Genomic DNA, 138,428 nt, shown 5'->3' with positions numbered 1-138,428 from the left:
ATCTGTGCAGAGCATATTGTTCCAGCAGTGATGGTCTTTGCCTAGGTGTTCATTGGCAAACTTTAGTCTTGCCCTGATGTTCTTTCTGGACAGCAAAGGTTTCCTCCTGGCACACCTCCCATACAGATCAAATTTGTGCAGCCTCTTTCTAATGGTAGACTCGTGCACTTTGACATCAACAGTGGCAAGAGCTACCTGTAGGTCCCATGATGACATTCTGGGGTTCTTTGAGACTTCTTTCAGCATGTTGCGGTCTGCTCTCGGGCTGAACTTGCTGGGGCGGCCTGGCCTGAACAAGTTGGCAGTTGTTTGGAATTTTCTCCACTTGTAGATGATCTTTCGGACAGTCGAATGATTGATTTCAAATTGTTGGGAGATCTTTTTAAATCCCTTCCCAGACTCGTAGGCATCTATAACCTTCTTTCTGAAGGCCTCGGAGAGATCTTTTGATCTCGGCATGGTGACGCCGCACATTTCAACAACAAAGAGCAAACCAAACTAAATGTCTGAGGTTTAAATAAGACAGGTTCCTCCAAGATCCTCTCTGACGATGTTCTAATCATTTGCACCTGAGCTGGTGCACCTGATTCTAATTTTAGGTATTTGAAGTAGTGATAAATGTAGGGGTGTACTTACTTTTTCCACACGCGAAATTTGCATTTATGTTTATTTAAATTATACAATGGACTACAAAATGTAAATGTTTCATGATATTTGTTATATTATATCACCTTTATCTATCAATATTGTTGAAAAGAAGATCAAATAGCTGTATGTTGAAATATGTTGAAAAAGTCAAAACTTTTCATGGGGTGTACTTACTTTTTCATGTGACTGTAGGCATCGTTCCCCACGGTTTGATTTGGGGATTCATGGGACACTTGAAATGGTCATGGGTCATGTTCCATGTTCTCTGTCTGTAAAGCGTCCTGGTAATGATCTTGGACTGTCGCCATTTAACGTTCACCAATGAGTGCTGGCAGATGGGACGGCCAGCTTTTAACGTCCATCCAGTGGAGGACACACACATTGTGTCGGGATTCGAACCCCAGATTCCTGCCACCCGAAAGACATAACAAACGGCCTGGAAATGGTACTGTCTGTCTCATTAAACATGAATCAATAAAATCATTTCCCACCGTAAGTTAAATTCCCAGCAGTGATCGACAGGTCATCAGGATTTTCCCATCACGGTACAAGGAGCGTCACAAACACGCGATGTCGCGTGAGCACGTTGACCGCACACGTGACGTAACAAACGATCCACTCGACGTGCTTCGGAGTGACTGGTCGTATATTTCATCGGGATTCCCATGACATTAATCAGTGATCCGTGAGTTCCACACAAGCACGACTGTGAGCGATCGTGAGAGGCGCCAAGGTGATCCAACATCCAAGCACCGTAACGTCTTCAAGGTCAAAGGAATTGTCGGTCCGTCGTGATCAAAGGTAAACAGCGCACTCACCCTGGACACTCATTAACCACAAGCCGACCGCAATTGGTGGGGAAACGGACGTGGTCACGTGGACTGCATCTGTGTAAATCACGATCGGTGCTCCTTTCTGTCTGATGTAAATTCATGTGTTTCCAAATTATCGTACAGTCGTACTAATTGTCGGAAACCTCATCCAGGTTCGGGTCTATGTCTATCTCGATAGCATGCGCTACCCGTTGACACTTGGCATTAGCGTTCAAGTTGAAGTTCAACCTGTCACTGAAAGACATGCGAGTGTAATGCGCGGCTGTAGAGCCCCTACGTTACAAGCCCCTACGCCCTACGGTATATGGAAGGTCCAATGGAGGAAAGGTGCTAATGGAGCGTCGAAAGACCAAAACTTCGTGTTTAAGACATAAAGACACAAAACAGCAGGAAAGGAAAGAGGTACTGGCCCTCCGGTTGGGTGAATCATTTTTTATATTCATAGCCGACCCACCCACACCATGAAGTTTACTTCGATATATGTACAGTACTTATTTTTGTATCCCGGGTCGGGCAATCTCAGACTTCCATATCATCTATCATGAGTACAGCTGTGCAGGTCGGCCTTTTTAATGATTTTATTTTTTATTTTTTTTGTACACTAAGTCGAGGCTCGTGTAAGAGCTAACACATATAACCCATAATAAAGGGAGGGGGAGAGAGAGAAGCAGCAAGAACAGTGGAGACCAGGGATATCAGATCTGTGGAACGGAGAGGGCTGGGTCGGAGTACATGGGATAAACAAGATGGACACTACAAGGACTTTCAGGAAAGAAAGGGGAATTTGAAGGAGGGGGATTTATGGTGAATTAACGGGGGTAGAAAAGATCAAATTTGGATGGGGGAAGATAAGAGATGGTGGTGAACAGCTGTTTTAAAGACCTGGAGGGAAGAGTGGGATTGAAGAGAGTGAGGGAGTTTGTTCCAGAGGTGGGAGAAAAGAGGAATGAAAAAATGAAGGTGAGCAGAGAGTCTTGATTTTGGCAGTTTAACCATAAGAGGTTTGCAGGCAGATGTTGTGCATCCTGAAGGAATATTTGGGGGACAGAGCACAGAGAGAGCTGGAGGAGCAAGGCCGGAGAGGAGTCTGTAGAAGACAGAAAGACCACCAACCTGCCTGTGGTGAGTGAGTGAAAGGCCCTCACAATCAGCTTCATCGCAGGAGATTCCAATGATTCTGAAAGCTTTGGTTTCAACCGCGTAAAGCCGGGCTTGGTGTGAGGCAGGAGCACCAGCCCAGAGGAGAAAGCAGTATTCCATTGAGCTGCGGATGAAATCCTTGTATGTGGTGAGGAGCTCAGAAGTGCCAATGAAGGACTTCGCATGACAGAGGATGCCTAGTTTGGATGGCTTTTTTTTGGATAGTTTGGAATGGCTTTGGCGGCCAGCTTGGAAATGTAGTTTTCCCAGGAAAGATCATGGCAGATCGTGAGACCCAAAAGCTTGAGTGACAGAACTTCTTCAAGAGGATTGTTGAGAAAGTAGATGGGAGGGTTGTCCAGACGGTCTTTCCGGAGAGACATCGTGAGAGTGTGAGATTTGTCACGATTGAAAGACATGTTGCACTTGTTTGCCCAGTCTGTGATTTTGTCCAGGTCTGCAGAGAGTGAGGAGGCTGCGGACTGCCGATCTGAGGGATGAGGTATGGAGCGGCAGATGGCGGAGTCATCAGCAAAGAGATGGAGAGGATTTTCCAGAGTCAGAGTGATCATTAAAGGACCAAATGGCTTTGTGGCGGTTAGTGCCCAGTACGAGCCATCGGTGGCTGATGGCTGATGTGCCCGGACGAACATTGCTCGTGTCGCTAATCTGATAACCGTGCACATGGTATTCCGAGCACATCAGCCAATTGACTCAGGTGTTCCACCTGATCACAGTAACTTGGCAAATAGGGCCGAGACCCTGCTTGGAGCTCGCAGATCAGTTGGCCGGTGCGGCTGCTTTGACACTGTTCATCGGGATTCGGACTGGGCAACTGGGCCGAATCCGACAACTAACAATATACAGTGCCTTCAGAAAGTATTCACACCCCTTGACTTTTTTCACATTTTGTTCTGTTACAGCCTGAATTTAAAATGGGTTAAACTGATTTTTGTCACTGATCTACACATAGTACCCCATGATATCAAAATGATTTTGATATCAAAGTGACATCAAAGTAATGTAGTTATTTTGTAGTACTAATAATGTGACCTTGCAGGTTTTTTATTGGCTTTCTTATCTTGTTTTGCTCTTTCTGCCATCACACCTTCCTTCTTACCCACTCACTGCAGGTTGCATGCATTCCCTAAGCTTGGTGATGGTTTACCAGTTAAGGTGGCTGGCTTGAGATCTTAGGGTCTTGAGTTTGAACCTCTGGTGGTCCATTGGATTAACACCAGGTGGGTTGACTCAGCCTGTCATCATTTGGAGGTAGGAAAAGCAGCCACGCTTCCAAAAAAAAATGATGCAACCAGTAACAACAAGCTGCATACTAAACAACATCAACAGCAACCCAGAATGCCTTTCCTTGTTAGGTGTTACTCTCCCCACGACTGAGCTTAACGTTCACCTGCATTCATTCACGTTCGTCCCCCGCCATCTCGCGTCTGTGGAATATTGTGTTTTGTCTTCTCGAGTCCGTTTTCTCATTCCATTACCTCCAACACTTTGTCTGCTGCCCACCACCACGTCATGGTGTCCATCCCATTTTATGTCTACCGTTTAACACCACCTCTGAAACCAAGTCCACCCTTTCACCTGCAACTCCTCTCGTTACCTGTGGCACATCCGCCCATTATTGTCCTCGTGCTCCACCCTCCGTCCAACTTTCTGTCTGTCGCCCTTTGTTGTTCTGCCCTTCCATGAGCCTCGATGTCTGTATATTAGGGAGTCTAGCCTACTTATTTTGTCGGTGAAGCTGCCATGATGGCTACATTTTTGACTTTTCAAACACGCTTTACGACAGTGGACCCAAGCCCCGAAACCCTCTTGTAGAATCATCTCCCTAAAGGGCAAGACCCAAGCGTTCAAAAACGAGGCGCATTTACTGATGTGCAAAGTGGAACTATAAAACGGGTTTTTTTCCTGTACATTCACGGATTTAAAGCGAGATTGATTGGCTGCACCGTAAATCTGAAACGGCGTTAATTCGTGAATGGTGGGATCATGGTGACGGGAGGGCTTGTAAAAGTCGTGTGTGTTCTCTATTCGGGGTTTATTCCCTATAAAACGGTGCTACGTTTGTCCAGTGTGCCGAGCCTAGACTTGATGGATGTCTTGTTTTGGAACAATGGCCAACTTTCTTTGTCTGGCCCTCTTGTGAACTTCCAAAGAGTTCAGGTATTTTAAAAAAGAAAACTTTAACTTTCCTTTACTCAAGACGCACGAACTTGAATGCTAGACAATGAAGCAGTTTAACAAGTGTTTCCAATGGTGTTTAAGGAGCATCTGCCTAGAAAATCCCTCATCCTGCTCATAGAATTGTTTTGTGTGGTCAGATAATCTGAATGATTTATCAGGGCTGTCCCTCTAAACAGCTTAGACACTGCATCCCAGACCAAGGTCAACGAGAAAGCATCTGAAAATGCAAAGACCGTCCGTGTCCATTTGGAATCTGACGTTTTCTTCTTCTGTATGCTCAAAATAAAGAAAACAGTTAAAAACTAAAACGGCACTCAGTAGAGAGCATACCTCCGCCAGGTGAATAGTTTACGTTTTGTATCCTAAAGTAGACCAGAAAATCACAATACAGAATCACATTTAATCAAAATCATCCGTCCACAACCCTTTTGAAATATCCTGCTATGTATCGTTTTTGGCCCGATGTCCCAATGGTGAAGAATCACTTTAAAAATTAAATAATTCTCATATCCGAATCCATATTCAGATGTTCACCAAAATTGAATCGATTAGTCCATGTCACACACGCAACAGGTCCACCAAGTTTCGTCCAAATCTGTCCACAACTTTTTGAGATATCCTGCTATGTATCGTTTTTGGCCCGATGTCCCAATGGTGAAGAATCACTTTAAAAATTAAATAATTCTCATATCCGAATCCATATTCAGATCTTCACCAAAATTGAATCGATTAGTCCTTGTCGCACACGCAACAGGTCCACCAAGTTTCGTCCAAATCTGTCCACAACTTTTTGAGATATCCTGCTATGTATCGTTTTTGGCCCGATGTCCCAATGGTGAAGAATCACTTTAAAAATTAAATAATTCTCATATCCGAATCCATATTCAGACCTTCACCAAAATTGAATCGATTAGTCCTTGTCGCACACGCAACAGGTCCACCAAGTTTCGTCCAAATCCGTCCACAACTTTTTGAGATATCCTGCTATGTATCGTTTTTGGCCCTATCTCCCCAATGGTGAAGAATCACTTAAAAAATTCGAGTAGTCCGATCCGAATCCGGATCTTCACCAAAATCTAATCATTTCATCCTTGTCACATACGCTACATCTCTGCAAATTTCGTCCGAATCCGTCCAAATTTTTTTTTTTTTAGATATCTTGTTCACAAACAGGCAGACAGGGGTGAAAACATAACTTCCATCTACTTTTGGTGGCGGAGGTAAAAATACAAAATGAAAATTGATGGTTTATGCAGTCTTATGAAAGGTTTATGCAGAAAGTAGATGGGAGGGTTGTCCAGACGGTCTTTTCGGAGAGACAAAGTGAGAGTGTGACATTTGTCAGGATTGAAAGACATGTTGCACTTGTTTGACCAGTCTGTGATTTTGTCCAGGTCTGCAGAGAGTGAGGAGTCTGCAGCCTGCCGATCTGAGGGATGTGGAATGGAGCGGCAGAGAGTGGAGTCATCAGCAAAGAGATAGAGAGGATTTTCAAGAGAGTCGGAGAGGTCATTGATGAAGACCAGAAAAAGCACAGGGCCCAGAACACTACCTTGGGGAACTCCAGCCTGAACAGGAAGAGGAGATGAGAGAAACCCATTCAGGGCCACACGTTGACTGCGACCAGAGAGGAAGTCCGCCAGTCATGCGTGGAGATTTCCATGGATACCATAGGAGGAGAGTTTGGTGAGCAGGGTGGGGTGCCAGACCGTATCGAAGGCACGTGATATGTCAAGGGAGACAGCTCTGATTTCCTGTTTGGCATTGAGGACCTCCATCCATTGTTGCGACAGCCGAAGCAACATGTCCAGAAGTAGAATGACCTGGTCTGAATCCAAATTGATGATCCGAGAGCAAGCCATTGGAGAAGAAGGAATTTGATGTTAGAAACGATGATCGATTCCATGACCTTGCTAATAATTGGGAGCAGACTGATTGGTCTGTCGTTGCAAGGATCTGTTTTTGCACCTTTTTTGTGTAAAGTGGTCATGTTGGCTGATTTCGAAAAACTACAAACCTTCCCTTCCCTTCCCTTCTTTTTTCCCTTCTCTCCCCAGTCCTCCACACTTCCCATGTCTTCTTTTCACTCTACTATCATCCGCCCTTCTTTTCCTTGTCTCTTTTTTATTTCCTCAATTTGGTGCCCACCTCCACCCCTGTGTGTACATAATAGGTATATGTCCTCTCTCGATGTTTTGGATGGTCTGCCAGATCAGTCATGGTCAGGGTTGATGTCGTTTGCAGTTTTTCACTTCATGATGTTCTTCCCCACAGGTTGATGAGTTCAGATGGTTGATGGAGGTGCCCAACTGCCGAACAGGTGATTATTCCCCACTGGATCTCCGTTGGCCCCTTCCTCTGGTTACCCGATGCTTTGAAAATGAGCAATGAGTGTCTTCTGACGATTTGTCTCTGAACTGATGATATTGTTGTGTAACGAAGTAAGACGTGAAGACAATTCTCACAACTGTAAGATTGTGTCCCATGACCTTTGTAGTGTTGTGGACAACAACGGCACAAACAATAGCACAGCTTCATACAAACAATAATGGATGAAAACACCACGAACACGACTTGAATGTATAACAATATAAGCAATGGCATCATAGTGGCATTGTGATTAAACAAATAGACAAATAGTTGTGGTCTCTCTGTCTTCAACCACCTCCTTTCTGCTCTTGCACCCTCTGCCAAGTCCGTGCTTTGTATCAACCCCCCTTCCGGTGAAACTACCAAAATCTAGAATCATTTTTAAACCTCCACTCATCACCCTGCGCTCGGGAAGCGAAAATCAGGGTTAAGCAATCGGTGGCGTGCGAACGTGTGGTGTGCGTTTCTGCATTTTAAAGATTAATTTTCTCAGCAACCGTCGGTCTGATGGACACAAAATTTTCAGCATATGAGCGCCTCCGCCTGTATAATTTTTTCATTCATAATTATGGTGTCGTAGGTCACGTGGTATGGAAGCCATGTTGGAAAAACATTTGCACCTCTATATCTCCGAAACCACTCCATGGAAAAAATGGAAACATGGTGCGTTGTCAAGTACTCCCCCAGGGGGAATAACAGGTTAATGATGATGTCATCAGTATCTTCATTATGATGTCATAATTCGACAAGTACAACGCTTGATCTGATCAGTGTGAATTTTTTTCTCTGCAACTGCTGGTCCGATTGACACGAAATTTTCACCATATGAGCACCTCCTCCTATATAATTTTTGTGATAGTTATGTCATCATACGTCACGGGGTACAGGCAACATCTTGGAAAAACCGAAAAACACTGCACCTCTATATCTCTGAAACCGCTCCGTTGAAAAAGTCGAAATGTGGCTCATTGTAAATAACTTCGCATGCGGAATAAGTGTTGTTAACGATGACGTCATTGGTGCCTTAATTATGACGTCATAATTCTACAGGGACAACCCTTGGTTTGATCAGTTTGAAATTGATTGAGCATGATCTACGCAGCAATTTTATTAGAGAATGTAAATTCATGATGTCATCGGTATTCCATGAATACCATCTAGTTCATTCTTTTTTCCCCCACCAATGCAATCAAATTCCACATTCTCTTCAATCTCACTCTTCCCTCCAGGTCTTTAACACCATCTCAGATCATCCACCATCAAAAACCATGATCTTTTTAATGCCCATCAACCCTTCCCAAGTTCACCTCTTTTCAGGTTTACAGTTTTGCCTTCCTCAGACTTTGCTTCTGTATCCATCTTGTCCACCCCGTGTGTCGTCCCATAGCCCTCTTTCTTCCCAACATCCCTTATTTTTCCAAGTCTCCCTCTATTTCATCCCTCAGCCCTGCTTCTTTCTACTTTTTCTTTTCTTCTGTTACGTCCTGATCCATTCTGTGTTCTCGCTCCTCCATGAGCCTCGACTTTGTATACAATAATAAATAATAGTCTAATTTAAGGTGGTCTGTGGTGTGGTGGATAAATATGATCTGTGGGTGATCAGAGAGTTCATGTTAGAGTTCACGACCAGCACATGAAAGTTGTTGATGTTCAAGTGTATTTGCACCTGCAGATCGTGAAGACACAAACACCCATCCTTCATTCCACTGTGACATCACGAGCGAATAATGGAGGAGTCTTGAGGGGCCTTATTGCAGAGCCACCCTGTGGGGCCTAATCTTCTGGAATGCCGCCTAAGCCCCTTTATTGCTTCAGTTTAAGCAATACGTTTGCTCTGCCAAGTCGATTCTCCGTCCTCCACTTATATGAAAGCACCACGGAGTGCGTCGCTGTGCACGGTGCCTCCCACTCACCACAAAATGGCGTCCGATCGCCACAGGCCCGGACTTGCCTTTTGGTGCAATGCCACTTATTGCGGCGATCACCCGAGTGTAACAAGCGGGCTGGCATCGTGTCCGTGCCTAATGTTTAACAATGCGCCAATTCGGCAAGCTTGTGGCCTGTGCGTCGTGCTTTTGGCTGCGCTGCATCGCTTCAACAGGATAGGCCTACCCGCGGTGGTCAATGCTTACAAAACTGCTAGATTCCTGAATTTCATGGACGTTCTCGAATCTTTAAACTACAAAATAAGATACCTAATTAATTAAATATAAATAAATTGAAATAAGCCAAGCTAGATTCCAAATAAAATCATATTTTTTATCACATAGAGTAAGGTGGTATATCTGCTTGATTGTTTGATAAATGTGGATACTAACTACTAAAGTTGGCCAATCAATGTATCGTTTGGTGACAAAGATCAATATAATCTCAACTAGAAAGCATCTGAAAATGCAAGGCCCGTCTGCGTCCATTTGTATTCAGACGTCTTCGTCTTCTGTTTGCTCAAAATAATGAAAACAGTTTTTAAAAGAAATACAAAATGAAAATTGATGATTTTAAGCAGGCTTGACCTTTGAGCTTTAGATATAAAAAAAATCATCTTCTAGCTTTTGATTGGTGAACCAATTCTGTGACCCAATATGCAAATTCTTGAAATTTCAGGTCCATTGGATGAAAATTGATGATTTTATGGAACCTTGACCTTTGACCTTTTGATCTAAAAAAAACAATCGGCTTCCAGCTTTTGATTGGTGAACCAATTATGTGACCCTGTAGGCAAATGATTAAAATTTCAGGTCAATCTGATGAAAATTGATGATTTTATGTCATGCTGACCTTTGACCTTTTGACCAAATTATTAATTTGTCTTCTCCATATTCTCATAATAAAGCTTTGCTGAAAATTTGATGACAAAACTGAAATGGTAAATTGAAATTTCAGGTCAATCGGATGAAAATTGATGATTTTATGCAACCTTGACCTTTGACCTTTTGGTCTAAAAAAAACAATCAGCTTCTAGCTTTTGATTGGTGAACCAATTATGTGCCCCTGTAGGCAAATTATTAAAATTTCAGGTCAATCGGATGAAAATTGGCGATTTTATGTGATGCTGACCTTTGACCTTTTGACCAAATTATTAATTTGTCTTCTCCATATTCTCATAATAAAGCTTTGCTGAAAATTTGATTAAAAAACTCAAATGATAAATTTAAATTTCAGGTCAATTGGATGAAAATTGATGATTTTAGGTGATAATGACCTTTGACCGATTCCATGACTTATTTTGTGACTATTATTTTCCATGACTTATTTTGTGACTATTATTTTGTGACTATTATTTCCATGACTATTATTTTGTGACTATTATTTTCCGTGACTATTATTGTGTGACTATTATTTCCATGACTATTATTTTGTGACTATTATTTTCCGTGACTTATTTTCCATGACTATTATTTTGTGACTATTATTTTCCATGACTATTATTTTGCAAATAACCGACAGTTATTTGCCTTCTCCGTATTATCATAATAAAGCTTTGGTGAAAATTTGATAAATTTGATGAGAAAATTCAAATGGTAAAAAAGTTACGGCCGAGACACACACACACACACACACACACACACACACACACACACACACACACACACACACACACACACACACGCACACACACACACAAACTGACACACAGAAGTGATTGCAAAACCCATGTCCTGCTATGCAGGAGCCGAGCTAATAATGATGGAATCCACACACGTTAAGGTGTTACTGACCACGTGATTGTGCACGTCACTAGAGTGTCCAGCTAGGTATGTCCATATAAACAGGAGCTGTTTAATTAATTCACTTCACAAAACATGGGTAACGAGGGATTGAGGTCTGTCGTGTTTTCTTCACAAGGGGTGTGATGGTGGGAGCCCGTGCAACTCAGTTACCCCTCGATTAGAGGACTAGATGGTGGTATTTCTAAAATTTTGATTAGGGAGACCATAAGGTAATGGAATACCAACGATACAGGTATGTAGGACTACCGATAGGTTGAACAGAACGTTTAAGGCCCGGTCATAGAAAATGATCAATAGTGGGTAATATCACCAGGTACACCAAAAATGAGGGTTTTTTTTTTAAGAGGTCAGACCTGCAGGAGTGGACCAAACGTCACCATTATGTGCATTCTGTAATTTATTGTCCGGTTGCTGCTGCAGATATATATAATGTTCTTCTTAAAGAGAGTCGATGTATAATATTTGTTCTCGTGACTATTGGTCGACAGGAAGTTACTCTTTGTGATTTGATCTAGAAAAGGATGCCCCGCTCATGTTGTCTGGTTGCTTAGACACGAATACTAAAACCTATGCTCTGATGCTGTATATTCGTCTTGAAGAGAGAGGATCCAAAGTGTCCTTTATGCTTGAGGGCTAAAAATGGAACGTCATTTGCATCTGGAGACCATCGTGCCTTGCCAAGATGACTCCGCGCTCACAGTGACCGGGAAGGAATGAACTCATTCGGCTGCCTTTCCCGTAAGTTTTAATACATGCCGGCTTGGGAATCATTTGTTAACTTTGCAGTCCGAGTGCCTTACCGACCCCCAAAGACCTTTTCATGAGTCGGGTACACTCACGTCGAGGCATCTTGACTGTTTGGTTTGGATCTGGACCAAATCCGAACTTACGAAACTTGGAAAATCTCGAGGGATTGTTGCTGAGACACCACGAACGTACACACCAGAAGACCACACGAGGTCACTCTCTGCTATAGGACTGGCAATGAAGGATAACCAAGAGGTATACACACAGGGTAACTCTATACTATAGCACTGGCAATGAAGGATAACCAAGAGGTATGCACACAGGGTAACTCTATACTATAGTACTGGCAATGAAGGATAACCAAGAGGTATGCACACAGGGTAACTCTATGCTATAGTACTGGCAATGAAGGATAACCAAGAGGTATGCACACAGGGTAACTCTATGCTATAGTACTGGCAATGAAGGATAACCAAGAGGTATGCACACAGGGTAACTCTATGCTATAGTACTGGCAATGAAGGATAACCAAGAGGTATGCACACAGGGTAACTCTATGCTATAGTACTGGCAATGAAGGATAACCAAGAGGTATGCACACAGGGTAACTCTATGCTATAGTACTGGCAATGAAGGATAACCAAGAGGTATGCACACAGGGTAACTCTATGCTATAGTACTGGCAATGAAGGATAACCAAGAGGTATGCACACAGGGTAACTCTATGCTATAGTACTGGCAATGAAGGATAACCAAGAGGTGTGCACACAGGGTAACTCTATACTATTGTACTGGCAATTAAGGATAACCAAGAGGTATACACACAGGGTAACTCTATGCTATAGTGCTGGCAATGAAGGATAACCAAGAGGTATACACACAGGGTAAGTCTATACTTTCGTACTGGCAATGAAGGATAACCAAGAGGTATGCACACAGGGTAACTCTATACTATAGTACTGGCAATTAAGGATAACCAAGAGGTATACACACAGGGTAACTCTATGCTATAGTGCTGGCAATGAAGGATAACCAAGAGGTATACACACAGGGTACCTCTATGCTATAGTACTGGCAATGAAGGATAACCAAGAGGTATGCACACAGGGTAACTCTATGCTATAGTACTGGCAATGAAGGATAACCAAGAGGTATACACACAGGGTAACTCTATGCTATAGTGCTGGCAATGAAGGATAACCAAGAGGTATACACACAGGGTAACTCTATACTGTCGTACTGGCAATGAAAGATAACCAAGAGGTATACACACAGGGTAACTCTAAACTGTCGTACTGGCAATGGCGGATAACAAAGAGGTATACACACAGGGTAACTATGCTGTCGTACTGGCAATGACGGATAACCAAGAGGTATACACACTCGCCTCTGAGCTGTCTCGTCTGGGTTTGAATCCCGACCCATCTATAAACTGTAATCCTTGTACATTTATCACGTTTGTTTTGCAGGTGTTTCGCAGGTCGGACAGTTTGTTCGTGTGTGCCGTCCCTCAAATGGATGTTTACCTGGGCGTCACTTCTGCTGGCGAAACACCAGGATGACCCCACGGTGTCCTTTGTGAAGAGAAACGAGCTATCGCCGGCACTCTGAATAAATTATAAATTCCTGCACAAATATACAGGGCCCACTGCGTCAGGGACGTAGCCACACACCCCAGGAAATGATGCTACCCACGTGTGCTGCACACGAGAGCAGATTATACAGTGGCCTCCACTAGTATTGGTCAAATTTATTATTATTGCTATACACTCAATAAATTTGGATTTGAGATCAAAAGGTGAATATGAGGCAAGAGTACAGAATGTCAGCTTTTATTTCTTGGTATTTCTATGCATATAAGTTTTACCATTGTAGAACAACAGCAGTTTTTGTGTTCAGTCCCCCAATTTCAGGTAAGCATAAGTATTGGTACAGATGACAGACAGGTGTTTCTTGTTGCTCAGGTGTTTCTTGTTTTGTTTTTTTTGGATACTGAATCGAGGCTCGTGAAAGAGCTAACATTTACTTCACAAACAAATCAACCAGACAAACAAAATATATAAAAAGAGGGAGCGGAAAAACAAGATGGGGAGAGAAGGGGAAGCACACAAACACAACATTTGAGAGCAGGGAGATGTGTGGAAGGGAGAGGGCTTGGGGGGCGGAGGCGTGGGAAGGGGGGGGGGAGGGAGAAGTATAAAACACAAGGACACCAAGGACTTCCAGGACAGAAGTTGGTATTTCAAAAAAGTGGAATTGGGGTGAAATTAGCGGGGGTAGAAAAGATCAAGGTTTTGGATGGGGGAAGATAAGAGATGGTGGTGAACAGCTGTTTTAAAGACCTGGAGGGTGGAGTGGGATTGAAGAGAGTGAGGGAGTTTGTTCCAGAGGCGGGAGAAAAGAGGAATGAAGGAGTGAAGGTGAGCAGAGAGTCTTGATTTTGGCAGTTTGACCATAAGAGGGTTGCAGGCAGATCTTATGCGACCTGTAGGAATATTTGCGGGACAGAGCCCAGAGAGCTGGGGGGGCAAGGCCAGAGAGGAGTCGGTAGAAGACGGTTGTTGCATTGAACATTCACACATAAAAGAGCTGTGAATATCTACTCGTCATTTTTTTAGCCTTTGCTGTTATCTTGGCAGTCTGCCTTTGGAGTCAGTAGGCATAAACCAACATGAAGACCAGAGACTGTATATGAAAGACAAGCAAGCAATTTGGAAGCTGAAAGAACAGAAGGACAGAAGAATTCAACTAGAACCAGAGCACAAAAATTGGGCAGATCAAATACAACAATTTGGAATATCTTGAAAAAGAAAGAAACTATTAGTGTGCTTAGTAATGGACAATGGCCAGGTCGGCCAAGGAAAACAACTGCAGTTGATGATAGAAAAATCAGCAGAGCTGTGAAGAGGAACTTAACTGTCAGTGACATCACCAACAACCTCCAGAATGCAGGGGTATAATAATCTACCGTTTGAGTTGACAGCAGAATTACAAAGGCTACACCGCAAGATGCAAACCTCTCATTAACACCAAAGATAGAAAGTCCAGATTAGAATTTGCCAAGAAGTACAGAGGTGAGTCAGTAGAGTTCTGGAACAAAGTTTTATGGACAAATGAGACCAAGATCAACCTTTACTAAAGCGATGGAAAGGCAAAAGTGTGGAGAAAGGAAGGAACTGCACATGATCCAAAGTATACTACCTCATCTGTGAAGCATGGTGGAGGTAGTATCATGGCTTGGGCTTGCAAGACTGCCTATGGAACTGGCTCATTCATCTTTATTGATGATGGCAGCAGCAGAATGCAGCAGCACACTGCCAATGCAACCAAGGAGTTTATCAGGGGGAAAAAGTGGAAGGTTTTAGATTGGTCAAGTCATCTGATTTAAATACAATGGAGCATGCATTTCACTTGCTGAAGAAGAGACTAAAGTCAGAAGCCCCCTAAAACAAACAACAACTGAAAATGGTGTTATTGTTCTACAATCGTAAAACATATATGCATAGAAATCTTATTATAATAGAGCAAACGTACATGGTTTTGTTTGTTTGTTTGTTTATATGGACCAAAACGTCTTCTTCTCCTTCAAATAAAATTAACACCCAAAACACAGTCGGTGAACTCTTAATTACGTTTAGACTGCTGAGACCCCTCAGACTTTTGACGACCCTTTAAATCCCCCGAGACCCTTAACACTACCAAGACCCCCAAAGACCCAAAATACCCTTAAGGACCCTGAGGATCCAAAAGACCTTGAAGACCCAAATGGCCCCAAAGACCCAAATGGCCCCACAGACCCAAAACACCCTAAAGACCCAAAACACCCAAAATACCCCAAAGACCCAAAACACCCCGAAGACCCAAAATACCCTTAAAGGCCCAGAGGATCCAAATGGCCTTGAAGACCCTGAAGACCCAAAACACCCTGAAGACCCAAAACACCCTGAAGACCCAAAAGACCCTGAAGACCCAAAACACCTCAAAGACTCAAAAGATTCTTAAAAACCCAGAGGAACCAAATGGCCTCATAGACCCAAAAGACCCCGAAGACCCAAAACACCCTGAAGACCCAAAACACCCTGAAGACCCAAAATACCCCAAAGACCCAAAACACCCCGAAGACCCAAAACACTCAGAAGACCCCAAACACCCCAAAGACCCAGAAGACCCTGAAGACCACAAATATCCTTGAAAACCCCAAATATCCAAAAGACCCAAAAGACCCTGAAGACCCAAAATATTATTAAAGACCAGAGGAACCAAAAGACCCTTAACACCTAAAATACCCAAAAGACCCCAAAGGCCCAGAGGCTCCAAAAGACCCTGAAGACCCAAATGGCTCCAAAGACCCAAAAGACCCCGAAGACCCAAAACACCCCGAAGACCCAAAAGACCCTGAAGATGCAAAACACCCTGAAGACCCCAAAGACCCTTAAATACCCTTTAGACCCAAAAGACATAAATACCCCAAATAACCAAAAGACCCAGAGGAACCAAAAGACCCTTAAGACCCAAAAGCCCCTGAAGACACTGAAGACCAAAAGACCCCGAAGACCCCGAAGACCCAAAAACACCCCCAAAGACCCCAAATACCCTTAAAGGCCCATAGGATCCAAAAAACCCTTAAGACCAAAATGGCCCTGAAGACTCAAGTGGCCCTGAAGACCCAAAACACAATGAAGACCCAAAACACCATGTAGACCCAAAAGACCCTGAAGACCCAAAAGACACCGAAATGGTCAAAGATGCCTATCCCTCTGAAACGACATGTGATGAGGCATGCGGAGCGCGTCGAGTTAAGCTAGTACTAAGAAATAAAATCTGGCCTTCTGTACTCTTGCTTTCGTTTGATATTTTGATCTCAAATCCAAATTTCTTGATTATATACAGTGCTTTCAGAAAATATTCACACCCCTTGACTGTTTTCACATTCTGTTGCATTACAGCCTGAATTTAAAATTGATTAAACTGGGATTTGTTGTCACTGACCTGCACATAACACCCCATAATGTCAAAGTGGCATTTTTGTTTTTATAAATTTTTACAAAATAAAAAAAAATGAAAAGCTGAATGTCTTGAGTGAATAGTTATTCAACCTCTTTGCTATGACAATCCAAATTGAGCTCAGATGCATCCAATTTTCTTCGATCATCCTTGAGATGTGTCTACCACTTGATTGGTGTCCACCTGTGGCCAATTCAATTGATTGTACATGATTTAGAAAGAAACACCTTTCTATATAAGGTCCCATAGTTGACAGTGCATTTCTGAGCAGAAACTCTACCATGAAGTCCAATGAACTGTCCGTAGAACTCCGAGATAGAATTGTGAGGAGGCATAGATCTGGGGAAAGGTAAAATAACAATTACTAGAGTGAACGTTCCCAAGAGCACAGTGAGTTCTATCATTTGGAAATGGAATGAAAATGGACCGACGGAGATTCTTCCTAGAGCTGGCCGTCCGACCAAACTGAGCAACTGTATTAGAAGGACCTTGGTCAGAGAGTTGACGAAAAACCCAATGACCACTCTGACAGAACTACCGAGTTCCTTGGCTGAGATGGGAGAACCTGCAGAAAGGACAACAGTCTCTGCAGCACTTCACAAATCTAGGTTTTATGGGAGAGTGGCCAACCGGAATCCACTCCTGAGAAAAAGGCACATGCCAGCACACCTGGAGTTTGCAAAAAGGCACGTGAAAGACTGAGAGCATGAGGCAAAATATTATTTGGTCTGATGAGAGGAAAATTGAACTCTTTGGCCTGAATGGAAAGCGCTACGTCTGGTGGAAACCAAGAAAAGCTCATCACCCATCTAACACCATCCCTATCGTGAAGCATGGTGGCGGCAGCATCAAGCTATGGGAACGATTTTCAGCAGTAGGGGCTGGGAGACTTGTAAGGATAGAGGGAGCAATGAATGGAGCCAAATACAGGCAAATGATTGAGGAGCACCTGCTTCAGACTGCAAAATACTGTTATGAATTTTGGAGTAGTGATATATAGATTCAGATAGATCTGCATCGGTAGGTGCTCCGATGATCGTGGGTAGAAAGAACCATTTCGATGTACATACAGTCACATGAAAAAGTAAGTACAGTGTACACCCCATGTAAAGTTTTGACTTTTTCAACATATTTCAACATACAGCTATTTGATCTCATTTCAACAATATTGATAGATAAAGGTGATATAATAAATCAAATATCATGAAACATTTACATTTTGTTGTCCATTGTATAATTTAAATAAACATAAATGCAAATTTCGCATGTGGAAAAAGTAAGTACACCCTTGGCTCTAACAGGTGGTATTGCCCCCTTTGGCAGACACAACCTCAAGTAGGCATTTCTTATAACTGTCTACCAGTCTCTGACATCGACTGGGAGAATTTTTGCCCACTCCTCCATGCAGAATTCTTTCAGCTGTGTGATGTTTGAGGGGTTTCTTGCATGCACAGCTCCTTTCAAATCCCCCCACAACATCTCGATGGGATTTAGATTCGGGCTTTGACTTGGCCATTCCAGAACCCTCCATTTCATTCTTTTCAGCCATTCCTTGGTGGATTTACTGGTATGTTTAGGGTCATTGTCATGTTGCAAGGTCCACCTTCGGTTGAGCTTCAACTTGTCGACAGATGGCCTCACATTATCCTCAAGCACCCTCTGGTACAATGAAGAAGTCATAGTGGATTCTATGATGGTGAGCTACCCAGGCCCTGATGCAGCAAAGCTGCCCCAAACCATAATATTTCCACCACCATGCTTTACAGTTGGTATCAGGTTCTTGTGGTCAAATGCTGTCTTTGGTTTTCGCCAAACATGTCTTCTGGTACTGTGGCCAAATAGCTCTACCTTTGACTCATCTGTCCAGACCACATTGTTCGAGAAGTGCTGGTCTTTGCCTCGGTGTTCATTGGCAAACTTTAGTCTTGCCCTGATGTTCTTTCTGGACAGCAAAGGTTTCCTCCTGGCACACCTCCCATGTAGATCAAATGTGTGCAGCCTCTTTCTTATGGTAGACTCGTGCACTTTGACATCAACACTGGCAAGAGCTACCTGTATGTCCCGTGATGACATTCTGGGGTTCTTCGAGACTTCTTTCAGCATCTTGCGGTCTGCTCTCGGGCTGAACTTGCTGGAGCGGCCTGGTCTGAACAAGTTGGCAGTTGTTTGGAATCTTCTCCACTTGTAGATGATCTTCTGGACAATCGAATGAATGATTTCAAATTGTTTGGAGATCTTTTTAAATCCCTTCCCAGACTCGTAGGCATCTATAACCTCCTTTCTGAAGGCCTCAGAGAGCTCTTTTGATCTAGGCATGGTGACGCCGCACACTTCAACAACAAAGAGCAAACCAAACTAAATGTCTGAGGTTTAAATAAGACAGGTTCCTCCAAGATCCTCTCTAACGATGATCAAATCATTTGCACCTGAGCTGGTGCACCAGATTCTAATTTTAGGTATTTGAAGTAGTGATAAATGTCGGGGTGTCCTTACTTTTTCCACATGCGAAATTTGCATTTATGTTTATTTAAATTATACAATGGACTACAAAATGTAAATGTTTCATGATACTTGTTATATGATATCACCTTTATCTATCAACATTGTTGAAATGAAGATCAAATAGCTGTATGTTGAAATATGTTGAAAAAGTCAAAACTTTACATGGGGTGCACTTACTTTTTCACGTGACTGTAAGTAGAGGACCTGTTTAGCCCGGATGTCGGATTAAGCTTGTATATTTGTGGTCATACAAGGATGGCCTTTTGTTAGCTAGTGTAGGAATTATGTTAATTCCCCCTGTGTGTGTGCCTGGTGTTGGCTTAGCGGTTCGGGTGCCGGCTTGGGATCCTAGGATCCTGGGTTCGTAATCGCTAAATTAACACCAGGGGGGTTGACTCAGCCTGTCATCCTTCCGAGGTCTGCAAATTTGAGTACCAGCTTGCTGGGATGAATGATCCCGGTGTGTACCCCGGTTTAGAATAGGTACACCATATCCCTGCGCATCATCAGAGGCAACTAAGGGTTGGCGTCAGGAAGGGCATCCGGCCATAAAACATTGCCTCAAACAGGGAACCATGATTGTCATGGGGCCCGCAAGGCTCACCCCCGCTCTAGCAGGGAAAATGGCCTTAAAACGATCATTCATTCATATTTTTCCCTGTGTGTGTGACCTTGTGATCTATACTTTGTCCCTTATGGCACTGCACATAGACACTAGGCAGGCCCACACATAGTAATGAAATCTCCCCCCACAATAAAACCAACTTGTTTAGTAACACATATAGCACAGGCAGGCCGGGAGCCACACCCAGAAGGACTCGCTATTAGGCGGGAGTTGACCTGTGGGAAGAACGGAGTAGGGAAGGACTTGTGATTGGCCAAGGGCGGGGCAAGAAGCTTCCCGCGGATTGGTGAAGGGAGGGGCGCAAAGGGGCATTATGCTGATTGGCAGGGCATGCCGATGACGTCAAAGGGTGAACTGCGTGTGATTGATGGAGAGCGAAAGACAGTAGTTGTGGCCTGTGGGGATTGGTGGAGAACTGGGCCAAGTGCGGTTGGCCTGTGGGGATTGGTGGAGAGAGGCTAAATGACGTAGGAAGCCGACGATAAAAGTACGAGGAGACAGACATTTTCTCTCTCCTTTTTCTGTCCTTCCTCTTGCCCTCCGCCATTGCTCTCTGACCCTGGACTCTTGCATTTTGCCCTTCCTCGCCTCTTGCATATTCCTCTTGTCCATCGACGTTCCTGCCCCTCTCGCTCACCTCTGCCCTCGACTCTTGCTGAAGGTGTTCCTTCGATGAGCGAAGAGCGGGGTCTCATCGAAGCGACTGGGAGACAAGCTGCATGCCTGCCGCTCGCGACGGACAGTGGGGCCTGGATAGCGTGCGTGCATGCCAAGGACGTTCGGTCGTTCCCGCCAACGGCCTGGGATGGCGCCATTCCTGAGAAGAACGCCATCCACCTCCGATGATTGAGCTAAGAACCTACACATAAAATCACACCTCTTTATTTTCATTCCCGTTCTGCCATCCCTTTGTCTGTGTCTGGTTCTGTGCGTCGGAGCGCTCATTAGGGGGTTTTAGTAACTGGCGCGTTTTCTTGTTATCGGCATCCGTGGCAATAAAGCCTTGTATTATTTTCACTGTACATTTTAACCCCGTTCCCGTTTGAATTACTTTTATCAGGTTGAAGACTGCCCGGCGAGATCGCGACAGGTAAGCTCCAGATTCTTCTTCTTCGTTCTTCCCCCGCGTATATAGTCAAGTCCGCCATTGAATTGAACGCTATCACGCCTCCGGTTAACGCTCACTTGGTCATTTGTGGTGTGCTCCGTTTTCATAGAGCCGTCCACGCGACAATAACTTGGAGTGCAGCGAATATTTACATTCCTACAGGACAATGACCCAACCATACAGCCAAAGTAACACTAGAATGGCTTTAGAACAAGAACATGAGAGTCCTTGAGTGGCCCAGCCAAAGGCCAAACTTGAATCCCATCAAGTATCTGTGGAAAGACTTGAAGATTGCTGTTCACCGAAGCTCCGCATCCAACTTGACAGAGCTTGAGCAAATGTGCAAGGAGGAATGGAAGTAACTCCACAAATCCAGATGTGCAAAGCTGATACAGACATACACAAGAAGACTTGAACATGTAATTGCTGCCAAAATCACTTCTATCTACAAAGTATTGACTCAGGGGCTTGAATACTTAATTAGACATTTCTGTATTTCATTTTTAATTATTTTGCCAAAATTTCTAAAATATACAATTCCACTTTGACATTCTTGGGTATTATATGCAGTTCAGTGACGAAAAATCTCTATTTAATCCATTTTTAATTCAGGCTATGACAACAAAATGTGTAAAACATCAAGTGGTGTGAATACTTTCTGAAGGTACTGTAGCAATAAGAACAAATTTAACTTCACCGATCCAATACTTATGAAGGGCACTATCTACTCATCAATGCTGCCAATGCACATTGGACTTGGAGTAAATTACCAATTTCAACCTGCTGGTTGCATCATCATTGGCTCTGCCCTCAGGGGCAGGAATTTGGAATTCACCAACGGCCAACTCTTTTTGAAAGGCTTAACGGTTAAGGTGGCTGGCTTGAGATCTTAGAGTCCTGAATTTGAGGTCATGTCATGCTGTTGAATTAACACCACGTGGTTTGACTCAGCCTGCCATCCTTCTGAGGTTGGTAAATTTGAGTACCAGATGACCCATTATAGAGAGGCATTGCATCAGCAGAAGCTGTGTCCCCAGAAAATTGTACAACCAGCAGCCACAAGCTGCACACGAATCACCACCATCCACCAGCAAATGCTAGAAGATGGCCGGGTAGACTAGACACCCCCCCACCCCCCAATGCACATCATTGATGCAACGCCACACCTGCTGTGAAGCACCCATAGGGTTAGCGTCGTCTCTACAGTCAGGACAAGAATCAAACCCAGACCTGGAAGCCTCAAATAATATTTTCATACTCCAAAGCCTTCATCTCATTTTGCTCTTCATCTGTTTGATTATCCAATTATTTATTTATATATTGTTACATATCTTGTCTCGGGGTAAAACGGGGCATTCATTTGAATAGTTATTTCATAATGCATGTTAGAACTAGAACTCCACTCGGTAGAGCGGATACCTCTGCCAGGCTGAACAGTTTACATTTTGTATCCCACTGATAGGCCGGATCTGCATCCACAATTGGTTTTTGGGATTTTGGTTTGGAATTATTTCAGGTTTTTTGGGGTATTTTTGTGGTATTTTTTTTTTCTTTTTTCGGGAGGGGTGGAGCCCCTCCCGAAAAGGAGGGCCTCCCGAAAGCGCGCTCTGTGTCGTGCTTTTGACCTTCGCGAGACGAGGCTGAGGGCGCCTGGTGTGGCTTGAGGAGAACTCTAGAATAAACAAGAGATATCCATTTAAAAATATATATATTTTCGTTTAATTAACGATATCTGCCAAACCACGTGCCCTATCGCAAATTCCAAAAGGACATTTTAGTAGATTGACATACTGAACAGATCTGTGAAGTTTCCCCTCGATTGGATCAAAAATGAGGGAGCGGCTCGGTTTTAAAGGTTCATGCTTAAAAACGTCATAACTCTGAAACAATGGGACACATGACGTCATGCTCACTGACTTTTTTGTTCGTCATGGGTATGCGATTCTGGCTGCAAAGTTTGGCCTCGATCTGTTCAGCCGTTGCAGAGAAAAAGGGGTTTTCGTGTTTTCACGAAAAACAATATGGCGGCCGAACCACGTGACCTGTGACGTCATAATTACGATTAAAATATTCTACAGACCGAGTCCCCCCGACGGTGAAAATTTGATCTCAATCGGTCCTATTATTGCGGAGAAAATCTTTTTTAAAGGAAATTAAAACTTAAAATGGCACTGAGTTAAGGATCATCAGAATTATCAGAATTCCCAAAGTTCAAAGTGCAATAACTTTGTCAAAAATGATCGAAACGTCGTGAAGTTCGAACGTGATCTGTAACTTATCATGAGGAAACGATGTGCCAAGTTTGAAATCATTAGCATTAAGCGTTTAGAAAAAAAGTCCGGAAAACTGTTCTTTGCGTGACGGACTGACTGACAGACTGACGGACGGAGGGACGGAGGGACGGCGTGCAAACCTATAGTTCCCTCTGCTGTACACCGGTAGGGGACTAATAAACGTTTCCGTTCTAACTACTGTGTGAATAAACCATCGATTAGCGCTTCTTACTCTTCTTCAAACTCTCAAAGAGGCTTTTAGAACTGGCAAATTCGTGATTAAACAAACGATTTTTTTTTTACGGCGTAGATGTTTGGTTCATGTGCTTACAGCGTTTGTCTCTCCATATGTATGCATATATGTATGCCCCTCACAGATTTATCCTACATATTGGGTGAGTTTTATTGTCGACCATTACGCTTCTCAAAGTAAGAATGTAATGCCATTTGTCTTTGCCAGTTATGTTTCTTTCAAACGTTCATTTATTTCGTCATGTACCTGGTTGGGGCAAATTATCACACTTGATGATTGGGGGGAACGGAAATTATGACAACAGGGAGCCCCCCCCCCCCCCCCACAGATAATATAAAATTAAACATTGAAGCATTTCTTATGATTGCCTCCAACCACCCTAAGCCTGGTGTTGGTTTAACGGTTAGGGTGGAGGGCTTGGGTTGACTCAGCCTGTCATCCTTCCGAGGTCTGCAAATTTGAGTACCAACTCACTGGGTCCTCTCTCAAGGAGGTTCGTGGGAGGATTTGCACTCGAGCTGGGGTAAAATACCTCATTCTGTAAAACACACAGGTGTGTGTCGGGATTGTGCTGAGGTCGCTTTGATAGTGTTGACTAATTGACCAACATGTAGAATTATCCATATGGTGTCTCAATGCAATCTCTTCACTTACATGGTGACAGACAGCTTAGACACTTCGAGTACTTAATAAAAAATTAATCCTTACATTCTTTGCTAACTGGTATCCCCACCCAGGTCATCCTATCCTCTTCAACTAAAGTATCAAACAAGCCCGGCTACGCCGCTGTTAGACTTTCGGTCTTGTTTTTTGGTAGTTTGTTTTGAAATTTGTTTTGGTAGGTGACTTGTTGGTATTTTTTTTGGTATGCGACTTTTTGGTATTTTTGTGGAAATTTGGTATTTTCAGACGACTTTGGCCCTCGACGAACATAATTATTATATATTTCGATATTTTTGTTGCTATTTTAGACCAAATGAATGTTTCTGGCAGCTGAAGAACGACCAGCGTCGGTCCCTGTTACAGGTGTTAACACCTGTAACAGTCCCCTTCCTCCATGAGGTGACCAATTATTGGTGTGAAACGGATGAAACAAAACCATCGGCATCATAACTGTGAATCAATCCGTACGTTCTGTGGGGAAACGTCCATGTCCAGACAAGAACTGTACAACGATAAGCGATTCTGAGAAAGGTTCAAACATTCCCGGTCAGGCGAGCATTCCACGTAGCATTTTAATCAAGCATTTGATGTCACCAAGTGTAAAAATTATCACTTTCTTCATTGTGAAACGTCACAATGGTAACAATGGCGGAACGGTGTTTGGCGAGGGGGGTTGTATCCACAATTCCATCATTCCGAATTCCCCCTTCACCTCCTCCCGGGGCTCTCACCACCCTCGTCACACACCCGGCTCACCATTCACACTTCGACCGATGTGAGCATGAGCGCCCCGAAGCACCGGGAAGCGGGAAATCCCCGGATCTCACTCTCGCCCTGCTGCACTGTTTGCCACCAATAATGGACACACTGTCTAAAGACCTGTTTGCAGACACAAACATCCCCAAAGCAACAGGGAAAGTTAGCCTGGAATCTGCCGTCGCTGGCACTCGAGGCGAAGCCATTGTCCCCTCGGAATGAGATGCCAGGACTCGGTGCAAAGGGCTTTACCGAAGCAACAAGTCGGGACGCCAAAGCAAACGTTTGTGCTGAAGATCCCCTGGTGTACTCATGGTGAACCGGCAGGGTGGACTCTGTCGCCGCAGCATTATTCCATTTCTCAACAAGTTGTCTTTCAGCTTTGATTAGTAAGCGCGGTAAGAGTGAGCGTTTGCCAAGCTCGTTGAAAAGGTGGAATGTGCTGAACACGCCAAGCTTGTTTACCCTTTGTTTTTGTTCGTTTTTCGGGGACAATTTATGTTCCGTTAGAAGGTTCTCTCTGTTTGTGGCGCGAGACGGGATTAAAGACAAATGCTGTACAAGCTCGTACTGCGGACGCCAGCAATGTCCGCCTGTTTGGCGTACACGCGCTCAGGCAGCCGTCAGTAAGTTACAGTGACGGCAACTGTTAGGACAGGTGCTTACAGTGACTGAAACTGAGGCAGGTGCTTACAGTGATGGAAACTGTTAGCACAGGTGCTTACATTGACGGAAACCGTTAGGATAGGTGCTTACAGTAACGAAAACTGACGGCAGGTGCTTACAGTGATGGAAGCTGTCAGGACAGGTGCTTACAGTTACGGAGACTGACGGCAGGTGCTTACAGTAACGAAAACCGTTAGGACAGGTGCTTACAGTGGCGGTAACGGATTGCAGGTGCTTACAGTGATGGAAACCGTTAGGACAGGTACTTACAGTGATGGAAACCGTTAGACAGGTGCTTACAGTGACAGAAACTGACAGCAGGTGCTTACAGTGGCGGAAACGGTGAATACAGGTGCTTACGGTGATGGAAACTGTAAGGACAGGTATTTACAGTGATTGAATCACGATCAAAGCGTCACAAATGCACAGAATCACAAAACAGTTGAACGGAATTGTTTTTAACTTCAAGGGCCAAGTTTGAACATCAATTCATTTTCATAAAACCAATTATTCTGAATATGGGCTCATCATGTCAGATATATACTACATGGCCTCATCACCTTCAGATATGCTATATAGGATCATCACCTTCAGATATGCTATATGGGTTCATCACCTTCAGATATGCTATATGGGATCATCACCTTTAGATATGCTAAATGGGATCATCACCTTCAGATATGCTATATGGGATCATCACCTTCAGATATGCTATATTGGCCCATCATCTTCAGATATGATAAATGGGATCATCATCTTCAGATATGCTATATGGGTTCATCATCTTCAGATATGATAAATGGGAACATCATCTTCAGATATGCTATATTGGCTCATCACCTTTATATATGCTAAATGGGCTCATTACATTCAGACATTCTATATGGGCTCATAACCTTCAGACATGACATATGGGTTCCTCACTTTCAGACTTGCTTTTGGCTTAATTATCCCCTCCATCATCTTCAAGTTCAAACCCTCCCGGAGGGTGCACGCCATGTACTCTTTCATGCATTCAACTGGCTATGACTGCGGTGCATCGCCATTGCTTCCGAGAAATGTGAAAATGTACCAAGGTATGTACTCGAGAAATGTGAAAATGTACCAAGGTATGTACTCGCGTAGTGTGAAAATGTACCAAGGTATGTACTCGCGTAGTGTGAAAATGTACCAAGGTATGTACTCGCGTAGTGTGAAAATGTACCAAGGTATGTACTCGCGTAGTGTGAAAATGTACCAAGGTATGTACTCGAGAAATGTGAAAATGTACCAAGGTATGTACTCGCGTAGTGTGAAAATGTACCAAGGTATGTACTCGCGTAGTGTGAAAATGTACCAAGGTATGTACTCGAGAAATGTGAAAATGTACCAAGGTATGTACTCGAGAAATGTGAAAATGTACCAAGGTATGTACTCGAGAAATGTGAAAATGTACCAAGGTATGTACTCGAGAAATGTGAAAATGTACCAAGGTATGTACTCGCGTAGTGTGAAAATGTACCAAGGTATGTACTCGAGAAATGTGAAAATGTACCAAGGTATGTACTCGAGAAATGTGAAAATGTACCAAGGTATGTACTCGCGAAATGTGAAAATGTACCAAGGTATGTACTCGAGAAATGTGAAAATGTACCAAGGTATGTACTCGAGAAATGTGAAAATGTACCAAGGTATGTACTCGAGAAATGTGAAAATGTACCAAGGTATGTACTCGCGTAGTGTGAAAATGTACCAAGGTATGTACTCGAGAAATGTGAAAATGTACCAAGGTATGTACTCGAGAAATGTGAAAATGTACCAAGGTATGTACTCGAGAAATGTGAAAATGTACCAAGGTATGTACTCGAGAAATGTGAAAATGTACCAAGGTATGTACTCGAGAAATGTGAAAATGTACCAAGGTATGTACTCGCGTAGTGTGAAAATGTACCAAGGTATGTACTCGAGAAATGTGAAAATGTACCAAGGTATGTACTCGAGAAATGTGAAAATGTACCAAGGTATGTACTCGCGTAGTGTGAAAACGTATGGGGTAATTAATGGGAGACCATGAGAACACTTGGTGGACTTGTTAAAACTATTTTACGAGTTATGAGTGAGGAGGCCAGTTACAACTACTTAGATAATCGTGTTTTCTTTCACCCACCGACTCTCACTTCCCAAAATTCCTTATTTAATGTTACACTTTCCTCCCACACTGCCTCGTTCCTCCCACCTTACTTTGTTCCTTCCCGCCCTCGTTCTTCCTTCCAAACTCCTCGCTCCTCCTCTAGCCCCTCCCCCTTTTCCAGTTAAGGTGGTTGTGCTTTTGTTCCCTTAATCTTAATGTCATTGTTCTTTTTATTGGTTTTTCTTGGCCTTTCTTCTTTTACATCAGATGCTTTTTTCAGCGGCTTTTTCTCGTAATGACGAAAATCAAGTGTGGAAGGAAACTCTCGAACTTGTGTTCTTGTAAATATTTATAAATCCAAGTGGCATTTTCTCGCCAACTCTTTGGAACGGCTTGTGATGTCATAAGCACTTCCTCGAAACTCGTCATTCAATATCTGACGTCATAAAAGCGAGTATTTCTCAATGTGTCACTACGATTGTTATAAACCGCATCGTATTGTTTATTATGCATCATCATCATGTGTGTTGTAAACAATAAACCCACGTGATAACTGCTCACAATCTCCGTATGAGTGTTTTTAATCCACGTGATAATTGTTTGCTCTATAAACGGGAGTAATGCATTCGATCGTGTCCGTGTGTGTGTGTGTGTGTGTGTGTGTGTGTGTGTGTGTGTGTGTGTGTGTGTGTGTGTGTGTGTGTGTGCGCGCGCATGTGTGTGTTCGTGTGTTTATGAACAAGATATCTGGAAAAGTTCTGAACGGATTTGGATGAAAGTTGGTGGGATGATTGCCCTTGGGATAAGGAAGAATTGATTAGTTTTTGGTGAAGCTCAGGATATTATTCCGGATCCAGGAATTTTTTGAAGGATTGTTTACCATTGGAAGACAGGGCTCATTTTTTTTAACATTATCTTCTATATATTCTATATTTAACATTGTGATATGAAAATAGTTTTCATATTTGTTGTAAATGTAGTTTAAACTCGTGGTTATGCGTTAGAGCGGTGTATTTTGTAGCAGCGTCGTCTTCAAGGTTCTTTTTTTTTTCTAATAAAGACATATTCTGTCATTTTAAAACCACCGCAGTGTGTATTCGGTTTCCCCGTTTCATAAAATGTATCGTTTGATACGTATAATGCTTTAAAACTGTTTTTTTTTTTTTTAACCTCAGAAGAGATATCAACATTTACCTCAGCAAATGTGAATCGCGGTGTCAGTATTTGATGAACTTATAAAGACTTAGGTGAGTTATAAGTGTGAAAATCATGTGCACGGGATTCTTCCCAGAAGAATGAGTGGTCGCATTAGCTTGTACGACTTAAAATGAGCGAGTTTTGTTTTGACGTTTGGGCCAGTTTTACATGTTGTATCCCTAAGGAATGATACAAACGTTTTTCCTGGCTTTCATTTTTATTTGAAGTCACACATGCCTCAAAATACACTCACTTATATAGAATTGAACGCTGAATCCGAAAATGTAAGTGAAATTGCCATGTTTTTTTTTAACATTATCTTCTATATATATTCTAAATATATCTGTGCAGTGTCTGTCTTGTGTTGTCTTGTCTTGTGTTGTCAATGAACTACTCCCTCAAACTTTTGTGAAATCGTACTATTCCAACTTGACCCACGGCGGGAGTATGCGCTCTACTGAGTGGCGTTCTAGTTGGATGAGGGTTATCAATATGCTGGTACTAAACACACGTTTTTAGCTCATCTGGACTTGCTTAACGAAGGTGTATTTATCGCAACAAAATCTGTGCTCATTGAGAGGTCTACAGGAGGGGGAGGGCAGGGGGTGGGGGGGCTGTAGGACGGGGTTGACCGACTCAAAATAGGTATTTGTTTTCTTCTCCGAAACTAGCCATGCAATTTCGATGAAACTTGACCACAACCTTCGTCACCCGTGATGTATCAAAGTTTGTTCATGATGTGAAAAAAAATCAGGGTTTGAGAAGTTCTGCTGGGGATTTGATTTGAGTGAGTGTGGCTCCTGATCCAGGTGAGCTTCATGACCCGTGGTCCTATTTTTCAGTATTGTGTTTGAGGCAGAGAAATCTAACCTCTTTACTACAGCTACAGCCATAAACACAACCGCTATAAAACAGCCATAACACAGCCTACCACAGCCACCGGGACAGAATGGCAAGGACTGGCACTGACTGGCACAGAACATCATGGTACGGAATGGAATGATGGCACGGACTGGCACTGACTGGCACAGAACATCATGGTACGGAATGGAATGATGGCACAGACTGGCACTGACTGGCACAGAACATCATGGAATGGAATGATACAAACTGGCACGGACTGGCACTGACTGGCACAGAATGATATGCCACAAACTGGCACAGACTGGCACTGGCCAGCACATACTGGCAGACAACGTCATGGCATGGAATGGAATGGCACAAACTGGCATTGACCAGCACAGAAAGTCATGGCATGGAATGGAATGGCACAAACTGGCACGGTCTGATACAGAACTGCTGTTTTTTTTTTCCAGACTTGGTGCCGTCGGCCTAATGGTGAGATTGTCCACTCTGAGTGAGAAAGGTCGGTGGTTCCAACCCTGGCCGAGTTATACCAAAGATTTAAAAAATGGTACATGCTGCTTCCTTGCTTGACGCTCAGCATTCGAAAAGTTAGAGCGTGGACAAACAACCATAATTTGGGAATAATAGCGCAGGCTTTTATGCGCCTAATTCCCTCCTCCTGTGCTGAATTCCTTGTAAGGGAATTCGTATTATATTATTATTACAAGAAGAACAAGAAGGAAAAGACATAAAATGTCATAGCCTCCGCCGTGGTTTTCGTAATTTTGCTGTACGGAGTTAAAAGGCTGTCAGTTGGCCATCTTTGGTCGGATGACAAAACAAAATCTCCTGTACATGTATACTCTTGTATTCTCTTTTTGCCAAGGTTGAAGAAAATCGGTCCATGCATGTCCGAGAAATGGTTGAGGACATGTTTAAGTAACAAAATGGCTGCTAGTCGGCCATCTTGGGTCTGATCTCGAAACAAAATGACGTGCATATGTATCCCATCATTCATTATCTGTTTGCCAAGTTTGAACAACATTGACAAATGCGTGTCCGCGAAATAGCTGAGGATGTGTTCAACATCAGGTTTTTTACAACTAAAATGGCCGCCAGTCTACCAGTCGGCCATCTTTGATTGTATCGCGAAATAAAATGAGGTGCATATGTGTACCATCATAGATTATCTTTGTGTTAAGTATGAACAAAATTGGTCCATACATCTCCGAGATATGGTTGTGGACGGATGGATGGGTGGACGGATGGATGGATGGACGGACGAGACTAAGTCCAAAGGGGGCTAATAACGTCACGGCATGGAACAGCAAGTTATGGAATGGCACGGAATGGAACAGAATGTCATGACATAGAATAGCACAATATGGAATGGCATGGAACGACATGACATGAAATGGCACAGAATGTTACGGCATGGAACAGTACGATATGGAATGACACGGAAAGGCACATAATGTCACAGCTTGGAACAGCAAGATATGTAATGACACGGAAAATCACGGCATGGAACAGTATGATATGGAATAGCACAGAACGTCATGGCATGGAACAACATGATATGAAATGGCACAGAATGTCACGGCATGGAACAGTATGATATGGAATAGCACAGAACGTCATGGCATGGAACAACATGATATGAAATGGTACAGAATGTCACGGCATGGAACAGTATGATATGGAATGACACGGAACAGCACAGAACGTCACGGCATGGAACAGCATGATATGGAATGGCATGCAACGGCATAGAACATCACAACATGGAACAGCACGATATGGAATGGCATGGAATGTCACGGCATGGAACAGCACGATATGGAATGGCACAGAACGTCACGGCATGGAACAGCATGATATGGAATGGCATGCAACGGCATAGAACATCACAACATGGAACAGCAAGATATGGAATGGCATGGAATGTCACGGCATGGAGCAGCATGATATGGAATGGCACAGAATGTCACGGCATGGAACAGTATGATATGGAATAGCACAGAACGTCATGGCATGGAACAGCATGATATGGAATGGCATGGAACGTCATGGCATGGAACAACATGATATGAAATGGCACAGAATATCACGGCATGGAACAGTATGATATGGAATAGCACAGAACGTCATGGCATGGAACAGTATGATATGGAATAGCACAGAACGTCATGGCATGGAACAACATGATATGAAATGGTACAGAATGTCACGGCATGGAACAGTATGATATGGAATGACACGGAACAGCACAGAACGTCACGGCATGGAACAGCATGATATGGAATGGCATGCGACGGCATAGAACATCACAACATGGAACAGCACGATATGGAATGGCATGGAATGTCACGGCATGGAACAGCACGATATGGAATGGCACAGAACGTCACGGCATGGAACAGCATGATATGGAATGGCATGGAATGTCACGGCATGGAACAGCACGATATGGAATTGGCACAGAACGTCACGGCATGGAACAGCATGATATGGAATGGCATGCAACGGCATAGAACATCACAACATGGAACAGCAAGATATGGAATGGCATGGAATGTCACGGCATGGAGCAGCATGATATGGAATGGCATGGAATGTCACGGCATGGAACAGCACGATATGGAATGGCATGGAATGTCACGGCATGGAACAGCACGATATGGAATGGCATGGAATGTCACGGCATGGAACAGCACGATATGGAATGGCACAGAACGTCACGGCATGGAACAGCATGATATGGAATGGCATGCAACGGCATAGAACATCACAACATGGAACAGCAAGATATGGAATGGCATGGAATGTCACGGCATGGAGCAGCATGATATGGAATGGCATGGAATGTCACGGCATGGAACAGCACGATATGGAATGGCACAGAACGTCACGGCATGGAACAGCATGATATGGAATGGCATTCAACGGCATAGAACATCACAACATGGAACAGCAAGATATGGAATGGCATGCAACGGCATAGAACATCACAACATGGAACAGCAAGATATGGAATGGCATGCAACGGCATAGAACATCACAACATGGAACAGCATGATATGGAATGGCATGCAACGGCATAGAACATCACAACATGGAACAGCATGATATGGAATGGCATGCAACGGCATAGAACATCACAACATGGAACAGCATGATATGGAATGGCATGCAACGGCATAGAACATCACAACATGGAACAGCATGATATGAAATGGCATGCAACGGCATAGAACATCACAACATGGAACAGCATGATATGGAATGGCATGCAACGGCATAGAACATCACAACATGGAACAGCATGATATGGAATGGCATGCAACGGCATAGAACATCACAACATGGAACAGCATGATATGAAATGGCATGCAACGGCATAGAACATCACAACATGGAACAGCATGATATGGAATGGCATGCAACGGCATAGAACATCACAACATGGAACAGCAAGATATGGAATGGTGTGGAATGACACAGAACATCCTGGAATGGAACAGCACAATATAGAATGGCATGGAATGGCACAGGACATCACGACATGGAACATAAATATATGGAATGGCACGGAACTTGCAGAACATTGCAGCATATATCAGTATGATATGGAATGGCATGAAATGGCACAGAATGTCACGACATGGAACAGTACGATATGGAATGGCACGGAACGTCACAGAACATCACTGCACGGGAGACACCACTGCACATACATGTGGCACTATAAACTTCCCTGAGTGGTGTTTTTTCCATGTGAACACCTTGGCAAATGTCCTACTGGCCCACCTTTGGACGAAGAGGTTAAGGAAACGTGCTCAACCTGAGCCATAGCAGTGCAGGCTCTGCCAACTCTTCTACAGTCTTGAATGCATCAACAACTAAACAGCCGTCTGGAGGCAAATGGGTTTCAGTTTACACCCAACAACAATGTTCTCTCCATAATGATCTTGAACTTTACGAACAGGTTGTTCATCTCATCCACACAACTCACATCCTCCCTCAGATTGGTTTTAGGTTTGACAGTAAGAGCATCCATTTCTTCTGCTTGGCAACTCCAATTCCCTGCCCAGTCCCTGGATTTGAGATCTCCAGGTGGTGCGGAAAAATTGTCTTGTGTTTTATTGTGAAATTTAAGTAATCGTTCGCGTGACGTCATTGGAAAGCTGTTGTGTCCTGAACGTCTGAGATTGATGGCTCCATGCTGGGTTCAAAGCATCCATGTTTAGACCGATAAACACATGGATAACACTGGAATATGGCATTCGGTAGAGAGCATATACCTCCACCAGGCTGAAGAGGTTAGGTTTTGCATCCCACTGATGGGCATGATCTGGATTCAGACCTCCAAAATCTAATCGGCTTGTTCTTGTGACCTAACCAACTACGTTTGCCAGCAAGACCCACGATGCCGTTCAAAAAGTGCATGCCATTGTGTGCAGGTGCAGTGGCCAAATTCTTGCTCTGATCTGCCGTTCTAAAAGAGTAGGCTATCGTGTGGCCGCAAAAATGATGCAACCAACAACTAGATGGGCCAAGCTGGCTGAACGTGTTATCTTGGAGATATTGTTATTGCTTGCATCGTCTTTCAAATAAGAAGGAAGTTTCAAACAATAGATGATACTAACGAGATTCCCACGATATTATAAAAAAACAACTGGTTTTATATTTGCCATTATATAATTAAATATCATATTGTTACGCATATTAAATATCATATTGGGGGCTCGGTTTGGGGTCTTCCTCCCAAGTGGTTTAATTTAGAGCCGAATTGCACGATGGACGGGATGGAAGGGAAGGAGTACCACTACCATGCGATTATAAATAAATAAATAATGTATTCAGCACTGTAAAAACAGAAATGAAAGTATATAAGAAATAACCAACGACAATCTTTAATTACAATGCCTGGGGCTAGCAGGGGAAGCAACAAAAGAAAAAACAAAAGAAATGAGTGAGATCAAATGGTATTGAAGGATTAAAGGGAAATAAATAAATAATCAGGCCGTATCGGAGGAGCTGAGATTGGGAGGACACAAGGTGCGAGGATCAGGAAGAGGGAATCATTGGAGGGATTCCCATTATCAGAATGACAAGCTCTCCTCAATACCTGAATTCGACATTGTACCTGTACAAGTAGCTTTGGACATAATGGTGGTGCCACATGTTCTTCGTACTTCTTTATTATTATTTTTAAATATCGATGCCAAGGCTCATGGGAGAACTGAAAGACAAGGCAAATGGTTTAATGACTGCTTGCTCTGGAGGGGTGGAAGGGAGCAGCTGGTTAAGAACCACCAAATACACCACAGTGTGTCGAGGGTAGTTGTCGATATGAAAGGGGATATAGCCGAGGGGATCAGCAAGTGGGGAAAAGCTCACATATCTTGAAGGTCGATCAGACTACAGATTTGGGGTCAGTACTACAGATTGTGGAAAACGCAGATGAAGGAGTGGAGGTGAGCATTAAGCTTAAACTTGAGGAAGGTAACAAAGTATGGGTTGATGGGGTTAGAAAGGGACTTGCAATAGTTATATGGAAGAAAGGGCATTGTAGGAGTAAAACTGGAAGACTGATGGCCGGTCAATAAATTAAATGTGTCCAATCTGTCAGCAGTGAGCGAGAACTTGACGTTAAGAACCGGTGTCCTACCTCGAGATAGCAACGACTCAAAGGGCCTTACAATTCACATCCTCTTGGTGGGCAAGATTGGAAGAAGCAGAAGACGTTTCAAAGACGGGAGCCACACTTATTGGTACACTACAGGGCCAAAAGTATGTGGACATCCCTTCTAATGAGTGGATTCGGCTGTTTCAGCCACACCCATTGCTGACAGGTATATATAATCAAGCACACAGCCATGCAATCTCCATAGACAAACATTGGCAGTAGAATGGGCCGTACTGAAGAGCTCAGTGACTTTCAACATGGCACCGTTATAGGATGCCATCTTTCCAACAAGTCAGTTTGTCAAATTTCTGCCCTGCTAGAGCTGCCCCGGTCAACTGTAAGTGTTGTTATTGTGAAGTGTAAACGTCGAGGAGCAACAACAGCTCAGCCGTGAAGTGGTAGGCCACACAAGCTCACAGAACGGGTCTGCCTAGTGCTGAAGTGCATAAAAATCGTCTATTCTCGGTTGCAACACTCACTACCGAGTTCCAAACTGCCTCTGGAAGCAACATCAGCACAACAACTGTTTGTCGGGAGCTTCATGAAATGGGTTTCCATGGCCGAGCAGCCGCACACAAGCCTAAGATCACCATGCGCAATGCCAAGCGTTGGCTGGAGTGGTGTAAGGCTCGCTGCCATTGGACTCTGGAGCAGTAGAAACGCGTTATCTTGAGTGATGAATCGCGCTTCACCATCTGACAGTCCGACGGATTAATCTGGGTTTGGCGGATGCCAGGAGAACGCTACCTGCCCGAATGCATAGTGCCAAATGTAAAGTTTGGTGGAGGAGGAATAACGGTCTGGGCTGTTTTTCATGGTTCGGGCTCGGCCCCTTAGTTCCAGTGAAGGGAAATCTTAATGCTACGGTATACAATGACATTTAGACGATTGTGTGCTTCCAACTTTGTGGCAACAGTTTGGGGAAGGTCCTTTCCTGTTTCAGCATGACAATGCCCCCGTGCACAAAGCGAAGTCCATACAGAAATGGTTTGTCGAGATCGGAGTGGAAGAACTTGACTGGCCTGCACAGAGCCCTGACCTCAACCCCATCAAACACCTTTGGGATGAATTGGAACGCCGACTGCGAGCTCGGCCTAATCGCCTAACATCAGTGCCAGACCTCACCAATGCTCTTGTGGCTGAATGGAAGCAAATCCCTGCAGCAATGTTCCAACATGTAGTGGAAAGCCTTCCCAGAAGAGTGGAGGCTGTTATAGCAGCAAAGAGGGGACCAACTCCATATTAATGCCCATGATTTTGGAATGAGATGTTCGGGTGTTCACATACCTTTGGCCATGTAGTGTATGTCGGATTCTACAAGACATCGGTAACAATCTTCGAGGCCAAAGGCGCTGCTATTCAAAATCCATGGACAGAATGACACCGCTTAAGAAATGTATATTTTATCTAAATAATGCATATTTCAATGAGTAACAAAACAATTATTGCATGTAATGTTCCATTTGTTCCATTACGAATACATCAAATTCCAGATATTTCATCAACTCGAACAACTCGGTTATAAAGTTCACCCTCACGCGTTATCCGTGAGCCATCCTTTTATCATTGCAACAATAACAACAACAAAAAACATCAACAATTAAATTCCATTATGAAGCAAAGGTTTCCTTCCATGTGTCCATCGTTGACCTTTACTTATAAGGTCACGAAGGGAAGCCAAACAGGTTGCAGCATCACATTCGTTCCATAAAACACTGACGGTTACTCGGGGAATGTGCAAAGGTGCTATCATCACATGGACAGTCAAGTGTGAGCCAGACCACCATGGAGGGAAGGGGAGGGGTGGTTGGTTAAACCTATATTACCATATATGGGTTTAATGTTAGGATTTCATCTTCTTCTTCTTTTTTTTAAAGTAGCCACAAGTTCACATCTTGGCATTTTCTCTAATTAAACAAAATTAATACAATACAAGTAACATTGCTCTATTTGAAGTTAAAAGGACGGATGTGACTAGCCCATAAGACAGTATTAAAATTTTTTTTTTTTTTAAAGCAAAAGACAGATTACAAAAATCAACAACCACAGCAAATTCCACACGTGGTAAAGTTTTCAAATGTAAAAATAAAAATGGTCGTATTAAACATCGGAGATTCCCCAGGAGTGGACGTCCGGATATCCGCAATCAAAGGTGTCGTCGGTGCCGAGTGTGGCAGCGAAGAGAGCCGCACGTGTGTCCTCTTCCCAAGGATGCCTTAGTGAACCTACAGTCATGGAAGTATCATCGTCAAACAATGCCGCCGCCATTTCGGTTGCCAGGCCGTCAAACGAGGGAGGGTTCCATTGGTGTGGTGGCGGAAGTGGTGGTGGTACCGTGTGATTAGCATACGTCATAAAGTCCGGTTCGACGGCCGTGGCACAGCCGTCGAAGGTTCCACCACCTGAACCGCCCGTCCCAGGTAGAAACACGTCGCACAAGACCGACTGCCAGTCGAAGACCCCCTTCAACACATCCTGCTCGTTACCGTCGTCATGGCTGAAGGAAGCACCCGCGAATGCTCCCGCCGACGCATGACCTCCGCAGGTCGACGACGGTCCGGCCATTATCAAGGGCAGAGCGGGATTACGTTGGGCTTCCCTGGGACACGGTCTGTCCGAGTTGTACTCGAGGACGGAACGCTGTGCGACATTCATGGAGCCCAGGGGAGACGGGTGCCTCATGTTGATGCGGCGACGACGAAGGACCCCGTTGTTCAATACGTCGGTGTATTGAGGATGAATCATCCAAAATCCTCCCTTCCCTGGTTCATCCTTATTCCGTGGAACCTTCATGAAGCATTTATTGAGAGACAGGTTGTGGCGAATCGAGTTCTGCAGAAAAAAAAACAAGTCAAATGACACAGAGAAAACATTCATTACAGAAAACGACATCATGCTTGTGATGAAAGTACATTTGTTCATGCTTCCATCATTTCAATACCGCAGGTTGATTGATTACTTATATAGTTATCAACACACACGTAAGTTACCTTTATCAAGTTAACCATTTAAACTCTGAAAAGGGCAAAACATAACAAACAAATAAGGAACGAGAACTGCACTCAGCAGAGAGCATACCTCAGTATCCATATTGGCCATATCACTCAATGGTGAAGAATCACTTAAACATTCTACTAGCCGGATCCGGATCTTCACCAAAATTGATTCGATTCTTCCTTGTCACACACCCAACCTGTCCACCAAGTTTCGTCCAAATCCATCAATAACTTTTTGTGATATCCTGCTATGTATCGTTTTTGGCCCTTTCTCCCAATGGTGAATAACACTGGTCAACAAAATTTTAAAAGTTTGATGGTTCTAGTATATTTTGAGGTGATTCTAACCAACATGAACCTGTAGATTTCGATGATGATATCCAATTTTCACTGGCACATCCAGTTTTTGAGAACCAGTATACCGTAGGAATACCACTTCATTTGAAATTGACAAACCTCTTGTTGAGCCTGAGAAGGTATTCTTACCACCACTTCATTTGAAACTTGGTTTGATGAAGAACTTTGTGAAGGCCATGGATCAAGATGGTGCTGGCTTCCACGACTTGCGAATGAAGTTCCAAGGCATTGTATCTGAGGCCAAAGTAAAGGTGGGTGTTTTCAATGGTCCTCAAATTCGTCTTGGACTCACTAATCAGGACTTTGTAACGAGACTATCTGAGCTGGAAAGCGTTGCTTGGGATAGCTTTGTGGCTCTTGCTAACAATTACGTTGGGAATTTTCGAGCACCAAATTATGAAGAGCTTGTGGACAAGATGTTGAAGAGTTACCAGGGGCTCGGTGTTCGAATGTCACTCAAGATACATTTCTTCCATTCTCATCTGGACTTCTTTCCACAAAATCTTGGCGATGTCAGTGATGAACATGGAGGAAGGTTTCACCAGGAAATTGCCATCATGGAGACTCGATATCAAGGCCGATTCAATCCAAACATGATGGGCGACTACTGTTGGACTTTACAGCGTGAAAGTGATTGCTCCGACAAACGCAAAAGTAAAGTTCAGAAACACTTTTAATGTGATGTAAATAAAAACTTAAAGTTCATATTATTTTTGGAGATTTACATTTTTTAATGTGATGTAAATAAAAACTTAAAGTTCATATTATTTTTTGTGATATTTTATAAAGTTCATATTACTTTTGGAGATTTACATTTTTTATGTGATGTAAATAAAAACTTAGTTCATATTATTTTTTGTGATATTTTATAAAGTTCATATTATTTTTGGAGACTTACACCTTTGTAAATAAAAGTCACCTTTTGGAGACTTTGAGTCTTTTGAGTCACCTTTTGGAGACTTTTGTTTTTATGTGATGTAAATAAAAACTTTAAGTTCATATTTTTTGTGATATTTTATAAAATTCATATTATTTTTGGAGATTTACATTTTTTTATGTGATGTAAATAAAAACTTTAAGTTCATATTATTTTTTGATATTTTATAAAGTTCATATTACTTTTGGAGATTTACATTTTGTATGTGATGTAAATAAAAACTTAAAGTTCATATTATTTTTTGTGATATTTTATAAAGTTCATATTATTTTTGGAGACTTACACCTTTGTAAATAAAAGTCACCTTTTGGAGACTTTTTGAGTCTTTTGAGTCACCTTTTGGAGACTTTTGTTTTTATGTGATGTAAATAAAAACTTTAAGTTCATATTTTTTGTGATATTTTATAAAATTCATATTATTTTTGGAAATTTACATTTTTTTATGTGATGTAAATAAAAACTTTTAAGTTCATATTATTTTTTGTGATATTTTATAAAGTTCATATTATTTTTGGAGATTTACATTTTTTTATGTGATGTAAATAAAAACTTTAAGTTCATATTATTTTTTGATATTTTATAAAGTTCATATTACTTTTGGAGATTTACATTTTGTATGTGATGTAAATAAAAACTTAAAGTTCATATTATTTTTTGTGATATTTTATAAAGTTCATATTATTTTTGGAGACTTACACCTTTGTAAATAAAAGTCACCTTTTGGAGACTTTGAGTCTTTTGAGTCACCTTTTGGAGACTTTTGTTTTTATGTGATGTAAATAAAAACTTTAAGTTCATATTTTTTGTGATATTTTATAAAATTCATATTATTTTTGGAGATTTACATTTTTTTATGTGATGTAAATAAAAACTTTAAGTTCATATTATTTTTTGATATTTTATAAAGTTCATATTACTTTTGGAGATTTACATTTTGTATGTGATGTAAATAAAAACTTAAAGTTCATATTATTTTTTGTGATATTTTATAAAGTTCATATTATTTTTGGAGACTTACACCTTTGTAAATAAAAGTCACCTTTTGGAGACTTTTTGAGTCTTTTGAGTCACCTTTTGGAGACTTTTGTTTTTATGTGATGTAAATAAAAACTTTAAGTTCATATTTTTTGTGATATTTTATAAAATTCATATTATTTTTGGAGATTTACATTTTTTTATGTGATGTAAATAAAAACTTTAAGTTCATATTATTTTTTGTGATATTTTATAAAGTTCATATTATTTTTGGAGATTTACATTTTTTATGTGATGTAAATAAAAACTTAAAGTTCATATTATTTTTTGTGATATTTTATAAAGTTCATATTACTTTTGGAGATTTACATTTTTTATGTGATGTAAATAAAAACTTAAAGTTCATATTATTTTTTGTGATATTTTATAAAGTTCATATTATTTTTGGAGACTTACACCTTTGTAAATAAAAGTCACCTTTTGGAGACTTTTTGAGTCTTTTGAGTCACCTTTTGGAGACTTTTGTTTTTATGTGATGTAAATAAAAACTTTAAGTTCATATTTTTTGTGATATTTTATAAAATTCATATTATTTTTGGAGATTTACATTTTTTTATGTGATGTAAATAAAAACTTTAAGTTCATATTATTTTTTGTGATATTTTATAAAGTTCATATTATTTTTGGAGATTTACATTTTTTATGTGATGTAAATAAAAACTTAAAGTTCATATTATTTTTTGTGATATTTTATAAAGTTCATATTACTTTTGGAGATTTACATTTTTTATGTGATGTAAATAAAAACTTAAAGTTCATATTATTTTTTGTGATATTTTATAAAGTTCATATTCTTTTTGGAGACTTACACCTTTGTAAATAAAAGTCACCTTTTGGAGACTTTTTGAGTCTTTTGAGTCACCTTTTGGAGACTTTTGTTTTTATGTGATGTAAATAAAAACTTTAAGTTCATATTTTTTGTGATATTTTATAAAATTCATATTATTTTTGGAGATTTACATTTTTTTATGTGATGTAAATAAAAACTTTAAGTTCATATTATTTTTTGTGATATTTTATAAAGTTCATATTACTTTTGGAGATTTACATTTTTTTATGTGATGTAAATAAAAACTTTAAGTTCATATTATTTTTTGTGATATTTTATAAAGTTCATATTACTTTTGGAGATTTACATTTTTTATGTGATGTAAATACAAACTTAAAGTTCATATTACTTTTTGTGATATTTTATAAAGTTCATATTACTTTTGGAGATTTACATTTTTTATGTGATGTAAATAAAAACTTAAAGTTCATATTATTTTTTGTGATATTTTATAAAGTTCATATTATTTTTGGAGACTTACACCTTTGTAAATAAAAGTCACCTTTTGGAGACTTTTTGAGAGTCTTTTGAGTCACTTTTTGGAGACTTTTGTTTTTATGTGAATGAATATGAATGAATGAATGAATGTAAATTGTGATATTTACATTCATTACATTACATATTCATTCATTTGTTTTTATGTGATGTAAATAAAAACTTTAAGTTCATATTTTTTGTGATATTTTATAAAATTCATATTATTTTTGGAGATTTACATTTTTTTATGTGATGTAAATAAAAACTTTAAGTTCATATTATTTTTTGTGATATTTTATAAAGTTCATATTATTTTTGAAGATTTACATTTTTTTATGTGATGTAAATAAAAACTTTAAGTTCATATTATTTTTTGTGACAATAAATAGACTTATTGAGACGTAATCAAGAAATTTGCATGCTCTAAAGATTTTTTCCACACTTATGATGTACTACGTCAAGGTTACGTGATAGCGAAATTTTAAAGTCAGATTTGGATTCGTGGGCTCCAAATTAGTTAGAAACAGTTGAAAATAAGTCAGAACCAATTTGGCTGTTGACCAGTGTAATCACTTTAAAAAAAATAATTATCATTTCCGAATCCATATTAAGATCTTCACCAAAATCGAATCGAATCTTCCTTGTCAGACACCCAACCAGTCCACCAAGTTTCGTCCAAATCCGTCCACAACTTTTTGAAATATCCTGCTATGTATCGTTTTTGGCCCTATCTCCCAATAGTGAAGAATCGCTTTAAACATGAAATAATTATCATATGCGAATCCATGTTCAGATCTTCACCAAAATCGAATCGAATCGAATCGAATCTTCCTTATCAAACACCCAACGTGTCCACCAAGTTTCGTCCAAATCCATCGACAACCTTTTGAGATTTCCTGCTATATATCGTTTTTGGCCCTATCACTAGATGGTGAAGAATCACTTTTAAAATTCTAGTAGCCGGATCCGGATCTTCACCAAAATCTAATCATTTTGTCCTTGTCACATACGCTACTTCTCTGCCAAATTTTGTCCGAATCCGTCCACAACTTTTTGAGCTATTTTGTTCACAACCGGACAGACAGACAGACAAGGGTGAAAACATAACCTCAATCCACCTTTAGTGTCGGAGGTAACAAGAAACGGTGGAAATAAGGAAAAGCAATTTTGCGTAACCCCATGCAAAGCTACCTGGGCGTTACCATACCTGTGCCTCCCGCCAAGCGGTGCAAGCATCGGGTAGAAGGAAGACGCTTTATGGATGATGGAATTTCCTTGGAATCTCTATTCCAGCTCAGTCCACTTAGCCACGAGTTGTCTAGGCTGGGTTCGATTCCCGACCGCACTATAAACTGTCCGAGTGGTGCTTCACTGGCAGGGCGTCGTCCCTCGGATGGACGTTAAGCCGGGTGTCCCGTCTGCTAGCATTAGTTGGTCAAGGGTAAAGATCTCACGTTGTCTTGATGAACAGTAGGGACGTTATCACTGGCATCCTGGCCGAATTCCCGCACTAATCCACAAGGGGGCACTGCATCAGGGACGCAACTGTGTGCTCGCTCCCGAGCATTGATACACGAAAGAGATCTCATGAAACACTTCTGCCATTTATATATATATATATATATATATATATATATATATATATATATATATATATATATATATATATATATATATATACTAGTGGTGTATGCTCACACATTGTAAGCAATAACGAATCATGCTTCATACGTAGGTACATAATAAATAGAAGCTTTATGATTGCAGGTAAGCATCACCAACCTGCTACGAGATATCAATTTAGATTTTTTTTTTTACGAATGCTTTTACTGTTTTTACGTAAATTTTCATTGAGATTTATATGTCACAGTTTACAGTTATAGAAATTACAATTTTCAAATGCTAGATATTGAGGGGGATTTTTTTCATTTGAAGCTCACCTGGAACATAGTTCCAGGGAGCTTGTCGGATGGCGCGTCAGTCCGTCAGTCCGTAAACACTTGCAACTTCTTCTCCGAAACCACTGATGGGATTGGGACCAAACTTGGTACAAATGATACTTGGTATGTTGCAACTCAAGTTTTAAACGACATAAATTTTTTTTGGGTCTAAGGGTGTCTTCAAGGGATCAAATTGGATCCAGGTCAAATTGGATCCCCCTAAAATAGGAATTTGCTTTTTCCTCTGAAACTACACACACGATTTTGATGAAACTTCACCACAACCTTCATCACCCTTGAAATACCGGTTTGTTCACGGAATTAAAAAAATATCAGGGTCTAAGGGGGTCTATTGGGGATGAGGATGGCGTTTGCCCACCCAAAATAGGTATTTGCTTTCTTCTCAGAAGTTATACACACAATTTCAATGAAACTTGACCACAAACCTAATTACCTGTGAAGCATCAACATTGGTTCACGGTATAAGGAAAGTCAGGGTTTAACCAAGTCTCCACGGGGAGTGGTGGAGGTGAGGGGGAAGGGTGCCCCCCAAAATAGGTATTTTTTATATTTTTGTTTGATTGTTTAAAGTTTTATGATTACGTTTGTATGATTCTATATGCTGCACTGTCCACTAGCAACCATTCAAATTGGTTTAAAATACCGTGATACTGTTTAAAATACCTTTCGTCAGTGTAGTATACTGCTTTATTCTACCAGGTGAGTGCCAGGGGCATTGCCCCTATTTTTTTAAATATGCATTTAGGGTTTGTTTTTTTTTTACCTACATTTTCATTTGCAGACACTTTCCGATGGTTCTGTGATTTGTCCTGGTGTACCAACTTCGATATCCGTCAGCACACCAAATTTCAGCTTTCGACAACACCCGGAAGGTACCGAACATTAATATCAGTCAGTTAGTGGTTAAAATAAGTTTATATATATTTCTCATACATCTATTTCTGATATATATACAGGGTGAGTCAAAAGTAGCGCCCGATTTCTGTTTGTATATATATACAGTCACGTGAAAAAGTAAGTACACCCCATGTAAAGTTTTGACTTTTTCAACATATTTAAACATACAGCTATTTGATCTTCATTTCAACAATATTGATAGATAAAGGTGATACAATATAACAAATATCATGAAACATTTCCATTTTGTAGTCCATTGTATAATTTAAATAAACATAAATGCAAATTTCGCATGTGGAAAAAGTAAGTACGCCCCTACATTTATCACTACTTCAAATACCTAAAATTAGAATCAGGTGCACCAGCTCAGGTGCAAATGATTAGAACATCGTTAGAGAGGATCTTGGAGGAACCTGTCTTATTTAAGCCTCAGACATTTCGTTTTGTTTGCTCTTTGTTGTTGAAGTGTGCGGCGTCACCATGCCTAGATCAAAAGAGCTCTCTGAGGCCTTCAGAAAGAAGGTTATAGATGCCTACGAGTCTGGGAAGGGATTTAAAAAGATCTCCAAACAATTTGAAATCAATCATTCGACTGTTCAGAAAGTCATCTACAAGTGGAGAAGATTCCAAACAACTGCCAACTTGTTCAGGCCAGGCCGCCCCAGCAAGTTCAGCCCGAGAGCAGACCACAAGATGCTTAAAGAAGTCTCAAAGAACCCCAGAATGTCATCACGGGACCTACAGGTAGCTCTTGCCACTGTTGATGTCAAAGTGCACGAGTCTACCATTAGAAAGAGGCTGCACAAATTTGATCTACATGGGAGGTGTGCCAGGAGGAAACCTTTGCTGTCCAGAAAGAACATCAGGGCAAGACTAAAGTTTGCCAATCAACACCGAGGCAAAGACCATCACTTCTGGAACAATGTGCTCTGGACAGATGAGTCAAAGGTAGAGCTATTTGGCCACAGTACAACAGATCAACAGATCATGTCACATGGACATGTCACAGTCACAGACATGTTTGGCGAAAACCAAAGACAGCATTTGACCACAAGAACCTGATACCAACTGTAAAGCATGGTGGTGGAAATATTATGGTTTGGGGCAGCTTTGCTGCATCAGGGCCTGGGCAGCTCACCATCATAGAATCCACTATGAATTCTTCATTGTACCAGATGGGGCTTGAGGATAATGTGAGGCCATCTGTTGGAAAGTTGAAGTTCAACCGAAGGTGGACCTTGCAACATGACAATGACCCTAAACATACCAGTAAATCCACCAAGGAATGGCTGAAAAGAAAGAAATGGAGGGTTCTGGAATGGCCAAGTCAAAGCCCGGATCTAAATCCCATCGAGATGTTGTGGGGGGATTTGAAACGAGCTGTGCATGCAAGAAACCCCTCAAACATCGCACAGCTGAAAGAATTCTGCATGGAAGAGTGGGCAAAAATTTCTCCCAGTCGATGTCAGAGACTGGTAGACAGTTATAAGAAACGCCTACTTGAGTTTGTTTCTGCCAAAGGGGGCAATACCACCTATGAGAGCCAAGGGTGTACTTACTTTTTCCACATGCGATATTTGCATTTATGTTTATTTAAATTATACAATGGACTACAAAATGTAAATGTTTCATGATATTTGTTATATTATATCACCTTTATCTATCAATATTGTTGAAATGAAGATCAAACAGCTGTATGTTGAAATATGTTGAAAAAGTCAAAACTTTACATGGGGTGTACTTACTTTTTCACGTGACTATATATATATATATATATATATATATATATATATATATTTCTGTCAGTTGATTGTTTGTTTGACATTTGTATTACAGTGTACAAGAAGGTATAAATAAATGAATGACATGTTTATCTAACCATTTATTCGGGGCAAAATTATTACGGAAGTGTACCAAGCTGTTTTACTTGCAATTTTCAAAGTGCCCTCCCTCGTGATCGATGCACAATTGCAGCCGAGCAGGCACAGAGTAGCACACACGCTTGCAGAGTTCGATATCAATTTCCTCAAACTTTGCAGGGATTTGAGCCTTCAATTCCTGAATGGTACGAGGCTTTTCACGATAAACAAGGTCTTTCATGAGCCCCCAAAGAAAGAAATCTGGAGGTGTAAGGTCTGGGGAGCGTGCCAGCCACTCGATCGGACCGCGGCGGCCAATCCACTTTCCGGGAAAGTTTTCATCAAGCTGAAAGCTGATAAACTTTTTAAAGCTGATAAGGATAAACATGTTATTCATTTATTTATACCTTCTTGTACACTGTAATACAAATGTCAAACAAACAATCAACTGACAGAAATATATATATCGATAAACAGAAATTGGGCGCTACTTTTGACTCACCCTGTATATCTATGTATATATAATATATATATATATATATACATATATATATATATATATATATATATATACATAGATATATATATATATATATATATATATATATATATATATATATATATATATATATATATAATATATATATATATATTTATTTATATATATATATATATATATATATATATATATATATATATATATATATATATATATATATACACATACATACATACACATACATACATACACATACATACACTACTCACAATAAGTTATGGATATTGGCAGGTTCTTCGGTGTGATTGATTTTGTGTATTAATTATGTTGAAAAAAGTTGTTGGTCCTAATTCTATGGTTATTAATGAGTGTGAAAAAACACAGCATTCTTGATTTCAATACCCTAAGCCTAACCTCCTTAAAAAAAATAAACTCACTCCCACAATATCCCGAAATTATTGTGAGTAGCGTATATACATATACATTTATATATATATACATTTCTGATATATATATTTCTGATATATTATATAAATATATATATAAATATTGTTGCGGATATGGGATTTGGCCTCCATCCATATCCGCTTGTAAATATTCCCCTATTTCCCCAATACCCCCCAACTATCCCCAATCCCCCATTCCCTAGTCCCATTGCCTGTAAATAACACTCTGTAGAACCGACCTTCCCCTTTTTCCCCCATTAAATGTCGTGCCCAGGTCCACCGCATCTCACGTAGACAACTTTCGGACATCTTGCTAGTTATTCTTAGTCTATGTCAGTTAAGGACTCGTTTCCATTAATTCTGACTCTTCGTTGCACCAGAATGTGATTGTATGGCACCAGTAGTGAGTTTAGGACCTCCCCATACCTCCTCCCATCTTCCCCATGAAACAACAACAACAACAACAACTACCACAACAGCGCGCGGGGAGTGTGCGTCCTCACTCCGGCTCGGTTAGCCGCCATTACCCATGTGCGCCGACGGGGTTACCACGAAGGGGCTGCCTGTCGGCCCCTCGTCAAGGGCGGAGCCCGGTAACCCCCCGCACCCAATAAGAAGCAACGGGCCGATTCCATCTGGGGCGGAGCTAACGAGCCGAGGGCGTGTCACTCCCCGCCGGATATACGCAGCGACTTACCGGACGTGACTTCAGATGCGCCTCAGCCACGAAGGAAAAACAGACGCCACCTCCAGCGCGACGAGACCTCCCGCATCTCTGGACCGGACCGGGTCGATTCTGCCCCTGCGCCAAGGTGCACCTTGAGCCTCGACTACCTGCCCTTCCTTGCCATCAATCCCCGTGTGAGTCAGTCTTGTCCTGTTTATCTGTGGTCTGTCGGGTTACTATAAGACCGTGATTAAGTGCCTACCTTCCTATGCTGTCTCTCTTGTCTTTGTAATCTAACGTTCCGAACTATTATAACCTCCTCCGGAGGTCTTGAGAACTGTACCCCTGGTGTCGTGTCATTTAATCCAGCCGTTGTGTCCTTTCCGTAATTGATTTAGCATAGCGCGACTCGGCCAACGTTCGAGTATAATCGGGTAAACTGTGCAGACGCGGTCATACCAAACCGCTCGGTAAACCAACATCCACAACCGCATCTGTAACATTTGGTGTCGAGGAGTTGGATTCGGACCTGGGACTAAATTTGTTAGGCCCAAATTTTGGAACACCAATTGTACCATTAGGGTAACAATTGGTGTTGGGAAGTGGAATTCGATCCGGAGCGCGTTTCACGCGCTCGAAATTATAACGGCGAAATTTGATTTTGTTTTACGAAAATAAAAACCCGAATTTTGAAAGTCGCGCTATGGCAGACCAAGACGGCTGGGTTCCGGTAGAAGAGAGTGAGGCAGGGTCGATCCAGGACCAAATTGAGGGACAAGAGGAGAGCGAAGCAGTGAGGGTAGCAGACGCACGAAATGGCGCCTCGCACATGGCCATGGCGACCACGCCTGCGGCCGTGGTAGCGCCGCTGGTGGATTCGAACCTTTTCCTCCTGCAAATGAGGGCCCTTATGGAACAAATGAGTGAGCGATTAGAGGGCCAAATGGGGGTAATGAGGGACGAAGCGAGGGGTACCGGTGAGGGGTTAGACAAGAAATTTGGGAAGTTAGACAATAATTTTGAGGAGTTAGACAAGAAATTTGGGAAGTTAGACAATAATTTTGAGGGGTTAGACAACGGGATAAAAGAGGTGAGAAATGGGTTAATGGGGGTAGAAAACAGAATGGCCGCTCAAGAGAATCAAATGGAAGGGATGCAAAAGGGGTTAGAGGGGTTAGAAAACAGTATGGAAGGCAAATTGAGGGACATGAGGGACCAAGCAGAAAGGGAAGTTAAACAAATGGAGCAGCAGATAGAGGGGGTCAGAATGGGGGTAGAGACCAAACTGGATGCTCACAGGGAGGAATTGGAGCAGATGAGGGTGGCATCTGGGCAGGAGATGCAAGTGATGGGAGAGATCAGAAGAGGTGTGAGTGAGGAGGTCGGAGGAGTGCGCGAGGAGGTGAGGCACTGTAAGGAGCACATGGAGAAGGAGGTGAGAAAGGGGACTGTAAAATTGCAAGGGGGCATAGAGGACCTGACGCAGGAGGTGGAGCAGCTGACGGTGGGACAGACGGAGTTAGTGGAGCAGGTACAAAGGAACACTGCGGTAATAGGAGGGTTAAAAACGACACAAAATGACCTAAAAAATGACTTGGTAGCGACGAAGAGGGAATGTCAGATGGTACGTGAGGGATTGACAACGAGGTTGGACGAGGTGATAGAGGTAATGGAGACGAAGGACCGGCAGATGAGGACGCACATGGAAACGGTCAAGGTAGCCTTGGAGGACGAGCTTGAGGAGACGTACCGGGGAATAAAAGAGGTGAAGCAGAAACTAGAAGAAGTGGAAGAAGGGATGAGCGAAATTAAGAAGCGACGGAGAGGGGATAAGAAAGAGATAAAAGAGGAGATAAAAGAATTGGTCCGAAGTCTGTGTTTGGATCGTGATGATGTGCTCATTAACCGGATGAGGGATTCGCAGGTGATGGAGGAGAAGCGAAGAGGAAGAGGACCCGGTGTAAGTGGTGACCAATATGGTCGTGCGTATGATGCGCCAGGGGATTTAAGAAGCTTGGGGGTCGAGATGGACCCGGGTGTTCGTGAGAGGCCGTTGGTGAAGTGTGCGACAGGTCTGGTGTGCGAAAAAGGAGGGGTGCGAGAAAGTCCGACTCTGGGGTGTGTGAGGAAAAAGTGTGTGCCAAGGAGTGAGGGTGCTGGCGAGAGTGAGTCGGTCGTAGCGCGTGTGCGAGGGAGCACATGGAAGCGCGGTGTGGTAAGTGTTACAGAGGGTGTGACGGGAGAGTGTGCGCAGGATGTGCGCGAGAAAGGTGTGTGACGGACAGGTGCATGAGGAAAGAGTGCGCTGTCAAGAGTAAGGGTGAGTGCGTTGTCAAGAATGGAGGTGAGAGTAGTGAGAGTGACAAGGAGCATGAGTTGGTTGTGACAGGTGAGAAAGGATGCACACCTGGAATGGTAGAGCGTGAGTGGGAATGCACGCTGGAATTGGTAGTGAGGCACGTGGTTGGGTGTGCGAATGAGAGCACACCTGTGATTGTCACAGAGGAGGTGACCGAGGAGGGGGCGCGAAGAGGTGTGTTGGTGAGGTGTGCGACCAACGAATGTGTGCCAAAGTGTTCGGTGGTCAGGTGTGTGACCAAGGCTGTGAGTGGAATGAGTGTACCGAGGTGTGTAAGGAAAGGTACGAGGAGCATGGAAACGGCTGGATGTGTGAGCAAGGAACGGGCTGCGGGGTGTAAGCATGCAGGTGAGGCATCGAAGGTAACCGGGTTAGAGGTTAGAGCGACTTTTAGCCGAATCGGGCCCTCGGTGCGTGCTGGGCCTCGCTTTGAACGGCCGCGTCCGTGCTCCACTAGGCGGAGCGGGCGGCTGGATAGGAAGGGTCGTCATGGCGACCACTTTTTGTTGAGGCATACCGGCAGGTCGAGATCGGGCCATGGGATGGCTCCGTGCCGAGATGGTGCGTGGGGTCTCGGGCCGGGTAAGCCCCCGTCCCTGCCCCGAATGCGGGACGCATCCAGCCGCTGGCACCAAACAACCCGCATTCAAGGCTTGGCTTTACGAAGCCGGGCTTTGGACAGGAATTGGCGCACCGAGAGGCATTAGTGAGTAGACGGGTGATGAGGATAGTGTTTTGGCCCCAAAATTAGAGAAAAACAAAATTTGATGATTGGCAAAGGATTGGCAGTAATGATTGGCAGATGATGGGTAGTGATTGGCAAATTTTTGATTTATTGAAATTTGATGTGCAAAATTGGTAGTGAGCGATGGGCCCGGTGGGTAAGGGGGGCATCCCTGCCACCCTTCCCATAGTGGGGCAAATGCGCTATAGTTTATGGGGTGTATGGCAGTGAAAACTAGCCCGGGTGGGTTAGGTTATATTGTGTGTAGGGATCTAGCGAAGATGACATTAGGTAACGTTAAGTTTAGTTAGTGACTGATACCTGTAGTGGGGACGCAGGTAGATTAGTGTGGATGATAATGACGTGGGAGCGCAATAGTTTAAAGGGACGACTGGGAAGCGCAAGTTTCAGAGGGGAGTAGTTAGGTGAGATGATGCCGTGTGGTTGAGAATTGAACAGGTGTGATTGCACAGGTGTGCAACTGGAGCAGTGTGGAGCAGTGTATGAGTAGTGAGTGTGTGGATCAGCGCGAATGCGCTTGGGGAGAGAAGGGTGCAGGTGGCACCAGGTGTGAGAGCACAGGTGTGCAAGTACAGGTGTGTGGAATATATGGAGCAGAGAATGAGTGGTGTGGAGAGAGTTGGAGTAAGTGGTACGGAGTGGTGTGCATGGTGCGAAGGTGTGGATGGGGGAAGAGTGGACCCCTTTCACGAGTACCCGGGGCGGGTAGTGTAAGTGTTAGGTAGAGGGTATAGGTAAATTGTGGTTGGATATTGGCATTTGTGGTGCGGTTGCAGAATGGTATTGTGGATGGCTGCATTAGTGTTGTGGAAATGGCTGGGCGTGTAGCCTGTTAGTGTGTGTAGTTGGTTGGGCACTCCACCACTGTGAGGATGTCGGCCAGGTGAGGCCGCAGGTGGGCTCTGGGAGCCGTTAGTGTCAGTGGGGCCCGAGGATCCGGAGGACGGACCCGGGTAGCCCAGTGCCAGAGAGGGCACCGAGTGGGGAGAGTGCCAGAGGGCCTTCCCCAGGTAGTTAGGTTAGGGTAAGGAGCAGGTAAGCTCGGAGGCAACTGCAGTGGTGGAGGTGTGCAGGTGGGTAGACCCGCTGGGAGAGGTACACGCCGCAGCCCAGAAATTGTGCGAGGGCACCGGGAGATGAATCGGGGGAGTGAGACCCCAAATTGAAAAGCACCACAGTTTGGTCAATGGGAATTGGTTTTTAGAACCCATAGTGTAAGAGGGCCAATGGTTTGGCAGGGAAAGACCCCGGATAGTGTAAAGTGTGTTAAAGTCATTTAGGAAATAGTTAGGATTGATGAACCTGTCGCACCATACGCAGCCACTTACCTGTGGTGATGATGACTCCACACCTGTGTTTTCTTTGTTTGTGTTGCAGGAAGGAGAATTGCTGTGTGGATTTGTGAGACGCATCACGACGTGGATGAGACATTGGGGTGATTCCATCTCTCCCTCCCTAGGAGGGACTGATGATGAATTGGTAATGGCAAATTTTGATGTTGAGTTGGAGATGGCAAATTATGATGTTGAGTTGAAAATGGCAAATTTGATTGGTTAGGAGGGAGAGAAGACGAATTTGGTATATGGGAGGAACGGGGAAGACAGTAGGGACGTTTGTTGATTTGTAAAGTAGATGTTTATGGGTAGTGTTGTGTTTTGTGGATACAGTAAGGGGTAAGGGAGGGGCCATGTAGGTTACCTGGTGGGGGGGGGGGGGCGTACGGTAGGAACGTACCTGTCTCACCTGGTTCCCATGTGCCCCCAGTGTGCATTACCTTACATTGCGTGCACTTTTGCGCCCTTACCACCTTACTCACTTGTCTGCTTCTTTTGTCTCCCACCTCCGAGGATCTGGCTTTGGGGCAGAGAGAGAGGAGAGAGAGGTGCTGGCTCCGCAGTTGTGGGCCTGCACTTTCGCTGCTTGCTGCCTGGATCGATACACCATATGGACCGCAATTTTGGTGGCCACCCACAATGGACCGCAGTTCTTTTGCGGCCAAGCACCACCCATGGATGGACCTATGGGTCAACGTGGCACCTATGCCATACAGGTGAACCACTTTTAGTTGGCCCCCTGAAGGCCACAATACAGAAATGGACGCGGTTGGTGCCTTTCTTTATTTTTAAAGAAGCCAGAAGGCCAAGTGCACCACATGAAGGCAAGACCAGCGGCAGAACATCGGCCGGCTGCGACACCACACCATGATTATTAAACATTTTATTGGTGCACCGGATGGTGCTGACTGTGTGATGGGGTGGTGCTTTTGGTGCTTGGATGGGGTGCTCTGCACATTATTAAAGGCCGTAAGGCCACAGAGCACTCGTGGGTTGGTGTATCGATGCTGGCATGCGTGCTCTCTCTATGCATAACATCTGCATGTGTTCCTCCAAAAACAGGTCCTGGATCGTAGTGTAAATATCAGTGTAGTATTGTAAATAATGCTCCCTACCGGCTGTATGTTTAGTTTGCGAATTCTTTCCGCGATTCGGTTATCCTGTGGGTGTGTTTCTGTGAGGAGAAGGGTGCAACGTCGCAGGGGGACATATTTACTCATTTGTGAATATCTGTAAAACTGTCGCACTCAGGGTAGAGTTAATAGTAGAGGGAACTACATCTGAGTGCCACACTAAAGTAGGTAAAAATTTATCGGGTCGGGACGCCCCGAGGGTAGAGAAGGGTGCAATGTTGCGGATATGGGATTTGGCCTCCATCCATATCCGCTTGTAAATATTCCCCTATTTCCCCAATACCCCCCAACTATCCCCAATTCCCCATTCCCTAGTCCCATTGCCTGTAAATAACACTCTGTAGAACCGACCTTCCCCTTTTCCCCCCATTAAATGTCGTGCCCAGGTCCACCGCATCTCACGTAGACAACTTTCAGACATCTTGCTAGTTATTCTTAGTCTATGTCAGTTAAGGACTCGTTTCCATTAATTCTGACTCTTCGTTGCACCAGAATGTGATTGTATGGCACCAGTAGTGAGTTTAGGACCTCCCCATACCTCCTCCCATCTTCCCCATGAAACAACAACAACAACAACAACTACCACAACAGCGCGCGGGGAGTGTGCGTCCTCACTCCGGCTCGGTTAGCCGCCATTACCCATGTGCGCCGACGGGGTTACCACGAAGGGGCTGCCTGTCGGCCCCTCGTCAAGGGCGGAGCTCGGTAACCCCCCGCACCCAATAAGAAGCAACGGGCCGATTCCATCTGGGGCGGAGCTAACGAGCCGAGGGCGTGTCACTCCCCGCCGGATATACGCAGCGACTTACCGGACGTGACGTCAGATGCGCCTCAGCCACGAAGGAGAAACAGACGCCACCTCCAGCGCGACGAGACCTCCCGCATCTCTGGACCGGACCGGGTCGATTCTACCCCTGCGCCAAGGTGCACCTTGAGCCTCGACTACCTGCCCTTCCTTGCCATCAATCCCCGTGTGAGTCAGTCTTGTCCTGTTTATCTGTGGTCTGTCGGGGTTACTATAAGACCGTGATTAAGTGCCTACCTTCCTATGCTGTCTCTCTTGTCTTTGTAATCTAACGTTCCGAACTATTATAACCTCCTCCGGAGGTCTTGAGAACTGTACCCCTGGTGTCGTGTCATTTAATCCAGCCTTTGTGTCCTTTCCGTAATTGATTTAGCATAGTGCGACTCGGCCAACGTTCGAGTATAATCGGGTAAACTGTGCAGACGCGGTCATACCAAACCGCTCGGTAAACCAACATCCACAACCGCGTCTGTAACAATATATATACATATATTTATATATATATATGTATATCTATATATATATACATATACTAGCTTGGCTCGGCTCGCTACGCTCGCCTCACCAAGCGTCGTTACTGAGGAACGGGCTTATTTTAGCTGAGGCTAATGACTGTACCTGAGTTGCTGTGTTGTCATGATTTACACCAATCATAATAACAAACAATTACTTTGCACAAATGTATTTGTTGTGTTTGTGATATTACATTTTTATAGTCAATTTGGTTGAACATTTAGGTTGAATGTTTTTTTTTTCAAGAAAGAACCCCTCAGCACATACATAGGGGAGGGGTAGGTGCAGACTGGAAGTTTGGGACGATTACACCTCACCACCACGTAATTCAAAACACCTCACCACCACGTAATTCAAAACACCTCACCACCACGTAATTCAAAACACCTCACCACCAAGTAATTCAAAACACCTCACCACCAAGTAATTTAAAACACCTCACAGCCATAAAACACATAATAAAACACCTCACCACCACAAAATTAAAAACACCTCACCACCACGAAATTGAAAACACCTCACAGCCATCAAACACGTAATAAAAACACCTCACAGCCATAAAACACGTAATAAAAACACCTCTGCCATAAAACACGTAATAAAAACACCTCACCACCACAAAATTAAAAACACCTCACAGCCATAAAACACGTTATAAAAACACCTCACAGCCATAAAACACGTAAAAAAAACACCTCACAGCCATGAAATTAAAAACACCTCACCACCACATCATTTAAAAACACCTCACCACAAAGTAATTCAAAACTCCTCACCACCACGTAATTCAAAACACCTCATCACCAACTAATTCAAAACACCTCACCACCACATAATTAAAAACACCTCACCACCACATAATTAAAAACACCTCACCACCACGTAATTATAAATACCTCACCACCACGTAAATCAAAACACCTCACCACCATGTGATTTTAAAACACCTCACCACCATGTCATTTAAAAACACCTCACCACCATGTCATTTAAAAACACCTCACCACCACATAATTCAAAATACCTCACTACCACGTGATACAAAACCACCACAACGTTATTAAAAACACTTCACAACCACGGAAACAAAAGTTTGAGGGAGTTGTTAAGTGACAACAGACACTGCCCAGATATGTAGATATCTATCTATAATTCCACTAATCTCTGTGTGTTTGTTTGTTTGTACGTTTGTACGTTTGTTTGTCTGTGACCGCTGTTTCTCGACAACCACGGGTCCGATATACTTTAAACTTGCCAGGTATATTGCTGGGGACCCGAGGATGTGCCTTTTCAAGGTTTCATATTAATCGGACAATTACTTACCGAGCTATGTCCAAAAAACGATTCAACCAATCAGAGAGCAGCGAGCTATCGCGTGTGCCGAACGTGGCGGACACACTCTGCCTCGGATGGCACATTTGAGAGCGTATTCATTTATTTCCCGTCGGCAAACTATGTTGGCGCTATGTTGGCGTTAAACGATGTTTTAAAACTAATTAAAACCCCGGGGGGATTGTCACTGTACTCGCAAGCCGTTCGCCGTTCGCTTTGGCGTTGCGAATGGACCAAAACATTTCATGGACCAAACCATTTCATGTAAAGGGTTCGCCGTTCGCTTTGGCGTTGCGAATGGACCAAAACATTTCATGGACCAAACCATTTCATGTAAATAGAGGGGGGGATATAATTTTAGATATAGATATAGTACGGGCATGCCCTAGTATAGATAAATGACTGTACCCGAGTTGCCGTTTTGTCATGGTTTACACCAAACATAATTCTAACAATTATTTTGCACAAATGTGTTTGTAATATACGTGATATCACATTTTATAAACAATTGAAGTTGAAAAAAAAATTTCCCAAAATAATTCCAAAAAATAATAATAAAAAAATTGGAAAATTTTTCAAAACAATACGCTTAGGACATACCGACGGGAGAGATATGTGCATACCAGAAGTTTGGTACGATTTCACAAAAGTTTGAGAAAGTAGTTCAGTGACAACACAACACAGGACAACACAGGACAGACACTGCAAATATGTACATATATATATATATATATATATATATATATATATATATATATATATATATATATATATATATATATATATACAGTATATATATATATATATATATACAGTGTATATATATATATATATATATATATATATATATATATATATATATATATATATATATATATATATATATATATGTATATATATATATATATATATATATATATATATATATATATATATATATATATATATATATATATATATATATATGTGTATATATATATATGTATATATATATATATATATATATATATATATATATATATATATATATATATATATATATATATATATATATATATATATATATATATATACAGACTTGGCATTTAATATGTAATATATATTTTTTCTTGACTTGGGTTTACTTTCTGAACTCGGTATATCAATCTGGTGAGTTTCTTTTACGCTTCGGTGATTTCTTTGTTAAAAGAACCATGTCACTGATTGTCTGTCGCAGCAAGAAGTCAATAACAGGATTATATCACAGGTGGCATGACAAAATGTACGGACAGGTACATTTGACGATTGGCTTCACAATCGGTTATATAAGGGTTGTTGCGTTCTGTATTAGTAGAAAGCAACTGCTGCACGTCTACAAAAGTTATTGCCGCTTCCCCTGGAGATGGTCCGTCAACTCGACAATGCTGTTTGTCATTTTGTGGTGGGTTTACGAAATTCCGGCATGAAACAGCGTGCTATTGCTTGGCAGTATGGCATCACTCAAGGTCAGGTGTCAAATATCCTGAAACGAAATGCTCAGAGGGGTGTCCCTACTCCAATACCGAGGCCAGGACGTCCCCGCAGAACCACAAGGAGGGATGATCGCCAGCTGCACCGGTTAGTCCGCAATGGCCGTACCAAGTCAGCTAAACGGCTTAGGGCTGAGTGGCAGCAACTGACAAATGTGCCTGTATCCAGAAGGCTAGTCAACCAACGACTGGTTCAAGCAGGCTATTGTGCCAGGCGTCCCCTGAGAAAGCCATGTCTGACCAGACAACACCGCCAGCGCCGATTGCAGTGGGCCAGAGAGCACCGTCAATGGCAGCCAGGACACTGGAATCACGTGACCTTCAGTGACGAGTCTAGATTTCTGGTCTATCGTCAATATGGCCGTGTCCGAGTGTGCAGACAAGTGCATGAAGCCTACAACGAAGATTGTATAGTGCCAACAGTCCAAGCTGGAGGTGGTGGGGTGACCATTTGGGCTGCTTTTCATGCAGGGGCAAAACTGACCTGGTTGTTCTGAATGGAAACCTGAACCAGTCCAAGCACAGGGCCATTCTGGAAGAAACATTGCTTCCATTTGTTCGTGCAGCCTTTCGAGGAAACTTTGTCTTCCAAGATGACAATGCACGGCCTCATCGTGCTCGCATGATCCAACACTTTCTTGCTGACCGTGGTGTAGTGCATATGGAGTGGCCTGCCATGTCCCCGGATATGAATCCGATCGAGAACTTGTGGGCAGAATTAATGCATCAAATTGACAACTTGGACCAGCAGCCTGCCTCTGTGCGTGAATTGCAGCAGGCCATTGTAACTGCATGGCAAGCGATTCCTGTCCAAACCTTGGCAAATCTCGTGAACAGCATGCCTCACCATGTACATGCTCTCCTGAATGCTCGTGGGGGTTACACGAAGTACTGAACTGTAATTTTACTCTCCGTAATCCCAGTCGTAATTTAACTTTTGTTTTTGTTAAAAAAAATTTTGGCTGACGTGCAAAATAAAGAGATACTTCTGGGAAACGTACAGAAGTTTAACACAGTACTGTCCGTGAATTGAGTTCGATATCAGTTAACATCACTTTCAAGGATCAATTTATTTGCTTCGAAATGTCAAATGTGGTTTTTGTTTCTTTTAAAGGTTACATTAACAAAATCTAGAATAATTTCAACATAATTCCAATGAACTTTTGGTTCCAAGTCATCTTGAAAAGTAAGTTCACCCCCACAAAAAAAATATTCCATATTAAATGCCAAGTCTGTATATATCTATCTATCTATCTATATATATATATATATATATATATATGTATATATATATATATATATGTATATATATATATATATATATATATATATATATATATATATATATATATATATTGTTACGGACCGCGGATAAGATGTTCGTTTTGCCGAGCGGAGGCCCCGCGGTCGTACAGTTACCCCGATTCCCGAGCGTTGGCCAGATCGCGCCACAGATATTCAATAGGGAAAAGACAAAAGCGACACGGATGTGAAGAAGAAGAAGAAGAAGAAGACGAAAAGGTTGGCAATACTACTAAATTTATTCCTATTATTTACATGCTCAAAATAACCAAGGAAGAAGGAAAGATAAGAAAATAATATACAGAAGATATTAGAGACACAGTGAAAATACTAGCTTATCTAACAGGCTTAACTTATTCCCAGGGACAAGACAAAAGACAGACTACGAACACACTTACACAGGGGATGATGATAGGAATGGCAGGAGGTGGATGGCTGGAGGGAGAGGGAGGTCCAACGGGTCCTGCAGCACGATCGGCGCGTTGGGCAGCCGCCGTTCCTTCGCGGCCCTGCTCCAAACTGCCGTCCAGGCCCCAAGCTGCTGTGGCTGCAGTTTCGGTGGCTCACGCTGCTGTTGATGCAGCCCCGGTGGCTCAAGCTGCTCTCTTCAGGGATCCCTTACTCAACTCTCTTCTCGGTGATCACTTCGCCGCCACTCTTGTCATGGACCTCTTTTGTCATGGACCTCTCTTGTCATGGACCTCCTTACGCAACTTGCGCACTTCTTGCGCGCGCGCCTTTATAGCGCCTCCGGCGATTAAGCCGCCGGCCTTCAGGACACGCCCATCGGTGTGCTCACCTCGGCCATGGTTGGTCGCGCGACCATCTGGCTCCGCCCTTGATGACGACGGGCGGGCACGCCTTTCTTCCCTGACCCGAGCACATGTTCAATGGTGGTTTTGGAGGGGATGTAATTGGCAAATTGAGGCTTGGCCATGACGAAAGGGGAAATGGAGGTTTTTGGGAATGGGAATGAAGAATGAAAGGAATCTATCTATTTCACTTGGTGCAATGGAGTGTCATTTTAATGGAAGACAAAGCCTTAACCTAATACACAGAATAAGGAAATAAACTACTGAACAGGGATATGATAGTGTCCTTCAATGTATGCTTTATGGAATTAACTACCGGAACACCCTTTGACCTTTATACACACTGGAGCAAGGAGGGCTCAGACTAAAACAATAATTCACAACCATTGGTATACAATACAACACAATCAAAAAAACTCAATCCTCATATCCGCAACAATATATATATATATATATATATATATAGTTATATATATATATATATATTGCAAAGATTTGCGGTTGGGAGTAAATCCAAATGACTCCATGGTAAGATCTCCAACCTTTAATTCTGGGGTGGGGAACCTCCGGCCTCCGGGCCGTATACGGCCCGCGAGGCCCTTTGATCTGGCCCGCGAGGCAATTCATCTATCTATAATTCCAGTAATCTCTCCTTTTCAAGGTTTTAAATTAATCGGACAAAGGTTAACCAAGTTATGGCCAAAAACGATTCAACCAATCAGAGAGGAGCGAGCTTTCACGTGTTGTAACAGTCAACGAATGCCGAACGTGGCGAGCAGACGCTGCCTCGGACGGCACATTTGAGAACTTATTCATTTATTTGACGTTGGCAAACTATGTTGGTGCTAACAGAATAATTGCCATCAAATTAAAACTAATTTGCGATTAATCGTAACTGCGATATGCGACCTTCTGGACAGTCAAGTGAGTTCCGGACAGTCGTAACTGCGATATGCGACCTTCCGGACAGTCAAGTGATCGCGTGATCTCATGTTATCATTTCATTCAGTATATGCAAACATGGCGACTAACAAGAAAAGAAAGGTAGATGCGGAATTGTAGCGCTTTCCAAGAGAAATGGGCAAACGATTATTTATTTGTGGAAGTAAAAGGCAAGCCAGTATGCCTAGTTTGTCGGGAAGCGCTCTCGATGATGAAAAAGGCCAACCTCGAGCGTCATTACAGCTTGAAACATGCTAAACTGGACGAGTTGAAAGGACAAATGCGCTTGGATAAAGTTAACGTTCTTCGGCGGAGTTTTGGTGCTCAACAAGCAGTCTTCATAAGACCACAATCTGACCGAGACAACACTACGCATGCTAGTTTTGTGGTGAGTGAGCTAATCGCTAAGAGGCTGATGCCGCATTCAGAAGGAGAATTTGTGAAAGAGTGCCTTGTTGCCGCTGCGGAGCTGCTCGCACTGGACAAAGTAAAATTGTTCCAAAGTGTCAGTTTGTCTCGAAGAACTGTCTCAGATCGGATTACTGACATGGCACAAGATATTGAGAAAACACTGAAGGACACCGCAAGAGATTTCCAGTTTTTCTCTCTGGCCTGCGATGAGACAACGGACATAACAAACACCGCCCAACTAGCCATTTTTGTGCAGGGGATTACAGCTGAGTTTGATACGAGGGAGGAGTTGCTGTCTTTGCAAGCCATGCATGGCACCACCAAAGGTGAGGATTTGTTTGAGTAAGTTGTTTTGGCTATGAACAAATTCGAACTGCAGTTTGACAAGTTAAGTGGCCTGGCCACGGATGGAGCCCCAGCCATGGTTGGCGCGCAAAAGGGATTGACTGCATTGTTCAAAAAAGAAATGAGTCGTCTCAGTCTCGATCCAAGTGAGTTAGTTGTATGCCACTGTATCATACACCAAGAGAATCTGTGTGCACAGTCCCTGAAGCTCAACAATCTGATGACAACTTTCGTTTCCACCATAAACGTCATCAAAAGCAGAGGGCTGAACAGCCGCCAGTTCAAGGAGCTACTGAGTGAACTAGAGTCAGAGTACGGAGATCTGGTTTACCACTGTGAGGTGCGGTGGCTGAGTCGCGGAAATATGCTCACACGGTTTTACTCACTGAGAGAAGAAGTGAAACAGTTCATGGAGATGAAGGGGAAACCTGTCATGAAACTCAGTGATAGCAAGTGGCTGTGTGATTTGGGCTTCATGGTGGACATTACCAAGTACCTGTCAGAGCTGAACGTCAAGCTCCAAGGTCCCAACCAGCTTCTCAGCTCTCTGCAATCACATGTGAAATCATTTGAAGCTAAACTAAAGCTGTGGCAGGTGCAACTGGAAAGGGGAAACACTATCCACTTTCCCACTCTGCAAGAACAAAAGCCTGCTGTGACATCTGAATATGCTGCTGAGTGTGCAAAACTCCTCCAGGCATTTGGAGAGAGGTTCCAGGACATGAAAAGTAAACAAAGGGAACTGAACATATTTGCCACGCCGTTTAATGTGGAACCAGCTGATGTGCCTGACAACCTACAACACGAAATCATTGAGCTGCAAAGCAATGACGAGCTCAAAGCTAGATACAACAACCTCCCTTTGCTCGAGTTCTACAAACTGTATGTACGTGCTGAGGATTTTCCCATTCTGAGGAGACATGCACTGAAGTTTGCATCACTGTTTGGGACGACCTACAGCTGTGAGCAGTTCTTTTCAAAACTGACTCTTGCAAAGACTCGGTTCCGCTCAAGACTGACTGACCCAAACCTGCAAAACCAGCTGCGAGTAGCATCATCATCACTACCACCTGACACCAAATGCCTCGCCAAAGAGAAACAGTTCCAGCCATCGCATTAGGTGAGTCCGATATATGTATTCAATAATTTAGCATTGCCCTCGAAGGATGTTCTAAAAATCGAAATGGCCCTTGACAGGAAAAAGGTTCCCCACCCCTGCTTTAATTGAACAAACAATGACTCAATTGGAGTTTGTTTGTTCAAAGAGTCATTGTTTGTTCAATTAAAGGTTGGGGATCTTACCATGGAGTCATATATATATAAATATATATATATATATATATATATATATATATATATATATATATATATATATATATATATACATTTCATATATATATATATATATATATATATATATACATATATATATATATATATATACATATATATATATATATATACATATATATACATATATATACATATATATATATATATATATATATATATATATATATATATATACATACATATATATATACATATATATATATATATATATATATATATATATATATACATACATATATATATACATATATATATATATATATATATATATATATATATATATATAACTGTGAGAAATAGTAGAAACTCCACAGTACGAGCAGGGCGTCTCATTTGCATTGAATAAATAATCGGGAGATTAAATCAGACGCGGACGTAGCTTCAGCACTTCGATCTTTAATTTTTGACAAGCTTTCGACCAACAAAGGTCTTCTTCTGAGTCAGCCCCAAGTTCAACGGAAGTCCGTTGAACTTGGGGCCGATTCAGAAGAAGACCTTTGTTGGTCGAAAGCTTGTCAAAAATTAAAGATCGAAGTCCTGAAGCTACGTCCGCGTCTGATTTAATCTCCCGATTATATATATATATATATATATATATATATATATATATATATATATATATATATATATATATATATATATATATATATATACAGTATATATCTATATTATAATAGCCGTAGATGATTCTGTCTGTCTGTCTGTCTATCTGTTGGGTGTCTGTCCGGGGTGTGGCTTACTCGGTTTGCAGAGTAGCTCCACCCATAGCTCCACCCATTCTGGGAGTGGCTATAAACAAATATCCACCATTTTATTAACTCGCATAGCTTTGAGTCCTGTTTTGTAGGCCCGTGGTGTCTTGCTCTCCCCCAGTTTTATTTCAAATCAAATTCGATAAATCATTTCATTTTTCACAGTCGCTAACATAGTTTTAGACTCGGTTGAAAAAAAACGGGAAGAAAATCCGATGAAAGTTGCCGTTTATAGAACGAAATGAATTCTCAAAGGCCTGTAACTTCAAGGCCATTGAGTCTCTCTCACGCCTTTATCTCCAATCTAACTCACCATATGATTTCATTTTTATCGATGGTTTTACTTTTAGACTCGGTGTCAGCAATAATTGAGAACAATCCACACACGCGGGAAAATGCAGAGATATATTTTTTAAAATCGCGTCATGGTGTATCATACACCGCCCAACATGACACCGCCGGCAATGTGTCGATATATATTAAAAATTCGCTTTTGCTTTTCCGTTATGATATATTACTATTTCGTTTGATGATAGTCGTCACAAAAACGTCAACAATGATGCCGACATATATTTCTTCGTTTTTATTTCATTCAACATATTAGCCGGAAGTAAAATATGTTTCAGGAAATTACCGAGAGATATTTCTTCGTTTTTTTTATTAGTTATGTGCGCATACACTTTAAATAGGTTTATTTGAAATCTTTAATTTTCCACAAACATTCCACACACGCGGGAAAATGCAGAGATATATTTTTAAAATCGCGTCATGGTGTATCATACACCGCCCAACATGACACCGACGGCAATGTGTCGATATCTATTTTAAATTCGATATATCATTTCATTTTTCACAGTCGCTAACATAGTTTTAGACTCGGTTGAAAAAAAACGAGAAGAAAATCCGATGAAAGTTGCCGTTTATAGAACGAAATGAATTCTCAAATGCCTGTAACTTCAAGGCCATTGAGTCTCTCTCACGCCTTTATCTCCAATCTAACTCACCATATGATTTCATTTTTATCGATGGCTTTAGAGTCGGTGTCAGCAATAATTGAGAACATTCCACACACGCGGGAAAATGCAGATATATTTTTTAAAATCGCGTCATGGTGTATCATACACCGCCTAACATGACACCGACGGCAACGTGTCGATACATATTAAAAATTCGATATATCATTTCATTTTTCACAGTCGCTAACATAGTTTTCGACTCGGTTGAAAAAAAACGGGAAGGAAATCCAATGAAAGTTGCCGTTTATAGAACGAAATGAATTCTCAAACGCCTGTAACTTCAACTTCAAGGCCATTGAGTCTCTCTCACGCCTTTATCTCCAATCTAACTCACCATATGATTTCATTTTTATCGATGGTTTTGGACTCGGTGTCAGCAATAATTGAGAACATTCCACACACGCGGGAAAATGCAGAGATATATTTTTAAAAATCGCGTCATGGTGTATCATACACCGCCCAACATGACACCGACGGCAACGTGTCGATATATATTAAAAATTCGCTTTTGCTTTTCCGTTAAGATATATTACTTTTTCGTTTGATGACAGTCGTCACAAAAACGTCAACAATGATGCCGACATATATTTCTTCGTTTTTATTTAATTCAACATTATTAGCCGGAAGTAAAATATGTTTCAGGAAATTACCGAGAGATATTTCTTCGTTTTTTAAAATTAGTTATGTGCGAATACACTTTAAATAGGTTTATTTGAAATCTTTAATTTTCCACAATATAATTTACTTGCCATTTATCATTTGATGATTACGAGACAAATTCCTCTTGAGGATCGTGACAATTCATGCGCTGCGTGGAAACTTCTATTTCCAAAATGAATGAGACGATCAATGAAGAACGCAGACTTGAACAGGATGCAGCAAGAAAACGAATGAGACGGGCGAACGAGTCCATCGACGAACGTCAATGCAAACTTGCGGGGTCACCCGTGGGAATCCCACGGGCATGGATGTGTGTGACATTTCGACATATTGAGTTAGATGCTGCACATTCATTTTTACAAAATGGTTACTGGCAAGTCATCAGATCCAGAAATGGTGTAAAAACCACCGTTTAGAGGCCATTTTTCCCCGCAAAGCGGGGGTTGGCCTTTTCGGGGACCGTGGTAGTTGTTGTTTTTTTGTCCCCTTTTTGAAGCAATGTTTTACGGCCGGATGCCCTTCCTGACGCCAACCCTTTTTGCCGCCTTCAACGACAAACAGGGAATTACCAGTGAACTGGTACTCAATTAGCCGACCTCGGAAGGATGACAGGCTGAGTCAACCCCCCTGGCATTAATTCGGCGATCGACCGAGATTCGAACCCAGGATCCTAAGCCGGCACCCTAGCCGCTAGCCCAACACCAGAAATGGTGTCATGAACACAATTTATTTACGCACAAGCACAAAAGCAAGACGGGCCGATTTCCGATTCCGACGGGCCGACGGGCGAGACGGGCCGATTTCCGATTCCGACGGGCCGATTTGGAGCAAGAAAAAGAACGAGACGGGAGAAAAAGGAGAGAAACGAGACGGGGAAAGCCGATTGGAGAGGCGAGTGAGGCGCGATTGGAGAGGAGTGTGAGGCGCGATTGGAGAGGAGTGTGAGGCACGATTGGAGAGGAGTGTGAGGCGTGATTGGAGAGGAGTGTGAGGCACGATTGGAGAGGAGTGATTGGAGGGGAGTGTGAGGCACGATTGGAGAGGAGTGTGAGGCACGATTGGAGAGGAGTGTGAGGCGCGATTGGAGAGTGTGAGGCGCGATTGGAGAGGAGTGTGAGGCGCGATTGGAGAGGCGTGTGAAGGATTGCAGAGGAGAGGAGTGTGAGGGATTGGAGAGGTGAGGGATTGGAAAGGAGAGGGATGTGAGGGTTTGGAGAGGAGAGGAGTGCTAGGTGGAGAGAGGAGAGTGTCAGGTGGAGACAGGAGAGTGTCAGGTGGAGACAGGAGAGTGTCAGGTGGAGAGGAGTGAGGGGTCACATATTATGTGAAATAACTAAATTCACACCATTTCTGGATCTGATGACTTGCCAGTAACCATTTTGTAAAAATGAATGTGCAGCATATAACTCAATATGTCGAAATGTCACACACATCCATGCCCGTGGGATTCCCACGGGTGACCCCGCTAGTATATATATATATATATATATATATATATATATATATATATATATATATATATATATATACATATATATATATATATATATATATAATATATATATATTGTTACGAATTTGGGTCGTGATATATGTAGAGCAGAGTAGATCTGAGTAGGTAACATGCTTCGACTGTTGCGATAGGGAATCTACCTGTAATAAGTCATGTGTAGGCGTTTTGTCGGCTAAGATGTATGATTGTAAATCTACCAGGAGATTTGTGTGTTAGTTAGTGTAGGGAATAATGAGTAGAGCCCTTGTATGTCTCACTGGGTAGTCAAACCTTTGTCCCTTATGGCACTGCAGACCACATAGACACTAGTTAGGACCTTTAGTACAACATTAATGATGCCTTCCCCCCTGACATGACTTAGGAAGAAATCAGGCTAGAACACCGCCACAATTGGCCGCCACCATTTACACCTCCGTGAGGCCTACCCTCCTCGCATAGCACATGCTATAACACAAGGACCACGGAGTAGGGGACGAGAGTTGGAGTGACGCAGTGGGCGTGCACAGGGGCGAGTCAGTGGAGGCTCTGATTGGCAGAGCAGTGCACCAATGCTGACGTCATCGGCCAGAGATATTAACAAGGGCCGGACGCCATTTCGGGCAGTGAGGATTGCAGATCTGATCCCGAGTTGAGCAGGAGGAGTGAGGGAGTCGAGTTCCATTCCTGAGTCGAGTTGAGCAGTTGGATTCCTGGCAGTGCAGTGCAGAGCCCGAGTCCGTTTTGAGCAGTTGGGTTTGAGATGCGGCAGGACTTTGGTCGGAGTCGACCCCGTGTGGAGCCGCGAGCCTGCGTGGGATGCGTGGCGCTTGAAGCGAGGCCTTGTGGGACTTGGAGCGAAGGACCTCGTGGTGTGCGGTCGGGTCGGGCGGGGCGGTGTTGGACAGCAGCCAAGGAAGACGACGAGACAGATAAGCCCGAGTTCCGCGTACATTTTGACATGAAAGACGTGTTTCTTTCTTTAATTCATCTCCCTCGTCTCGTGTTTGATATCTGTTGTGTGTGGGATCCCAATTTAGGCTTCTTATTAGAGTTATTATCGTGCTTTTCCTGTCCTTGCTTTTCCCATTAAACCCTTGCATTACTTTTTGTATATAATATCTGAACGCAGTTTACCGGGTGATTGATTTGATAGATAAGGCTGCGGGGACTTGTGCTGTTTCCCTCCATTCCGCGCGCTTAGGTGTTTTTAGATTTTGGAATCCGCCATTGAGCTTATCGGTATCGCGCGGTATCGGTATCGCGCGGATTGAGCGGTATCGCGTCTTCGACAAATTTAAATTGTTTTTTTTTTGGAATTAAAATAAATACGCGCGCAGGAAACGATCTTCCGGAAAGCAGATGTCAGAGATTGACGAGATGGAGGTACGCAGCGAGGCCTCCGTCAGTGTAGGGAGTGAGCCGAAAATGGGGTAAATGGAGGATGGCATTGGAACTTCCCCTGCCGGAGGGATGGCCCCCATAGACACCCAGGCCTGAATGCAAATTATGGAGCGATTAGGAAATCAAATGGGAAAAATGAAAAGTGGGTTGAAAAATAAAATTGGAGGGCTGGAAAACAAAATGAGTAATGAAATGGGAGAAATGAAAAACGAACTGAGGGCCGATAGTGAGCGAATGGAAAGCAAAATGGAGTCCCAGGGGAATTAATGTAGGGAAGGAATGAAGGGAATGAGTGATCGATTGGAGGGAAAAATTGAAGGGATGGGAAATAAAATTGATGGGTTTAAGGGGAAATTGAATGCTCAGAGTGATAAAATTGAAGGATTAAAGGAAGAAATGGAGGGGCAAATGGGTAGATTAAAGGAGGGATTGACAGAACAAATTGAACGGATGAAAAATAAAATTGATGGATTGGAGGGAAAATGGAGGGGATGAATGAACAAATGAATGGACAAGGGAAGGAAATGAAGGAAAGGAATGAACAATTGGAAGGAAAAATTGGGGAAATGGCACAGCAGCTGGGGGAACGAATTGATGGCATGGAAGGGAGAGTGCAAAGTCAAATTACGGACAGACTGGGGGAATTGGAGGGTGAAGTAGGAACTAAAATGAAGGAGATGGAAACATCCATGGGGAAAATAAGTGAATCAATACGGACAGAATTAGTGTCAAAAATAGAGGAGGGCGTGACCCAGGCTGTCCGAAATGGGGAAGCGTTGGAGGTCGGATTGGTGCCCGAATTGATAAAGCAAATGGGGACCTGGAAGGCTATCGTGGCCGGGTGGATGCCAGAATGCGACAACAGAGTGAGGAATGGGGACTGCTCAAACAACAGGGAGGCGAATTGTCCGAGGAGCTAAAAGGGTTGAAAACCCGCATAAAAGAGCAGGAGCAGGGGTTAATTGAGAAAGGCCTGTGGGGGTCGCAAATGGATAATGAAAGGGTGAGTGATTTGGTGCAGGAGCGACTGGAGACCTGGGACAATACCATCAAGGCGGAGGTTGTTCGGGTCCAAGAAAGCCTAAGGGAAGAGGTGAGTCGGTCTGTTAAACATCTTCAGGATCAGATTAAGGTGACCCAGGAGACCCTCACCACGAGCCACATTTGGACACCAGAGGCTCCGAAACTGAATACCCAGTTGGGGGGGTGTTTTGGCCCCGGACTGGATTTGGACAGAGAGGAATCGGGGGATAGAGTCTCTGGAAAAACAATCCCCCTCGTGCATTTTGATGGATCACGAGCCTAGAGGCTTTCCTGATGCAATTTGAGTGCGTGTATCAGCTCAATGGTTGGGGAGAGCGGGAGCACATGGGGAATCTGGTGGCGACACTGCGGGGGTCAGCCGCAGACATGCTAAACATAGTCCCAGAGGGAATATTGACCAGCAAGGCCATCTGTGAGGTCTTAAATCATAGGTACGGGATGGGTGCAAGGTGCGACCTGGTCAGGGCACAGCTGCTGCATCGCAGGCAAAAGCCTAATGAGACGTTGCAGGAGCTGGCCCAGGATATATACCAATCAGTGAGGATAGCATACAGAGATCTACCAGCACAGGCGTGGGACAAGCTGGCGATAGAAAAACTTATGGCTGCTCTTCCTGATTCCGAGGTCCGGACGTTGGTGGAGTTACAGGACCCACCCACGGTGCACCGGGCGGCGGAATGCGCGGCAAGACTGACCTTTCTGAGGAGGTCGAACCGCGCATCGGAGAGGGCACCTGTAACGGTACGGCAGGCCGAGGTGCGGGATCAGGAGAAGCCAGAGGATGACATAGGATGAATGTTAAGGGGGATCAGCCGCCAGCTGACAAGTTTGACAGGGGGCAAATTTGCAGGGAGTGAGTCACGGCAGTTTGGTCCAGGTTTGCCATCAGGACGGCCTGATTTTTATCGGGCTGGGCCGGGAGAAAGGGGTGCTCCGCCTGGGTACCGGAGGGGTCCGTTCTTGGGGACTTGTTTTAGATGTGGTAGAAGAGGACACAGTCAGAGGAATTGTCAGCAACCATATGGGCCCCCACCTCCTAACAGGCTTCGCAGCCCAGAAAGGAAGGGGCCCCCAGTAGGTCCACAGGCACCAGAAAGAAGACCACCACCTCGGCCTGGACCTATAGCAATAGAGTGTGCGGGAAACTAGAACGAGCCGAGCATACGGGGCCATGCTCGGCTGGCAAGTGTGTGGAGAAGCGCCCTCTTTTGGTGAAAGTAGTGAATTACGGAAAAATTGGCACGGGTAATTTAAGGGTTAGATGCAAAATTGAGGGAGAATTTTGTGAGGCTGTGGTGGACACTGGAGCCAGTGACACCATTATTAATCCGAGTGTGCTAGACCAGAGTGTTGGAGGCTGGGACAAAATTGATAGGGTAGAAGGACACAGCCTTCAACTGGCTATGGGGGCAACGGCGCCAATATTGGGACGCGGAGTGGTGAGGATGGAGTTGGGTGGTCTGGAGATCAGCGTGGTTGCATGGGTGGCGGGGGTGTGCAATCAGTGTCTATTGGGACTGAGTTTCCTGGTGGAACATAACTGCCAACTAGACCTTGGGCATGGTCATATGTGGTTGGGCACTGAGAGGCTGTAGTTAGTGGGACTGGGGGATGACGAGGAGGTGCAGAGGACATGGCTGGAGGTGCCACGCACTGTGAGCGTGCCTCCCAGGTCCGAGCGAGTGGTGATGGCGGAGTTAGCAGCAGGTGCTCAACCCATTGGCCAGCTGGGGCTAGTGGAGTCGTGGTCCTCACAGGGGATGGAGGGATTGATGGTGGGTCGCACCCTCGTAGACACCCGTGGGCCTATGCTGGCAGTCAGGCTGCTCAACTTGTCCGATAGCCCCTGCACTGTAAGGGGCGTAGCCATCGTAGCCAAATGCAGTAGTGTAGTAGAGGTCACTGGAGGAGGTGGATCCACATGCTTGCCAGTACAGCCGGAAAGAGGGCAAAATTTGGGGAAATGTGATTGGGCAGAGGGAGTGCGGGACATGACACGCTCTGAAGAGGGCCTAACATCGGAGCAGGTAAAGACATTGCACAATTTGGTTGGTAAGAACTTGGATGTTTTTTCTCTCTCCCCCGAGGATGTTGGACGCACGAGTCTCGTCAGGCACCAAATTAGTACTGGCGAGGCTCGGCCTGTTCGCCAATCGCCGAGGCGGCTCCCTTTCGCTAAGAAAGAGGAGGCAGAGGAACAGGTGAGCAAAATGGAAAGAGCCGGATTTATCGAGCCCTCGGTGAGTCCTTGGGTATCACCCATTGTGCTGGTGAAAAAGAAGGATGGGACCACTCGGTTCTGTGTGGACTACCGCCAGCTCAATCATGTGACACTCAAAGACTCGTATCCCCTGCCAAGGATTGATGACACCCTCGATGCTGTTTCAGGCTCAAAATGGTTCTCTACATTGGATTTAAAGATTGGTTATTGGCAGGTGGAAATGGATAAAGAGACGAGGGAGAAAACAGCGTTCACCACAGGAAAGGGTCTCTGGCAGTTTGTAGTTATGCCTTTTGGATTGTGCAATGCCCCTGCCACGTTTGAGCGTCTGATGGAACGTGTTTTAATTGGCTTACCATGGCAGACTTGCCTGGTCTATTTGGATGATGTATTGGTCCACGCTCCCACATTTGAACAGGCTGCTAAAAATTTGTCAGAGGTATTTGGGAGACTAAGGGATAATAAATAAATAAAAAACAAATAAAAAAAAACTAAGGAGACGAAGGGAGACTACTGGAGACTAAGGAGGTGATGGTGAATGGCACGGGTGAATTCACCCGATGGCACGGGTGAATTACCCGTGCCAAAAACTAAGGAGACTACTGGGAGACTAAGGGATGCTGGGTTGAAATTAAATCCGAGCAAGTGTGAAATTTTTAAGAGAGAGGTGACTTACCTGGGTCACGTGATTAGTGAGAGCGGCGTGGCCACTGACCCTGGGAAAGTAAAATCGGTAAAAAAGTGGCCCGCCCCCAAAAATGTAAGGGAGGTCAGAGGATTTTTGGGCCTCTGCTCTTACTACAGGAGATTTGTGGCAAATTTCGCAGAAATTGCAAGTCCTTTGCACAAATTGACAGAGAAAGGAGCCAAATTTATATGGTCAGAGAGCTGCATCGAGGCATTCAATCACTTAAAACAGCGTCTGGTGGAGGCCACAGTTTTGGCATACCCGACGGATGATGGCAATTAGATCCTGGACACAGATGCGAGCCAGGAAGGATTGGGAGCTGTGTTGTCACAAATGCAACAGGGAGTCGAGAGGGTTATTGCGTATTACAGTCGGGCACTTTCGAGGCCCAAACGAAATTATTGCGTTACCCGCAAAGAACTATTGGCCCTACTGTCTGCAGTTGGACACTTTCACCCTTACCTTTATGGGAGGGAGTTTGTGATCCGAGTGGATCATGCCTCCTTGCAATGGCTTCTTCGGTTCAAAGAGTCAGAGGGACAAATTGCAAGGTGGCTTGAGAGGCTGCAGCAGTATAATTTATCTGTGCAACATCGGCCTGGCAAAGCACATGCCAATGCAGACGCTCTCTCTTGGCGCCCCTGTTGGGAGGCACAGTGTAAATGTTGTGATAGACAAGAAGCCAAGGATCCAATTGGGCAGGACCAAATTGATTCATGCCTATATGCAGCGAGAGTGACCAGGCGAACTTTGCCACAACCCCCACCTGAATTGGGCGATGTGAATTGGCGAAAGAGTCAAAGGGAGGAACCTGTTTTGGGGTCCCTTTTTCATTGGCTAGAGGAGGACAAAAGACTTTCTTGGGAGGAGATTGCCCCACACGGGGCCCAGGTAAAGGCCTATTGGGCACAGTGGTAGATGTTGGGGTTGAAAGATGGCTATTTGTTCAGAAAGTGGGTGACACCAACGGGCGATGTAGCTTCCTGGTTGATAATTGTACCAAACAAATTGAAGGAAGTGGTTATGGGGCACGTGCATGGGACTAGGACAATGAGACATTTGGGCGTGGCCAAAACTTTGTCCAAATTGCGGCAGAGGTTCTACTGGGTGAATTCGGGCAGGGACATTCAAAATTGGGTGAAATCCTGCGACCTCTGCCGCGGTAAGAAGGGGCCCCCACGTGTGCGCAAGGCCCCGCTCCAGGTGTACAATGTCGGAGCATCACTTGAGCGGGCGGCAGTAGATGTGGTGGGGCCCCTGCCAGCCACCCGCTGAGGGAACCGGTACATTATGGTGGCAATGCACTACTTCACCAAGTGGCCAGAAGCCTACCCATTTCCCAACCAGGAAGCCCGGCTGGTAGCTCAAGTTCTAGTTGAGGGATTCTTCTCCCGATTTGGCGTTCCAAGGGAGCTACACACCGACCAGGGCCGGAACTTTTAATCCGCCCTCCTGCGGTCGGTGTGCGAGCTCCTCCAAATTCACAAGACCCGGACGACCCCCCTTAGGCCTCAATCGGATGGGATGGTAGAGAGGTTTAACCAGACACTGTTGACACAATTGGCCCTCTTTACATCCGAAAACCAACAGGATTGGGACGAGCACCTTCCCTTTATATTGATGGCATACCGGACCGCCCAGCATGCGACCACTCGGTGCACCCCCGCCTTGTTGATGTTCGGTAGGGAGATGCGAGTCCCCACAGATTTGTTGATGGGACCATCACCAGGGGAACCGGATGAGCCATCTGTGGAAAGCTATGCAACCAATTTGAAAGCGAGCATGGAAAAGGCTCATGAGTTTGCGAGGAAGCAAATTGGCTTGGCTTCTTCGCATATGAAAACGTGGTATGACGCTCGGGCACACACACCTCGGTTCCTTCCCGGAGACCTTGTTTGGCTCTACTGGCCCCGGAGAAGGAAGGGGGTGTGCTCAAAACTCACCTCACCATGAAAGGGCCCCGGGGTGGTGCTTCGGCAGGTGGCTGATGTGGTGTTCAAAATTCAGATGGGCCCGCATACCCTTTCACAGATAGTTCACGGGGATAGATTGAGCCCCTACATGGGTCGGGAAGCTCCGGGGTGGATTGGAAGGGTGAGGGGGAAATTAGGTGTGGTGGATGGCACTCTTGGACCCGACCAACCTGCAACTACCTGCACTTGAGGTGAGTGTTTTGAGGAGTACTGTCCCAGGCTTCAGGACTTGCTTGTGGAAATTTTGAGGGACATGTAATTTGGAGTAGGGAGGCGGGTGAGAGTGATGACATGGCCGGTGAGGGGATGGAATGGGGGCCACACAGTGTCTTGTGGGTTGCGTATGTTTTTATGTAGTGGTTATGTGTTTTGATGTGGTCGTGAGATAGGAAACTGAGGATGAGTGATTATTATTGACAATGAGTGGTGATTATTGTGTTGGAAATGGAATTGTAATGGTTTAAATGTGAATTGGGGATTTCACATGTGGCAGGCCATGGCAAACTTTGAAACATCTTTTGTACACCATCTATGAATTGTGCTGAGTTGTGTGGAGAATTGAATGGCAGCGGGGGAGGAAGTGTGTTTTGGGGTCTTGTGGGTGGGGAAGGTGTGTGTGTCCGCAGGTACGGATCAAGCTCTGAGGAGCGATGCCTGCGGCCCCCCTCTGCGGCAATTATGCCTGGGAGCCAGTGGTAACTGGAAATTGGTGCTCGTCGGTGGAGGGTCTGGTTGGGCGCCGCGGGGTGAGGAAGTCCCCCAGTGACCCGTGTTGCTGCGCTGAAGCAGGAGGCAAGGGAGCCTGGTGTGTGTGGAGACCCTCACCAGCGAGGTAACGGCGGAAAGGGGATGTTGAGCTGTCACGGGGCCAAGAGGTAAAGGGGGGGGGGGGCAATGAACTTGTAAGTCGGTTGACTTGTTTTGGGACTGCGGGCACCACAGCCTGAAGCGCCCCCACCATCTTTTTGTGCGGTACCTCCCCGCTGCCTAGTTGAGGAATGCACACACACGAATGACATCAATGCCATGGTCCTGCAGGGGGGTGTATTGAGTAAGTGCTTTGTTGATTTTTGAAATGTGGTAGTGAGGAGTTTTGGAATGAGAATGAGTGGTTAAGGGGTTTGTGTTGAATGAATGTGGGCGAAATCCACCGAGCCATGTCCCTCACCTGTAACACCTGGACAGGGCCCGTGGAAATTTAGGGGGGCATTGGGGATGGCCCCGCAGGTAAGGTTGTGTCTTGTGGCATCTTCCCTTTGATCCACCGGGGGACGCGGTCTGTAGACCGGGGTATGTAAAAATGTTTTGTGTAGTTTTTGAATTTTTGAGTGAGGTTAAGTTTTGTGGATAAGGTACATTTTTGAGTGTTGTTTGTTTCCTCCCTCCACAGGAGCAATGAAGACCATTGTAAATACATGATTGCATGGCTGTTAAGGGGTTTAGCTTGTTAAGGAAGTGTAGGTAAGTAGTCCGACTCACTTCCCACAGCCCTTCCTGATTTATTTCATAGGTTAATTAAGTGGGTTAATCATAGGTTAATCTATGATTAGATTTTCATAGATTATTTCATAGGTTAATCACTTCCGCTTCCGGTCTTGCCGGCGAGGTTTCGTTTATTCGCAGCTGTCCAGACTCTCCATCGAAATCGAAGTTAAGTAATTGTTCCCATTTGTATTTTCGTTATAACTGTTTATTTTATGGTGTGTGTACGGAAAGTGTGTCCCGAGGAAGATTCTCGGTGTAAATATTTCATACCTGTATAGAAAATCGTGTTAATTTGTGTCGTGTCTTTTGAGGCCTTGTGCAGTGTCCAACCTTGAGGCTTTGTTTTTCTCTCAGCGGTCCGTCGTTTGTGCTCCAATAACATTCGTTCTCTGTTTTTCCCAGTCTTTTCACCCCATAGCCTACTTCCTTGTTTAAAATCTCAACTAAAAAAAAACAAACAAACAAAAAAAAAACATTTCCTCTCTGTTCTTATTCGTTGTTCTTATTCGTTTATTCGTTCTTATTCGTTCGTATTCGTTCGTTCGTTCGTTCTTCGACCACGTGTTTCTCCCCCATTTCCCCAGATAGTTTTCACTGTTAAACTTTAAAATGTTTAAACTTTCCCCTCAAGTTCTGTATTCTGTCGTATATTACAACACCTTTTTCTTCTTCTTCTTTAAAAGGTTGCTTTCGACTTGCTCACCAAATCTATTCATCCCAAAAAAAAATTCCATCTCTCACTGTTCCTCTTTTCTACATTCCCTAAATTCTCCTGCACTCCATCCTCCCTCCAGCGTCCTTAAACGTATTTTTGACTCGAAGGTCACAAGAAACTCATTTTGCAATAAATGTTCATTTCCCATTAATCGTACACTTTCTAAAATCCAATCTCACCCCTCCCCTCCAAATCTTCCCCATCACCCCTCCCCCCCAAATCTTCCCCATCACCCCTCCCCTCCAAATCTTCCCCATCACCCCTCCCCTCCAAATCTTCCCCATCACCCATCCCTTTCAAATCTCCCCCCTTGCCCCTTCCCTCCTAAACTCCCCCCACACCCCTCCCCTCCAAGACTCCCCCTCACCCCTCCCCTCCTAGAATCCCCCCTCAATCCTCCCCTCCAAATCTCCCCCATATCCCATCCCTTTCAAATCCCTCCCCTTGTCCCTTCCCTCCTAAACTCCCCCCTAACCCCTCCCCTCATAAACTCCCCCCTCGCCTCTCCCCTTCAAATCTCCCCACCCTCATTTCTTCTCCATTTCCCCCCTCTCACCCCTCCTCCTCAAAGCGACCTCCCCGCTTCTTCCCCCTTCCAACTCTCACCTCCATCTCCCCCAACCTTCTGCCTCGCTCTTCCCCCTCCTCAAATAACACCTCATTGTGCCTCACCCAATCACCATCAAACCTTTTGTCTGCCCCATCCTTCCCTTTCTCCGAGCTATTCTGAAATCTCTGACACACAATCAACAGCTCTCCCGACCTCTTCCACCTCTTCCACATCTTACCCTACCCCTCCTCCCCCCTGTTCTGTATCCGATGCTCCCCCTTCCTCTTCATTAACGGTATGGACCTCAAATATCCGGGGCCTTCATTCAAACTTAACTGATCTCTCCATATAGGTTTCTTCTGACAAACCAGACGTGATCTGCTTAACAGAAACTTTCCTCCTTCATGATGTCTCTGATTCCTTAGTATCTCTCCCGGGTTACTCCCTCCTCCGGTATGATAGACCTGAGCCTCGTCCTGGAGGTGGGGTTGCTATCTTTATCAAAAACTCTCTTCCTCACTCGCCCTGCACTGCACTCTCTCCTCCTCATCCCCAGGAATACCTCTGGCTAAGGCTTCCCCTTCGCTCCCACCTCTTGTTCATATGTGTGTTGTACCGTCCACCAAACAGTGATGACACCATCTACATCTCGCTGTCTGATAATATGGACCAACTTCTATCTACTCATCCCAACTCTCTCTTCCTCATATGTGGTGATTTCAATTGTCACCATGCCAGTTGGCTGGGTGTGGGTACCTCTCTCACCAGCCATGGCTCCTCAGCAAAGGACTTCTGCGACTCACTGGGACGGACACAATCTGTCAATTTCCCGACCCAGATCTCAGTCAACGGAGCATCTTCTCTTCTGGATTTGGTTATGACTAACTTCCCTGAAAATGTCTGCTGCTCTTCTTCTGCTCCAATCGGCTCATCTGATCATGTGCTTGTTAAAGTGGACATCTCTCTGACCATTCTCAGGGAGCCTGCTCAGCGTCGACGAGTCTGGCATTTCACTCAGGCCAACTGGCACGGTCTTCAAGCAGCCATCAATCATCTGGGATGGTCTTCCATCTCTACCACCTCTGACATCAACTCATCCTAGGATTTCTTCCAAAGTAAATTGCTCTCTCTCATGCACAGATTTATCCCATCTCGTCTTCAGTTGTCATACCCTTCCTCCCATCCATGGTACACGGAATCTTGTGGTGTGGCTGTTGCCCAGAAACAACTTGCCTTCGTCTCCTGGAAAGCAAATCCAACGGAAGGAAATCTCATTTCCTTTCACAAAGCCTGAAACAAGTGTGTGTCCACCCTCAGGAGAGCCAGGAAACAATATCTTTCCGTTCTCAAGACCGAACTCTCTTATCTGTCTCCCTCTTCCAAATCCTGGTGGCATCTGGTCAAATCTGTTTCTGGTGTTTGTTCCGCCTCCATCCCCTCCCGTACCTCAAACGGCTACACGGCTGACTCCGCACGTGAAAAAGCTGAATGCCTCAACTCTGTGTTTGCCTCTAAATCTTTTGTCCCAAACCCATCCCTCTCTGTACCCACCATACCCAGTCGTACCCAGCTGCTCCTGGACTCCGTGTCCTTTCCTCCTGACAAGGTGGAAAAGTTTATGTCAACCCTCGACTCTGATTCTGCAACTGGACCTGACGGCATCAGCCCACGGGTCCTAAAATCCTGTTCTTCCGCTCTTTCACTCCCTCTCTCTGTTCTCTTCACCCTCTCTTTTGCTCAAGGTCAACTGCCATCTGCTTGGAAATCAGCCAACATCACCGCTTTACACAAAAAGGTGCAAAAACAGATCCTAGCAACTACAGACCAATCAGCCTTCTCCCAATTATCAGCAAAGTCATGGAATCCATCATTGCTTCAGATATTAAATCTTTCCTCTTCTCCAATGGCTTGATCTCTGATCATCAATTTGGTTTCAGACCAGGTCACTCTACTCTGGACATGCTGCTTCTGCTGTCTCAACAATGGATGGAGGTCCTCAATGCCAAACAGGAAATTAGAGCTGTCTCCCTCAACATATCACGTGCCTTCGATACGGTCTGGCACCCCGCTCTGCTCACCAAACCCTCCTCCTTTGGTATCCATGGAAATCTCCACGCATGGCTGGCGGACTTCCTCTCCAGTCGTAGTCAACGTGTGGCCCTGAATGGGTTTCTCTCATCTCCTCTTCCTGTTCAGGCTGGAGGTCCCCAACGCAGTGTTCTGGGCCCTGTGCTTTTTCTGGTCTTCATCAATGATCTCTCTGACTCTCTTGAAAATCCTCTCTATCTCTTTGTTGATGACTCCACTCTCTGCCGCTCCATTCCTCATCCCTCAGATCGGCAGTCTGCAGCCTCCTCACTCTCTGCAGACCTGGACAAAATCACAGACTGGGCAAACAAGTGGAACATGTCTTTCAATCCTGACAAATCTCACACTCTTACGATGTCTCTCCGAAAAGACCGACTGGACAACCCTCCCATCTACTTTCTGAATAATCCTCTCCAAGAAGTTCTGTCACTCAAGCTTTTGGGTCTCACTATCTGCCATGATCTTTCCTGGGAAAACCACATTTCCAAGCTGGCCTCCAAAGCCAGTCACCGACTGGGCATCCTCCATCGTGCGAAGTCCTTCCTTGGCACACCTGAGCTCCTCACCACATACAAGGCTTTCAGTCGCAGCTCAATGGAGTACTGCTCTCCCCTCTGGGCTGGTTCTCCTGCCTCACACCTAGCTCGTGTTCACGCTGTTGAAACCAAAGCGTTCAGAATCATTGGAATCTCCCGCGATGACGCTATCTCCGAAGGCCTTTCACTTACTCACCGCAGGCAGGTTGGTGGTCTTTCCGTCTTCTACCGACTCCTCTCCGGCCTAGCCCCCCCAGCCCTGTCTGTGCTCTGTCCCCCAAATATTCCTACAGGTCGCACAAGATCTGCCTGCAACCCTCTTATGGTTAAACTGCCAAAATCAAGACTCTCTGCTCACCTTCACCCCTTCATTCCTCTTTTCTCCCACCTCTGGAACAAACTCCCTCACTCTCTTCAATCCCACCCCTCCCGCCAGGTTTTTAAAACAGCTGTTCACCACCATCTCTTATCTTCCCCAATCCAAAACCTTGATCTTTTCTACCCCCGCTAATTTCACCCCAAATCCACTTTTTTGAAATACCAACTTCTTTCCTGGAAGTCCTTGGTGTCCTTGCGTTTCATACCTATCCTGCCTCCCCCCAAGCCTTCTCCCTCCCACACATCTCCCGATGTCCCTGCTCTCAAATGTTGTGTTTGTGTGCTTCCTCCCCTTCTCTCCCCATCTTGTCTACCGCTCCCCTTTTTATATACTTTGTTTGCTTGTTTGTTTGATTTGTTTGTTTGATAAATGTTAGCTCTTTCACAAGCCTCGATTCTGTATACAAAAAAGAAAAGAAAAAAAAGTGTGTGACAGTAAGTGTTAAGGCTGGAATGGTAGCGCCTGCAGTGAACCTTGCAGGAGATACGGTTCCAGCGGGGGAGGGGGCTGTGTTACGAATTTGGGTAGTGATATATGTAGAGCAGAGTAGATCTGAGTCGGTAACATGCTTCGACTGTTGCGATAGGGAATCTACCTGTAATAAGTCATGTGTAGGCGTTTTGTCAGCTAAGATGTATGATTGTGAATCTACCAGGAGATTCGTGTGTTAGTTAGTGTAGGGAATAATGAGTAGAGGCCTTGTATGTCTCACCTGGAAGTCAAACCTTTGTCCCTTATGGCACTGCAGACCACATAGACAGTAGTTATGACATTTAGTACAACATTAATGACGCCCTTCCCCCCTGACATGACTGAGGAAGAAATCAGGCTAGAACACCGCCACAATTGGCCGCCACCATTTACACCTCCGAGAGGCCTACCCACCTCGCATAGCACGTGCTATAACACAAGGACCACGGCGTAGGGGACGAGAGTTGGAGTGACGCAGTGGGCGTGCACAGGGGCGAGTCGGTGGAGGCTCTGATTGGCCGAGCAGTGCGGCAATGCTCACGTCATCGGCCAGAGATATTAACGAGGGCCGGACGCCATTTCGGGCAGTGAGGAGTGCAGATCTGATCCCGAGTTGAGCAGGAGGAGTGAGGGAGTGGAGTTCCATTCCTGAGTCGAGTTGAGCAGTTGGATTCCTGGCAGTGCAGTGCAGAGCCCGAGTCTGTTTTGAGCAGTTGGGTTTGAGACGCCGCAGGACTTTGGTCAGAGTCGACCCCGTGTGGAGCCGCCAGCCTGCGTGGGACGCGTGGCGCTTGAAGCGAGGCCTTGTGGAACCTGGAGCGAAGGACCTCATGGGTGTGCGGTCGGGCCGGGCGGGGCGGTGTTGGACAGCAGCCAAGGAAGACGAGGAGACAGATAAGCCCGAGCTGCGCGTACATTTTTGACATGAAAGACGTGTTTCTTTCTTTAATTCATCTCCCTCGTCTCGTGTTTGATATCTTTTGTGTGTGGGATCCAAATTTAGGCTTCTTATTGGAGTTATTATCGTGCTTTTCCTGTCCTTGCTTTTCCCAAATAAACCCTTGCATTACTTTTTGTATATAATACCTGAACGCAGTTTACCGGGTGATTGATTTGATAGATAAGGCTGCGGGGACTTGCGCTGTTTCCCTCCATTCCGCGCGCTTAGGTGTTTTTAGATTTTGGAATCCGACATTGAGCTTCAGCCTCGGAGTTAAAGCTTCGTTATCGGCATCCGCGATCGCCAGATATAAATTTCGGCGGTTGCGCGACAATATATATGTGTATATGTGTATATGTGTATATATATATATATATATATATATATATATATATATATATATATATATATATATATATATATATATATATATACAATATATATATATATATATATATACAATATATATATATATATATACAATATATATATATATATATGTATACAATATATATATATATATATATATACAATATATATATATATATATACAATATATATATATATATATATACAATATATATATATATATATAGATATATATGTATATATATATGTATATATATATGTATATATATATATATATATATATATATATATATATATATATATATATATGTATATATATATGTATATATATATATATATGTTGTCGCGATCCCGTCTGTGGAATGTATCCCAGCACGGAATACGGACGTAAATGTCCGGGCTTCAAGTAATCCACGTAGTGAACCAAAAGAGACGCAATAAACACAATTGTGTTTTAATCGGCCTTCTAGGGGTAAGGCACGATTATTTATTGGCTCGATCACAAAAACCATGAAAGGTAACAAAAGGGAATATGCTGCACAAGCCGGCAGGAACTGTCGGCAACAGACGCTCCAACAGGACGCAGGTAAGATCACTCGCGGCTCCAATCGACGGGCTCCGGGACTCGGAGGATACCAGGATGGAATACCGCACAAGGCCGCCAGGAACGGTCGGCCAGTAGCTCCAACACGAAGCCGGGAATCACTCGTTCTCTTCTGGAGTTACTCGCTCGTAAAATACAGAACGGTATTCGACCAGCCCAACTCGGCTGTCCGGAGGCTTCAAGGAAAACCCTTGAATGATATTTCCCACTCGGAGCCTTCGAGCCGTGTGCGTCGCATAAGATGGCGACCGCGCTCTCTGACCCTCCACCAATCGCGTGCCGAATCGCCTCCCGATCGCGTGAGGCTCCAAGGAGGCCACGTCACGCGGTGGGCGGGGCACCAAATATGGGTGAGAACGGGTGGTTTCACCGGTGGTTTCTCACAGTCCTCCCCCCCTAAGTAAAAACCCCGTCGAATAGACGGCGTTTTTAAAACCAGTATTTGTAGTAGGTGCAAATCACATGGCAAGATGATGGCGGTAATCGCTAACAGGCAATTAACGCAATTAACAATTATTAACACTTATTAACAACAATAACGCAACAACGCAACAATACAACGCAACGCAATAGCGCAACAATAACGCAATTATTAACGCACAGGCAATTAACAGGCATTAACAGGTTAACAATGAACCAGTTTGGTTTTTTTTTTTTTTCACACACAAATTTTAACACCATACACCACATTAATATCTACCCTACAAGAGTTACACTTCACACAAAGCACAATAGAGAGGCAAGGGGGCCAAACTCAAGTTGGGGGAAGCGTTGACAGGAAGGAAACGGGCCGAGACCTAGAGCGGCGGGTACTCCTCCGGTGTCGAGAACAACAGTCATATGCGAAATGACCCCTTTCACCGCACTGGTAACATCGATCGTTCGGGTCGAAAGGCCTGTGGACCAAAGGGCGTCTGAAACGAGGCCGCCGCGACATGCCATTCGACATCTCGACGCACACACGCGATCCGCAAATTAACCTTCCATCAAGGGCTCTGACCGAATCTTCAGCATCTCGTGGCTCTTCAAACTCAACAACTGCAAATCCAGGTGGGTTTCGAGCAACCCATACGTTGCGGAGTGGTCCGTAATGTTCGAAGACCCTCCCTAGCTCGGCTTTCGCTGCTCCATTGCCCAGGTTTCCCACATATACCTTGGCATTAGCGTTCCTGCTGAATCGCGACATGGCGGGAGCGGTCCCTGAGGAGCACGGCACCTGAGGGTGGCTTGACGGGAGGCTCGGGTGGACTTCAGCTGACGCAACGTCACCGTCGGGAACTGGAGTCGAGGCGCTAGGCTCCTCGGGCCAGAGTGAAGATATGTCTGACTCCGCCACTCTCTCCGCCTGTTTACTCTGGGATCTAGTGACCCCCCCACAGGTCAGAGTCAATGACTCCTCCCTGGCCATGGCATCATTGCCAATCAGCAAGGAGACCCCGGGTATCGGGTAGTAGGGTACCACCACACAGGTCACTGGACCCTTAAAAATGTCACTCCGGACCTCGAGGAGGGCAAGGGGATACCGGCCAAGAACCCGGTCAATGCCCCGAAGGAGGGTATACTCGCCGGTATAACGCATCTGAGAGGCCGGAACTACCCCCGCCCGGAGAACACACCGTGTCGCCCCAGTATCCCGAAGGTATTGGGCCTCAAACTTCAGCATCGAATCAGGGCCACCCACTAAGGCTGTCCCTGAATAATCCTGGTACAGTGGATGAATGGAATTAGCCTCGGTGGCAGTGACCTCGGTCACCGATGCCACCGTCGTGTGCGAGGGCCCGGCGGATGAGCTCCACTGATCTCCCTCCGACTTAACAGGAGGGTTGCCTCGGTAGGCCGGACTAGCGGGATTAGAGAAGCAGCGGTTTTCACCGTGCCCCACGCGTTTGCAGAAATCGCACCAGGGCCCTGCCCTGGTCTGCGGCTCGCGACCGCCACCAGTGGAGGGCATCGGAGAACCCCTCCCCTCGATCCAGCCGCCGGGCAGACGGGGGGCGGTCTTGATCGCAGACTCCTCCGTCTTACGACGCGACTGCGTGACTTGCAGCATTTTGCACGCCAAAACATGTTTATCAATAAGGTTGACGCAGTCTGCCAAGGAAACAGTGTCTTTGTCGACAAGAAACAATGCTAAGTCAGGCGGAAGCTGTTGATCGATACGGTAACGCACCAGGAGTTCCGCAACCGCTTGAGGTAACTCCACCTTGCTCCCCTTGAACCATCTCTGCAGCTGTTCCAACAAGGCCCGCGAATGTTCCTCATAGGTTTGACTGGACTCACGAGTCCAGCTGAAAAAATTTCTCCTATAAATACACGCGGACACCGCATAGGCGTTCAAAATCTCGGCCTTCAATGCCCTGTATTTGTTTGCGTCCTCGGTTGCCATCCTCGCATATACCTCCCTCGCCTTCTCAGATAGATGGCTCACAAGATGGCCGACCCACAAGCTCTCATCAATGCCACCGGCAGCCAACAACTTCTCCGCCATCTCCAGATACGCTTCTGGCTTCGTGTCTCCCGTCCAGTCCGGCAAACGAACATGAACAGTTTCCGGGACTCTTGCAGCAGACCCCTCTGCCCGCAGTCGTTCAGTCAACATTCGCAACTCATGCTCTCTGACGCGTTCAGCTTCTGCTGCCGCATGCTCTCTCTCTGCTGCCGCCGCACGCTCTCTCTCTGCTGCCGCATGCTCTCTCGCTGCTGCCGCACGCTCTCCCTCTGCTGCTGCCGCACGCTCTCTCTCTGCTGCCGCATGCTCTCTCTCTGCTGCCGCACGCTCTCCCTCTGCTGCTGCACGCTCTCTCTCTGCTGCTGCCGCACGCTCTGCCTCTGCCCTGTCATTCTCCCTGTTATACATGTCAAGTTGTTGAACCGGAGTCAGCCCGGTCCAGAAGGGCGAACGCATGCATTTAGTCATGATGGGATCGCTTCCTAACATCTCGGGTTGAGTGACCGGGTCAAGGCTGCTTGCGTCGCTCACCTCGCCACCCACGTGACTGTCAACATGATCAGGTTGAACTCTCACTTCCCTGGTCGACATAGCTTGGCTACGAGTTATCATACGACCAGGCACAAAACACAACCTCAAACACAACGCTCAAACACAACGCTCTGTTGGGGAAATACGACACAACTACGCAATATCACCCGCACATCAAATTGCCAATGAGAAAAATACCACGTACAAATACTCACGTTTTTTTTTTTTTTTCGGTTGTTTGGAGGGATCCGAGGCTATTCGCTTATTCTTTGTCGGTTGTTTGGAGGGATCCGAGGCTATTCACTTCTCTGCCCAAGACAGAGTCCTACGGCGAGAAAGTTCCTCCAAGACGGCGTCCGCTGGTGAGAAGGCGATGAACAGATGCCAGAAGATGTCGTCCACTGCAGAATTCCCGTCTCAATCGAATGGCTCTTACTTGAATGATCCTAGGACGAGCAACCCATTTGTCGCGATCCCGTCTGTGGAATGTATCCCAGCACGGAATACGGACGTAAATGTCCGGGCTTCAAGTAATCCACGTAGTGAACCAAAAGAGACGCAATAAACACAATTGTGTTTTAATCGGCCTTCTAGGGGTAAGGCACGATTATTTATTGGCTCGATCACAAAAACCATGAAAGGTAACAAAAGGGAATATGCTGCACAAGCCGGCAGGAACTGTCGGCAACAGACGCTCCAACAGGACGCAGGTAAGATCACTCGCGGCTCCAATCGACGGGCTCCGGGACTCGGAGGATACCAGGATGGAATACCGCACAAGGCCGCCAGGAACGGTCGGCCAGTAGCTCCAACACGAAGCCGGGAATCACTCGTTCTCTTCTGGAGTTACTCGCTCGTAAAATACAGAACGGTATTCGACCAGCCCAACTCGGCTGTCCGGAGGCTTCAAGGAAAACCCTTGAATGATATTTCCCACTCGGAGCCTTCGAGCCGTGTGCGTCGCATAAGATGGCGACCGCGCTCTCTGACCCTCCACCAATCGCGTGCCGAATCGCCTCCCGATCGCGTGAGGCTCCAAGGAGGCCACGTCACGCGGTGGGCGGGGCACCAAATATGGGTGAGAACAGGTGGTTTCACCGGTGGTTTCTCACAATGTATATATATATATATATATATGTATATATATATATATATGTATATATATATATATATGTATATATATATATATGTATATATATATGTATATATGTATATATATATGTATATATATATATATATATATATATATATATATATATATATATATATATATATATATATATATATATATATATCTTTCTTTAATCTCTGAGGCGTCATCGACATATAATGTATGCAAAAGCCTCTCTCTTCTTCCTATCTGAAGCTTTGGTCTTTCCCTTCTGTCCCAGATTCATATCCCGCATGTTACTGTTAGAGGTGTTTGTCCATTTTCTACTGCTTGTACCTCATGTCAAGGTATATATACACTGATGCATTTGTCCTGCACATGATTTATGTACAAACGATTTGTAATAATTAAAGGCTACCCCAAGAGCCTTAGATCACTGTAGTATAAAAAGATAATTTACAGTACAATGGGAAGGTCACAATACCGATGAAGCATGAAATTTGTATAAAACATCGTTTTCCTGCCTCTCGTGCCCTCACTTTAACTTCGGAGAACACCAGGTAAATTGAGCTGGGAATCCCATATGGATACGCTTGGTGCAAATAATAATAATAATAATAATAATAATAATAAATAATATTAATAACAATAACGGACAATGGCTTAGCCTACAGAAATACCTAAATATTATTCCAAATGTTGGGTTGTTGCACCTTCATGAATCCTTACGTCCTCACATTGTCATATTTGCTCTCTCAGAGTGCGGTTGCTGGACACCGAAAAACAAATTGACCAGGTGCTTCAGGTGAACCGCCTTCTTCAGATGCGAAGGGCAACCCCCTGAGAGCAGTAAGCAGTGATGAAGAAGAATAAGGAACATTATTAAATGAAGAATAATAAGAAGTATTTTGTACAGGAATGCGCAAAGAGGATATAACATGTGCCTTCAAATTCCCGGTGGATTATGGCGTCTCGGGGATAGCAAGCAACACCAGGGTGGTGGTTAATAGAATCGAAGATTCCCTAGGTTTTAAACCTATGAGTGACGGCTCAAAGTATTGTTGTGTCAGAGATCATGCAACCGCTGCGAGCCACTTCTGCATACGTGCATTTTTAAAACACCTTCCCTTTTTGGACAGGTGGCGCCACGTCCGCACACCTTAGTGTGGACCAAAGACCTTCCTTCAACACGGAGCCCCAAATTCCCATGAAAACGTTTCCATGGACACGGCTGTGCCATTGCGTACACACGACATCCTTAAGGACGTACACAAACACCGAGATGTGTGCTCGTGGTCCCGTGATCACCATGGCAACGCACCATGGGGTGGTACTGTACACTACACGCGGGTCTGCAAGAAGGTGCGTGAAAAACACGGGGTCAAACAAACATGAACGACTGTAAATAAACGGTGGTGGTGAACACAACTCTACAACATAGTCGCGCTGAGACGAGGTCTTCCTACTGTCCGATGAAGCCTGTCCGTGCGTGTCCCTCCCCCTCTCTGTCCACTTACCCCCTTTCACTGCATTATCAACACGTTACAACCATTCATTCATCGTCTTCATCTCTTCCATGAGCCTCAACCACTGTTAAAACCCCTGTTAAATAAAAACACACACAGCCAGACAAGACTTGTCACCAGATCCAGTATTTTAAGGACCCATCTATTTATTATGTACGCATGGAGGACTTTTATTAAGTAAGTATATTATCTGGTGGTGACTTTAAAGATATATATTGTGTGCCACAACTGTGGCCAAACTCTAAATGCCAGCTTTAATGTGCAGGGGGCACAGGCGTCCCTCATAAATGATGCAACAAGCAGGAAAAATTCGTAATTGAATTCTGGTCCAATATGAAATTTTCACCCCTGTTTGTCTGTCTGTTTGTCTGTTTGTTTCTGTCTGTTTCTGTCTGTCTGTCTGTTTGGATGTCTGTATGTCTGTCTGTCTGTGAGCAAGATATCTCAAAACGTTGTAGATGGATTCAAACGAAATTTGGTGGACCTATTGGATCTTTGACAAGGACGATTTTTTTCAATTTCGGTGAAGATCCCGGATCCGGGTGCTGTACAGTAATTCACCATTGAGTGATGGGGCCAAAAACGATAAATATCGCGATATCTTCAAAAGTGGACAGATTATGACAACCTGGTGGATGAGTTGAGTCGTTGACAAAAACAAGCCGATTCGATTTCGGTTCAGATCCGGCCTATCAGTGGGACGTAAATTGTTCAGCCTGGCGGAGGTATGTGCTCTACCGAGTGCTGATCTAGTTGAACATTCTGTATTTAACACACGGTACATTCCGTATGCACATCTTTATATATACTCAGGTACCTGTGGAGTATTCTTTCTCGGCTTTCAATACTCGGTTGACCTCAACCCAGCTGTGCTTTCTCTCCAATTTATCGTGGACCTCAATCCCATTGCCGTTCAGTGATTATTGCGTGCTTGGCCGTTGGAACAGAGCGACAGAATAATAACAAGATGGTGAATTGCCTTGCAATCCATGTCCCCTACCGGTCCCAATGAATGATCTTGTTCCAAGCAAAACGGGCATAACTCGGTGAAAAATTGACGAAACGCCCCAAAAGTCAAGCTTGTTCTGTAACTTATCATAACGAGATGGTATTCATAGAATACTTACCCTGCGCAGTCAACTTGTTGCGAACCAACTCTTCTGTTTTTGAACATTGTTTTTTGATCCAATATGGCTGCCAGACCACGTGAGCGATGACATCATAAATTTATATTCTCTAATATAATTGTTGCATAGATCACGCTCAATACATTTCAAACTGATCAGACTAAGCGTTGTCCCTGTCGAATTATGACGTCATAATTATGGCACCAATGACGTCATTAACAACACCTATTCCCCATATGGAGTTCTTTACAATGAGCCAGGTTTCAATTTTTCCATTGAGTAGTTTCAGAGATATAGAGGTGCGAAGTTTTTCCAAAATGGCGCCTGTAACACGTGACCTATGGCGTCATAATCATTAAAATATTCTACAAGAGCTCCTATGGTGAAACGGTTGCCGAGAAAATGAGTTTAAAAAATGTAGACACGTATGGCACACGGCACACGTACGTACGCACGTGAATGCTTAACCCCGCTTTTCGTTTCGCGAGCGCAGGGTAATAAAGCCATGTACCAAGTTTCAGTTGAATATGTTAAAGGGTATGGGGGAAAAGTGCAGGAAACCACAGGTGGGATGGACGGACAGACCGATGGAGAGCAAACTGGATAGTCTTCTCTGGGTAGGGGAGTAATAAGAATACGAGTTCCCTTGGTTAAACTTCCAAAACAAAATTCAGGCCGACCTCAACTCTCCCTTCTGTGGAACCACAGTTCTATCCACTTTTCCCTCCAGAGCTTCAATCAGATCGCACACCGTCATCTCATGGCTTCATGTCATCCCCCCCATCCTGACCCATGACCTTTACTACCCCCATTAACTCTTCTGAACTCAACTCACAGGTTGCGTGAGCGTTTCCTCGGCTCCTTACTCTTTTCCTGTTCGATCAGTTACCTACTGTCCGTTCAAACCTTCGCTCACCTTAATTGCTCTTCCATGAGCCTCGACGTTGTATTTAAAAAAAACAAACTCGAGGCATCTCTGTGACGGTCTTCCACCGAGCAAGTGGTACCCCCTGCACGTCAAGATGGTAGTGAATACGGTGTACAGTATTAACAAAAATGTTACATCCCCTTGAACCACCTTCGTATATGCGGCCTATATAAAGGTGAGGAGTTGTTAGGAGATTGAAAACGTGTTTGGAGGACATTGAGCCTTCTCGTTCATTTAGTAGCAGACACTTCCCATTGACTGGCATGTCGCACTAGTGGGCAGCATGAGCAGGAGCTTTGTGGTTTTAATTTCCATGATAATATAAAGCTTGCAGTCAGTGCCTGATTAATGGAAGTATAATTGTAAAGGTTAAAGGTCACTGCAAAGCTTTCCTTTTCATGCTATATCCGACCAGAGAATATGCACTTGGCACACTTACAAATCACTGATCATGTTAAATCAACCTAATCATTGCTCAATATGTCATGCAGCACATGTCAGAACTCGCGTTATAATTGAGAGCGTATACCAAACCTAACCAGCCCAGGGTATGTCAAACCTGGCTCAAAACCAGGGTATCAAATCCAGCCAGGTATGCACTTGGCACATTTACAAATCACTGATCATGTTAAATCAACCTAATCATTGCTCAATATGTCATGCAGCACATGTCAGAACTCGCGTTATAATTGAGAGCGTATACCAAACCTAACCAGCCCAGGGTATGTCAAACCTGGCTCAAAACCAGGGTATCAAATCCAGCCAGGTATGCACTTGGCACATTTACAAATCACTGATCATGTTAAATAAACCTAATAATTGCTCAATATGTCATGCAGCACATGTCAGAACTCACGTCACAGTGGAGAGTGTACAATACAAAATCCATCCAGGCCATCTCAAATTCCAGTTTGCAATATTGTTTTTCCCTCAATGTTGGAAAAAAAAAATCACCATTTTTGTTTTTATAGTCATTTCAAGAGGAGCCCGTTTCAGCTCAATCAATTTAATTGTGACGTCACCTGTGCACGTGCCGTACAATATGGCGGCCCGGCAGGCGACGTGGGAACGTGTGCACCGATGCACGATGAATCAAATGCTACAGCATCTCAAACTGCAAGGCGGTTGTGAGTTTACGTCACGTTCATACGAGATGGGGTCGGACGCAGTTCGTTCAAAAGCTCACTTACTCTTCCAAAGCATAAGAACAAAAGCACGGTGCTGGTCGGGCATGATACGCCTTCCATTGTTTACCCCCTATACATCCGAGCCACTGACTGGACCACTTCACAATGTGGGTGGCCTCTCTCAATAACTCCCGACAAAGATAACCCGGCACATGGCACGACATATCCATCATTTCAAGTCATCTCCGCCTATACGTTTCAGCGAACGCATGGACAAAATGGCTCGGACACAATGAAGGACGTTGAGAAATCATTACACGGACAAGGCCTGTGGCCAATCACACGACAAACCTCGATGTACTTGTATATAATACTGTAGAAGCACTTTGATAGATTGGTTTGCTATGGGGCTTTGGCCTATAAATTTTCAACCAGTGTCCCCATGGTGAGCATCACAGGAACAACGAGAATGGCACTTGGTAGAGCGCGTACCCCCACCAGGCTGAACCGTTTACGCTTTGTGTCCCACTGATCAGCCGGATCTGGATTCGTGAACCAAAATCGAATTGGCTTGTTCTCGTCACTTACCCAACTCATCCACCTAGTTTTATCATAGGTCGTCCACAACTTTTTGAAATATCATGCCACACATCGTTTTTTGCCCCCATCACTCAATGGTGAAGAATCAGTTTTTAAAAATTGAATAATTCCTGTATCCGGATCAGTGTTGGGATCTTCACCAAAATTGAACCAATTCTTCATTGTCACACACCCAAACTGTCCACCAGATTTCGGCTGAATCCGTCCACAACTTTGTGAGATTTCTTGCTCACAAGCAGACAGACAGACAGGAGTGAAACATAACCTCCACCCACCTCCGGTGGAGGAGGTAATTAAACGCCTCAGACACCCGGTGACTCCGAAGGAGGAACGTTTGTCAGGCTCCGTATAAAATTAGACCTTGAACAAGCTCTGATTTTACAAGACACTGTAAGCTCTGCTCACCAAACTCTCCGCCTATGGTATCCATGGAAATCTCCACGCATGGCTGGCGGACTTCCTCTCTGGTCGTAGTCAACGTGTGGCCCTGAATGGGTTTCTCTCATCTCCCCTTCCTGTTCAGGATGGAGTTCCCCAAGGCAGTGTTCTGGGCCCTGTGCTTTTTCTGGTCTTCATCAATGATCTCTCTGACTCTCTGGAAAATCCTCTCTATCTCTTTGCTGATGACTCCACTCTCTGTCGCTCCATTCTTCATCCCTCAGATCGGCAGTCTGCAGCCTCCTCACTCTCTGCAGACCTGGACAAAATCACAGACTGGGCAAACAAGTGGAACATGTCTTTCAATCCTGACAAATCTCACACTCTTACTATGTCTCTCCGAAAAGACCGAGTGGAAAACCATCCCATCTACTTTCTCAACAATCCTCTCCAAGAAGTTCTGTCACTCAAGCTTTTGGGTCTCACTATCTGCCATGATCTTTCCTGGGAAAACCACATTTCCAATCTGGCCTCCAAAGCCAGTCGCCGACTGGGCATCCTCCGTCGTGCGGGGTCCTTCCTTGGCACACCTGAGCTCCCTCATAACATACAAGGCTTTCATCCGCAGCTCAATGGAATACTGCTCTCCCCTCTGGGCCGGTGCTCCTGCCTCACACCTAGCTCGGCTTCACGCTGTTGAAACCAAACATTTCAGGATCACTGGAATCTCCCACGATGAAGCTAACTCTGAGGGCCTTTCACTCACTCACCGCAGGCAGGTTGGTGGTTTTTCTGTCTTCTACCGACTCCTCTGCAGCCTTGCCCCCCCCCCCCCCCCCCAGCCCTGTCTGTGCTCTGTCCTCCAAATATTCCTACAGGTCGCACAAGATCTGCCAGCAACCCTCTTATGGTGAAACTGCCAAAATCAAGACTCTCTATTCACCTTTACTCTTTCATTCCTCTTTTCTCCCGCCTCTGGAGCAAACTCCCTCACTCTCTTCAATCCCACTCCTCCCTCCAGGTCTTTAAAACAGCTGTTCACCACCATCTCTTATCTTCCCCCATCCAAAACCTTGATCTTTTCTACCCTCTTTATTTCACCCCAGATCCACTTTTCTGAAATACCGACTTCTTTCCTGGAAGTCCTAGCAGGGTCCATGTGTTTTATACCTCTGCCCTCCCCTCCCCCCAAGCCCTCTCCCTCCCACAGATCTCCCGATGTCCCTGCTCTCAAATGTTGTACTTGTGTGCTACCCCCTCTCTCCCCATCTTGTCTTCCGCTCCCTTTATTTTGTCTTATGTGTCCGTTTGTTTTTTGTCATTAATGTTAGCTCTTACACGAGCCTCGATCTTGTATACAAAAAAAATTAAAAAGACACCTGTCATTTGACAAAATGCCAACCCATGATGTCCTCGCTCGATCTATTACACTCGGCATGTCTGTATTTAAAGAAAACCATGCTCTAACGTATATTTCACCTGTTTCACCTGTCTGCCTGTACTGATACGCATCTCCCATGGAGTTTCACCAAAACCCGAACATCCCTTCTTTTACTTTGCTAATATCACCCAATGCTCCACCTATGGCTGTTGTGTGAGGGACACCTCCTGGTGGTTTGTCAGTGAGAGTGACAGAAGTGCCTGTGATTTCAAATGGGAAAAAATAATTTGAATGACTTCAGAAGTGATATAGTGAAGCGCCCCGCTTGTTGTTCCCATCTGAGCACATAGTTTACATGAAGATATGAGGCTTACATAAATGCATGCGGCTTACACAAATACATGAGGCTTACATAAATACATGAGGTTTACATAAATACATGAGGTTTACATAAATACATGAGGCTTACATAAATACATGTGGCTTGCATAAATACATGTGGCTTACATAAATACATGAGGTTTACATAAATACATGAGGCTTACACAAATACATGTGGCTTACATAAATACATGAGGTTTACATAAATACATGAGGTTTACATAAATACATGAGGCTTACATAAATACATGTGGCTTGCATAAATACATGAGGCTTACATAAATACATGAGGTTTACATAAATACATGAGGCTTACATAAATACATGTGGCTTGCATAAATACATGAGGCTTACATAAATACATGAGGCTTACATAAATACACGAGGTTTACATAAATACATGAGGCTTACATAAATACATGAGGCTTACATAAATACATGAGGCTTACATAAATACATGTGGCTTGCATAAATACATGAGGCTTACATAAATACATGAGGCTTACATAAATACATGAGGCTTACATAAATACATGAGGTTTACATAAATACATGAGGCTTACACAAATACATGAGGCTTACACAAATACATGTGGCTTGCATAAATACATGAGGCCTACATAAATACATGAGGTTTACATAAATACATGAGGCTTACATAAATACATATGGCTTGCATAAATACATGAGGCTTACATAAATACATGAGGCTTACATAAATACATGAGGTTTACATAAATACATGAGGCTTACATAAATACATGAGGCTTACATAAATACATGAGGCTTACATAAATACATGTGGCTTGCATAAATACATGAGGCTTACATAAATACATGAGGCTTACGATAAATACATGAGGCTTACATAAACACATGTGGCTTGCATAAATACATGAGGCTTACAAAAATACATGAGGGCTTACATAAATACATGAGGCTTACATAAATACATGAGGTTTACATAAATACATGAGGCTTACATAAATACATGAGGCTTACACAAATACACGAGGCTTACATAAATACATGAGGTTTACATAAATACATGAGGCTTACATAAATAATTATATATAGTATATATAGTATATATATATATATATATATAGTATATATATATATTATATATATTATATATATACGTATATATATATATAGTATATATATATATATACTATATATATATATATATATATATATATATATATATATATATATGACAAAGATGGCTGTTCGTTCAGGTTTGCACTGATTGGCTGTGTGTGAGGTGAGGTGAAATGTGATTGGCTCCTGGCAAGATAGATTGTTCGATCTTGTTCGATTGTCTGACTGTTCGTAAAGTATCGTGTCGGCTTATTAAAAGCTGATATTCGAAATCTGATAACATATTTCACGATCGGAACTCAAGGCTTAAATAATTACGTCAAAATCTCGAGTGCAAGCGGAACAGAATTAGGAAAAAGATCGTGGTGGTGCCGATTATTTAATTGCTTAATTAAATAACAGGCACCACGAGACGTGAGGGGAAATGGATCAAAAAGGAAAACTACTTTTATGATACATTTTTAACGTTTAGTAATACATACAGGTACAGGTACAACATGGAATCACAGTTTGATTATAAACAGTTTGTCGTCAATGTGTGACGTCCCACTCCCACCGATGGATGTTAGACTGGGCGTCCCATCTTCATCTTCGCGATGTTAAACGATTCGTTGATGGGCGTTAAAGATCTCCACGGCGTCCTTCACGAAGAGTAGGCGAGTTATCACCGGCACCCTGAACAAATTACAAATTCCTGCCCAAACTACTGCTGGGAAGGCAATGGCAAACCACCCAGTATAACCCTTGCTCAGGAAGCTGCTTTGGCGGCACATGTGCACTGTAACGAGTATGGTACATCAGATATCAAATATGAGAGAGGGCAGGGAGAGGGAGTGGGCTGTGAGGAGAGGGGGAGGGAGAGGAGTGTGGGAGAGAGGGGGGGGAATGTTGGAGAGAGAGTGGGGGGGGGGGGGGGGGGGGGGGTACTTTTGCTAGCTTTTCCCATCACTTGGGACGGGTACTCTACCTAGTTGTTAAATAAAACTACAAAAGCAGGAAGACAAATTCACACATTTTGGGGAGAGGAGGAGGTGGAGTGAGAGGTGGGTGGAACACTTGGAATAGACAAGACACATGAAAGAAGAGATTTGAGATGGGATGAGGTGCCGGGGTGGGCATGATAAACAAGGCACCATAGGGGTAGCGGAGGGGGGCAACAGTGCAGGAAGAAGTCAACAAGGCATGTGCTCAATCCTACTTGTTCATCCCATCAATCAATACCCATCTATTCCCAACACCTATCAGTGGTTGTCTAATTTCCCTTGAAAATGAGCACCTGTACAGGCTGTACTTACTCACACCCCTCCTAAAGCTGCGCTACCCCACTCTCCAATGGTTCCATCCATCATCCTCTTCTTGAACCTGTGCCCGCCCCCTCATTCTTGTGCTCCATCACCTACATTTTCAAGCTAACACTGAACGAGAAAATCATGAAATAAAACAAACAGTGCGGCCGTGAGTGCACCTGTGGTTCCACTGAGTGGTTACAAGCTCGACAGTCCCCACCCCCCCCCCCCCCCCCCCCAATGTGAACTCTCATGAAATGAGACCAAACTCAAAGGGGACACTTCTGCAAGTATATACGAGTACAAGGTAATTCCTTGAAATGAAATTCAATGGCTTTACTTACAAAAGATTGCACGTAAAACACGTGGACTAAAACAAAAAAGACCAAAGGGAAAAACACGATAATGGAAGACGAAGAAGAAGAACCTCAAAGTTTAATTTTAAAATCAATTGCATTTTGGGTGGTGGTCAGTGGAGATCCTTCGGTGGGAGACGCACCCGATTAATGATTCGTTATGGTTGCGTTTTTTTCCTCCCATCTGAGTTAATCCTCCTCCTTGCGAGTGGTTAATTCACTCGTTATGGGAATACGGACAGGGGATGGAAAAATTGGATTTTATTTCTGCTCTTTCTGCAGTCTAATTCACTTCTTTTACACCTTTCTCCTCTGTTCTTACTTGTGGTTATTTATACCTTTTCTTCTCTTTGCCGATGAAGGTTTTTCCATTTCAGCATCCTTGCATTCAGGGTGTCTTTTGGCTTTAAGGGGATTTTGCATAAGCTATCCATGGCAGGTGTTGAGTTAAACATTTGCAAATCCATGAAACCAATGGTCACCACAGCCTCCCATCCCCCACCGCCACCCTCAACTTCCACAACAGGGAAAATGTGGGTGCAGTTCTACACACGGTGTAGTTGAGGAAGAGCTCAAACTCAGAGCCTGCTTATCACGAGGCTGAACAATACCCACCCCAAAACCAAGCTCGGATACAAGTTCACAAGGAAGATCTCAATGAGCATCCTAGAGCATAATTCAGGAAGAGGTCACATGGTGGAGTTGGGGAAGAGCTCACATGTTGCAGTTTGGGGAGAGCTGACATGGTGCAGTTTGGGAAGAGCTAACATGGTGCAGTTTTGGAAGAGCTAACATGGTGCAGTTTGGGAAGAGCTCACATGGTGCAGTTTTGGAAGAGCTCACATGTTGCAGTTTGGGAAGAGCTCACATGGTGCAGTTTGGGAAGAGCTCACATGGTGCAGTTTGGGAAGAGCTCACATGTTGCAGTTTGGGAAGAGCTCACATGGTGCAGTTTGGGAAGAGCTAACATGGTGCAGTTTGGGAAGAGCTCACATGGTGCAGTTTTGGAAGAACTCACATGGTGGTTTGGGAAGAGCTCACATGTTGCAGTTTGGGGAGAGCTGACATGGTGCAGTTTGGGAAGAGCTAACATGGTGCAGTTTGGGAAGAGCTCACATGGTGCAGTTTTGGAAGAGCTCACATGTTGCAGTTTGGGAAGAGCTCACATGGTGCAGTTTGGGAAGAGCTCACATGGTGCAGTTTTGGAAGAGCTCACATGTTGCAGTTTGGGAAGAGCTCACATGTTGCAGTTTGGGGAGAGCTGACATGGTGCAGTTTGGGAAGAGCTAACATGGTGCAGTTTGGGAAGAGCTCACATGGTGCAGTTTGGGAAGAGCTAACATGGTGCAGTTTGGGGAGAGCTGACATGGTGCAGTTTGGGAAGAGCTCACATGGTGCAGTTTGGGAAGAGCTCACATGGTGCAGTTTGGGAAGAGCTAACATGGTGCAGTTTGGGGAGAGCTAACATGGTGCAGTTTGGGGAGAGCTGACATGGTGCAGTTTGGGAAGAGCTAACATGGTGCAGTTTGGGAAGAGCTCACATGGTGCAGTTTGGGAAGAGCTAACATGGTGCAGTTTGGGGAGAGCTGACATGGTGGAGTTTGGGAAGAGCTCACATGGTGCAGTTTGGGAAGAGCTCAAAGCCAAATGTTTAAAGTATTTGTAACAGGCAGTTTGGGCAGATAAAGAAGCTTTCGAGCAAATCCTAATGCAGTGTTTGCAAGCCACGGGGAGGTGTTAATTGTTCAAAAACTCTCTAAAGATCACATGAACGGGATTCCTAAAGTAAATATATGTTTGAAGGTATTTAACCAATTTGTTAGTGCATGGGGAGGATTGTTTGAGAAACTCATTGTATTGTAACTTTTTTTTTTCTTTTTTTTGTATACTGAATCGAGGCTCGTGAAAGAGCTAACATTTACTTCACAAACAAATCGACCAGACAAACAAAATACACAAAAAGAGGGAGCGGAAGACAAGATGGGGAGAAAAGGGGAAGCACACAAACACAACATCCAAGAGCAGGGAGATGTGTGGAAGGGAGAGGGCCCGGGGGGAGGAGGCATGGGAAGGGGGGGGGGGGAGGGGAGGGAGAAGTATAAAGCACAAGGACACCAAGGACTTCCAGGACAGAAGTTGGTATTTCAAAAAGTGGAATTGGGGTGAAATTAGCGGGGGTAGAAAAGATCAAGGTTTTGGATGGGGGAAGATAAGAGATGGTGGTGAACAGCTGTTTTAAAGACTTGGAGAGTGGAGTGGGATTGAAGAGAGTGAGGGAGTTTGTTCCAGAGGCGGGAGAAAAGAGGAATGAAGGAGTGAAGGTGAGCAGAGAGTCTTGATTTTGGCAGTGTAACCAAAAGAGGGTTGCAGGCAGATCTTGTGCGACCTGTAGGAATATTTGCGGGACAGAGCCCAGAGAGAGCTGGGGGGGCAAGGCCAGAGAGGAGTCGGTAGAAGACGGAAAGACCACCAACCTGCCTGCGGTGAGTGAGTGAGAGGCCCTTGGAGTTAGCTTCATCGTGGGAGATTCCAATGATTCTGAATGCTTTGGTTTCAACAGCGCGAAGGCGAGCTAGGTGTGAGGCAGGAGCACCAGCCCAGAGGGGAGAGCAGTATTCCATTGAGCTGCGGATGAAAGCCTTGTATGTGGTGAGGAGCTCAGGTGTGCCAAGGAAGGACTTCGCACGACGGAGGATGCCCAGTCGGCGACTGGCTTTGGAGGCCAGATTTGAAATGTGGTTTTTCCAGGAAAGATCATGGCAGATAGTGAGACCCAAAAGCTTGAGTGACAGAACTTCTTGGAGAGGATTATTCAGAAAGTGGATGGGAGGGTTGTCCAGTCGGTCTTTTCGGAGAGACATTGTAAGAGTGTGAGATTTGTCAGGATTGAAAGACATGTTCCACTTGTTTGCCCAGTCTGTGATTTTGTCAAGGTCTGCAGAGAGTGAGGAGGCTGCAGACTGCCGATCTGAGGGATGAAGAATGGAGCGACAGAGAGTAGAGTCGTCAGCAAAGAGATAGAGAGGATTTTCAAGAGAGTCAGAGAGATCATTGATGAAGACCAGAAAAAGCACAGGGCCCAGAACACTGCCTTGGGGAACTCCAGCCTGAACAGGAAGAGGAGATGAGAGAAACCCATTCAGGGCCACACGTTGACTACGACTAGAGAGGAAGTCCGCCAGCCATGCGTGGAGATTTCCATGGATACCAAAAGAGGAGAGTTTGGTGAGCAGACCGGGGTGCCAGACTGTATCGAAGGCACGTGATATGTCAAGGGAGACTGCTCTAATTTCCTCTTTGGCATTGAGGACCTCCATCCATTGTTGAGAAAGCAGAAGCAGCATGTCCAGAGTGGAGTGTCCAGGTCTGAAACCAAATTGATGATCAGAGATCAAGCCATTGGAGAAGAGGAAAGATTTCATATCTGAAGCAATGATGGATTCCATGACTTTGCTGATAATTGGGAGAAGGCTGATTGGTCTGTAGTTGCTGGGATCTGTTTTTGCACCTTTTTTGTGCAAAGCGGTGATGTTGGCAGATTTCCAAGCAGATGGAAGATGACCTTGAGCAAAAGAGAGGGTGAAGAGAACAGAGAGAGGGAGTGAAAGAGCGGAAGAACATGATTTTAGGACCCGTGGGCTGATGCCGTCAGGTCCAGTTGCAGAATCAGAGTCGAGGGTTGACAGAAACTTTTCCACCTTGTCAGGAGGAAAGGACACAGGGTCCAGGAGCAGCTGGGTACGACTGGGTACGGTGGGTACAGAGAGGGATGGGTTTGGGACACAAGATTTAGAGGCAAACACAGAGTTGAGGCATTCGGCTTTTTCACGTGTGGAGTCAGCCGTGTGGCCATTTAAGGTGAGGGAGGGGATGGAGGGGGAACAAACACCAGAAACAGATTTCACCAGACGCCACCAGGATTTGGAAGAGGGAGACAGATAAGAGAGTTCGGTCCTGAGGACGGAGAGATATTGTTTCCTGGCTCTCCTGAGGGTGGACACACACTTGTTTCGGGCTTTGTGAAAGGAAATGAGATTTCCTTCTGTTGGATTTGCTTTCCAGGAGACGAAAGCAAGTTGTTTCTGGGCAATAGCCTCACCACAAGATTCCGTGTACCATGGACGGGAGGAAGGGTATGACAACTGAAGACGAGAAGGGATAAATCTGTGCATGAGAGAGAGCAATTTACTTTGGAAGAATTCCCAGGATGAGTTGATGTCAGAGGCAGTAGAGATGGGAGACCAGTCCAGATGATTGATGGCTGCTTGAAGACCGTGCCAGTTGGCCTGAGTGAAATGCCAGACTCGTCGATGCTGAGGAGGCTCTCTGAAAATGGTCAGAGAGATGTCCACTTTAACAAGCACATGATCAGAAGAGCCGATTGGAGCAGAAGAAGAGCAGCAGACATTTTCAGGGAAGTTAGTCATAACCAAGTCCAGAAGAGAAGATTCTCCTTTGACTGAGATCCGGGTTGGGAAATTGACAGATTGTGTCAGTCCCAGTGAGTCACAGAGGTCCTTTGCTGAAGAGCCATGGCTGGTGAGAGAGGTACCCACCCCCAGCCAACTGGCATGGTGACAGTTGAAATCACCACATATGAGGAAGAGAGAGTTGGGATGGGTAGATAGAAGTTGGTCCATATTATCAGACAGCGAGATGTAGATGGAGTCATCACTGTTTGGTGGACGGTACAACACGCATATGAACAAAAGGTGGGAGCGAAGGGGAAGCCGTAGCCAAAGGTATTCCTGGGGGTGAGGTGGAGAGAGGGCAGTGCAGGGCAAGTGAGGAAGAGAGTTTTTTTATAAAGATAGCAACCCCACCTCCAGGACGAGGCTCAGGTCTAACTTTGCTTAGACGAGTACTTTACAATGGCTATGGCCATGAGAAACATCATTTTTAGCACACCTGGAAGGTACTCGTAGTTCATTGGTGCTTATGCGATGGCGCATCATCCACCTTTCAGGCAGTCAGTCCATAAACACTTACAACTTATTCTCCGAAACTGCTGATCGGATTGTGACCAAACTTGGTACAAATGATATTTAGTATGTTGCAACTCGAGTTTGTTCACGGCATGAAAGAAAATCGGTGTCTAAGGCGGTCTACAGGGGAGTTGCCCTCCAAAATAGGTATTTGCTTTCTTCCCAGAAACAACACACGCAATTTCGATGAAACTTCATCACAACCTTCATCACCTGTGATGTACCAATGTTTATTCACGGCATTAGAAAAATCGAGGTCTAAGGGTGTGTACAGGACGGACGTGGAAGGGTTGCCCCCCAAAATAGGTATTTTTTGTTTGTTTAAAGTCTCACGATTACGTTTGTATGATTCTATATGTTTCCCTGTCTCCTAGCAACCATTGAAATTGGTTTAAAATACCGTGATACTGTTTAAAATACCTTCTGTCGGTGTGGTATACTGCTTTATCTGCTTTATTCGACTAGGTGAGCGTACAAGGGTATTGACCCTATTTGTAACTCAACTGGACTACCGTCCGGTTGAGTTCATCACATACTGAACCCTCCGGCGTCCGTCGTCTGTCGTCGTCGTCGTCTGTCGTCTGTCGTCCGGTAACTTTTCGACGTTAACACTCCAGCGTCCACAAATATCAACCGATTCTGATCAAACTTGACGTGCAGCATCCTTACCCCAAGGACCAGGTTGGTATTACATTTCAGCCCGATCCGTTGAAAAATGGCGGACTTAGGCGACCATTTTGTTTTTGGTCATGAAAACGATGTTAACACTCTAGCGTCCACAAATATTAACAGATTTTGATCAAACTTAGAATGTTTAACCCTTATCACACAAGGTAGGTTGCTATTGCATTCCAATCCGATCCGTCACAAAATGGCCGCCATAGGCCGCCATATTGTTTTCAGCTCCGAAACGACATTAAGACTTTAACGTCCACAAATATTTATGGATTTTGATCAAACTTGGTGTGTGAGACTCTTACCACACAAGGTAGGTTGCTATCTTAAGTCAAATCTAGTACAGACAACTGACCTACTTTAAAGTTGTCCAGTCAGTTCAGTTGAGTTCTGCTTCCCTGGAAGCTCTAGTTTTTTTTTTGTTTGTGAAATTGTGAAATTACAGATTGTGAAAAGTATAAAATCGTATATTCTACAAATATGTTACACGTGTTCTTCATCTTAAACCGTGCCATTCTACTTTCTATTTTACTGAGTTTTGTTTCTATCATTTTAACTTCGGATTTTAACAAACGTTATTTGTTTAAATAAAAAAAAAAACACCCAGTAAGAAAAAGGAAAAAGAAAACAATGAAATAAATTTATTAATACTGTTTGGAGTCGAACATTGGTAATCTCTAATAAGAGAACAAAAGTGCTGTGTATATCTCACATGGATTAACACGAAACGTTTTACCCTCAGGGAATCATCATCTTGAAGCTGCTTTAATTGGATAGAATTGTATGAAATGTAATTAACTTTATCATTTTACTATAATTCTGTGCATTTAACATTCATATAAAAGAGTTCCAATCTTACTGGATGTAAATAGGTTGTAACTCTTTAAGAAGAATCAGAAATGAAAACGCTGAAATATTCAAGTCCATGTTAATGACTTTGTCCATGCAAGGACAAAAAAACAAGACTCGTGGGGCCTGCACCGACTCCCAGACTCCCAGACACGTCACAATGGGAGGCTCGAGCTTCACGAGAAGCACATAACGCGCAACACGCAACAGGACTAACGTGTGCACCACTTATTACGAGTATTACAACCACGCCACAGGTATATCATCAATAATTTAAACAAAGAAAAATAATAAATAAATTACAATAAAAAATCCATGTTTCCAAATTTTTCATGAACCTCAGGCTTGCAAGGAAATCCAAATAGCAGTAGGAGCATCCATACACGAAGAGATGGATAGAGAAAAAAAAGGGTCACATGGATTACCAACTGCACCATGTGAGGTACATCATCCGTAATATGATGAGATCTTTGATGGGCGTAATCATAAGTCATACAATTATTGGGATTGCAAGGAGGTTGATTATTGAGAAAATGCGACAGAATATCGCAAAAGCACCAAAGCTTGTTATCGCTCCTATCAGAACCATCATGGTGCTGGAATTCTTTCCTTCAAATCCCATACTTTATAGGGTTCATTTTTCAGTTGTCTACTTATGTCCTTGTATAATTTCTGTACGAGTACGCTGATGGCTTATAGTGATTTTGTCCTACCTGTGATTTATGTACGGATGAACGCAACCATGATTCCTGTGCATGGAATAACTACCCCAGGAAAACTTGTGGAATTTGTGAATAAATTCCTGCATAGAGATAGTGTGGAAAAAAATCCTGACTCAATCCTGGATTCAAACCCAAGACCTCATCACCAATGCAGCAACATCCCACCGAACTATTGAGTCTTCAGTACAACCTCAGGAGAGGTTCTCACACTAACATTGCAAGCTTTATAAATAATGGCTGGTGTCTTACATCTTACACATGCCTGCTAAGCAAACTGCAAATGACACACATACAGTCACGTGAAAAAGTAAGTACACCCTTGGCTCTAATAGGTTGTATTGCCCCCTTTGGCAGAAACAACCTCAAGTAGGCGTTTCTTATAACTGTCTAACAGTCTCTGACATCGACTGGGAGAAATTTTTGCCCACTCCTCCATGCAGAATTCTTTCAGCTGTGCGATGTTTGAGGGGTTTCTTGCATGCACAGCTCGTTTCAAATCCCCCCACAACATCTCGATGGGATTTAGATCCAGGCTTTGACTTGGCCATTCCAGAACCCTCCATTTCTTTCTTTTCAGCCATTCCTTGGTGGATTTACTGGTATGTTTAGGGTCATTATCATGTTGCAAGGTCCACCTTCGGTTGAGCTTCAACTTTCCGACAGATGGCCTCACATTATCCTCAAGCACCCTCTGGTGCAATGAAGAATTCATAGTGGATTCTATGATGGTGAGCTGCCCAGGCCCTGATGCAGCAAAGCTGCCCCAAACCATAATATTTCCACCACCATGCTTTACAGTTGGTATCAGGTTCTTGTGATCAAATGCTGTCTTTGGTTTTCGCCAAACATGTCTTCTGGTACTGTAGCCAAATAGCTCTACCTTTGTCTCATCTGTCCAGAGCACATTGTTCTAGAAGTGCTGGTCTTTGCCACAGTGTTCATTGGCAAACTTTAGTCTTGCCCTGATGTTCTTTCTGGACAGCAATGGTTTCCTCCTGGCACACCTCCCATGTAGATCAAATTTGTGCAGCCTCTTTCTAATGGTAGATTCGTGCACTTTGACATCAACAGTAGCTACCTGTAGGTCCCGTGATGACATTGTGGGGTTCATAGAGACTTCTTTCAGCATCTTGCGGTCTGCCCTAGGGCTGAACTTGCTGGGGCGGCCTGGCCTGAACAAGTTGGCAGTTGTTTGGAATCTTCCCCACTTGTAGATGATCTTCCGGACAGTCGAATGATTGATTTCAAATTGTTTGGAGATCTTTTAAAATCCCTTCCCAGACTCATAGGCATCTATAACCTTCTTTCTGAAGGCCTCAGAGAGCTCTTTTGATCTAGGCATGGTGACACCGCACACTTCAACAACAAAAAGAAAACCAAACTAAATGTCTGAGGTTTAAATAAGACAGGTTCCTCCAAGATCCTCTCTAACGATGTTCTAATCATTTGCACCTGAGCTGGTGCACCTGAGTCTAATTTTAGGTATTTGAAGTAGTGATAAATGTAGGGGTGTACTTACTTTTTCCACATGCAAAATTTGCATTTATGTTTATTTAAATTATACAATGGATGACAAAATGTAAATGTTTCATGATATTTGTTATATTATATCACCTTTATCTATCAATATTGTTGAAATGAAGATCAAATAGCTGTATGTTGAAATATGTTGAAAAAGTCAAAACTTTATATGGGGTGTACTTACTTTTTTACATGACTGTGTATATATACTGTATATTCAACCAGGATATTCTAGTTTTGTATTTTTAACTAATTTCTGAAATTTGTAGAGGTTGTTTTTCATTTGGAAATTGTAGGTTACAATACGATATGTAAATAAAGGTGGAAAAACTCTGATTTAATGCACTTTAATTCTAAGCTATAAGCTAACCAAAGGTGAAAAATTTGAAAGTGTGTGTAGACTTTCTATAGGCTACTTTTAAACTACTTTAAACTACTTCTGGGAGTTCAGACGGTATATATATATACCGATCTCGTATACGTTATAGCGAGATGCGTATATCGATCACCAGAACCGATCTCAAAAAGTGAGATGCATATATCTATCACTGGTGTCAGTTTTACCTGACAAAGGAAAAAAAAAAAAAAAAAACTTAACCGAACCAACAACATCGCGTAGGCAACAATCCATTTCATCAACAATTACATCAACCAACCATCCATCAACATGTCTATTTCGGCAATTGACACCGTTTATGGGATCGTTTTCTCACATGCCGACTCTATATATATATATATCACCGTATATCTATCATCGGCACCGATCTTGTATAGCGAGATGCGTTTTACCTGACAAAGTTACATTAAAAAAACTAACAGCAGAACGAGAATCCCAGCCTCGCTTAAATAAATGCATTTATACACTTAGTTATAAAATCGCAAGATATGGTCAATTTTGTCAGATTTCACTCCAGATTTGGACATTATTTAGTCTACAGCATTCAATCCTCCTATCCGAATCCAGATTTTGATTATATGCTTCAATTACGTAATGATAAAATCGATCGTGTTTCCAAGGCAAGGTATGTTTGAGTAGGCCGAAACAAAATGGCGGCTTAAGAACCCAGCGAGGTGCAGTGGGCTGACCAAGATGGCGGGCAGCCATATTGGTAAACCACCGCATTGGGTTTTTTTTCTTTTGAGCACCTCGTTAATCATCTTCAAAAAGGTTGTTATAACACACCCAAACACCCAGTTTTCATCCTTGCAATCTGTTGGAGGTCCAGGTGTATGCATGAAGTTTGGGGCCATTAGGTTTCATGGTTTTGGAGTTATGGAGGAGATGGACAGACAGACGGACACTGCCTTTTATTATTATCGATACAGTCGTGGCCAAAAATATTGCCACCCTTGCAATTTTTTCAAATAATGCACCATTTCTTCCAGAAAATTGTTGAAATAAAAATATATATTGGTATCCACACATGTATTTCTTTGGTTTGGAGTGGAACAAAACAAAAAAAGTTGAAAAGATTACTAAATCTTAGCTTATTCCACACAAAAATCCTAAAATGGCCCAGACAATATTATTGGCACCTTTTATAAGTTGTTAGAAATAATTATATTTCAAGCAGGTGATTCTCCTTTACTTTGGAATTGAACTCACCTGTTGTGAGTTGCAGGTGCCTGAAATATAAAAATCACTCACTCAACCAGTTTGAATAGAGAAAAGGAGTCATTCTGCAGTTTTGTGTCACTGTATGTACCGCAATGAGCATGGAGAAAAAAAAGAAAACCATAGAATTGTCTGAGGAGGTCAGACACAAGAATGTAGCCAAGCATGGACAATCTCAAGGCTACAAGTCCATCTCCAGAGACCTTGATGTTCCTGTGTCCACTGTATGCAATGTTGTTAGGAAGTTTAAAGCCCATGGCACTGTAGCCACCTCCCTGAACGTGGCTGCAAGAGAAAACTTGATCGAAGATTGCAGCGAAGGATTGTTCGAATGGTGGAGAAGGCACCTCGATCAACTGCCAAACAGATTTAAGCTGACCTTCAGACACAAGGTACAACAGTTTCAACTCGCACCATCCGTCACCAACTCAATGAAAGGGGGTTCTATGGTAGGAGGACCCCACTGCTGAGAGAGAGACATAAGAAAGCCCGACTGGAGTTTGCCACAACACACATGCACAAGCCAAAATCCTTCTGTGAAAATGTCCTGTGGACAGATGAGGCCAAATTAGAGCTTTTTGGTAAAGCACATCATCTCTATGTTTACAGAAAACAAAATTAAGCCTGAATGAGGCTTGCTGTGCTGCCTCTGGCACTGGGTGCCTTGAATGTGTGCATGGCATCATGAAATCGGGAGATTACCAAGTCATTTTGGAGCGCAATATTCAACCCAGTGTCAGAAAGCTGGGTCTCCGTCGAAGGTCATGGGTCTTGTAGCAGGACAATGACCCCAAACACACTTGAAAAAGCACCCAGGAATGGTTCAAGACAAAATGCTGGACTGTTCTGAAGTGGCCTATAATGAGTCCAGATCTAAATCCCATTGAACACCTGTGGAGAGATCTGAAAACAGCAGTTGGGAGAAGGAACCCTTTAAATCTGGGAGAACTGGAGCAGTTTTCACAAGAAGAGTGGGCCAAACTGGCAGTAGAGAGATGTTGGAAGCTCATTCATGGCTATTGGAAGCACTTGACTGCAGTTATTTTGTCCAAAGGCCGTGCTACCAAATATTAAGTCTAGGGTGTCAATAATTTTGTCAATGCCATTTATTTTCTGATTTCTGATTTAAAAGGATATATTAAGTTCTGAATCAAAACCCAAGGTTCTGTAATATTAACAGTGAAATAAAGAATTTTTGAGACCAAATACTTTTGTCAATTTCAACTTATTTTTAGAGAAAATTGTTGAGTTATTTGAAAAAGGTGCAAGGGTGCCAATATTTTTGGCCACGACTGTACAAAACATTTACAGTGGCCTGCAAAATATTCACCCCCTCACAATAATGCCACATTTAGATGAATTACGAATTATGTAGAAACAATTTTTCCAAATGAACTTTTTTATTCATAACTGAAGATATCAAACAAAACAATGTTATATTTGAAGGAGGTTACATGTCAGGAATACCTGCAAAAACATTAAACAAATCAAAATTCACTGGTTGCAAAAGTATTCTGCCGCTTGGGTCAGTACTTGGGGGAAGCAGCTTTTCCAGCAATGACTGCTACGAGTCTTTTTGGGTAGGTCTCTATCAGCTTTCCACAGTGGGATGGTGAAATCTTTGCCCATTCCTCATGTGAAAATTGTTCTTGCTCTGCCAAGTTTGAGGGGGATCATCGATGGACTGCAATCTTCAAGTCTCGCCATAAATGTTCAGTTGGGTTCAAGTCAGGACCTTGACTGGGCCACTCAAGAACATTTATTTTCTTCTCATTCAGCCAATCCAGTGTGGCTTTAGCTTTGTGCTCTGGATCATTGTCCTGCTGAAATGTGAATCTCCTACCCAGTTTCAGATTAATGGCTGACTCAAGCAGTTTTTCATCAAGGATTCTCCTGTACTTTGCACTGTCCATTGTCTCTTCTATCCTGACAATCTTGCCAGTCACTGCTGATGAAAAGCAGCCGCATAACATGATGATGCCACCACCATGCTTACCAGTAGGAATGGTGTTGAGTGGTGATGTGCAGTGTTAGATTTGCGTCAGATGTAACGCTTTTAATTTGGACCAAAAAGTTCAATTTTTGTCTCGTCTGGCCACAAAAGGTTTTCTCCACATGCCTGCAGAATCATCAAGATGCTTTTTTTTGCAAACTCAATACGAGCTTTTAGATGTTTCTTTTTCAGTAATGGCTTCTTTCTTGCCTCCTGTCCATTGAGGCCAGCTTTGTGAAGGGAATGGGACATTGTTGATTGATGAACACTGACCCCCATCTCGGACATAGAGCCTTGCATATCTTTCAAAGTCAGTGTTCGATTTACAGTGAGATCACAAACCAGTTTCCTGCTTGCCCGGCGGCTGAGATTGGATGTGGCACCTGATCTGGATAGAGTCCGGGTGGTATGACACGTCTTCTATGTCCTAATGATGGATTTCACCATACTCAAAGGGATTATGAGTGACTTTGAAATCTTCTTTTAATCCTCTCCTGAACGGTGCTTCTCCACCACTTTATGTCTGACTTCTTTGGAAAGCTCCTTGGTCTTCATGTTTGTCTTGTTGGTTGACCAAGTGAGTTGCACCTTAAACTCAGATAAGTGGGGGAGATTGATTTTTAAGTTTGATTACATACAGGTGAAACCGATTACACTTCTTTTGTAACCTTTCAAACAAATAATTTCCTCCTGAAGTGACTTAGGGATAATTAGGCAAAGGGTTTGAATACTTTTCCAACTGAGAATTGTCTGATTTTCCATTAATCTGACTTATTCACATTTTATCTGCATGTTTTAGCTTAATCATGTTGGAGCACCTTGTGAAGACTCTATATATTAAGTTTGAGCATCATGAAAGCATCATGAAATAAGCCCAGGTGGCATAAACGTGTGAAAATGTGAAAACTTTGAAGGGGGGGGATGGGGGGGGGGTGAATACTTTTATAGGCCACTGTATATTAGTGAGTTTGTAGTGAATGAGTGAGTGGTTAGAAAGAGGTTTACATTATATATATATGTATATATATATATATATATATATATATATATATATATATATATATGTATATGTATATATATATATATATATATATATATATATATATATATATATATATATATATATATATATATATATATATATATATATATATAAATATATAAATAAATATATAAATATATATATATGCTTCTTTTTTTTAATAAGGAAAAGGCAAGAGACTCACCCTCCAGGAGGGGTCCGCGTGACGATAATAACAGAAGTTATCAGTGATCCATTTGTAAATGGCTGCCAATGTCATTTTACTTCTCTTGCTTGCCTTCATAGCCATGCAGATGAGCGTTGCATACGAAAATGGCGGTTTGACACTATAGTTTGTCTTGTAGTCCACCTCAATGGGAGGCAGAAGAGGCTTCAGAGAAGGCCGAGCCGCTCCATCTCGGACACCTGCCGTGTCTCCTTCCTGTGGAGATGTCGGTCCGTCGATTCCGACTTGGCTGTACCCTGGTGCTACAAAAGGCAGCGACGACGGTTCATCATCCCTGGGACGCTCGATCGAGTAGCTCTGGAGCCACTGTAAGCTGGTGAGACTGTCGTCAACAGTGATGGCGCCCCGATCATTGTCGCGGTCATCAGGATGCAGTAGCTGCCAGTTGGCCTTGAAGCGGTCGGCGATAGCGGGGATTGTGAGAACAGGCATGGCGATGCCGATTTAGGATCTTGCACCCTGTGAAAAACATCTGGTTTTAACACATTTTCAAGAATAGTTGTGCATCTATCGATATACTCATTTTACTACATATAAGAATAGCTGCCAAACTTTTCTTCATCACCAATAAATCAGTCCATATTACATAAAACAATTGTCTGCATTGTTCAAGCTCATGGACAATATGTTAGCGGTTGGGGTGCCGGCTTGGGATCCTAGGATCCTGGGTTTGAATCCCGGTCGATCGCTGAATTAACACCAGGAGAGTTGACTCAGCCTGTCATCCTTCTGAGGTCGGCAAATTGAGCAGCAGTTCACTGGTGATTCCCTGTGTGTCGCAAGAGGCGACAAGAGGGGACACCCGACGGGGACTCTGGAGGGGACAACCGACGGGGACTCTGGAGGGGACAACCGACGGGGACTCTGGAGGGGACACCCAACGGGGACTCTGGAGGGGACACCCGACGGGGACTCTGGAGGGGACAGCCGACGGGGACTCTGGAGGGGACAGCCGACGGGGACTCTGGAGGGGACACCCGATGGGGACTCTGGGGTCTGGAGGGGACACCTGACGGGGACTCTGGAGGTGACACCCGCAGGAAGGGCATCCGGCCATAAAACATTGCTTCAAAAAGGGGACCCGAAAAAGGTCAACCCCCGCCCTGCGGGGAAAAATGGCCTCTAATGGTGGTTTTTCTATGTCCTAATCTCAGCTGCGCTTGCTCACATATTTGATCTCTAACTGATGCGAAAAAAATCTCCCTTTTCGAATACTTTTGCAACTACCACTCAAAACTCTGCGAAAGTATTTCATAGCTTTGTATTAATTGTCATTCCCTGACCCATTATATCAATCATAAGAAGTAACAGATCTGGCACTAACTTATGTCATGTTTGATTCCATGTTGACATATACTGAACAATTAATTGTATCATTATGATCCTTATCCTTGAGTAAGTCCTCCTTTACTAGGTTGGCATAAATACCTGAGGTGTAGGTTACCGGGCTGGCATGGCACACTCACTTCTGAGCTGTATAGCCTGGGTTTAAATCCGGACCCAGATATATTAACTGTCATCCCAGGCTTCCCAGGGTGTTTCGCAGGCAGGGCGATTCATCAATGTACTGTATGTGGCATCGCTCGGGCGGGCATGAAACTGGCGTCTGGTCTACCGGCATTAGTTGGTGGATGTTAATATGTTAATATTCCCACGGTTTCCTTCGTGAAGAGTAGGCGAGCTATCGCCAGCACCTTGACAAAATTCCAATTTCCTACCCTAACTACCTAATCGAACGTCAGGGGACTGCCTGGCCAGCCGGTTCGTGAAAGACTTGATCGTCCATTGAAGTAGAAAATAGCACTCTCCAGACAGGATGTAAAGTTATGACAAATCATTATTGACATGATCACATCAACCGATGCCTGCAGAATCATCAAGATGCGTTTTGATATCTGATGATGTGACTGTTGCCTTTTGGGTGGTAGTGCAGGACAATGCCGTGGGGAGATCTCTCCCATCCCGCTACCTTTACCTTCTCCACCCCCGTCTTCCCATTATCTTTTACCATATCCCTTTTTACCTCTGTACAGTACATTTTCTCCAGTTTACTTTGGATTTCGGATTAGAGAGAGCAGTTTACTTTGGAAGAATTCCCAGGATGAGTTGATGTCAGAGGCAGTAGAGATGGTAGACGAGTCCAGATGTTTGATGGCTGCTTGAAGACCATGACAGTCAACCTGAGTGAAATGCCATACTCGTTGGCGCTGAGGAGGCTCTCTGAGAATGGTCAGAGAGATGTCCACTTTGACAAGCACATGATCAGATGAGCCGATTGGAGCAGAAGAAGAGCAGCAGACATTTGCAGGGAAGTTAGTCATAACCAAGTCCAGAAGAGAAGATGCTCCGTTGACTGAGATCCGGGTCGGGAAATTGACAGATTGACTCAGTCCCAGTTTCTCCCCTATTATTTCCACTTGTCTCATTCCCAACACCTGCACTCCACCACCCCACATATATACATATGTCCATGTGCAAATGGCCCTTTCAAGGATATTAGTTTGTAAAATGGACGGTGTTGTTCCTCAACATTAACTTACTAATGCAGTTATTTTGAGTTGTTGCTTCTGCTGTTCCTGCTGCTGCTATTGTTGCTGTGCATGTTGTTGTTTAGAACCCATGAAGTGTGATGTTGACTTTTCTGGATCAATACACAAATTACGTCACATGGTGTTGAACTATCTGAACTTGGGGTGTCCATTCCTCCAAGAGCATTGGTTTAGTCACGTGATGGTTCTGTTTGGTCTCCTGGCCTTTCAGAGGATTGTTTGTGTTGATAAATGAAGTGAACCAGTGTTTTTTTTCTTGTCAAATGACAAATGCGCAGGGTAGTTGTGTACGAAAAGGTGTCTTGTTTGGGCTGTTATAAGATACAGTATTTCATGTCTTCCAAGTATTTCACCTTCTGTAAGATTTATTTTGAGTTTCGATAAATACCCTGCTGGCAAGTAAAAGTTATAAGCAATGTATTCTATGTTCATGTTCGGTGCAAAATATTTTTAAAACTTTATAGGAACATCTATCATTGAAATATTGAATAAACGTTTGTCTGCTGAAGGTGAAGACAATGGTATATCAGATCACAAATCGATGACAATTGATGAAGTCTCATACACATAGGACACGGAACACCCGACGGGGACTCTGGAGGGGACACCCGACGGGGACTCTGGAGGGGACACCCGACGGGGACTCTGGAGGGGACACCCGACGGGACTCTGGATTCTGGAGGGAACACCCGACGGGGACTCTGGAGTCTGGAGGGAACACCCGACGGGGACTCTGGTGTCTGGAGGGAACACCCGACGGGGACTCTGGAGTCTGGAGGGAACACCCGACGGGGACTCTGGAGGGGACACCCGACGGGGACTCTGGAGCCTGGAGGGGACACCCGACGGGGACTCTGGAGCCTGGAGGGGACACCCGACGGGGACTCTGGAGTCTGGAGGGAACACCCGACAGGGACTCTGGAGTCTGGAGGGGACACCCGACGGGGACTCTGGAGGGGACACCCGACGGGGACTCTGGAGGGGATACCCGACGGGGACTCTGGAGTCTGGAGGGAACACCCGACGGGGACTCTGGAGTCTGGAGGGAACACCCGACGGGGACTCTGGAGTCTGGAGGGAACACCCGACGGGGACTCTGGAGGGGACAACCGATGGGGACTCTGGAGGGGACACCCGACGGGGACTCTGGAGGGGACACCCGACGGGGACTCTGGAGGGGATACCCGACGGGGACTCTGGACTCTGGAGGGGACACCCGACGGGGACTCTGGAGGGGACACCCGACGGGGACTCTGGAGGGGACACCCGACGGGGACTCTGGAGGGGATACCCGACGGGGACTCTGGACTCTGGAGGGGACACCCGACGGGGACTCTGGAGGGGACACCCGACGGGGACTCTGGAGGGGACACCCGACGGGGACTCTGGAGGGGATACCCGACGGGGACTCTGGAGGGGATACCCGACGGGGACTCTGGAGGGGACACCCGACGGGGACTCTGGAGGGGACACCCGACGGGGACTCTGGAGGGGACACCCGACGGGGACTCTGGAGGGGATACCCGACGGGGACTCTGGACTCTGGAGGGGACACCCGACGGGGACTCTGGAGGGGACACCCGACGGGGACTCTGGAGGGGACACCCGACGGGGACTCTGGAGGGGACACCCGACGGGACTCTGGATTCTGGAGGGAACACCCGACGGGGACTCTGGAGTCTGGAGGGAACACCCGACGGGGACTCTGGTGTCTGGAGGGAACACCCGACGGGGACTCTGGAGTCTGGAGGGAACACCCGATGGGGACTCTGGAGGGGACACCCGACGGGGACTCTGGAGCCTGGAGGGGACACCCGACGGGGACTCTGGAGCCTGGAGGGGACACCCGACGGGGACTCTGGAGTCTGGAGGGAACACCCGACGGGGACTCTGGAGTCTGGAGGGGACACCCGACGGGGACTCTGGAGGGGACACCCGACGGGGACTCTGGAGGGGATACCCGACGGGGACTCTGGAGTCTGGAGGGAACACCCGACGGGGACTCTGGAGTCTGGAGGGAACACCCGACGGGGACTCTGGAGTCTGGAGGGAACACCCGACGGGGACTCTGGAGGGGACAACCGATGGGGACTCTGGAGGGGACACCCGACGGGGACTCTGGAGGGGACACCCGACGGGGACTCTGGAGGGGATACCCGACGGGGACTCTGGACTCTGGAGGGGACACCCGACGGGGACTCTGGAGGGGACACCCGACGGGGACTCTGGAGGGGACACCCGACGGGGACTCTGGAGGGGATACCCGACGGGGACTCTGGACTCTGGAGGGGACACCCGACGGGGACTCTGGAGGGGACACCCGACGGGGACTCTGGAGGGGACACCCGACGGGGACTCTGGAGGGGACACCCGACGGGGACTCTGGAGGGGACACCCGACGGGGACTCTGGAGGGGATACCGGACGGGGACCCTGGAGGGAACACCCGACGGGAACTCTGGAGTCTGGAGGGAACACCCGACGGGGACTCTGGAGTCTGGAGGGAACACCCGACGGGGACTCTGGACGGAACTCCCAGTGGAGACTGACGTGGACACTGGATAGAACCCTGATGAAATACTTCGCTGAAAGCTTTGGAAACCTGTTGGTATTACAAAGGCATGAGATCAAAGTGAATGTCCTCAAAGTGTTGTTTCAATCAGACTGCTCCTTCAGCACACGTCAAAAATTAAACAAAGTGAATGAGGGAAAAAACCAAACTATGGCTCGAGAAAGTTTGACTTTGCGCACTTTATATACTTAATGATGGGAAGGAACATGAGAGAGAAAGTTGCCTGAATTTCAACGTTGATTTCTTTCAAAACCCATGTGGTCCTCATGTGATGGTTCAAATCTACAACTGTAAGGAATATGAAAAGAGAAACTTGCATTGGGGATAAAAACGTTCCCTATATTCCTTCATCCTTCTCTATCCATTTCCATCCTTCCTCCTCTATAATGCAGTTGAAAAGAAACAGACCATCCTTGTGTGCTGTACCAAATGTTTTACCAAATGTGTGAAATGAATGTCCCCCGCAAATCAGAGATGACAGGTGGAGACTTTGATGTGACCGATGCATGTTCTGATGGAGGAATCTCGAGGGAAAATATTTTGTTCGTTAACTTTTGGAGAAACAAATCCTTGAAAGAAAATAAATAAATAAAAAAGCAGACTTGATCGAGAAGTTACGAGATCTTAAGACTGTTCAGCAAATATGGACTCGTGTCCCCCTGCTCTTGCGAGTTTTGTCTTTGTATTCACTCCATCGATAAATGTAGACAAGGTTGTCCGAATCCGTGAGAAATGTGCAGATTGGAACCTTCACCCTTATCTGCTCCACCGAGCGCAAGCAAAATGCATCATTCGAACATCTTTACTTATTACTATTCACAACTCCTTGCGTTAAAAACAAGGTCCGGTTTTTTCCCATTCATTCAACGTTCGACACAATCTGTGTCATGCTGAGAGAGTGATGGGATTGAAACTGGATGTTCGACATTCATTTTGAACGTCTTCACGCCTTTATATTGCAAATCTTTCAGCAAAGTATCCCATGAAGGTCCCTTATGGAGTCTTTCTCTCATCCAGTATCCCACGGGGGTCCTGACCTGCAATATCCCAGTGAGGATCCAGACCATGAGTATCCCAGTGAGGGTCCGTACCAAGAGTATCCCAGTGAGGATCCGTACCATGAGTACCCCAGTGAGGGTCCCCACCATGAGTATCCCACCGAGGGTCCTCAGCATGAGTATCCCAGTGAGGGTCCGTACCATGAGAATCCCAGTGAGGGTCCGTACCATGAGTATCCCAGTGAGGAACCGTACCATGACGATCCCAGTGAGGGTCCGTACCATGAGAATCCCAGTGAGGGTCCGTACCATGAGAATCCCAGTGAGGGTCCGTACCATGAGTATCCCAGTGAGGAACCGTACCATGAGTATCCCAGTGAGGATCCGTACCATGAGAATCCCAGTGAGGGTCCATACCATGAGTATCCCAGTGAGGAACCGTACCATGACGATCCCAGTGAGGGTCCCCACCATGAGTATCCCACTGAGGGTCCGCACCATGAGTATCCTAGTGAGGGTCCCCACCATGAGTATCCCAGTGAGAGCCCGCACCATGAGTATCCCAGTGAGAGTCCGCACCATGAGTATCTCAGTGAGATTCCGCACCATGAGTATCCCAGTAAGGGTCCCCACCATGCATGAGTATCCCAGTGAGGGTCCCGACCAGAATTCCGCGGGGGGTTCCTGATCTGTAACCCACGGGAGTCCCGACCAGCATATGATCCCATGGTCTATTAGCACCGTGACAATAAAACTGTTACGGTACATATGAGATAAATACCAGTACGATCACTACTACTACTACTACTACTACTACTACTACTACTACTACTACTACTACTTGTTTGCCTGAGCTTGCATGAGCTCTGAACGCAAATCTCTGTAACCTTTCCAACAAAAGCACTACTACTACTACTACCACTACTACTACTACTACTACTACTACTACTACTACTACTACTACTACTACTACTACTACTACCATTAATCGTACTTCAATGTGCCCGATTGCTCCCACCTTCTAGTGGAGTCGGTCGGAAAGGTTTGTTGTCCCAAGTCTTTCACGAACTGGCTGTCAATTCACCTGAAGCTGAATCTGGCAGGATTTTATTGAGAGTGTCGGTGAAAACTCACCAACTCTTCACGATAGACACCGTGGGATCTATAAGGTCCACAACCAACGCTAGCAGCCAGGACACCCAGCTTAACGTCCATTCGAAGGACGGTGCACTTCGTGATGGCCTGGGTAGCACCGATCGGGTAGTGCATAGTGTCGGGAATCGAACCGACAACTCAAAGGTAAATGTATGTGTGTGTATGTATATATATACATATATGAGTGTTGTGTGTGTTTGAAGTATTAAACTTTTACAAGTGCTTATTTTAAAATATATTTGTGACTTTTAAGTTCGCTAAACGTGTTAGGTATTAAACTTTATGTCACGAAATGAAAATTACTAAAACACAATTTTTTAAATATGTCAAACATTTTCAGGTAAAGGTGATAATAAATAAATAATCTTACCAGCCAAATCTGTTTCCCCAGGAGGAGACTTTCCAGCAGAAGAGCTTTTATGACGCTCGGGGAATTCCTTAAAATCCGAGCTTTTGGACCTGAGACTTTAATGCAGAGGAATCTCGCTTCTTCTTCTTCTTCTTTTTCCTCCTCTTCTTCAAGGACTCGGTGCGCGCTCCCCGTCCCCCCGGCGCGCGCATCCCGCACGCACCAAGCGAACGCGCTGCGCGAACAAAACCCCCCACGTGCTTTAAAAGGCACCACGATCACGGCCATTGGTCGGCTCTCCCTGCATGACGTCACACATTGTACCTGAGAGCCATTTGCGCGCCGTTTGTTCGCCTCGAGAGGGCGCACGTCCGTAAGAAATGATGCTGAGTGCAGGAGGACGTCGTGGCCGTGGAGATTGAAATGTGCCACGGTGTGAAGGACAAACGGACACAGGTAGCGGACTGCGTGTCTATGAGAGGTAATTTAATTGCAGTAGATCGACGTCCCCGCAGTGGAAAGAGTGAACGAGGGAGACAGACGACGTATAGTCAGGTTCACTCTGTTTTTTCGTTCAAAAATTTTGGAGATTAGCAAAACTATACATTTTTGGAATATTCAGAGCATGAGGAATCCAAAAATTAATGTTTACATTTGCGTAGACACCTTTGCGAAAATGACACTCAGGACAGTGATGAAGATGTGTAAAAGCATATTCCTGAACGGTATAGACCAAGTAGATCCTGTGTATAGGACTTATAGTTCAATCTGATACTAACAAAGCTGCTTTCTTGCTTTATAACCCCATACCTATAACTTCAAAGGACTTGCAATATCATGTATTATGTGATACAGTTATATCACAAATATAAAGATAATGGTTTTCAATCACCTTTGTTTGTTGCTTTTCTATAATCCTGAGCACTATTTTGAGGCCTTTATTGGATTCCTTGACCCAGAAAACATAGGATTAGCACATTTAATTAAGTTTCTAGGTTGACTAGAAGCCCAGATAGCGCAAAATATGTATTTTATGGCGGCCATTTTGAAAATCCAAAATCTGTGTCTGTGCAAATGCCAACATTGATTTTCGGATTCTCCATGCTCTGATCAGTCCAAAAATGTACAGGTTTGCTCATCTCCCAAAATTTTGAACGAAATTATATTTGTTAACAAAGTGAACCTGACTAGTAGCTGAAGGAAACGCGAGATGGTGGACGGGGGAATGATTTTACTATATTTTACACTGATAGTATCGCATTGAGTTACCTGGTGAAGGATTTACATTCAAATCTTTACCATGAGTTACCTGGCGAGGGATTTACATTAAAATCCTTAACATTAGTTACCTGGTGAGGGATTTATATTGAGAACTTTACCATGAGTTACCTGGCGTGGGGTTTACATCAAAATATCTACGATGTGTTACCTGACAAGAGGTTTACATCAAAATCTTTACGATGAGTTACCTGGCGAGGGATTTAGATTGAATTCGTTACCATGAGTTACCTGGCGAGGGGTATACACTCACTACTTTACAAAGAGTTACCCGGTGAGGGATTTACATAAAATTATTTCCCATGAGTTACCTGGCGAGGGATTTATATTGAAATATTTGCCATGCGTTACCTGGCAAGGGATTTACATTCAAATCTTTACCATGAGTTACCTGGCGAGGGATTTACATTAAAATCCTTAACATTAGTTACCTGGTGAGGGATTTATATTGAAAACTTTACCATGAGTTACCTGGCGAGGGTTTTACATCAAAATATTTCCGACGAATTACGAATATTAATTAATAATTAATTATATTAATTAATAATATATTAATATATTATAATATATTATATTAATATATAATATATATTATATTATAATATAATATAATATATATATAATATTAATTAATATAATAATAATTATATTATATTATATTATATATATTATATATAATATAATATTAATATATATTATAATATATTATATTAATCCCGCGATATAGTTTTATATTATATTAATTTATATATTAATTAATAATTTAAGATTTACGAATATTTACCCTGAGAGGGGTTTTTATTGCAAATCTGACACTAAGCATCGGTGTCATTACCTTCTACGTGGTTTATCACACGTTGGAAACAGACAAACCAGGTAGAGGTGTGTGCACCTGTTGTAATTGCTGTTGATTGCATTTACCAAGTTTATTTACAGGTTACAGGTTCGTTTTGTAAGTTACGTAATAAGGTGGTGCAGCGAATCACGGGATGGTAATTATACCTTCATCCCCAATGTGGAACTTGCTGGGATATCTGTATTTTAACACATCACGTGGGTCGATTTGTCTGTGAGTTGTCAGGTAAGGAGACCGTGATTGTGATCCGGTAGACACACTCTCTTACACACTCATCTCTTTGGACAAAAGATAATTTTCTCTCTACAAAAGCGAGGACAGGTGGTCAACAATTGGACACAACCAGCAAGGGAATGATGAATGGGGGTAACGAAGATCATACGTCAAATAGGGGATGACATGCGGGGTCAGTGCTGAACCTCATCATTGATCATCATAGATGGGAGAAGCAAGGAATAAAGAAGTTGAGGTGTGCAGTCTACCTAGAATTTGGAATTAGTTCAACCTGAACAGGTTATACTGGAATAACGAGTGCATCCTTGGACTAAGAGGGATAGGTTAGAGATTAGACGGTAGAAAACGAGACAACCACCGACGTGCATGCGATGTCAGAGAAACAGACCTTGGGATTCGGCCTCGTTGCGGGAGATTCGGCTTCATCGCGGGAGATTCAGCCTCGTTGCAAGAGATTCGGCTTCATCACTGCAGATTCGGTCTCGTCTCGGTAGATTCAGCCTCGTTGCGGGAGATTCAGCCTCGTCGTGGGAGATTCAGCCTCGTTGCAAGAGATTCGGCTTCATCACTGGAGATTCGGCCTCGTCGCGGGAGATTCAGGCTCGTTGTGAGAGATTCGGCTTTATCACTGGAGATTCGGCCTCGTCACGGGAGATTCAGCCTCGTTGTGAGAGATTCAGCTTCATCACTGGAGATTCAGCCTCGTCGCGGGAGATTCAGCCTCGTCGCGGCTCGCCTCGTCACGGCAGATTCAGCCTCGTCACGAGAGATTCGACTTCATCGCGGGAGATTCGGCCTCGTCGTGGGAGATTCGGCTTCATTGCGGGAGATTTGGCCTCATCACGGGAGATTCGGCTTCATCACTGGAGATTCGGCCTTGTCGCGGGAGATTCAGCCTTGTTGTGAGAGATTCGGCTTCATCACTGGAGATTCGACCTCGTCGCGGGAGATTCAGCCTTGTCACGGGAGATTCAGCCTCGTCGCGAGAGATTCAGCCTCGTCGCGAGAGATTCGACTTCATCGCGGGAGATTCGGCTCGTCATGGGAGATTCGGCTTCATCGCGAGAGATTTCGCCTCATCGCAGGAGATTCGGCTTCGTCGCGGGAGATTCAGCCTTGCCGCGGGAGATTCAGCCTCGTCGCGAGAGATTCAGCCTCGTCGCAAGAGATTTGGCTTCATCGCGGAGGATTCAGCTTCATCGCTGGAAATTCGGCCTCGTCGTGAGAGATTAGGCTTAATCGCAGGAGATTCGGCCTCGTCGTGGGAGATTCAGCCTCGTTGTGGGAGATTCAGCCTCGTCGCGGGAGATTCCGCCTCGTCACGGGAGATTCAGCTTCATCGCGGGAGATTTGGCCTCATCGCTGGAGACTCGGCTTCATGGTGGGAGATTCAGCCTCGTCACGGAAGATTCAGCCTCGTCGCGGGACATTCAGCCTCGTCGCGAGAGATTCGGCTTCATCGCGGAGGTTTTGGCTTCATCGCGGGAGATTTGGCCTTGTCGCGGGAGATTCAGCCTCGTCACAAATGGATGTGTTGTTTGGTGCATGTGTTGTTTGGCGGATGTGTTGGTTTGGCGGATGTCTTGGTTTGTCTGATGTATTAGTTTGGCAGATGTATTGTTTTGGTGGATGTGTTGGTTTGGCAGATGTGTTGGTTTGGCAGATGTGTTGGTTTGGTGCATGTGTTGGTTTGCCGGATGTGTTGGTTTGGCAATGTGTTGGTTTGGTGCATGTGTTGGTTTGGCGGATGTGTTGGTTTGGCGGATGTGTTGGTTTGGTGGGTGTTTTGGTTTTGTGAATGTGTTGGTTTGGCGGATGTATTCGTTGAGTGGATGTCTTGGTTTGCCGGATGTGTTGGTTGGGCGGATGTGTTCGTTTGGTGGATGTGTTAGTTTGGCGGATGTGTTGGTTTCGCACATGTGTTGGTTTGGCGGCTGTATTAGTTTGGCAGATGTGTTGTTTTGGCGGATGTATTGGTTTGGTGGATGATTTGGTGTGGTGGATGTGTTGGTTTGGCGGCTGTATTAGTTTGGCAGATGTATTGTTTTGGTGGATGTGTTGGTTTGGCGGCTGTATTAGTTTGGCAGATGTTTTGTTTGGCGGATGTATTAGTCTGGTGGATGTGTTGGTTTGGCGGATGTTTTGGTTTGGCAGATGTGTTGGTTTGGTGGATGATTTGGTTTGGCGGATTTGTTGGTTCGTCTGATGTATTTGTTTGGCAGATGTGTTGCTTTGGCGGATGTGTTGGTTTGGTGGATGTGTTGGGTCTGGTGGATGTGTTGGTTTGGCGGCTGTATTAGTTTGGCAGATGTATTGTTTTGGTGAATGTTTTGGTTTTACAAATGCGTTAGATTGGCGGATGTATTAGTTTAGTGGATGTCTTGGTTTGCCGGATGTGTTGGTTTGGCGGATGTGTTGGTTTGGCAGATGTGTTGGTTTGGTGGATGATTTGGCTTGGTGGATTTGTTGGTTTGGCGGATGTGTTTGTTTGGCGGATGATTTGGTTTGGTGGATGATTTGGTTTGGTGGATGTGTTGGTTTGGTGGATGATTTGGTTTGGTGGATGTGTTAGTATGGCGGATGTGTTTGTTTCGCGTTTGTGTTGGTTTTGCAGATGTGTTGGTTTGGCGCATGTGTTGGTTTGTCTGATGTATTAGTTTGGCAGATGTATTGTTTTGGTGGATGTTTTGGTTTTGCGAATGCGTTGGATTTGCGGATGTATTAGTTTAGTGGATGTCTTGGTTTGCCGGATGTGTTGGTTTGGCGGATGTGTTGGTTTGGCAGATGTGTTGGTTTGGTGCATGTGTTGGTTTGCCGGATGTGTTGGTTTGGCGAATGTGTTGGTTTGGTGCAGGTGTTGGTTTGGTGGATGTGTTGGTTTGGCGGATGTGTTGGTTTGGTGAATGTGTTGGTTTGGCGGATGTGTTGGTTTGGCACATGTGTTGGTTTGGCACATGTGTTGGTTTGGCGGCTGTATTAGTTTGGCAGATGTGTTGGTTTGGTGGATGATTTGGATGGTGGATGTGTTGGTTTGGTGGCTGCATTAGTTTGGCAGATGTATTGTATTGGTAGATGTTTTGGCTTTGCGAATGTGTTGGTTTGGCTGATGTATTCGTTTAGTGGATGTCTTGGTTTGCCGGATGTGTTGGTTTTGCGAATGTGTTGGTTTGGCGGATGTATTCGTTTAGTGAATGTCTTGGTTTGCGAGATGTGTTGGTTTGGCGGATGTGTTGGTCTTGTGGATGTGTTGGTTTGGCGGATGTGTTCGTTTGGTGGATGATTTGGTTTGGTGGATGTGTTGGTTTGGCGGATTTGTTGGTTTGGCGGATGTGTTGGTTTGGCGGATTTGTTGGTTCGTCTGATGTATTTGTTTGGCAGATGTGTTGCTTTGGCGGATGTGTTGGTTTGGTGGATGTGTTGGGTCTGGTGGATGTGTTGGTTTGGTGGCTGTATTAGTTTGGCAGATGTATTGTTTTGGTGGATGTTTTGGTTTTACAAATGCGTTAGATTGGCGGATGTATTAGTTTAGTGGATGCCTTGGTTTGCCGGATGTGTTGGTTTGGCGGATGTGTTGGTTTGGCAGATGTGTTGGTTTGGTGGATGATTTGGTTTGGTGGATGTGTTGGTTTGGCGGATGTGTTAGTTTGGCAAAAGTGTTAGTGTCGCTTTTGTGTTGCTTTGACGGATGTGTTGCTTTGGTGGATGTGTTGTTTTGGCGGATGTATTTGTTTGGCAGATGTGTTGTTTCGGCGGATGTTTTGGTTTGGCAGATGTATTGGTTTGGCGGATGTGTTGGTTTGGTGGATTTTTTGGTTTGGCGGATGTGTTGGTTTGGCAGATGTATTGGTTTCGCGCGTATGTTGGTTTGGCGGATGTTGGTTTGGCGGATGTGTTGTTGAGGCGAAAGAATCGGCCTTGTTGCAGGAGAATTGGCTTTATCACGGAAGTTTCGGTTTCGTCGCAGAAGATTTTGCTTACTCGCAGAAGATTCGGCCTCGTCACGGGAGACCTCATGGATGGCAAGCGCCGGAGATCTAGGAATCGTGCGCGGTTTGCATAGCACAGTGCTACCTGTGCTCCTGGAAGCAATCCCCGCGGACGCACTTATTGATACAGGAAGTTCTTCTAGCTTCGTCAGCCATGCGTTGGTACGACGTTACGGCTGGACGATGGGATCGGATACCCGTCGCATTTACATGGCTTCGTCGGGACTTTGTGTTTGCACCAAAGGCGTTTGTTCCCCCAAACTGGTAGTCAATGATACATTTTTTTTTTTTTTTTTTGGGGATACTGAATCGAGGCTCGTGAAAGAGCTAACATTTACTTCACAAATAAATCGACCAGACAAACATAATATATAAAAAGAGGGAGCAGAAGACAAGATGGGGAGAGAAGGGGAAGCACACAAACACAACATTTGAGAGCAGGGAGATGTGTGGGAGGGAGAGGGCTTGGGGGGAGGAGGCGTGGGAAGGGGGGGGGGGGTGGGAGAAGTATAAAACACAAGGACACCAAGGACTTCCAGGACAGAAGTTGGTATTTCAAAAAAGTGGAATTGGGGTGAAATTAGCGGGGGTAGAAAAGATCAAGGTTTTGGATGGGGGAAGATAAGAGATGGTGGTGAACAGCTGTTTTAAAGACCTGGAGGGTGGAGTGGGATTGAAGAGAGTGAGGGAGTTTGTTCCAGAGGTGGGAGAAAAGAGGAATGAAGGAGTGAAGGTGAGCAGAGAGTCTTGATTTTGGCAGTTTAACCATAAGAGGGTTGCAGGCAGATCTTGTGCGACCTGTCGGAATATTTGTGGGACAGAGCCCAGAGAGAGCTGGGGGGGGGGGGCAAGGCCAGAGAGGAGTCGGTAGAAGACGGAAAGACCACCAACCTGCCTGCGGTGAGTGAGTGAGAGGCCCTTGGAGTTAGCTTCATCACGGGAGATTCCAATGATTCTGAACGCTTTGGTTTCAACAGCGTGAAGACGAGCTAGGTGTGAGGCAGGAGCACCAGCCCAGAGGGGAGAGCAGTATTCCATTGAGCTGCAGATGAAAGCCTTGTATGTGGTGAGGAGCTCAGGTGTGCCAAGGAAGGACTTTGCACGACGCAGTATGCCCAGTCGGCGACTGGCTTTGGAGGCCAGATTTGAAATGTGGTTTTCCCAGGAAAGATCATGGCAGATAGTGAGACCCAAAAGCTTGAGTGACAGAACTTCTTGGAGAGGATTATTCAGAAAGTGGATGGGAGGGTTGTCCAGTCGGTCTTTTCGGAGAGACATCGTAAGAGTGTGAGATTTGTCAGGATTGAAAGACATGTTCCACTTGTTTGCCCAGTCTGTGATTTTGTCCAGGTCTGCAGAGAGTGAGGAGGCTGCAGACTGCCATTCTGAGGGATGAAGAATGGAGCGACAGAGAGTAGAGTCATCAGCAAAGAGACAGAGAGGATTTTCAAGAGAGTCAGAGAGATCATTGATGAAGACGAGAAAAAGCACAGGGCCCAGAACACTGCCTTGGGGAACTCCAGCCTGAACAGGAAGAGGAGATGAGAGAAACCCATTCAGGGCCACACGTTGACTACGACTAGAGAGGAAGTCCGCCAGCCATGCGTGGAGATTTCCATGGATACCAAAAGAGGAGAGTTTGGTGAGCAGAGCGGGGTGCCAGACCGTATCAAAGGCACGTGATATGTCAAGGGAGACAGCTCTAATTTCCTGTTTGGCATTGAAGACCTCCATCCATTGTTGAGAAAGCAGAAGCAGCATGTCCAGAGTAGAGTGACCAGGTCTGAAACCAAATTGATGATCAGAGATCAAGCCATTGGAGAAGAGGAAAGATTTCATATCTGAAGCAATGATGGATTCCATGACTTTGCTGATAATTGGGAGAAGGCTGATTGGTCTGTAGTTGCTGGGATCTGTTTTTGCACCTTTTTTGTGCAAAGCGGTGATTTTGGCAGATTTCCAAGCAGATGGCAGATGACCTTGAGCAAAAGAGAGGGTGAAGATAACAGAGAGAGGGAGTGAAAGAGCGGAAGAACAGGATTTTAGGACCCGTGGGCTGTTGCCGTCAGGTCCAGTTGCAGAATCAGAGTCGAGGGTTGACAAAAACTTTTCCACCTTGTCAGGAGGAAAGGACACAGAGTCCAGGAGCAGCTGGGTACAACTGGGTATGGTGGGTACAGAGAGGGATGGGTTTGGGACACAAGATTTAGAGGCAAACACAGAGTTGAGGCATTCAGCTTTTTCACGTGCGGAGTCAGTCGTGTGGCCGTTTGAGGTGAGGGAGGGGATGAAGGGGGAACAAACACCAGAAACAGATTTGACCAGACGCCACCAGGATTTGGAAGAGGGAGACAGATAAGAGAGTTCTGTCCTGAGAACGGAGAGATATTGTTTCCTGGCTCTCCTGAGGGTGGACACACACTTGTTTCGGGCTTTGTGAAAGGAAATGAGATTTCCTTCCATTGGATTTGCTTTCCAGGAGACGAAAGCAAGTTGTTTCTGGGCAATAGCCTCACCACAGGATTCCGTGTACCATGGACGGGCGGAAGGGTATGACAACTGAAGACGAGATGGGATAAATCTGTGCATGAGAGAGAGCAATTTACTTTGGAAGAATTCCCAGGATGAGTTGATGTCAGAGGCGGTAGAGATGGGAGACCAGTCCAGATGATTGATGGCTGCATGAAGACCGTGCCAGTTGGCCTGAGTGAAATGCCAGACTCGTAGACGCTGAGGAGGCTCTCTGAGAATGGTCAGAGAGATGTCCACTTTAACAAGCACATGATCAGATGAGCCGATTGGAGCAGAAGAAGTGCAGCAGACATTTTCAGGGAAGTTAGTCATAACCAAGTCCAGAAGAGAAGATGCTCCGTTGACTGAGATCCGGGTCGGGAAATTGACAGATTGTGTCAGTCCCAGTGAGTCACAGAAGTCCTTTGCTGAAGAGCCATGGCTGGTGAGAGAGGTACCCACACCCAGCCAACTGGCATGGTGACAATTGAAATCACCACATATGAGGAAGAGAGAGTTGGGATGGGTAGATAGAAGTTGGTCCATATTATCAGACAGCGAGATGTAGATGGAGTCATCACTGTTTGGTGGACGGTACAACACACATATGAACAAAAGGTGGGAGCGAAGGGGAAGCCGTAGCCAAAGGTATTCCTGGGGGTGAGGTGGAGAGAGGGCAGTGCAGGGCGAGTGAGGAAGAGATTTTTTTTATAAAGATAGCAACCCCACCTCCAGGACGAGGCTCAGGTCTATCATACCGGAGGAGGGAGTAACCTGGGAGAGATACCAAGGAATCAGAGACATCATGAAGGAGGAAAGTTTCTGTTAAGCAGATCATGTCTGGTTTGTCAGAAGCAACCTGTATGGAGAGATCAGTCAAGTTTGAGCGAAGGCCCCGGATGTTTGAGGTCCATACTGTTAAAGAAGAGGAATGGGGAGCATCGGATACAGAACAGGGGGGTGGGGGGAGCGGTAGGGTAAGATGTGGAAGAGGAGGAAGAGGTAGGGAGAGCTGTTGAAGGTGTGTCAGAGATTTCAGAATCGCTTGGAGAAAGGGAAGAATGGGGCGGACAAAAGGTTTGATGGTGATTGTGTGAGGCGCAGTGAGGTGTTATTTGAGGAGGGGGAAGAGTGAGGCAGAAGGTTGGGGGAGATGAAGGTGAAAGTTGGAAGGGGGAAGAAGCGGGGAGGAGGCTTTGAGGAGGAGGGGTGAGAGGGGACTCTAGGAGGGGAGGATCGAGGGAGAGTTTAGGAGGGAAGGGGCAGGGGGGAGATTTGAAAGGCTTGGGTGATGGGGAAGATTTGGAGGGGAGGGGCAAGGGGGAAGATTTGAAAGAGATGTGTGATGGGGATGATTTGGAGGGGAGGGGCAAGGGGGTAGATTTAGAGGGGAGGGGTGATGGGGAAGTTTTGGAGGGGAGGGGTGATGGGGAAGTTTTGGAGGGAAGGGGTGATGGGGAAGATTTGGAGGACAGGGGCAAGGGGGAATATTTGAAAGAGATGGGTGATGGGGAAGATTTGGAGGGGAGGGGCAAGGGGGTAGATTTGGAGGGGAGGGGTGATCGGGAAGTTTTGAAGGGGAGGGGTGATGGGGAAGTTTTGGAGGGAAGGGGTGAAGGGGAAGTTTTGGAGGGAAGGGGTGATGGGGAAGATTTGGAGGGGAGGGGTGAGATTGGATTTTGAAAAGTGTACGATTAATGGGAAACGAACATTTGTTGCAAAATGAGTTTCTTGAGACCTTCAAGTCAAAAATACGTTTGAGGACGCTGAAGGATGGGTGGAGTGCTGGAGAGTTCAGGGAATGTATGAAAGAGGCACTGTAAGAGATGGAATTTTTTGTTGGAATGAATAGATTTGGTGAGCAAGTCGAAAGCATCCTTTTATAGAAGAAGAAGAAAAAGGTGTTATAGTATACGACAGAATACAGTTCTTCAGGGGACAGTTTAAACATTTTTAACAACGTGATCACGTGATCATGAACAACGTGGTAGAAGAACGAACGAACAAATAAGAACGAACAAACGGATAAGAACAGAGAAGGAAATATTTTTTGGGTTTTTTTTTTTGAGTTGAGATTTTAAACAAGGAAGTATGGGGTGAAAAGACCGGGAAAAACAGAGACCGAAAGTAATTACAGTGCATTCGAAGAACCGCTGAGACAAAGACAAAGCCTCAAGGTCAAGGTCGGACACGGTAGCCTACTACACTAGGCCTCAGAATACGCGACACGAACTAACCGACGATTCTGTACACAGGTATGAAAAACCAACACCGAGAATCCTATTAAAGACACCAATAGGTACACACACGGAAAGAAAGATACAGTTTCGACAAAAACACAATTGTGAAAAATTACTTAACTTCGAAAGCGTGAGCGCATGGACAGCTTTGAAGAGACGTGACCTCCAATCTTGCGCATGCGTATTGCTTGTTTTCTTGTGACGTCATCGGAGCATGCGCGCAGGGCACCCTGGGACACCTCGGCCATTTTGATACCCTCTCGAACAACGTCGTCAGCGGATTCACATTAAATAGTTTTTGTTCACGACCAGTCATGCCAATTTGCGGCGTATTTCGTTGTTCAAACAGGCCAGGCGTTAGGCCAGGAGTTAAGTTTTACAAAACGCCCAAACCTCTACTGAATCAGGGTGAGGAAACAAGAAATTTAAGTGAAGAGAGGCGGCGTTTGTGGAAGGCTGCCATCAATCGCAGTGACATCCAAACAGAATCACAGTGGGATCGCACACCTGTCTGCTCTGAGCATTTTGTTAACAGTAAGTAAGAACATGTTTCATGGAATGCGAAACCTGGAACATAAAAGTATTGAATTTGAAACTGTCCAATAAACTTTCTAAAGTTATGTACTCTTATCAACTCGGTCAAAATGAATCTCGATTTTATCATGTGAAGAATGTGCTATGTATACTGTTACGGATCGCGGTTAGATGTTATGGTTGACCGAGCGGTGGTGTATGACCGCGACCTAACAGTTATTCCCCCACTAGACCCCGATTCCACCCAAACGTTGACCTTATCGCGCTATGCTAAATCAATGATGGAAAGGACACAACGACTGGGATAAAGGAAACGACGCCAGGGGTACAGTTCTCAAGACCTCCGGAGGAGGATATAATTACAGTGGGGGAGAAAAGGGGTAGATTACAAGGTACTGAGGTAAAGGCACAGAAGAGGTAGGCACTTAGTTCCAATCTTATTCTATCCCCGACAGACCACAGACAAACGGGACAAGGCTGACTTACACAGGGATTGATGGCAGGGAAGGACAGGCAGTCGATAGCACAAGGTGCACCTTGGCTCAGGGACTGGATAAAGCTCGGTCCAGTTCAGAAATGCGGGGAGGCCTCACAGCGCTTGGAGGTGGCGTCCGTCTCTCTCCAAGCTCAGCGCGCATCTGACGTCACCTCCCTCTTCCTGCGCATGCCCAGCGGTGAGTGACACGCCCTCGGCTGGTTGGCTCCGCCCCAGATGGGACCGGTCCGCCGCTTCCATTGGGTGCGGGGGTTACCGGGCTCCGCCCTTGACGAGGAGCTGACAGCAAGCCCCTACTTGGTAACCCCGTCGAGCACATGCTTGATGGCGGCTCGTGGGGAAAGCCTCGGGTCCTCCCAACACCCCCGACCAACCAAGCCGGAGTGAGGACGCGCACTCCCTGTCCACGCCGCCGCCGCGCTGTTGTTGTTGTTGTTGTTGAACCGTGAGGAAGAGCTGCGGGGAGGTATTGGGAGGTCCTAAACTTCCTAACGATGCCATACAATCACATTCTGGTGCAACGAAGTGTCAGAATTAATGGAAACGAATCCTTAACTGACATAGACTAAGAATAACTAGCAAGATGTCCTATAGTTGTCTACGTGAGATGCGGTGGACCTGGATGCGACATTTAATGGGGGAAATAGGGGGAGGTCGGGTCTACAGAGTGTTGTTTACAGAAAATGGGACTAGGGAATGGGGGATTGGGGATAGTTGGGAAGCATTGAGGAAATAGGGGAATATTTACAAGCGGATAGGGATGTGTTACATATTTAGGTGAATGTATGTGAATTACCATGCAGGTGTTTGCTTCCGTGTGTAGTATATTAAGTTGTTGTGTAGTTGTTGTGGTTGGAGGGTCAGGAGCCCTTCGGAACCAGTGGCCGGAAACGGAAGTGGCCGGAAACGGAAGAAGAAAAGACACGAGGAGAGAAAAGGACGGTGCTTCTTCTTCCTCGCCCCGCGACGACGAGAAGGTGGAATCGACCTTACGCTGCGCGGAAAACGCGCCGTTGCGAAACGTCTGGCGAGAGGAGTTACCTGGGCGGTAAATACCTTTGGACACGTCCAGTCACTGTGAGTTCGTGCACGAAAAGAAGCGTCCGGGACAGTTTGCCCCGTCTACAAAGACGCGTACGGGTCCGCACGTTGGGCCTCGCTCGCGTCGGAAGCCGCGCTGGGTTTTGCCCCGTCTACAAAGACGCGTACGGGTCCGCACGTTGGGCCTCGCTCGCGTCGGAAGCCGCGCTGGGTTTTTGCCCATCTACAAGGACGCGTAAGAGTCGCACTTGGGGCCTCGCGCACGTTGGACGCCGCGCTGGGTTTGCCCCGTGGCTTGGCAAGGAGGTGCGCTGCAGCCGCGGCCCCAGTCCGAGACGGCACGTTTAGAGCACGTCCGCCCGGGGCTCGTTCAACCGCCCGTGTGCGGAGAGGAGAGACATTGACCACGGAGGGAGTCAGGAGTGGGGCTCACGTGAGGAATGTATAAGATTAAGATGGCCATCTTAGAGTTTGTGTAGATGAGTTCACATGGTTGTAATATTGATTGTGCATTGTTGATGGTTGTTGATTGCTCAGTGAATATATTATTGATTATTCCGGATCCTTGGTGTGGGGTTTCTTCTTGACCGGAATTCATATTGATTGCGTTACGAAAGCGTATAAACCATATATCTTTCTGGCGGGGTCCCTCCCACGGTCCGGGGGTCACCAAGACCAGGTAGTTACCGGGAGGACCACGTAACAGAATTGGGGGCCCGTCCGGGATCTAAAAGTGTATAAAATAATAAAATAATAATATTTTTGGTAATTAAAATTTATTAATTAATTATTAATTGGTAATATTTTTTTTGTGAGAAATTGGGGAAAGTCTTGGGGTGAAGGTTAACAGGTGTTAACGATAGGCACCATGGCGTTTGTGGCACAGAACTTTGGGGTAACCCCGAGTGAGGCACAGTTCCGAGCGTTGCTAAAGTCGGATCTCTTGAAATTGGCCAAACATTTTAACTTGGAGGTCCGAACTAATTTGAGGAAGGCAGAGTTGCAGGCCACGGTGATACAATCTATGGTGGGATTAGGAACATGGGACGAGTTAGCCTGGGAGTGGCTACCCGAAGAACCAGAAGACGTGGAGCTCCGGAAACTGGAGTTGCAATTACGGAGCCAGGAACGGATCAAAGAAGAAGAAAGGAAAGCAGAAGAGAGAAGAGAAGAGAAGCAAGCAGAGGAAAGGAGAGTGGAACGAGAACTCCAGGAAAGGTTAAAAGAAGAAGAAAGGAAAGCAGAAAAGGAAAGAGCAGAAGAAGAAAGGAAAGCAGAAAAGGAAAGAGCAGAAGAAGAAAGGAAAGCAGAAAAGGAAAGAGCAGAAGAAGAAAGGAAAGCAGAAAAGGAAAGAGCAGAAGAAGAAAGGAAAGCAGAGGAGAGGAGAGAAGAGAAACAAGCAGAGGAAAGGAGAGTGGAACGAGAACTCCAGGAAAGGTTAGCAGAAGAAGAAAGGAAAGCAGAGGAGAGGAGAGAAGAGAAACAAGCAGAGGAAAGGAGAGTGGAAAGAGAACTCCAGGAAAGAAGAGAAAAGGAACAAGCAGAGGAAAGGAGAGCTGCAAGGGACCTCGAAGCAGAGGAGAGAAAAGCGGAAAGGGAATTAAAGGAACGTGACATGCAGCTTCAGCAAGAAATCAAATTCAAGGAGCTGGAGTTAATGAGAGAACGGGGAGAGGCACCACCCTTGCTGACGGGGTCGACACCTAACCAGAAAACCTGGGATGTGGGCAGACATGTGAGGCTGGTTCCACCGTTCAGTGAAAAAGAAGTCGCGAAATTTTTTCCACACTTTGAGAAAGTGGCTCGACAATTAAACTGGCCGGAGGAGGCATGGACCATACTCGTGCAAAGTGTGCTGGTGGGGAAAGCTCAGGAAATTTATTCGGCGCTACCAATGGACCAATGTGCAGATTATGAGGTACTGAAGAAGCACATCCTCAAAGCCTATGAGTTGGTTCCGGAAGCTTACAGGCAAAAATTCAGGAATGCCAGGAAGAGGGAGAGTGAGACCCATGTGGAGTTTGCCAGAGTGAAAGAAAACATGTTTGATCGGTGGTGTGAGTCAAAAGGAGTCGGGAAAGACTTCGAAACATTGCGGGACTTGATCCTGGTGGAGGAATTCCAGCAGTGTGTCCACGAGGACATCAAAGTGTACCTGCAGGAAAAGAAAGTACCGAAGTTGTGGGACGCAGCCACCATGGCAGATGATTATGCCTTAACCCACCGAATAGGGGTCCACGAACCTAACTCCTCGCCTAGATCTCCGCAGGGGAGGTGGGGAACAGCAGGTGCGGAGAACGACCATACATGGCGGCGGCCTCGAGATGATTATGGGGACAACTATGATACCCCACCGGTTCGAAATCAGAGGGATGCGGGCCCAAGACAAACTTATAGTTCGGGGGGCCCGAGGCAGACCCCGAGTTTTTCCTCCGTGCCTACTTGCGCGTTTTGCAAAAAACCTGGACACTTGATGTCCAGTTGTTACCTCATGAAAAGGGACAACCCAGAGCGGAGTCCGACTATTACAACTCCGAATGCGATGGCTAGCGTAAGAAATCGCCATCAAGAGGGTTACCAACCATTTGTTTCCGAGGGGTTTGTGTCACTGGATGGAGCCTCGACTAACCGGAGACCGGTTAGGATATTGAGAGACACAGGGGCCCATCAATCTTTAATGCTTGAAGGCATTTTGCCATGGTCCGAGGAGACGGCAACGGGGGATAGTGTTCGTTTACAGGGGATCGGGGGCGGTGTTAGTGCTCCCCTTCAGGTCATCCAGTTGGAGTCCGATTTGGTGTCAGGACCGGTCACCGTCGGTTTACAAGCCACGTTTCCTGTAGAGGGTGTATCTGTGGTTCTCGGGAATGATTTGGCCGGGGGTCAAGTTTATGGTAACCTGAGGGTTGATAAAGAGCCCAGCAGGGAAAATAACACCACACCAGCTCGGGATGGTGACAAAAGTGCCAAGTTATTTGTAGGGGGACTGAACTTCAAAACAGAGGAAGAAGTCTGACCTCTGTCTTCAACAGATATGGGCCGCTGGTGGAAGTGCGGTTGGTAAGAGACTGGGAAACGCAACAGTCAAGAGGGTTCGGGTTTGTCACGTTTGCCAGCACAAAAGACGCCAGAGAGGCAGAGAAGAATTGGAATGGCAAGGATTTGGAGGGTCGGACCATAACAGTAGGGAAGGCATTTCGTAGGCGTCGAGAGGTCTACAGGAGAGGACAACGGGGCGGTAGTTTTGGTGGTGGCCGCAGTCAATATTATTATGGAGGCTCCCTGAGTTACGGCCGCTCCCGAAGGAAGAATTGGCAAAGTAGTGGCCGAGAAGAAGACCGGTATTCAGGGGACTACAGGGACCAGTGGTCCCACCCTAATTATTAGGGACGTTCTGAGAAGTTGAAGCACTGAAGGCGGCGGAGCCGCCGAGCCAAGATTCCTACACGAATTAACCGTGAACGCCGTTCCTAAAGGCGTCCATGTAGTGAACTTTCCTGCACGGACTAACCGTGAACTCCACGTTCCTCAAGGCGCCCATGTAGAGAACTTTCCTGCACGGACTAACCGTGAACTCCACGTTCCTCAAGGCGCCCATGTAGAGAACTTTCCTGCACGGACTAACCGTGAACTCCGCGTTCCTAAAGGCATCCATGTAGTGAATACTCGGCTTGGCCTCCCGGAAAAGTGCTATCGAGTGGCTTAACTGGCTTTATTTTTAAGTGATAACTGTGCCCGGGGGGAACTGATAATGTGGGGGGGTTGAGTTATCTGGTTTGTTTCTCCAAATTGGCCGGCAAAGAAAGTTTTCGCTGGGTTCAAACTTTCTTTCTTGAAGGGGGGGAGTGTTACATATTTAGGTGAATGTATGTGAATTACCATGCAGGTGTTTGCTTCCGTGTGTAGTATATTAAGTTGTTGTGTAGTTGTTGTGGTTGGAGGGTCAGGAGCCCTTCGGAACCAGTGGCCGGAAACGGAAGTGGCCGGAAACGGAAGAAGAAAAGACACGAGGAGAGAAAAGGACGGTGCTTCTTCTTCCTCGCCCCGCGACGACGAGAAGGTGGAATCGACCTTACGCTGCGCGGAAAACGCGCCGTTGCGAAACGTCTGGCGAGAGGAGTTACCTGGGCGGTAAATACCTTTGGACACGTCCAGTCACTGTGAGTTCGTGCACGAAAAGAAGCGTCCGGGACAGTTTGCCCCGTCTACAAAGACGCGTACGGGTCCGCACGTTGGGCCTCGCTCGCGTCGGAAGCCGCGCTGGGTTTTGCCCCGTCTACAAAGACGCGTACGGGTCCGCACGTTGGGCCTCGCTCGCGTCGGAAGCCGCGCTGGGTTTTTGCCCATCTACAAGGACGCGTAAGAGTCGCACTTGGGGCCTCGCGCACGTTGGACGCCGCGCTGGGTTTGCCCCGTGGCTTGGCAAGGAGGTGCGCTGCAGCCGCGGCCCCAGTCCGAGACGGCACGTTTAGAGCACGTCCGCCCGGGGCTCGTTCAACCGCCCGTGTGCGGAGAGGAGAGACATTGACCACGGAGGGAGTCAGGAGTGGGGCTCACGTGAGGAATGTATAAGATTAAGATGGCCATCTTAGAGTTTGTGTAGATGAGTTCACATGGTTGTAATATTGATTGTGCATTGTTGATGGTTGTTGATTGCTCAGTGAATATATTATTGATTATTCCGGATCCTTGGTGTGGGGTTTCTTCTTGACCGGAATTCATATTGATTGCGTTACGAAAGCGTATAAACCATATATCTTTCTGGCGGGGTCCCTCCCACGGTCCGGGGGTCACCAAGACCAGGTAGTTACCGGGAGGACCACGTAACAGATGGATGCAAATCCCATATCCGCAACAATACGTTGCTTACATGATAAATATAGGTGATGACTTATGGCCATACGCACAAAGCACACATGGCGGCACTCACTTCGCACTGTGCGTCACATGTCTACAAAGTATGCACACATGCATGCACAGCTTAAAACTGCAGTGGTTTTTGAACAAATGGAGGGCACTTAATCAATCAGGTCCATAACATTAACACAAGCAGCTTTAAAAAATACATGTTTGTTTAATATATTAATACCTTGGATCGAATCAAGTGGACGTCATTCAGTTCTTTGTGTAGGATTTGTCGCACCCATCCATCTTGCTACAACCTGTATGCCTCGAGGGATTTATACTTCTTCAACTCATCTTTGGTATAGGCCGATTTGCTGAACAACAGGTAGTTGATCACGTCGATGTGGGTCACCTGAGGCCACTTGCTCACATTCTTCTCAAATTGATCATTTGATAGACCATAAGGGTCACACCCAATGACAGAAATCTTCTCTTTGTAACGAACAAGAACGTCCGGGGGGAGCGTCTCTTGGTAGTCAAGGTTGGCACTCGCACTGCTAGCCATACTCAAGCCTGGATCTACCGTATCCTTACGTACACTCCAAGTCTGTTCTACAGGTAGTTGGTTGCAGGTTGACCCACTGCCCAGGTGTTCACCAGTTCACTGGTCCACGGCAAACTTAAACCGAATGTTCTGTGTTTGTTGGGCAACAATACGTAATATAAACTAGATGGCACCACACTCCACATGAATGTGACAAAACAAACAAAATTACTTTATAAAACAGACTTTTTGGGATCCGCATTAACCATAAACCAACGCAACAAATCAATATCAGCGCACACGGACAGATTAGCTTGGGTATCAAAATGGCCGCCGCGCAATGCGAGATGGGTAACTGTGACGTCAGTGAAAACAAAGGATAGTATGAGGATGTGAGATTCACGGTGATGCCCAATTTGTGCGCCGATGTGCTGCTGGGTCATGACGTCTTGCGCAGACACGGCCACTTGGAGATGCGTGTGGGGGGCGGGGAGAACACTCTCTCGGTCTGCGGCCTAGCCGAGATAGTGATAGATCCCCCTGCTCTGTTTCCCAGTCTGACGGCCGATTGCCGACCTATAACCGTGAAATCCCGGAGGTACACTCATGCCGATGCCGCCGCCGCCTATATCGAAGATGAGACCAAGCGTATGCTCCGTGATGGCATTATAGAGCCAAGTAGATCGCCGTGGAGAGCTCAGGTATTGGCAGTGCATACAGAAAATCATAGAAAACGACTGGTTGATTACAGTAAAACGATTAATAGGTTCACGCAATTGGATGCGTACCTCTTGCCGAAAATAGATGACCTAGTCCGGGACGTGGCCAAGTTTAGGGTCTTCAGCACCTTAGACCTCAAATCGGCGTACCATCAAATACCGATCAGGGAATCGGATCGGCCCTATACCGGATTCCAATCGGGGCAGCGATTGTATCAATTCCGGCGAATCCCGTTTGGAGTTACCAATGGGGTGGCATGTTTTCAACTCGCGATTGACGACATCTTGCTTAAAGATAAATTGTGAGACATCTTCGTTTACGTGGATAACGTGACAGTCTGATGACATACCCTGGAGGGGCACGATGCTAACTTGAAATGATTCTTGGAGGTGGAGCGATGTTACAATTTGACCTTCAACGAGGCGAAGTGCCACTATGCTGCCAAAACAATCGACCTATTGGGGTACACAGTGACCGGCGGGGAGATAAAACCTGATGCCGAGCGCCTTCGGCCTTTGTTAGAAATGGTGGCGCCATGTGATTGTGCGTCCCTGAGGTGGATCCTAGGGCTTTTCGCGCATTACTCGAGGTGGGCCTAAGGCTACTCAGAGAAGATAAGACCTTTGGTGGAATGTAAAGCCTTTCCTCTGATGCAGAATGTGCAAGATGCTTTTCAACTTCTGAAGGAAGATATCGCGGGGGCCTGTGTGACCTCGATTGATGACAACATTCCATTTCTCGTCGAGACAGATGCGTCGGATTGTGCAATTGCTGCCACCCTCACCCAAGGGAGTAAACTGGTGGCTTTCTTCTCCAGGACACTGACCTCGGCTGAAAGCAAACATTCGGCAGTGGAGAAGGAGGCGTACGAGGTTGTGGAATCCGTCAGACGATGGCGCCACTTGCTGCTGGGCAGGAAGTTTGATCTCTTGACTGATCAGCAGTCTTTGGCATTTATGTACGGCCATAAACATCCTCAGCGCATAAAAAATGAGAAAATATCAC

At 44.8% G+C, this 138,428-nt stretch overlaps 1 protein-coding gene and 1 long non-coding RNA gene across 6 annotated transcripts; one reads left to right on the top strand and one right to left on the bottom strand.

The window, feature by feature from the left end:
• Positions 1-1,242: 1,242 nt before the first annotated feature.
• On the top strand, positions 1,243-10,688 carry LOC137424024 (uncharacterized). 5 transcript variants are annotated; one of them, XR_013622718.1, is made up of 5 exons: positions 1,243-1,449; positions 3,755-3,893; positions 6,218-6,509; positions 7,098-7,143; positions 8,866-10,688. It is a non-coding gene; the product is annotated as an uncharacterized LOC137424024 (long non-coding RNA). The 5 variants fall into 5 exon arrangements; XR_013622719.1 differs by lacking the exon at positions 1,243-1,449 and adding an exon at positions 1,736-1,883; XR_010983876.2 differs by lacking the exon at positions 6,218-6,509.
• Positions 10,689-37,466: 26,778 nt separating this feature from the next.
• On the bottom strand, positions 37,467-118,349 carry LOC137424217 (forkhead box protein J1-B-like). Its single transcript, XM_068111681.2, has 3 exons — positions 118,160-118,349; positions 110,475-110,975; positions 37,467-38,198 (listed from the first exon to the last, which is right to left on the bottom strand). Exons 2-3 carry the CDS (start codon positions 110,946-110,948, stop codon positions 37,467-37,469), a joined length of 1,206 nt encoding a protein of 401 aa, XP_067967782.1. The 5' UTR covers positions 110,949-110,975; positions 118,160-118,349.
• Between the last annotated feature and the right edge of the window lie 20,079 nt (positions 118,350-138,428).

This window comes from Myxine glutinosa, chromosome 3 (genome assembly GCF_964187855.1).
Source record: "Myxine glutinosa chromosome 3, kmMyxGlut1.1, whole genome shotgun sequence".
Classification (NCBI taxonomy): domain Eukaryota; kingdom Metazoa; phylum Chordata; class Myxini; order Myxiniformes; family Myxinidae; genus Myxine; species Myxine glutinosa.
The sequence above is the reverse complement of the archived record's forward strand: the minus strand, read 5'-3'. Positions and strand labels throughout refer to the sequence as shown.

Excerpts from the sequence above, each read along its gene's own strand:
- LOC137424217 (XM_068111681.2), bottom strand. The coding sequence starts at position 110,948 with ATGCCTGTTCTCACAATCCCCGCTATCGCCGACCGCTTCAAGGCCAAC. Across the intron at positions 38,199-110,474 it reads ACGCGGACCCCTCCTGGAGG|AACTCGATTCGCCACAACCT; the intron begins GTGAGTCTCTTG and ends TTTTTTCTGCAG.